The 121009-nt window shown below is 42.1% G+C and overlaps 6 protein-coding genes and 1 long non-coding RNA gene across 11 annotated transcripts; 5 read left to right on the top strand and 2 right to left on the bottom strand.

Moving 5' to 3' along the window:
• Positions 1–3264: 3264 nt before the first annotated feature.
• Positions 3265–19377, top strand: LOC146684919 (solute carrier family 2, facilitated glucose transporter member 1-like). Its single transcript, XM_085444305.1, has 10 exons — positions 3265–3282; positions 5585–5677; positions 8709–8869; positions 8998–9238; positions 10831–10993; positions 11331–11518; positions 11880–11984; positions 17484–17585; positions 17978–18181; positions 18704–19377. Exons 1-10 carry the CDS (start codon positions 3265–3267, stop codon positions 18908–18910), a joined length of 1482 nt encoding a protein of 493 aa, XP_085300431.1. The 3' UTR covers positions 18911–19377.
• Positions 19378–22993: 3616 nt separating this feature from the next.
• Positions 22994–39576, bottom strand: mthfr (methylenetetrahydrofolate reductase (NAD(P)H)). Of its 4 annotated transcripts, XM_085444304.1 has the most exons (13): positions 38660–39576; positions 37022–37623; positions 35537–35795; positions 34615–34853; positions 32573–32683; positions 32306–32499; positions 31655–31905; positions 26218–26352; positions 25076–25256; positions 24546–24728; positions 24358–24459; positions 24156–24275; positions 22994–23765 (listed from the first exon to the last, which is right to left on the bottom strand). In XM_085444304.1, exons 3-13 carry the CDS (start codon positions 35779–35781, stop codon positions 23550–23552), a joined length of 1977 nt encoding a protein of 658 aa, XP_085300430.1. In that variant the 5' UTR covers positions 35782–35795; positions 37022–37623; positions 38660–39576; the 3' UTR covers positions 22994–23549. The 4 variants fall into 4 exon arrangements, with proteins under 4 accessions (XP_085300430.1, XP_085300429.1, XP_085300427.1 ...); XM_085444303.1 differs by lacking the exon at positions 38660–39576 and having other exon boundaries at positions 37022–37683; XM_085444301.1 differs by lacking the exons at positions 37022–37623; positions 38660–39576 and adding an exon at positions 35935–36660.
• Positions 39577–39775: 199 nt separating this feature from the next.
• Positions 39776–63576, top strand: clcn6 (Cl-/H+ antiporter 6). Its single transcript, XM_085443173.1, has 23 exons — positions 39776–39980; positions 41275–41331; positions 41476–41541; positions 42869–42934; positions 43010–43076; positions 43562–43668; positions 43876–44002; positions 44886–44953; positions 45101–45159; positions 46653–46785; positions 47279–47392; positions 49322–49488; positions 52161–52269; positions 54271–54400; positions 54534–54687; positions 56139–56295; positions 56381–56487; positions 58473–58659; positions 59608–59768; positions 61113–61269; positions 61353–61460; positions 61547–61672; positions 61780–63576. Exons 1-23 carry the CDS (start codon positions 39906–39908, stop codon positions 61858–61860), a joined length of 2583 nt encoding a protein of 860 aa, XP_085299299.1. The 5' UTR covers positions 39776–39905; the 3' UTR covers positions 61861–63576.
• A 5096-nt stretch (positions 63577–68672) lies between these two features.
• LOC146684916 (uncharacterized) lies at positions 68673–69768 on the bottom strand. The gene is made up of 3 exons (XR_014917334.1): positions 69632–69768; positions 69398–69544; positions 68673–69039 (listed from the first exon to the last, which is right to left on the bottom strand). It is a non-coding gene; the product is annotated as an uncharacterized LOC146684916 (long non-coding RNA).
• Positions 69769–85844: 16076 nt separating this feature from the next.
• On the top strand, positions 85845–87131 carry nppal (natriuretic peptide A-like). Of its 2 annotated transcripts, none has more exons than XM_085444042.1 (3): positions 85845–85991; positions 86140–86450; positions 86877–87131. In XM_085444042.1, exons 1-2 carry the CDS (start codon positions 85908–85910, stop codon positions 86446–86448), a joined length of 393 nt encoding a protein of 130 aa, XP_085300168.1. In that variant the 5' UTR covers positions 85845–85907; the 3' UTR covers positions 86449–86450; positions 86877–87131. The 2 variants fall into 2 exon arrangements, with proteins under 2 accessions (XP_085300168.1, XP_085300167.1); XM_085444041.1 differs by having other exon boundaries at positions 86874–87131.
• A 4972-nt stretch (positions 87132–92103) lies between these two features.
• On the top strand, positions 92104–92974 carry nppb (natriuretic peptide B). The gene is made up of 3 exons (XM_085442977.1): positions 92104–92217; positions 92589–92874; positions 92958–92974. The coding sequence occupies exons 1-3, from the start codon at positions 92104–92106 to the stop codon at positions 92972–92974; spliced, it is 417 nt and encodes a 138-aa protein (XP_085299103.1).
• A 5172-nt stretch (positions 92975–98146) lies between these two features.
• On the top strand, positions 98147–106576 carry nppa (natriuretic peptide A). The gene is made up of 3 exons (XM_085442976.1): positions 98147–98257; positions 100223–100529; positions 106335–106576. The coding sequence occupies exons 1-3, from the start codon at positions 98147–98149 to the stop codon at positions 106574–106576; spliced, it is 660 nt and encodes a 219-aa protein (XP_085299102.1).
• The last annotated feature ends 14433 nt before the right edge of the window (positions 106577–121009 follow it).

The raw sequence follows: 121009 nt of genomic DNA, 5'->3' as shown, positions 1-121009 counted from the left end.
TATCACATGGGGTTACAGGTCGGAGATCGGTAGCGTTACAGAAAAAAACACTGAAATATACACTACAATGGGAAAGTACAAGAGGAAAAAAAGAGACCTCTACTTGTGCTGGGCTCCTGGGAGGACAGCATGAGAACAGGAAACGAAAAAACTCCTCTGCACAAAAAGAAGCACATGAATGTCCACAGCACAACATTATGGAAGACGTGACAAGCCACAGGGTTGGGTAGGGGGTGAGGAATAGTTCGAAGCAACGCAGCAGCCATCCTGCCCAGCGCTACCATTCCAGCGCGGGCTCAGACCCGCCATGTTCCCCAAGAGGGAGCAAGCATCGAAGGCGTGTGGAAAGGCAGGGGGATGAGTGTGTCTGCGATCCTGTGGGACTTGAACAGTAAGTAGTATAGAGCCTGATGGAGCCCAACATTTACTACCTCTGTTGTCCAGTCGTCTACCCTGACTCGTCTGTTAAGAAAAGAAAAAGCCAGTAACACCTGTGCACTTGGTAATTAACTGGGCCCAGTTTAGTGGCCTGAACAGCAGGCCCTGAGGTTCTGTAACTTTTAAAAGGCTCCAGTAACCTGTAGGAGCTATTTAAACTGAGGATGAATATTCAGGGTTTGCTGTTTCACAAATGATTAAAAGGAGAATGTCTACAATTTAGACTTTGGTGGATATTACAGGATATTTTATTAAAGCAGTTTGGCATGAGCAGAGCAGAAGCAGAGTCAAATAATAATAAATAATAAGCTGTTTGCATCATGGTGTTTCATATCCATGTTTTTAATCACAAGCTGGAGAATAATACTCAGACGAGACCCAGACACGGACAATGTCAAGGACTGGAGACTAGTTCGTGACATCGGTCATTCGACCATGGTTCTTCTTAGAAAGAAAATAACGACAACAACAGTGTTTAAGGGTTTCAGCACCTTTGTGTTTTTTGCATTTGACAGTGTTGTGATGGCTGCCTTTACAGCAAAACAGCACTCCTGCTTCCCAAGCTCTTCAAATAGCTGCACAAGCTGTCAAATTGTATTGTTTTGGTTTCAAAGAGACATGAAGCGTTCTTTCCAAAGTCTCACCTGCATCACCCCATTGTGTTCAGAGTGAAGGTAGGGCAGGTAGGTGATCTTTCCGATCCTTTTTGGATTTCCAGTGAGCAGTGGATAGGCAGCAGGTGAGTAGTAGCAGATAGCAGACCAGCTTCAGACAATCTGAGGAAGTAACAGGTTAGCGTGGGGAGTGATCCAAAGCACCGGTGACAGGAGACACAAGGAGCAAAACACTTAGCACAGAAAGTTACGAGGAGTTTAAAGCAAGCATAGAGGCCGATTTAGCAGTACAGAACATCTGACGACCTGGCGAACGTCTGAGGAGGTCCTAAATACATCCAGGGTGACTGCTGCAGATGACCAGGACTATGACAGATGTCACTTTGAGACAGATGCCCTCGATCCGTGTGACAATGATTGAAAAGATTTTAAGGTGCCAAATCTATAAAGTTCTAATCTCAACAGGTTTGTCCAATAAGAAAAGATAGTTTCATAAGAAACTAAATTCACTTCCAGCCCTATTTTATTGAACAGGAAGCGTTTTCACAGGGTTACACATCCATAAGATAGGGGGTGTTTGCCGTGTGATGGAGTGATACTGTGGTTTAGTCTCAGGTCATACTGCTCATTGAACAAAAAACACACAAATCAGGTGTTAAAATGCTAAACCTTGGGTTTTACCTCCACTGAGAAGTGAGGAGCAGCAGTTTTGAAAACTGAGCTGAATGTTAGCGGGAACGAACATCTCCAAAAACGTTGGAGCAGTTTTACACATGGAGTCTGTCTTGTTAGACTGACCAGAAGATTAGATCATTAATTTCTAGACTAGAAAATATTCATTAATATGAATTAATAATTAATTAAATGTTTAATAATAAAATTAACTGATATTTATTTAATTATTTATATATACTTTAATTGATGCCATATTTAATTAATACTTCATGATGTATTTATTTAATTCATTTTGGCACACATGGCCCTCTGTATTTGTCAGCCTGGCTAAAGCTCTGAAAACAAAGCCGGGGTTATTCCCATCTTATCTTTTTCAAGATATGTATTTACGAGTTACACCAGGGAGTCAAGTACTTGTGATTTGTGGATTTCTTTGTTAGTATCCAGATGTATGTAACACTAATAACACAACAGCTGACCTCTGTGAGAGCAGAGTTGAGGTGGCTGCTCTGCACTGTGTTGGCACATGAAGAAGATAACACTGGAGGGATTACATCCATACACTCAGTTACAGCACTTTCAAAAAGACATCTCCTATAATGTATTCCCCGCTGCAGTGTAATTCATTATTGTAAATTTAAAGTTATTAAGAAGTGATTATGCAAAAGACGGTTTTCAGGAAACACTGTTAAATATTCAGTTTCTATCAGAACGAGAGCCAGAGTGTGATCGGAGAGGTGGGTGGGCTAATTTACACTTTGAGAGAGGCCAAGTGAGTCACAGTATGTTCAACACTGAGGCTGTCATTTTCAGCATCTACGTGTAACTATTTTATCTGAACTGTTCACTAAATTAGATAAAAGACAGATGGAAGAGTAAAAGAGTTCCTCTGTGTCCACTGTGAGTGTCCATCATTGAACAGCGCGGCGGCTGACCACACCAGCTGTCTGCCACTTACAGTGTAGTTTTGACCTTAATAGGTCACATGACAGGGTGAGGCAAGGTCTCACAGTGTTTTCACCTGAAACCTCAGGTGATCATTACAGACGCCTTTTTCACTCCTTGGCTCAAGTGACGAGGCTCGTGATTAATAGTGGGCCAACAATCCTCTTAAGAGACAACCCCCACTAGGTTTTTTTTTTTTAATTTAATTTGTATTTACATTTTTTTAATCATCTATAAGAAGATGTACATTGAAAAAAATGTGTGAATAATTTCATTTTTTAACTTATTAAATGCATCTAAGACTAAATCAGTCAGTGAATGTATTACAGCTCTGAGACTTCAGCCCTAGGATGTCAACATCATGATAGTGCTGCTTTGCTGGGACCTCAGCAGCTCATTAAGATCCACTTAGTGCTGACGTCACTAAGCTGCTTACTGCTGCAGGTGAATGGAGGAAGGAACTGAAAAAGATTTGTTTACACTGATGTAGGACTCAAGTCTAGCAGGCAACATCATGAGCACGGTTTTATTGTAGATAGTAAATTACCTGACTGATTACTGACAATCTGGATTTTGGATTTTGTGGGCTGCCATGGAGTGCAGTGGCAAGGTAACTGCTGCTTGATTCATACAGGATGAAGATTTTGTTTGTTGAAAAAAGAAATAGGTCAGGAATACAATTAAAAGGCTCCAGTATTTAATCCATTATGTGGCAGCACGTTTTCACAGCAGACACCATGTCATAGTGAGTGAAACAATAACTTCAGATATAAAAATTAGGATGTTTTAATGGTGTGTTTGACCTAAATTCAGCAGCACAGTCAGGACTTCTACTCCTTTTCTTACAGCTGTAAGCAGTGCTTCCATTTTCTTATTACACCGTGAGATAGTAGCAACAGAAGATAAATTTAGTCTTTGTCTTACAAATGTTTTGCATAAACACTGTTTTACAACAAGTGATTCAAAATTTATGTAAAATAATAAAGTTTGATCAGTCTTAAACTGTCAGTAAAGAAGTAAAACTGATGCATTAATATGTGGATTAGTAGTTTTTTAAGATGGTCTGCGTTTAAGGATTTAAGTACTTTTATACAGCATGCCATGCAATTTTGTGTAAAGTTGTGTTACACATCATAGGATCTGTGTACATTCGTACTATATATGCTGATGTATTTGACTGTACAGCAGAAGCAGCACTCCTGACATGACAGGGATTAGACTTTAATTTTATTACAGGCTTAGCTATAATAATAGTTAGCTTAGAAGCTATAGCCCTGCAAATGAAAGAGCAAGCACACAAATAAATATAAACTATATAAAACAAACTTTATTATAATTACTATTATTATTAATTTCTTTCCTTCACCCTGTCACATACACAATGATACAATGCTTTCATCTACACTGATAACACTTTGAAAACAAGTCAAGAAACACAGGATGTCATATTGTTAAATGGAAGGTAAAAGTATCAGCCTACAGATGGATGAGATCAGTGAAAACAAATCAAAGTGAAAAGAACAGGGCACCACTGAAGTCACTGGTTGGTGGGAGACATTACTGGCCTTCTGGTGGTCATTTTGTAGGACTATGGCAGCACTCACCCAGTTCCTGCTTGCAGAAAGAGGCAGATACCAGTACTGCTGATGGGTTTTTACCTTCTATGAACATGTCCAGCTCCCCTGTATGCTCTTGAGTCTGTTCAGGGAGACACAGCAAACCTTGTTTGCCTTGTTTGTACCATCCTGGAGGAGGTGAACTGCCTGTTCAACCTCTGTGGGGTCCAGGTTTCCTCATGCTACCAGTGGTTGCACTGACCCTAGGCAAATGTAAAACTAATCAAAAATAGTCAGAGAATATGAAGAGGGACAGATGTATTCATATTTTGGGAGTTGTCTCAGTGCTGCCCCTCTAGTGCACCTGTTGTAAATTTCATTAACACCAAAGTAGCTGAACCTGATTAACCACCCCCTCTGCTACTTAACTAACCAGATCAATAGATATATTTACACATGCCAATCGATGCATCAGGGATTAATCCATCAACGATAAACATCCTGCATCCATCCATTCAAAGTTTACACAATATTTCAATTAGAACTACAGTGCAATTCTTCTGCATTTCTTCTAATAATCCAAAATAACCTCTTTGTTCACCTAAAAAGTCTTGAAGCCATGTCTGAGTGTCAGCATCTAACTGCAATACTTCAGTCCTCCATGAAACACTTCTGTCACTCTGATGTGCTCTCTGGGGTTTGATCAGCTCACTAAGTTTGTCCATTTTGTTAAATATACACCTCACATTCCTGATGATGCTTGCTGAAACAGCTCGATTGAAATCTCATTGTTTGCTATGAAGTTCCTCCAGGATTACGATCCTCATTCTGGGTACCACAACAGTCAGAGCAATCAGCTGTTGCTGATTTCTGTTTCCAAGAGAGTACGGGAAAACGAGTAGCAGCCTGGTAAAACCTGACTTAACCAGTCAAGGTAGTGCAGGTTTTCTTCTAAATGGAAGATTGATGCTTTGATCCCTTGCTCCTGGGCAAGATACTGTACACCATGTTTCCACAATCCATCCATCAGTGAGTGTGTGAATCTTAGACAAAGCAAAGGCATATATTGAAAATGCTGTGCTGATGCATGAACGAGTTTTGCAGCTAGAGAAATAAAGTGCTACATAACTACAAAATATCAAAAGAAAATGTAACTTTTGCATGAATCAAAATGATCGAGAGAAATGAATGTTATCAAGTGATAAAGTTAATAGAATAAAAAATAGCTTCAAGAGAGCTCCAAATTTGATCTTTTTACCCACACACAGTTTTAGGAGGGTTGTAACATGATTAAAAAGGGATTTTTCCTCTTCCAACAGTAATTATCAATCTTCTCTTTCTGTCTTATAACAATAGGTGACGCCCCAGCTGATGATCACAATAGGGACAGCTGTGATTGGCTCGCTTCAGTTTGGCTACAATACTGGCGTCATCAATGCTCCTCAAAATGTGAGAGTTTCATTGTCTGAATGAAGAATGTAAAGGAGGAAAAAATATACATATTTGAAAATGTGTGAGAACAAATGGAATTAGAATAGCGATACAGTAGTTAGTTTCACTGATGAAGATCAACTCTTTTTTTTTCAGTTAAGGTTTTGAAGCTGAATCCATGTGGTATATTTACTGTTTTCACATGTATTAATTTATGTGGCTTAAACATTCCCATCTCAAACAAACGCGTCAGTGTTAAATGCTGTTAACACATAGTGAAAAGCTCCGATGACTTAAAAGAACATTTTTATGAAATCACAATGCCAGTTGCACTCCACACGATGACTTCAACAGGGTTAGCAGTTGTCCTCTGAGACCCACCACCCTGCAAGTAGATAGCCAGTGGTCACTCCAGCCTCTGCAACTCCGCTGCCTTTAAGCTGTGGCATATCATAGGCCCTGGCCTGCACAGAGAGACAAAATAACACCTCCACTATATAATTCATAGCACAAAACCCATCCATCCCAAATATATCCGGTTTCATCACATTACATACCTGCACAGAGAGACAAAATAACACAGCAGTGTTTGTAGTGTGGGCTATAAGTAGACCAGTGTATCAGTGCAATCAATTACACCTGCCTAGTAGTCCAACCACATTACAGCCATTGGCTCACCAGAAATGTGACACACACACACACACACACACACACTCCCAACCCAGTGCAACTTCACACAATAATATGGAGATGAATTAAAACAGGCACATTAGTGTACCATGTTACACTCTGGGTCTCTCCTGAATGACTGAACTTCTCACCTTATCTCTAACGCTGATTGCAGAAAACTAATTTTTACTGTGTGTATCTGCAATCCGATTCTATCGGTCATTACCCAGAGCTTGATGCCATCAGTGAGAGTAGGGACATAGAGTGACCGGTAAATTGACAGCTTTACTCAGCGCTCTTCATCTCAACAGACCAGAAAAGCACTCAAATCTGCAGTGGTGTGGAATCTCATTACCTCCCCCCTTACATGTGACCAAGAACCAGAAATACTTAAACTTCTCCACATGAGCCAACAACTTCCCGACCCTGAGTGGGCATTCTACCCTTTTCCTGCTGAGAACCATGGAGTCACATTTGGAGGTGCTGATTCTCTTTCCCGCTGCTTCAAGCCACCACCTGGTTAAGGCAAGAGAACCATGTCATCTACAAAAAGCAGCCACAAGATCCTGTAGAAGGCGTCTACCAAAGTAGAAGCCTGCTGCCACTTGGCTCCACCTACAAATTCTACCCATAAAAATTCTGAACAAAGTGGTGACAAAGACTCACTGTAAACAAGTCAGACTGAATTCAGTCCCAATCATATAGCACCAAAACACAACAGTTGCCCCAAGGTGCTTCATATTGTAAGGTGAAGACCCTACATTAATACAGAGAAAACTGCAATGGTCAGTAAACCCACTTTGAGCAAGCACTTGGCAACAGTGGGAAGGAAAAACGCTCTTTAACAGGAAGAATTCTACAACTGTGCAAGAGAGACAGATAATAAATATAACTAAGGATTAAATGAAGAAGAAGAAGTATTCCTTCCATACCACTGATTTTACTGTACCACTGATCCTCGGTTGAAGTCCGCGGTGCCTATACTATACAGTGTGAGTAGAGCACCCCTCCTGAGTTACCTGACATTTAGCCAGAACTGCTTTAACCTCCTAGAACCCTGCGTCCACATATTTGGACATCACATTTTGGGTTATTTAGACCAAAATACTCAATTTTGCTCTACAATGGCCTGATATCCACTTGCAAGGACATTATACTGCCACTGTTGTATCGAAATTTTAAACGAATATCCTCATTTGTGGCTCTCATTTTTCTTAGAAACAAAAATCAGGTAAAAAAAAAAAAATCTGGTAATTCTTTGTTTTTACATTTATCGGGCCCCAATATGCCCAAATATCAAAAAGAAATTAAAAATGCATGCTGTGGAAGACTTTGGGTCTTAGGAGGTTAAGGCTGAAGAAAAATCATCTTTAAATTGTCACTGGGTCCCAGTGTTTGTGAGTTTCTTTGTATTTTGTTATTCATTTGTGTTCTTCATTTCAGCTTATCTAGCTAAATTCTGCCACACCTAGGTTACAGTTCATGGTTTATCAGGTTCCCCTTGTGGCTCACCCCTGTGTTTTAGTCTCCCTTATTGGTTAGTGTATCTAATCTGTCATGTCATGTCTGCGTCTTTTTATGGTTCCTGTTTTACTTTGAGGGGGTCTTGGGGTCCATGTTCATTGTTTTAGTTTCACTTCCACTGTGGCATCATTAGGTTCATTCTTGTCAGCTGTTTTTCCATGTGCCTCCATTTCCCCTAATAACCTTATGTGTGTGTTTAAGTCCTTTGTCTTCCTTTGTTCTGTATCTGTGTTCTGCGTTACCTCCATCATGTCACAGTTCTCATAGTCATTATCTTGTTTCAGTCATAGTAAATGTCATGGTTTTCCCAGTGTGTGTTTAGATTTTCCCTCATTTTGTTTGTTGTGTTTTATGTTTGTGAGTTTCAACCCCAAAATAAAGGCTCGCTTTTTGTTCAAGTTTAGTTTTGGCTCCTCGTCTGTGTCTGCACCTAGTCCTCCTCACACACTCCACACGGTCTGCCTTTGCAGGCCGTGACATGAATGTAGCTACATACATGCGCATGAGGTATCATGTTCACCAAGTTAGAATGGTATCAGAAGGATAATGACTGACTGTATTACTCTTACATATGACCTGTTGATGAAAGTTCTGGAGAGAAAGTTAAAGACCACCCAAGTCATGAAGTCTGAAAGAGTTGGAAATATTAGACTCTGGAAATTAAATGACAACGCAGTGTATCCAATATTTGTCTTCGTATTTCACCCTGAGCGTAAAGTATTAAATCACCAAGGGTCACTAAGCAAAAGTTGGGATTAAAGTGCTGTTGTGTACATAAGAGCTACTTCACTTTACTTTAATCTGTCTTTATGTGTCTTACAATAAGACTGTTACTGCGTACTGTTTTATGTTTTAGATCATTGAGAGCTTCTACAATGAGACATGGAGCAGCAGGTTTTCAGAGCCCATCCCTCAGACCACTCTAACAGCTCTGTGGTCTCTCTCTGTGGCCATCTTCTCTGTGGGAGGGATGTTTGGCTCCTTTTCTGTCGGTCTCTTTGTTAACCGCTTTGGCAGGTATGACTCTCTCCGTTGCTAACAAGATCTATATACATCCATATTTTTTTTTTAAATTAAATTTAAAAATTAAATTTTTTTTAAAGTTTTCTTATTAAAGAGCATTTATGGTAAATTATTTTTTAAAGGAGGAACTCCATGCTCATGGCCAATGTGCTTGCATTCATTTCTGCAATATTTATGGGATTCTCCAAATTGGCTGCTTCCTTTGAGATGCTCGTTATTGGACGTTTAATTGTGGGTGTCTATTCTGGCCTGTCCACTGGTTTTGTGCCCATGTACATTGAGGAAATCTCACCCACATCTCTCCGGGGAGCATTAGGAACGCTGCATCAGCTTGGTGTAGTGATCGGCATTCTCATGGCACAGGTGAGAGCCTTACATTTTTAACCACAAAAACAGTTGATTAATAATGCGTATAATCACTTTCATAAGTTCCTAGATAATGACATATTTTTTGTGATTTTTGCCTCTGTACACTCTGCACACCACCACAGGAGAGTCCAGTGTTACAGGGCTATACTCTGCTCACATTCAGCTAAATGCTGTAAAAATATTCATTATCCACGTGCATTGTTTCGCAGTGTAGACCGCAAAAGCCACCCAAGTGTTATTCAAGGCAAAGAAACTGTATTCGCTATGACCAAGAGAGTCACCTGATTTCAATCCAATAGATTGTGCTTTCTAGTTAATGAAGACAAAATGAAGGCACAGATGCCAACAAACAAGGCAGCTGCAGTGAAGGCCTGGCAACGCATTGACAACACTGCAGTTTCTACAGGATAAGACACAACTATACTGTAGATAATTTTAGTAACTTCCAGGTAAACAGTAGAACAGCACCACCAAGGTTGGAGATGGGACAATACTGGAAGAGCATATGGGAGAAGGACGCAACACATAGCAGCAATGCTCAGTGGCTAGTGGATCTAAGAGAAGACCACAGCAACCTCCCTGAACAGGGTCCAGTAACCATCACACTGGCAGACACCCAAGATTCTCCAATATGAAGAGTCAGACAGCACCAGGCCCCGACATAGTTCGCGCCTACTGGCTGAAGAAGCTGACTGCACTCCACAAGCGTCTGGCTGCAGAAATGAACCAGCTGCTAGTGGATGAGAGACACCCAGAATGGCTAACCGAAGGCCGGACAGTCCTGATCCTCAAATACCCCCAGAAGAAACCAGTCCCATCCAATTACCAGCCAATAATCTGCCTCAGTACCACATGGGGGTTCTTGTCAGGCATCATAGTGGCTAAGCTGGATAGGCACATGGGTCAATACATTAGCAGGGCAGAGAAAGGAATTGGTAAGAATACCAGAGGCACAAAATACCAGCTACTGGTAGACCGAGCAGTCAGCCAAGACTGCAAGACTGACCAACCTATGCACTGCCAGGATTGATTACAAGAAGCCCTATGACTCGATGCCCCATACCTGGATCCTGGAACTATACAAGATCAACAGGACCCTAAAAGCCTTCATCAGGAACTCAGTGGACAAGCAGAAGAAGACAGCTGTAGTGATAGACGTAGAGATACCAAATGACAGCAAGATTAAGAAGAAGGAACACAAGAAGCTTGAGAAGTACCAAGGGCTCAGAGAAGAGCTGGAGAAGATGTGGTCCCAGTGGTAATCAGAGCACTACATGCAGTCACTCCCGAGCTCGGCGAGTGGCTCCAGCAGATCCCAGGAACAACACTGGAGATCTCTATCCAGAAGAGCACAGACCCAGAAACAGCTAAGATACTGTGCAGGACCCTCAAGCTCCCCGGCCTCTCGTAGAGGACCCGAGTTTGAAGGATAGACCGCCCGCAGGGACGAGAGGGGAATTTAATTTTTAAAAAATATATAAATGCTGACACTTCAAGCATTTGATGTCGTTACTAATTTACTGTTGTGTATATTCCAAGTCTGAAAGGGGCTTTCAAATAAGGAGTCTATTGTATACATTGTTTAGATTTTTGGGCTTGAATCCATCATGGGGAATGCATCCCTATGGCCCCTCCTACTGGGTTTTACTCTGCTACCATCTGTGCTGCAATGTGTCCTGTTGCCTCTCTGTCCTGAGAGCCCCCGATACCTCCTCATCAACTGCAACGAGGAGAACAAAGCCCGCGGCGGTAAGATGAACACACTGTCATGAGAGACGACGAAAAAATCAAATGCAATCAAACAGGAACATTTGGGGATTATAGATTACAGTACAAAGAGGCAGGCATGTTCTCAAATGTCCTGACTCCCAATGTCTAAAACTAAAAATTGCTATTCATTAGAATAAACACAGAAGAATACACACATAGACACTCAAATACACAATAGAGACTCATTGTAAACAACACCTATATCTCAAGTTACACAAATAAATCTTCTTTTATCCACACAATTTCTGCCAAAACCATCTAATATACTGCTAGACAGTTGTAACATAACATCATAGAAATAACTACTGTCTTCCAGTCCTAATTAAACTACGGGGTACTGATGACGTGAGTGAGGAAATGGAGGAGATGAAGGAGGAGAGCCAGCAGATGATGAAGGAAAAGAAGGTGACCATCCCTGAACTTTTCCGCTCCCCCGTGTACCGCCAGCCCATCTTTGTTGCCATCATGCTGCAGCTGTCACAGCAACTGTCTGGTATCAATGCTGTAAGTCAAATGAGCAAAAGAGAACTTGTGCATTCTATTGTAGTGAATGCCATCGAGTATAAAACAAAGGGTATAAGATAAAATGTTTTACATCTCTTAAGCTACATAGATTACAAATGACCTAAACAATAACTTTAACGACCATTAAGTAATGAGATCCTATTTAGTAACATGAACTACTGCTACTACTACTGTACTACTACTACTACTAAAATGATTAGTCATAACTCATGTTCTTGAAATCATTATTCATTAACAGTGCATTCGAGTTGAAGTGCAAGGTGTAGAGAAGAAATTCATGCACAGAAAGATATAAAGTTCAAGTATCGCACCTGTGTCTTGTGTCTGTCATCTTCTGTAGGTGTTCTACTACTCAACTATGATCTTTGAGCGAGCAGGCGTGTCCCAGCCTGTCTATGCAACTATCGGCACAGGAGTGGTCAACACTGCATTCACAGTTGTTTCTGTAAGTTGCAAAAGAACAAGTTGAAACAAAAAAATAAGCTCTATGTATATATACATATATAAATCCTATATATATCCTAGGAACAGCTAAAATACTGCACAAGCTCCCAGGCCTCTGGTAGAGGACCCAGGCCTTAAGGATAGACTGCCTACAGGGACGAGAGGGGAATTTTATATTCCAGAATGAGAGAATCTCGGTCGGAGGGTAGGCGGCTAACAGAGGTGTGCAACAGTATCATTAGAAAACAGGTCCTGTATGAATAAGATACATAACTGTACATAACTGAGGATCTATAAACTGCCAAACAAAATACCAGAGGTCAAAAGAATAAATAGCCTGTCCTCCAAAGACCTATCCAGGGTACAGTCCCAGCTGCATGGGAACAATAGTACAAGAGCAGACCCATGAAGAGCTAATACTGAGCAATGTTGGAAAAACACACAGGAGGAAGGAATTCTCGTGGAAGACCTAAACCAATACCAGGTGGATAGCTGGGAAAAATGATTAAGGAAGAGAAAAGATTTTGGTATACCGCGGTGTTCTTTTTAGCCTCCAGAGCTGTAAACTGGCTACATTTATTAAATGTATCATTTATACTAAGGAAGGCTGAGTACCTAAACATGTAACACACTGAGCAGGAAAGTGCAGCTAGCTAGTTGGTTATGAACTAAGCTAAGCTGACAAATCCCTAAAGTCACAGTGAATGAATACTGTGAATATTAGATAGATTCAACAGAGAGTGTGCTTTGAATAAGACACATGAAGATTAAACTATAATAATAACAATAATAATAAAAATACATGTTATTTAAAGGCGCCATCCTCCTGCAAGTCCACCACCCGCAGGAGGCGCCATAGGGGGTCGTGTGCATTGTGTGGTGGGCAGCGGCCAGGAGTGGAGGCCCTGGTGGACTGATCCAAGACTGGCATTTGGGACATGGAATGTCACCTCTCTGGTGGGGAAGGAGCCTGAGTTAGTCCGTGAGGTTGAATGTTCCTGGCTAGATATAGTCAGGCTCACCTCAACGCATGGCTTGGGCTCTGGAACCAGTCCCCTGGTATTTTAATATCTCCTTGGCTTACTGCCTGTATGTTGGGGTTCCTCCCGGTGGATGAGAGGGTTTGTTCCCTGCACCTTTGGGTCGGGGAACAGGTCCTGACTGTCATCTGCGCTTATGCGCTGAGTGGCAGCTCAGAGTACCCAGCCTTTTTAGAGTCCCTGGGTGGGGTGCTGGAAGATGCTCCGCCTGTTGTCCTAATGGGGGACTTCAATGCTCACGTGGGTAACGACAGCGAGAACTGGAGGGGCGTGATCTGAACCCAAGTGATGTTTTGTTATTGCACTTCTGTGCAAACCACAGTTTGGCCATAACGAACACCATGTTCGAACATAAGAGTGTCCAAAGTGCACGTGGCACCAGGACGCTCTAGGCTGCAGGTTGATGATCGATTCTGTAATCATATCACCAGAGCTGCGGCCATATGTTCTCGACACTCGGGTAAAGAGAGGGGCTGATCTGTCAACTGAACACCACCTGGTGGTGAGTTGGATTAGACGACGGGGGAGAACACTGGACAGACCCGGTGCACCTAAACGTATAGTGAGGGTGTGCTGTGAACGCCTAGCAGGCTGTGCTAACTGTGCTGTGGCCGCAAGGTGGTTGGTGCCTGTCGTTGTAACCCCTGAACCAAATGGTGGACACCAGAGGTGAAGGGAGCCACGAGGCTGACGAAGGAGTCCTATTGGGCTTGGCTAGCCCAATAGGACAAGTGGAATGTGGCTCCGGCAGTGGCTGAAGCAAATACTCAGGTGTGGGAGGAGTTCGAAGAGGCCATGGAAAAAGACTTTCAGACTGCCTCGAAGAGATCCTGGCAAACCGTCAGGCGACTCAGGAGGCTGTATGCGGTACTGCGTATAGTGCTGGTGGAGCGCTACTGACTTCGACTGCGAAAATTGTTGGGCGGTGGAAGGACCTCCTCAATCCCACTGACATGTCTTACGAGGAGGAAGCAGAGTCTGGGGATGAGGGAGGTGACCTGCCAATTTTGGGGGGTGAGGTCACTGAGGCAGTTAAACAACTCCTTAGTGGCAGAGCCCCTGGTGTGCATGAGGTCCGCCCTGAGTTCCTGAAGGCTCTGAATGTTGTAGGGCTGTCCTGGCTGACACGCCCCTGCAATGTTGTGTAGAGGTCAGGGGCAGTACCCCTGGACTGCAGACCGGGGTGGTGGTCCCCATTTTTAAGAAGGGAAGAAGGGAACTGGAGATCAACAGATGGATTGGTGCTGCGGCTGCAGTGATGCAGATGCTGTACCGGTCTGTTGTGGTGAAGAGAGAGCTGAGCGTAAAAGCGAAGCCCTCAATTTACCGGTCGATCTACGCCCCTACCCTCACCTATGGTCAGGAGCTGTGGGTAGTGACCGAAAGAATGATATCGCGGATACAAGCAGCGGAAATGAGCTTATTCTGAAGGGTGGCTGACTTCTCCCTTAGGGATAGGGTGAGAAGTTCAGTCACCAGAGAGGGGCCCAGAGTAGAGCCGCTGCTCCTCCACATTGAAAGAAGCCAGTTGAGGTGGTTCGGGCATCTGACAAGGATGCCTCCTGGGCAATGTTTCCTCTAATTTAACTAACTCCCTGAGCGGTCCCTTGGACCACTGTGAGCAACATTAGACGTGTGCACTGTGGACACGCCGCATCGAATCCATCCAAGTTACATGGTTTATTAAAATAATCAAATTACAGCATTTACATTTATGTTAGACTACTTTTAATTAACTGCTTTAGTCCACTTACAATGAGAATTAAAAAAAAATCTTGTTCATGACCTGTGTAGTATGTTAACACTATTACAAGTAAAAATAACTTGAACTCCAATTTTGAAAACAAAACTTTCTTTCTTTCTTTCTTTCTTTCTAAAGCTCTGACTTGTATTATGAGTCTGTGGTCTGGGAGAGAGTCCTGTAGCTCTCTGTCTGCAAAATACAGTATATTCAATTCAATTCAATTTTATTTATATAGCGCCAAATCACAACAAACGTCGCCTCAAGGCGCTTCATAGATACAGATATAATGAGCAATGCTGGGCAATTAATTATATAGTTACTTCTTCAAAAAAGTAACTGAGTTATGCAAACAACAAAGTTTTTTGCAGCAGTTTACCTAAAAATGCAGCCAAGGCGTTTTTTAAAATAAACATTTTAAACTATTTACAGAACAATCAGCTGTTCTGCATCAAATTTGATGCCACACAAATTATTTGTGTCACTCCAAAAATAATTTCTGTCCACTATGAGATAAAGGAGAACATCAAAAGCCTGATACCTGCAGGCCTGACAACAGGAGATGTATCACTCCTGTAACACCTGTAACATTCAGTAGTCGCCGTATTGTTCTGACACACACAACAAAACTATTTACTACACTACACACTAACTGCACAAGATTTTCCCTAAATGTCGCAAATCTCTCACATCTCAAAACACCGCAGTCACTCCTAAAACTTCCCCCTCCCTAAACAACTATGTGCCATGTTGCCATAACATTTTCTGATTGGTCGACATGGTACATTTTACGACCAATAGGAAAGGGTGGGGGTTTTTCTTGGATTTGGCTTTGACCGTTTCTTCCCGCAGTAAATATAAACAATGATAGTATTCAGGAAGAAAACCAAACATTGCATATATTTTTATCTTTGGTTTTACGTGGCCTATCAACACAATTTAAAAACTGGTATAAAGTCAACACATTTTCCGTCAATTGTTCTGTCTGTCCTGCTCACATCTCCAATAGTTGTACACGTTGTCATTTACGTGGCTTCACTCCACATCAGCCACGCCGCTTTGCTAGCTAAAGCACCGGTGTCGGCACATAAGGACGCTGTCATAGACGAAGTTGATTAGCTGCCTATATACGAATGTGAATCGCATAATTGGCTGGACTATGGGATAAGGTGACATCGTTCTAATCCCATACTGGAGCAGCCAGTCACTCACTGACTAACACTGCAAAACAGAATTGTTAAAGTATTAATTTTAATTTCAATTCAGGTTTTCTGTGCGCAGAGACCGTGCCACCAGTGCGCAATTATGCATGCGCGCAGCTTAGAGGGAACATTGCTCCTGGGCGCCTCCTGGGTGCGGTGTTCCAGGCATGTCTCACCGGGACGGGACCCGGTGCACACCCAAGACACACTGGAGAGATTATATCTCTCGGCTGGCCAGGGAACACCTTAGTGCAGCGGTCCCCCACCTTTTTTGCGCCACGGACCGGTTTATGCCCGACAATATTTTCATGGACCGGCCTTTAAGGTGTCGCGGATAAATACAACAAAATAAAACTAGTACCGGTACCGAAAAAAAAGAAAATTTATTCATAACACACATGAAAAGACCCAGGAAAACAGAGTAAATGATAAAAACGATAACAAAATAACGCTTAAAACCGATAAAAACCCTGAAAACTATACATTTCATACCTGAGCCTCAACTCTCGCGGCCCGGTACCAAACGACTCACGGACCGGTACCGGTCTGAGGCCCGGGGGTTGGGGACCGCTGCCTTAGTGTTCTACCGGACAAGCTAGAGGAGGTGGCTGGGGTTGAGGGAGGTCTGGGCTTCTCTACTTAGGCTGCTGCCCCGCTACCAAGCCCCGGATAAGTGGAAGAAGATTAATGGATGGATGGATGGATGGATTGATGGATGGATAATATGAAATAAGATGTTATCTAAAAGTTTCAATGAAATGGGCTACACAGATAAACAACACAAAACACCACTGTGCATTGCAACAGGAACAGGAAGTGACACTGTGTCGCAGAGAGAGCCAACACCAAGTGAAACTACCCAATGAATAAGAGAAAGGAAATCTGATTTTATTAAATGAAATATGGCATCACAGAAGTTCTGGCACAATCTTGTGCTTTTAATGTGTAACATTATAACATATAATGGAGTCATTATATGCTGGAGTCAGTGTCCGATGACCTCGAGTCACTGAGCGCAGCACAGGCATGGACATGTCCTATCTGTGGTTTGGTGAATTAAGGTTTGCGTGAAGCCCAAGTCCACTTGTGGCTCTCGTGAACCCCCTTGGCATCTTACTAGAACGCTATATATTCCTCTCAGCAACACAGAATACTGGACTGAACGTAGCATCTCAAGCTGGTGCTGGTTCACCACCACCTGCTCTGCTGCATAGAGGCTAGCTCTGCTACCATCTTTGCCAGTGCCTGGACTGGCTGCGTGGGTTGTGGGTACATCATGTTGCACTGAGTTTTATGAGTTTTAAGTTTTATTCCATATATTTTGGGGGATTTTTTAAGTACTGTTGAACAGTAGATGATTATATTACTGTTTTTATGATGGTTTCCTTTGGGCATTTTAAATATTAAATTTTTTATTAATGGATTACAGTTATGATCCATTGATATTACCTCCACTGTGAATACTGGTATTATGTTTGGTTTATGTTGTCATTTTGTAACATCTGTATGTCTTGTAGTTGTTTGTGGTGGAGCGTATGGGCAGGAGACCCCTTCACCTCATTGGTCTGATGGGAATGGCCGTTTCAGCAGTTTTTCTAACCGTGGCCATGGCATTGTTGGTAAGTGTTTGTGGTCACCATTACTGAAAGCAGGCCTTTTGAATTAAAGGGTAGGAGTGCTACAATGTTACTGTAGATCAGGGGTCCCCAATCCCATACCACGAGGGCCGGTGTCCCTGCAGGTTTTAGATGTGTCCCTGATCCATCACAGCTGATTTAAAGGCTAAATTACCTCCTCAACATGTCTTGAAGTTCTCCAGAGGCCTGGTAATTAACTAACCATGTGATTCAGGTGTGTTGACCCAGGGTGAGATCTAAAACCTGCAGGGACACCGGCCCTCGTGGACTGGGATTGGGGACCCCTGCTGTAGATCAAGAGTAATAAAAATCTGACCATGTAAAAAAAATAGACCATGAAACTGATCATTTTCTGTGATATGCTTTGCTCTAAGGACCAGCTAAAGTGGATGTCTTACATTAGCATTGTGGCCATCTTCAGTTTTGTAGCCTTTTTTGAAATTGGCCCTGGCCCCATCCCATGGTTTATTGTGGCTGAACTCTTCAGCCAAGGGCCCCGTCCTGCTGCCATTGCAGTTGCTGGTTTCTCCAATTGGTCTGCCAACTTCTTAGTGGGGATGTGCTTCCAGTACATTGAGGTAAGACAGCTTTTATTTAAAATTTTGTTTGTTTGTTTTGGGGCTCCTATTTTCAGTTGTACAACTGAGTGCTTTTGCTCCATGGATTAGACAACAACAGATTCAGTTGGCTACAGGTATAATCCGGTGAACATAAAAACTCTGTAAATATGCACTCTAACAACAGAAGATCCAATCAGAGTTCATAATTCAGTTTGAATTGACTGCCCTTAAAAGACAAAGAGCCAATTTTTTTTTTTAAAATAAATTTGGTATTCAAGCAATACACTCTCAGCACCGGTCTAGGAAAGTCCTGTTCTGTGAGTGTCTTGCGGACCATTTGTATTTCAATTTCTATAGCTCCAATTCATACACACACACACACACACACACACACACACACACACACACACACATATATATATATATATATATATATATATATATATATATATATATATATATAAAATGTATAATGTATAATGTAATTATTAGCTTGTTGTCTGCAACAACAACAGAATTGAGCCTTTCCCTTTAATCCAGCAACTCTGTGGCCCCTACGTCTTCATCATCTTCACCATCTTGCTGCTCGGCTTCTTCGTCTTCACCTACTTCAAGGTTCCAGAAACTAAGGGCTGCACTTTTGATGAGATTGCAGCGGGCTTCCGCCAGACAGCAAGTCAGGGATCTGACAAGTACTCAGCCCCGGAAGAATTCAACACCCTGAGGGGGGATGACCCTGATCTTTGAAAGTTTGTTCATGTAGGGACCACTGTTGTCCATGTTTTAGATATTTCATCCATTAATGTTAGAGCCAGTAATCCACAGTGTAGGGGCTTTCACACAGAGTTACCATGGGCTTGATCTGTAGCACAGCAAACTGTTGGTCACTAGTAAAAATGACATCCCAGTAGGCATTCAAAATGAACCAAGTGTCATTTTGTAACAGAAAAAAGCCGGGTTAAGTATATGGAATCACTATATAGAACCCTCTCCTTATTTATTACAGGAAATAGAGTTTTGAACCTTTTTTTTTCTTTTTGCCCACACGTCTCTTTCAGTTTTGGAGTTAATGATATAAAACATTAGATGGACTGTTTCATGTTTGATAGGTGACAGAAAATCTTGGTTGTGTGCTTTTTTATATACATTTGATTTTGTTTAATAATTAAGACTTTAGTCAAACGTAATATGTTAGAACTACAAATGTGTTTACATGTGTGTCAAACAGAGAAAATGAAACTTAACAAAGTTTAATAATTGATTTTTTTTTGTCTTTCTGAGTTATTAAATTAATACCTATAAAATGGCACTGGATGTGATGTGACATACATGAAGCTTGACTTCTGCATTGTGTGGCCTCACTGCAAATGCATGTTAGTGTTTCGTCTCCCTGTACGCTCCCGATGTTCCCACTCTGCCTGCAGAATATCTTTGGAGAGTCTCCAATGCTTTTAAATGTTTTTCCTTCAATTCAAGTAAAAAGCATAGACGAAGAATCTTGTTGAAAAGAAGTTAGTCTTCTTAGCCTTTGGTTTATATTGAAAAATGGATTTTACCCTCAACTATAATCTCTGGGAAACCTATCCAATTATTTTGGTGCCTAAATCTAACCACACACATGTTGTTCAGCTCCATGATGACAAAGCTCTAACTATTCCAAACATTAATACTTTAATTAAACATTCAAAAAATAGAAGTGCTAGATCTCCATCACTCATTTTCCAATTCAGTCTTATTTATACAGTGCCAAATCACAGCAACAGTGATCTCAAGCCATTTTGTATCCTAAGGTAAAGACCCTTTATTAATACAGCCAGATGGCCACCTCTGTTCAAGCACCTTTGCAATAGTGGAAAGAAAATCTTCCTTTAAACTAGAAGAAACCTTTAGCTGAACCAGGGTTCAGGGACAGGGTGTCTGTCTCCCGAATCCAAACTGGAAGCTCGTTCCACAGAAGAGGGGGCTGAAAGCTTAAGACTCTGCCTCCCGTTCTGCTTTCAAATATTTAAATAATATCATTAAATATACCATACTAACGTTACAGGACCAAAACTTGTGTTTCAGTTTCTCTCCTCTATGTTAAGTACATTGCTCCCTTTATTTAGAAAATAGACATAACAGTGAAAACACCACTATTCTCATGCTAACACACGTTAGCATGTTGGACACACTGAGTGTGAAAGTCAAGCATGCTGTAGAGGTATTTTACAGTTGTCAGAGAAAACACTGCAAACATCAATGCGTGTGGGAAGGAAACTATTTACTGAGACCACTAATCTACATAAACACATTAAACATCTTTTTCAGCAACATTATCTTACCCATATCGTATATTTAGACATTCAAATAATATATTTGGCCCATTTAAATGTGTTTATTTTATTATAAGTGAACAAATAGACCTCAAGCATGAACTGTGAAAATGCCTGAATATAGGCCTTTTGTGTTAACCAAAGTCAAGTCACTGTCATTTATATAACATTACGTGTATAATTACATGGTTCACATGCTGCTCCAAGGCAGAGCTGAGCTCTCTGGAGCTGCACGGCTCCCCCTGCTGGTCCTTAGAGCTTCTAGGGGCAGGGGGCCAACCACAGCAGAAGTATACCTGATGGGACCTGTAGTTCTTTTGATGGGCCTGGACACGGTGATTAGAAACACTCATACTTGTTGAACAGGTTCAGTTAATGAAATACTGGGAGTACCCGGAATGGGTAGACTGTACAATTCACATTCATCTCTCATTATGACCACAGGGTATGTATCTGTACATGTCTGCATTTTACCCAACTCCTCAGCAAGTGGGCAAACGAAAACCAATTATTTTGTCCTTTTCTATCATGCTCAGCATCCTCATGCAAGGGCGATGTTGGTTTGTCTGTTTGGATTTGTTGAAAGCGTTACATTCAGTGTGTGTCACCTGTATGCAGTTTTTGATACGGGCGACACGGGCGGTTGCCCGGAGCGGCATCGTGGTGGGGGGCGGCATCACGGGCATCGGCAAAAAAAATAAATAAAAAAATGCTCGTACTCATGCTGCCCCGACGTCAGCCAGCACATATTGGGAATGGTACAGGCACCAATCGGTTTTCTATTGCCCATTTGCTGGCAGTAAGGGCGCCCTCCGTTTGCGAGGTGCCTGCTGCTTGCGGCACAGGGAGGAGAGGGCGGGGCGGAGGGGGATTCTCTGACTGGCTGGAGCAGCATCTAATAACCAACTCGCAAAGTAAACAAAATAAAAACAAAACAACAAACACGAAAACACCAGACATCATGATACAGACTTATAATTTGCTCGGTGCGCCTGCTCGCTGCTGAAGTCAAAGTAAACTTTATTGTCATCTCCGCTACATACAGTCCAGTATATAGAGAGACAAGACGACGAGGCTCCAATTACAGCAAGAAAACAATAAATATAAGAAGAGTAAGAAAATAAATATACACTTTAGGACTCGGGGTAAAGGGATCAATAACAATTTAAAATTTATAATTTACAGTTTGATGATTTAAGGTCTCACACACAACCCGTTGAAAGGGGAGGGGGGGGGGGGCTGCTTTCAAATAGAGCACATTTCATTCATAATGATGTAAATCCAAGCCCATTATGTATTCACGATTTGAATCCTGGGTTGTGTGAAATCCCAGAAATGCACCTTAGACAAAGTGAATCTGTGAACTAAGGTGTAGGTGTGTTAGGTTATGTTGTGGTGATCCTCGAGTTGGGGGATGGCTGTTCATGGAGTGTAAAATTAAAACCAATGGAAGATGGACAGGAAAAGTTCAAAGCCATCAGGTGCTCAGTTTAGAAAAAATAGAAAAGGAGGAGAAACGAGCAAAAGATACAGGTAAGCAGATGTGTCATTGGATTATGGCAGCTCATCCTGAAACAATCAGTCAGAATACTTTATTAATCCCTAAGGAAATTATGTGGGTTACAGTTGCACCAAGAAGAATTGGTAAAAATAGCAACAGTTACAGAATAAACTCCAAAAAAATACCTTATGTTACAGATTTTAATATTAATTAGTCATTGTTAATTGTTGATTTGTCCTGTTCTCATTGTATGACGAATTATGATGGCTTTTTGGTAGCCGTTTGCATACCATGCATATCTGTCTCTCTTCATATGTGTATGTTTCTCTGGTGAAATACAGTATGGTTCCGACAACAGTTTTATGTTAATGTACAATCCTTAATAAGTTGTGTGTGTGTGTTGGGGGGGGGGGGGGGGGCGCCAAACAGGCTAGGACCGCCAAACAGGCTAGGACCGCCACTGCCTGTATGTTACTGACCAGTCAACATTTATATTTGCAATAGATTTTGAGTAATCACTAAAAATGGAACGTAGATTTAGAAACTACACTGCAAGCTAGTGCTGATTATTCTGACACCCATTCTAACATGTCATAAAAGCTTATACAGATACAAGAACCCAGAAAACTAACTTAAACTGGACTTTAAAAAAAAAAAAAAAAACTCACTGGAAAATACATTTTGCAAAATGATAGAAATTTTAAACTTTAATTGCTTCTTCCATTACTAATATTTTTTGCAGAAATACAAACTATACTTTAAACGTGTCTTCTGCTTGGCTCAACATGATGTAGGTGATCTGGTCAATAAGCTGTGACATGTACATTTACACGTTGAATTACTCAATATGTGGAAAATCCCCACATGCCACTTGGCTGCTGGAGTGTCATGTACTGTATGACCTGGACTTTGAACTTGACGTTAGCACTAGCACCTAATAAAGCCACTTGTCACTACAGACCAGCGTCGATGCCCAGCTCCATACCTCCCACCCACACAGTTACTGGACAAGTTACGTAAGTGAAGGAAAAGTATTTAATAAGTATTATTAATCATGTACATAAGGCAGCAGGTGCTTTAAGTGTGACTCTTGTCATGACATCAAGTTCATCATAAGGTGTAAGATTTGCACACATCTTACATATATTTGATCACTACACTAGGTTCTCACCTATAATAACACATTAATGCTCATTCTTACATGTAGGCCATCTGAACTCTTTGTAAGAGTAAAAGTGAAATGTTCACAATTCATGTTCTGAGGTCATCGTTTGGAGGTTTAGTTGTTTAGCACAAGTTTCCCTTTGAACAAATGATCAGCTCCACATACGTAAAAACAAAACAGGTTAATCTGCCTGACAGTGACATTACTCATCAGGAGCCAACATGACTGCACAATTTCATTGATCATTGTTTCCTATTCACTCAAAGGTTTGAAAAATCAATAAAAACATCTTTACAGTTTGATATTCATACTCTGTAACGTTAATGGCATTTAAAAAAAAAAAAAAAAAACTCAACTGTTCTTAGTGTTTTCTTTTTTTTTTCTTAAAAAAAAAAAAAAAGACTTTATTCAGACAGTTTCTTCACTGTGAAGCTCTGGAGGAGCGTCGAGCAGCTCAAACATGTCATCGATGACTTGCCACAGGCAGTTCTCCAGAGGGAAGTCATTGTCCACCAAATTGACAAGGAAGTAATTGTCATGGATATATTTAATTATCATCCGAGAAGGAGACTCGTCTTCATAGAGTTTGCCCCACTGCTCAATCCACAAGGCAAACGCCTCATCCTGAGAAGATATGAGAACATCTGGGTCAACACAACATGCCAGAGCTTTTACATCACACTGCACTCTGTCTTTAAAGTTAAAGATTATACAAAAATACAGAGAAAACAAACAATCAGATAAGCCCGTATGAGCGAGCAGCTAGTGACAGTGGGAAGGAAAAACTCCCTTTTAACAGGAAGAAACCTCCAGCAGTACCAGCAGCAAGGAGGGGCGGGGCCATCTGCTGCGACCGCTTGGAGCTGGTTCCAGAGCTCCGCCTCCTACTCTACCATTAAACGCAGTCATACTTTATTATTACCCCTTTAAACCTTAAATATTTCAGTCATTTAAAAACACGACACAAGGTTTAACATTCCCCAAACTGTGGACAGAAAGAAGACAGTGTCTCACCTTCCAGTACATGAAACTAACTGGGTCCACTACAGTCGGCTGAACAATCTCCCTTCCGGCGAAGATCCCCCAAGTCACAGCATTTGGTTGCATTTCAGGGGCGTTGGTCAGGTTATGGCCCTGCATGCAAAATGTTCACCATGACCAATGTTTACACACACACACAACCATGGAGTGACTGATGCTTTGTGAACAAACTTACATTCACATTAACAATGTGATAATTCACACGGGGCTCGTACTTCTTCAGTACTTTAAGAAGAGCGGTCACATTTTCACTGGAGGTGAAAAACTCCAGATAGGCCTGTCGGTTGAATAACATCCATATTAACAATAGCAGACTCTGAGTATCCCATCTGAAGGTACTGAAAATACTGTTAGTGTTTGTACCTTCTGGAAGACATAGCCCCCTGGAGGTCCCCAGCCCACAATGGGGTCTGTGGAGGGTTTGCCATTGATGTTGGGCTGAGAATTGATGGTGAGGACTCCTCGCCTGTTCACTTTCTCCAGTTCATCCTTCAGAAGGTTGGTCTCTGGGGCCAGAGGCTCGTCATTCCAAGGCAAACACATCACCTACAGCAGAAGAGAAAGCCTTAGCCTGCTGTTACTGCTGCTATATACAGAAGACTTGCTGTGGAAGAACGAGTGGCTACGTGGGGTATGGTTAAAAACAAAAACCTGTTCTCAGAGTGAGTGTCAGTGTTTCCAGTGCACTCAGGACAGGATTCATTTAAACAGAGTAACAATGGCACACCAGCCAACCACAAGGTTAGTTTTCACACTTGACTTATCTAATTTAGCTGGAACATACAGTAGACAACAGCTTTGTATACTTAAACCAAGGACAGATATAGGAAATCTGTGGTGCCACAGGCTGGGAAAGCTACGAGTGACCGAGCTCCGTGGTTCATCCTGGATACCTTGTGTCCGCAGCGATTTGGCTGAGCTGTAATGTAGCAGGTAAAGACTTCGAAGACGCTCTCCTCATTTTGTAGCTCTTCACCCCACATTTGCAGCAGTGCATCTTTAGATGATTTGCTCTTCAGGTAGAACAGGTAATAGTCATTCAACTCCCCAAAAGCTGGAGACGAGGAATTTCCCCTGAGGACGAAAACAAGACTCTGAGCTAAAGTTCAATAAAAGCTGAACGAGGTTCCAGAAAGTGATTAGATTAAAAAAAAACAAGAAACAATAATAATACAATTTAACGCGTGTGCACATTTCATAGTGTCAATGTGAGCGCTCGAGCAGAGTAGGAAACAACCAGTCCATCTGAAGAATGAGTCACATATTTAACCTCCTAGGACCTGGCGTCCACATATGTAGGAATCACATTTTTGGTTGTCTAGACCAAAATACTAAATTTTGCTCTACAAGGGCCTGATATCCACTTACGAGGACATTATACTGCCTCTGTTCTATTGAAATTTTAAACAAGTATCCTCATATGTGGATCTCATTTCTTAGAAACAAAATCAGGTTTAAAAAAAGTTAACTCTTTGTTTTTACATTCATCAGGTCCCAATCAGCCCAAATATCAAAGATAAATTAAAAATGCATGCTATGAAAGCGTTTGTGTCTTAGGAGGTTAAAGGAGAAATGCATAAACAAGCAAGCAACAGGGTCTTCTGATGGTGAGCTTTTGAGCAACAGCGAGCCTAAAACCTGCATCATACTTCCCACGTCTGCCAGTCTGCCAGGGTCCACTCAGCTCAGAGTGATGGCAGTTTTCTTGTTAACACACAGTGAATACAATGGTCATGAGGACATCAGTGTGTTTGCCGGTTTAATACCGAAAAAGAAAAACTGCAGCTACAAGAACACACATTAGAAAACTTATCACATAGAACAGCTGTTAATGTAACTCCAGTATGCACTTAACAGAGTCAAAGGCTGGAGATGAAGGATGATCCCTGTGGACAACAGCACGACTCACAACTCGTATGCAAGTTCTTACATACACTTATGCAATAATTTGCATAAATTGAGGCATTCAACAAGAACAGCCCTCATTTAATGTCTGAAATGCAACAATGAGGACATCGTGATAAATGAACCCTACCATCTGCCATTGGGGAAGTCGTCCCAGTCCTGGGTTCTGTAGATGTAGCTCTTGGGCCTGGAAGCCCAGAAGATGGGTCGAACATCTTCTACCTTCCGTTTGGGATGGGCGCTCACTGCCCAGGGCAGAGGCCGCCTGGCACAGAAACACACTGTCAGCCTCTACAGCACTCTCTCAGGGCAGGAAAAGAAATAAAGGCCTGCTCTACAAAAGACACTGCTCAGTGAAATGAAGCAAATACTTTGGTCACTACTTTGATCACACATGAGTTCTTGATGAACGAAGCATTCAAGCTGAAATACTTTACTCATGTAACACTGTAATGTAATGATAATAAAATTGTCAGTGGAGATGTAATAATCAACCTTTTAAGCAGATTCAAAATTACACCTAAATTGGAGTTAGAACTTACAGTTTGATTCAACACAGTGTTAGCATGTCAACATGTGTCACGAAAGTTGGTGTGAGGCAGTAATGTTTATGGGAATCTCCTCCCAGACTTTGAAAAAGGCATCAGTGAGCTCCTGAACAGTTAATACAACCATCGGCAGATCTGCAACTTGAGCAAATCTCACTGTGGAATCAAATTCCACCCAAGATGACTGGTATAATATCCTATTAGAGCGATTAGAACATGCTGGTAGGTATTACAGGTACTGCGCTGCAGTGGTTTGTATCATATCTATCTAATAGACTCAGATTTGTTCATGTAAATGGAGAGTCCTCTTCACACACTGAGGTTAATTATGGAGTTCCACAGGGTTCAGTGCTAGGACCAATTCTGTTTATATACATGCTTCCCTTAGGCAGTACTATCAGAAGACATAGCATACATTTTCACTGCTATGCTGATGACACCCAGCTCTATCTGTCCATGAAGCCAGATGACACACACCAATTAGTTAAACTGCAGGAATGTCTTAAAGACATAAAGACCTGGATGGCTGCTAACTTTCTGCTTCTTAATTCAGATAAAACTGAGGTTATTGTACTCGGCCCTGAAAATCTTAGAAATATGGTATCTAACCAGATTCTTACCCTGGATGGCATTACCTTGGCCTCCAGTAACACTGTGAGGAACCTTGGAGTCATTTTTGACCAGGACATGTCCTTCAATGCACATATTAAAAAAATATGTAAGACTGCTTTCTTCCATTTGCGCAACATCTCTAAAATTAGAAATATCCTGTCTCAGAGTGACGCTGAAAAACTAGTTCATGCATTTATTACTTCCAGGCTGAACTACTGTAATTCATTATTATCAGGAAGTCCTAAAAACTCCCTGAAAGCCTTCAGCTAATCCAAAATGCTGCAGCAAGAGTCCTGACAGGGACTAGAAAGAGAGAGCATATTTCTCCTGTATTGGCTTCCCTTCATTGGCTCCCTGTTAAATCCAGAATTGAATTCAAAATCCTGCTCCTCACATACAAGGTCTTAAATAATCAGGCCCCATCTTATCTTAATGACCTTGTAGTACCATATCACCCTATTAGAGCACTTCGCTCTCGCTCTGCAGAACTACTTGTTGTTCCTAGAGTATTTAAAAGTAGAATGGGAGGCAGAGCCTTCAGTTTTCAGGCCCCTCTTCTGTGGAACCAGCTTCCAGTTTGGATTCAGGAGACAGACACTATCTCTACTTTCAAGATTAGGCTTAAAACTTGCCTTTTTGCTAAAGCATATAGATAGGGAGGATTCAGGGTCACCTGGCCCAGCCCTTAGTTATGCTGCAATAGACGTAGGCTGCCGGGGATTTCCATGATGCATTGAGTGTTTCCTTTCCAGTCACCTTTCTCACTCACTATGTGTTAATAGACCTCTCTGCACTGAATCATATCTGTTATTAATCCCCGTCTGTCTTCCACAGCATGTCTTTATCCTGTCTTCCTTCTCTCACCCCAACCAATCACAGCAGATGGCCGCCCCTCCCTGAGCCTGGTTCTGCCAGAGGTTTCTTCTTGTTAAAAGGGAGTTTTTCCGTCCCACTGTCGCCAAAGTGCTTGCTCATAGGGGGTCATATGATTGTTGGGTTTTCTCTGTTGTATTATTGTAGGGTCTACCTTACAATATAAAGCGCCTTGAGGCGACTGTTGCTGTGATTTGGTGCTATATAAATAAAACTGAATTGAATTGGTGAACACTGAGGAACCCAGCATGCCATAATCATCATTTTACGTGACTGGAGGCCTCTCACATAAATCATCACTTTAAACAGATGACATCATCTTACACGGTGCAAACCCCGTCTCGGCAATTCTCAACACACCAACTCGATTTGGGAAACTCTCAGGACACAAAATTAATTTTAGTATATTATTATTATTTATTTATTATATTACAGGCCCAAACGTGTCATATCGCATAGACGAGGATCTGTCTGACAGAGGTGAAGTATGGCTGCGAGTCGAAAAGGCAAGATAGTAATGTGCTTTGGGGAGTCTATCGCCATATCCTCTCATTATACCCACATGGTCAGGGTTTGATTTCCAGTCTTTAAAGTAGTAAATGCAGCATCATTCCAGACTCCTTACAAGCACGTGTCAAACTCCAGGCCGAAATCATTTTATACAGATTTATTATTAGTGTTATGCATGGTGATATGAGGTGCTAATAACACAGAAACTACAGATCCCATAATGCAGCGCTGCAGCCTCCTTGCCGAACGCTAGGCTAACTGGGAACATTCCTGCGTCAATCAAGTCAAACTTCTGTTATTACAAAGCTAGCCACTCACAATGGCGAAGCGAAAAGTCGATTCTGAAAGCAGAGCCTTTCAGCACCGGTGGGAGGCTGAATATATGTTTACAGACATTGCTGGTAACCCCGTGTGTCTTATTAGTGGAGCTAATATGCTGTAATTAAAGAATTTAATTTAAGACGGCACTATGACAAAAAAACATCAGGATTAGCTGAAAAACCTAAATGCAGAAACTACAGAAGGTAGAAGAGCTAAAGAAGAATCTAACATTTCACCAGAGAAAAATCACAAAGTGAAGCTGTTGTGAAAGCAAGTTTTATTGTAGCAGAGGAGATAGCCAAATCAGCCCGGCCATTTATGACTCTGAAGAGCTGCATGATGAAGCTGTGCGACGTCATGTGTCCAGACAAAACGCAGATTTTGGCAAATGTGAGCCTGAGCAGAAACGTATGTCAAAGTGTAACCGACATTAGGGCTGGGCCATATTATACCGTTCACGGTAATACCGGTATAATGTTAGGCAACGATAGGAAAATGAAATATCGCGATAGAATATGAGTAAAACGCGCATGCGCAGTGCCTTTGTTTTCATACGCACATGGCCGATTGTTGAGTGAAACAGATGAACCAGAATTGGTTTGTAAAAATGGTGCAACTTCCGTGATGTGGAACTGGTTTGGTGTTTGTCCACAAAGCACATTTTTTTGCAGAACATGCAAGCGGCCGTCGGACTAAGATGCCCTTAAATCTGGGAGTAATCTGGGTCCTAAACTCCATCTTTTTCAGGTCAAACGAACACTGCAGCATCACTAAGAGTTAAAAACTGTCTAAATTCTTTCATCTTTAATAAAACGATCAGCATTGCTGCTTTACCAGGTGTAACTATGAAGTTTAACTTCCAGGCATCCATGAAAACAAAATGTATTACATTTAACGGAGTTAGAAGCTAGCAGGAAGCTAGCGGAAGTTAGCTCGCTAGTTACCTAAGCATGATATTGCATGTTCTGACTGAGAGATTTCTGAAAAAAATCAAACGTACAGCTCTGCTATCACTTCCAACATAAATGAAGACAGGAAACTAAACAGCAGTGACGTTTGCAGGGTTACTGAAGTTGGGCTAGCTGGTATATAATGATGTGCTACGTGATCGCTAGCGACACAGCTATGTTAGCATAACATAAACAGTGAAGCTGGAGGACGAACACTAACACTTTTCCACTTATAAAAGTTAACGTTAAGGTTCCTCATGGTTAGAGACAAATGCAATCGCATGGCAGGATGCTGTAAAAGGACCAATCTTCAGTCAGGAGAACAACTGAGATAATCCATCCACAATACGAGGTTAGTCATTAATATACTGCAACAACATGGGAATAGAGCAGCTGCCAGAGAATTCAACATTAATGAATCAATGGCACAGAAGTGGAGGAAGCAAGAAGAATGAGTTTAATAAAGTTTGATTTATCTGACTGCTTTGTTTCGCTTAATGTGCCTTATAATCCTGTGCACCTTATGGTCCGAAAAATACGTACTGCACACTGCAGTTTAATGTTGCAAAGCACCTCTTTTTAACTTCAGTGGATATTATACATGGTTATGCTCAGGATATGTCAGCCCATTTCTACTGGAAATGCCTTTTGGTTAAACTTTCAGCAAGGAATTTGCATTTGCACTGTTACATTTTTATAAAGCTTTAATGTACATAAAAACCAGCTTCTTGTTTAAGTGAAAATAAATGGAAGGTTGTCTTTTTGCGCTAGTAATGTTGTGGAGTTGTATTTTGTCACGCATCAATTATATCGTCAGTTATATCGTTATCGCAAATTTTCAAATATATATCGTGATAAATATTTTTGGCCATATCGCCCTGCTCTAACCGACATGAAACTGCCCCGGGACAAACAACAGATCGAGCGCCGGTGTTGTTGTCAGGATGCGAGTAAAGATGCAGGAGAACTGTATCGGCGAGTTAACAGCATACTGCATCACACACCAGGAAAGGCTGTGTGGTAAAGTCCTAAAAATGGAGCATGTAATGATCACCGTAACGCAAACCGTAAATTTAATCTGAGCTAAAAGTTTAAATCACGGTCAATTTCAGTCTTTTATGTGGGAAATAGATTCAGAGTTTGCTGACATTCCTCATCATACAGAGGTCCGTTGGCTGAGTTGGGGAAAAGTTCTCAATAGAGTTTTTGAGCTCAGCAAGGAAATCTGTCAGTTCATGGACATGTATGATGTGGTGAAGGCATTTCAAGTGAAGCTGTCACAAATGCACCAGTGCAACCTGCCCCACTTTCCCTGTTGCCAAGTAATGTTGAACCAAGTCAGCGGACTTTGCTGATAAACTGAGCGCACTGCGCACGCCCGGCGCTTTGGTGACTTTGAAGCACAAAAAGAGAATTTTGAGCTGCTTCGCAACTCATTTACGTGGAAACTGCACCTGTGCAGATTCAGATGGAGCTGCAGTGTAATGATACACTCAAGGCAAAGTACGACACTGGATGGCCCGCACAGTTTATTAGTTCCATTCCTGAAGCAATGCCCCAGCTCCATCTACATGCGGCTCCAACCTTGTATATGCTTTCATTTATTTTTTCTGTGGTTTTTGGCAGCATGTTCATATTTCTAACTTAGAATCGGAGTTAATATTGTGTGGAGATGGTTGACGAAACTACATTTTCTTATTAAACTCGACTGAATCTCACTTTTGCTCAAAGCACTGGTGTTTGATTGACTGACCTGGGGTCTTCTATCCACAGGCCCAGCTGTCGAAGCACCTCCATGGTCGCAACTTCACGGTTCAGCGTGTAAAAGTGGACACCTGGCACCTTGCCACTATCCAGCAGCACACGGCACATCTCCACTGCTTGCTGTATCCCATAATTACGGATAGCAGCATCGTTGTCTTTGATAGGCTCGATGACTTGGGTGATCTCCTCTGGGACCTCAAGCTTGGAGAGCTTGACAAGCTGACGCAGAGACTGGTAACCCTGAACAACATGAACACACGAAAGTTGAGATCCACTCCTGTGCAGCTCTAACAGAACGTACTGTTATCCAGCAGCTTTACGTGTGGTCAGGACGCACTGCTGTCACTGTGAGACTGCTAATGCTACAATGTCTGTCTGAAACATTAGCTCCATCGAGTCGTCTTTCCCTGTGTGGAAGGCAAAAGGGAAATCTGGACCATGACGAGTACATTTAACACTCTTTAGTATCACTGCAACCAGCTACCCCTTTGACTGCTCCATGGTTCAGATGACGAAAGAGGAAAGCACAATCACAGGGAGTGTAAAGAGTAACAGAACACAACACTATCACTTCAAAGAGGAGAAAATTGCTTTGAAGATAAAGGTAAGAGGATTCCTGTTCCTAGAAGAACTTAGTTACCTGAATGGGGAAGATTCCTGGTAAGATGGGACATGTGATGCCAATGGCTCTGCAATCATCCAGGAACTTGAGGAAAGTGTCGGGCCTGAAGAACAGCTGGGTGATGACAAAGTCTGCTCCAGCATCCACTTTCTCCTTCAGGTGCCTGAGATCAGCTTCATAGCTCTCTGCTTCAGGGTGGCCTGTGGGGTAGCCTGGACACACACATTTAAATTAGCGACAATCCACTCAAACTGCATCCTGCTGACCTCGACGGTGAGAACATACCAGCGACGCAGATGTCAAAGTAGTCATCAAACTCTGAGCGGATATGTTTGACAAGGTCGATGGCATAGTTGAAACCATCCTCCTCTTTCTCCCAATCTTCTCCTATTGGGTCTGTGAAGATATTTGGCACATGCCTAAGGTTTAAAAACATGCACAGCTGGATGAGACAGGTCGCATCCTTGTACAACAAACTAGATGAGCTTTGAGCGCCGATTAAAACAAAGAGGGAGATCCATTAGTTTGTATGAATCGGGGAAAGTGCAGCTGAATCGAGGACGTGTTACGGTGAAGGAACGTCTCCACAGATTGGGAAGCATTAGCAGTGGGAATGCATCGATTTTAATTGCCAAAGAAAAACTCGTCCGTCAGCGATCAGATTGTTGACATTCAGCCATCAGCTGATTCAGATGTAGCGTGTGACATCACTCGCTGCATGTAGCATGCCTGCTAACGCAGCATTTAAGTGCTTTTATGGTTGTGACCGATGATTTTAACAAAGTGTCACAGAACATTACAAACAGGACATAAACTGTCCGCCTCTGCAGAGCACTGCTCGTGCATGCGGCGCTGTGTTAACAGTCCATTGTAATGTCTTGATGGATGTTCAGTCATCCAGGTAAAGAAATCCCAAAAGTTGATTCTGTTCATCTGGACGTTTTCAGTGGGAGAAACGTGTCGTCACTCATCCAGATGACTTCTTCAGTCTCAGCTGACTGCAGGTTTCCAACCTTATAAACATAATGATCATTTGCCTGAACTGAAACTAGCACCACTGAAGGAACAATGGGCCGGGAGGTCAGTTCCTTAATCATAATTATGCAAATTCTCATGAGCATTGATCAGCAACCATCAGGCCAGGACTCTGCAGTCTATTTACACCTACAGGCCAGAGGACACTCTTTCAATGATGAGGATGAACACATCCTGGACAGGGAGGAACGCTGGTTTGAGGGCGGAGTCAAGGAGGCCATTTACGTGAAAAGGGAAAGACCATCTCTGAATGGAGGAGGGGGTCTAAGGGTACATCTGTCACCATCTTACAATGCTGTGATAGCTGCCATTCACCAACTCTGTGAATCATACTCATGACCACTGATCAGTGGCTGTTGATCAATGGTCATGAGAATTTGCATAATAATGATTAAGGGACTGACCTCACAGCCCATTGTTCCTTCAGTGGGCTGGTTTTAGTCATTATGCAAATGTACTGTTTATAAGATTGGGGAAACCTTCAGCTGAGACTGAAGAAGTCACCTGGATGAGTGATGAAACGTTTCTCCCACTGAAAACGTCCAGATGAACAGAATCAGTGTTTGGAGAGTCCACTGTAACCCACGCCAGTGTGGAGAACACAGTCCACTGTTACACCGAGCAACTTCACGTCACCTGACATTTGTCTTTACTACATTTTTTAAGCCATTCGAAATCATGCTGCTTGTTGATTTTCAAATATTTTTCTTGCTTGCAGTAAGACCAAAGTAAAGGAAAAAGTAGGTCTGACATTGTGTTTCTAATTCTCGTCTCAGAAGCTGAATGATCTGGAATATTTCAGAGCACAAACGCTGCAGCAGGATGTCTCCATCAGGTTTTACATTTGCAGTTTATTAGGAGTTTTTTTTTCTTTTTTTCCCTTTTAAATAAATGGTACATCCTGAGAGATTTAGTACATCACAGGCTGTACAGAAAAATGGATGATTCCATTAATAATGCATTTAATTTACGAGTACGAGTGTTGTTGGCGTGCTGCTGTGTGAAGACATGATAAAAATACTCGACAGCCAGTGCTACCCTTCAGTGGGTACGCCTCTCTAAATCCCACATCCTTTTGTTCTCGAGTTATTGCATTCACAGGATGACAATGCCCCATCAACCTTTATGGCTGCTGAGCTGCTGCAGCCCAGGAAGTACAGCGGATCATCTAATGACTGAAAGGTTGATGGTTTGATCCCTGGCTCATACTAACCCCAAGCTGCTCTCCGGTTTATCTGTTGGAGAGTAAGTGTTAAACAGAAGAGTGCTGGTATGGCTACCATCAGCATTACCTCCTCTTAGTGCCATGATATTCTTCAGGCCCAGGTGCTTTGCTTTTGCCAAGTAGCCAGTGATTTTCTCTTTGCTTTGATTGCAGCAGGTTAGGTGGAGGATGCTCTCCAGGCCACAATAGTTGACAGCTGTGCTAGCAATCATCATGGATGAAGTTTCCTTGTCTGAACCCGGGTCGCCTGCTGGGTGCCAGGTAATGTCGATGAACAGGGGCCCACCAGAGCCCATACGGTCAAACCTGTAGAAAAAACACAAAGGCACACTCAAACCAGGGGTGGGAGTGAGGTAGTAAAGATGAACACATACATAACAACTACAATCTGGACTTGAGGGCTGGGAGCCAAACCGGGACACGTTTTCCCAGATGGGCTCAGTAAGGTGTTTTCAGTTTTGCAGATAAGATCATAGTGTGTACAGTGTTATGTTTCATGAAGCTTTTATTGTCACACATTTGAGGACGTCTGCTGTGGAAAATTCATATCAATGTTTGTTAATTAGTCTGTGTTGGTCTGCGTGTTGGATTTATTAGTCTACCAAGAACTGGATGTGCTCCAGACAGTGAAGAACACTGTTTTGTGTCTTAGAGTTCCCTGGATACATATCAGAGAGATCACATACTTCATAACAGAACAGCTGTCAAATTGCAACCTTCTGTTGATTTTGCTCATAAATAAAAGCAGGACTGACCGCCATCATGACTTTTCGGGATATGTTACTGCCAGAGTCTGTCACTTCTACTGGATCCCCCCCCTACACACACACACTATCATCTCTCCTGTTGCTATACATAGCCCTACTAGCACACTCCTGCCTTTCCTTGTCCCTCTTCAGTTCCCATCTGCACCACCAACAGCCCCACCAGCGGTCGCTGTTAACCCAGGGACGTCTCATTCTTGATGCGTCCCGTTTAAGTTCACATACCGTGATATGAGGTTAACAGCCCCACTGGCTGTGCGTGGAGGGAAGAACTCCAACGAGAACCAGCGGTCTCCGGACTCCATCCTTCTGCGCATCTTGTCCCGCAATCTGTCCGACCGGTACGCATCCAGCACCGGCGTGGAGCACCGGGAGCTCTCCTTGGAGCTGTCCCCGCCACTGTTGCTGGCCCCGCTGGAGTCGCTCTTGCACTGGCAGGTGCCATCCCCTCGCTGAACCTGGTTCACCATGACTGTAACTTACACTGGGAAGAAGAACAGATACGGCGGTGTGTTCAGATTTAATGTTGCCTGCATGAGAAAACGTGTTAAAGCACAACTTTAGCTAAATGTTCTCCACGAAACTTTTCCACATCCCGCATATAACAGCTGTTTCGGACTTACCACTATAGCAGGCAGCACGGCACTCACACACTCCTACCTCTGACCCTTTACATCACGGGTTAATTATGGTCTGACTGAATGGTGACCGACGGCTGTGATAACGTCGGTTGCTTAACAGCGACGCGAGCGGCTCGTTATAGCTCTTGCGCGCACGCGCTGCTTAAGCTAGCTGTCCGGGCTCAGCACGTGCTCAGGCTGCATTCACACGTAAACGCAGAATCGACACATCGAGTCAACCGAGTGCGCCTAACGCCATCGTGCTGGACTGATTTACACTGGTGCAATGTGCAGATAGTTTATACCACCTCCTCGGTCCTGCTGCCTTTATGCCCCTGAGCTCCCATTCGTCCACAGCCACAAAAATAAGCACTGCTACAGCTGCTGCGAACTTTACGCTAAACTGCTTCCTCTTTGGAGTTTTCCAACAGTTTGCATCCTTTACAGTTGCAATACTGCCCCCTTCTGTTCTTAGTGCTCATTCTCCAAATGGTCTGCAACACAAAGCGCTCTTCTGAATCAGAATTCTGCTACACGATTTGGTCTTTCGTGTAATTATCAGCTTTATGTTGATCTTTCCAGATTCTGCTGCCTCCTTTCGATTGATCCCATCCTCCTCCTCCTCTGACGCACAAACTCTCCACATGCCCTCCTTCACTACATCCGAACTTTCAGAGGTCTTCCTCTGTCCCTCCTGCCTGGCAGCTGTCACGTATCCTCTCTGCACGTGTCCAAACAATCTCAGCCTTGCATCTCTAACGTTGTCTCCACTGGCAGCTAAGGAGAAGAGGCTGAGGAAGAATCAGTAAGGGCCAGCTCGTCAGTTAAGGACTGAGTGAGACACGGGTGGAGTGGAGGATTTACCCAGAGGACAGGTGCATTATTACAAATGATCCCACTGCATAAACTAGAATGTGTGACACCTGACCGTGGGCTGTGTGGAAGCACACCAAACATCATTTCCTATCCCGAGCCCTCTGTGCTTAAACGCGCGTGTTATTTATGGTCCTGTCACATCATCAGCTGTGGCATGTAGGCTCAGACACGGAGAAGCTCATAATCGCTGTGTACTGAGAAAAGACGTACATACCTGCAGAGACGCCACAAGAACCCGAAACACACTTCCTCCTGCTGGGCTTCAATACAACACGGGAGGCCTGTGACCCTTTACTGGGATCAGTGAATCTCCTTTTATTACCACGTTAACGTCCCCACAGTGCCGTTGGGACTGCGGCCACTCCTGCTGCACCTCTCCATGGCTGATGGGCTCAGCCTATCAGGCCTGGTTGTTGCTGGTACTGCTGTCCACGGTGCAGCAGCAGCCACCCGACAGCTAAAGTGGCGCTTAATTGGACACATACAAACAAACAAATGTGTGTGTGCTTTTTTTCAGGTTCTGCCGTTAATAATCTTATAAATCGCCCTGGTGTGTTTCATTGTAATATTCTCCTCCCGAATAATATCCGTGTCTGCGCCTCTCTGTCGTAAAACTGACGCTGCGTGTCTTCTTAAACCCGAGCGGGAGTTTTTAAAAAGGCTCCCGCTGTCGTGTTAGTAACAGCTAGTGATGGCCAAATGAAGCTTTCCGAAGCACTGAAGCTTGTATTGAAAAACGGTTCATTACTCGAAGCTTTTCAACACAGTCCTCTCCGGTGACATCTGGTGGTGAAAATTTTGAAGAGCAGCTTGAATCTGCAAAATAAAACGGACTGCTCAATCATCGCTGCTCACTCAAGAGTGGAGTTCTCTCTGATATTGGGCCACCGTTTGAACATGTAATTGGTTTTGTTTTCTCGATTGGGGGGCTGAAAAAAATGTAATGCGTATTTGCGTAATACATTTTGATCAATAAACTTTCCCTATTTAAACATGCACTATGGTGTGGCCTTTCTTTGCTCATAACTCCTTGATGTTGGTAAATACAATAAGTGAGCAATATATATAATATACATATGATAATGCACAGCACATTATGGAGTATGCCCCTGCTGTGAAGTCCTGCCTCCATCTACTTGTCGTTTAATCACTGGACAGCTGGACAGGTTCATACAAAATATTAGATGAGGCCAATTGTCCTATACATATTTTTGACCTAGGGGTGGGATTGATTGTGAACTGGAAAGGGAAAATGCTTAGGGAGCTGAGTACGGCTGCATCGTCACTGATTTGTAGAATCATTTTTGATTCGATACAGGATCCGATTCAATTTGATTGGAATCTGGAAAGTTTTGCCTCAGTCAGAAATATTACAATTCTGATCATTTAACAGTATATATCTATAATTTCGTATCTATTAAAAGAAAGCTGACACATGTGAGACTTAATTAGAGATGTAAACAGAGAGTTATGAAACATGCAGCTGCAGAAGCCAGCGAAAAAAAAAGAGGCAAACACAGCGCGGACCCGACGACACATCAAAATCTGACTCTGACGCGTCGGGTCCGCGCTCTGTGTTCACGTTTGTATGCAGAATCCGTAAACCTGCTCCCAGTTACTGTTTTAGCTGCATGGTGTTTGACGACATGTTGTGAGGTTTAACCTGAGATGCTGGCGTTTCAGGCATAATAACGTTAATTTACAAATCGACACAGGATTTTAATGAATCAATATCACTTTATTCAATTTAGCATGGATTGTAATCAGAAAAGCGATAATCAAAACCCACCCCTAATCAAGAACTTGCAAAGTAAAAACATGCTCTATGTCAGGTAGCCCTTTTGTTATTTACATTTAAAAAGAGGATTAGTGTTACTGTGCGCTGGCTGAGTCTGTTTCTTTTCTTAGAAATAGTTTCTCCTGCCCTGGAGAAAATCCACTTGCATGGAACAGAAGAGGCTGTGGAGTGCAGGAACCACACTGCAAGCTGGTAGATATGCAGGTATTCCTGGGTCCTGCAGACTATCACCTAAAAACAATAAACAAAATGATTTTCTAAACTGTGTAGCAATGTCATGTACGTATAGTGTCAAATACATTGTTGTAGTCTTCATTAGCTTTAATTCACATGGAAGTGTTCCTAAAGTCATATGCTGTAATGATATTTACATTATGAAAACATGATTTTGGACATTTCAAGTTTTTCACTTCGGCAGATAAAATGAATTGAGCAAAATCAACTCAAAATATTCCCACACGCCAGAACGTCCTCTCTTCCTCGCTGGCTCCATATCTGTCAGTGGAATGATCACCTCGTCGCTATCTGTCACCATCAACACACTCCACGAATCCCGTGGATGATTCACTTCCTTATATCCGTTTGAATCAGGTACCGAAGCAGTTACGTGCGTAATGAAGCTTCGGACGTCACTGGTCACGTGACTTTTGCCAAACGAAGCAAGCCTCGACACAGTGCTTCTGAACCAGTGTGTTGTTTTTTTCGACACACGCTCCGGAGCGTCAGCTTCAAGCGGGCCATCACTAGTAACAGCAGATGACGCCATTATAGATTAGAGTCACAGGAGAGCCACAGCAGGCAACCAAGACACTTTTAAAGTGAGCCTATGAAGCTGCAGCGTTTAGTTTAAATCTGTGCAGTTCGACTCTGAAGTCTGTCGCAAATCCATCACACGGCTACCACAGACGAACAGTCGCAAAACGTTCATATTCAGTATGGCCAGTTCTGTGTACTGTCTGTTACAGAGCAGACATCAAATATCCGAGGTTGGCACTTTAAGAGGAACTGTCACTTTCTAATTTTCTACGGGAAGCAAACGCAACATTGTCCTCACGCGAGACTTGCGTTGTTGCGTTTACTTGTCATCGGAAATCCGCAACTCAAACTTACTTGGAACGTTATTTGTTATGAATACATTTTAAAAATGTAAAACGTTAGAATTCAGCTATATTCAGATATGTTCGGTTATTTTCTCCGTTCTTTGTTTTACATTGTTTATTCTACTGTATTTTCAAAGTCGTCTAAAACAACCTTTACTTTTTATGACAGCCCCTGAATACAGCATGACACAACAACGAAAATGGCGTGCTGTGGAAGATGTTTTTGTTGCCAGTGTTGTTGTAGAGAGGGAGAGACACGGACCCCAGAAGAGCTGGTAAAGAAAGACGTGATAACAAGCACAGGAAGCATCATCTGCTTATGTTGTGTTTACTTTGGGGTTCTTAGGATTTCCTCTGAGCTATTCTAAGCGCTTTATTCTGGCTGAGCTGCTCCACCCCGCTGCTCACTATGTTCTCTTGTCTTGGTTCTTTTGCAGGAAAGCGAGGAATACTTATTAATGCACATTATGAATGTATAGTCGTTAAGTCAGCTGTAATATTGCTGCTTACAGAAGAGAGAGCTTCCCGTTTTTCCGTGTGACGATATAGTCCGTGGACCAAACTCCATTTATAATTTCCTCAGATTAAGCAATCTTCTTATTTTAATCAATTTAATCTCTGCCTCATTTCATATGGTTTTAATCTTTCAGTAGGTGTGGGAAGCTATTGTGCAATGCGGCGTGTTTGTCGCGTGGAAAATAACCTCTTTCTATTTATTTCCCCACATTTTGAATGTTGTGATTACACCAAGCAAAGGCGTAGTCTTACAGGACCTCCGAGAAGTATACTGCGAAGGCAGTATGGACATAGCCCGGCTTTATTTGCGTTAGTTAAACATGTAACCTGGAGTTTGTGCATTGAATTGAACGCTGCTCTTAAGTAAAGCTGTGTAATTCTAACGGGACAGCTTGACATGAAAGCTCTGAAACTTTCAACTACATACATTTAAAAAGTAAAGGTTACTAATCGCTGTAGTTTGTAACCACAGCAGAGTAAATGGAGTTTATTGATGGACTAGGAGACCTACTGTGGAGACAATTACCTTCCAACTGTAACTGTTCTAGTTCCACAATGTAAAACAGATTTAGATCAGATTACAACCAAATATAAAAACTTTCATTGATTTTCTGTATTGACAGTTTAATATATGCAAATTCCAGCAACAGTGCTGCTTATGTCTTCATTTTGTGGTTTCACTGAGGCACAGCTTCACATGTTGCACATATAAAACATATTCCATGTCTAAGAATCTGTGAACAAACTGTTGCTTCTCGCTGGTTTTAAACCATAAGTCTGAGCATCACTTCCTACAGGAACTAAGTGTGTCCAGTGTTGGATGCTTTGGATGGTGGTGCAGGAGTCAAGTACTAATTCCACACTCATTTCTTTGTTTATTTCCTCTATTTATTTGTTATTTATTATTTTTTCCAACATGCAGGCGCACACATTTAGCTGAACTTTTAGTAGGAAGCTTAATTTGTGGTCAAATATCTTTGTGTGTATATGTAAATACATACATAATTATTATTGTTATTTGTTTGTTTGTGTGTTTGTTTGTTTACCCCCCAGACAATCCTTGGGGAAATCCCAGACGAGGAACAGATTCTACCCAGGAAAGACTATGAGGTGAGACTTGCTGGAGAAAGCCTTCAAAGAGATATTATATTATGTGTTTAGAGCAGAAATGCCAGAGCAGATTAATTTTTTTCAGTACTGGACACAATCGATGTGTGAGGCAGGAAATAGTCACACAGTGTTTTGTGTCCACAGAGCTTGGATTATGACCGCTGCATCAGTGAGCCTTATGTGGAGGTCCTGGAGGGGATGGACAACAAGGTAAGACAGGTTAAATGTGTCATCTGCTCCTGTGTGGATGACGCCTGTGCAAAGGCTGTCACCGATGCACGTTTATTGTTTTACATCACATGATGAGATCACTGATAGTAGGACTTGTGCCAGCAGCTGATCTGTTAAACTGTATGTGATCTGTATTAAAGTTGATGTTCCACAAAGCTCTGTGTTTTTAATCTTGATCAGTGTTACTAATCAGCTTTTCATATTTGATTGCACAGACACACAGAAACCACTCTATTATAAATATTGAGCTAGCTCAAATATTTTAATATTAATTTGAACAAACCTCCTTTTAAAAATGTTTCCTATTTTCTAAAAGTTGTGAATGATTCATTATCAGATTAAGGAAACATTTTCTATGCAGTGTTATGTTAGAACAGGTCACGTGGGATCTGTCCACTTTATTGGGGCAGATCTCAAAATCCAAAGAAATATGACTGTAACAGTAGTTTGAATCTAGAAGTCACGTGGATCGTTGATGGATTTAAACTTAGACAGCATCACGATCTTTTAGCCTCCATTTAATCAAAGTTTCTGTAACATGTCACGGTCACTGCAGTGATAATAACAGTGTTCCAGGAATTAGGAAACACAGCAGAGAACAGCACTCACCTACAGCTGGGAGGAGGTCAGGGATGAAAGCAGCAGGGCCGTTAGGATACTGTCAGACAGTACTGCTACACATGGCCACAAGAATATCAATGAAGACTCTGAAGAATTACTGTGAATTATTTGTCAGCGTTACGTTTCCATTTATCCAGTCATAGAGATATTGATGCGACTGCCCTGGAGTGCCACTGTTACGCCACCATACCTGCAAACGTTCTAGAGCTACGTCATTGTCACCAAGCTTTATTCTTCGGCCCTACATTCGATGTATGAGGCATATACAGATGGCAGCATTTGTATACAGATCATTGAAAGTCCTGCGGGCTGTACTACGAAGCACGATTAGCATGGTTAGCTAAAGTTAGAGGGGTTTTCTGTATCACTACAGTGGCTCTCTTTTTACCTGCTAAACCACTATAGTAGCTTATGCTGAACACAGCCTGGTGACAGGGAGGTTCTGTTCCACGTCTCCATCACTTTTATTTACAGCATTTTTAATCCTGTATAGATTCAATGCTGGGGGAATACATTTAGTATGTGGAGCTTGTGAACTCTCACTAAAACCACAGAATAAAGCACAAACTGTGCGACTGGGAACGTGTGTGTATTATTCATCCAACGCAGAAATGTTTTTAGACTCTTTTTAGTCTCTTATATATGAGAGAAAAAAACTGTTTTTTATTTTCTTGTCTGCCAACAGAAAGCCAAAAAATATGAGGCGGTGCATTGGATGATGGTGTTTGCGATCGGGGTCACAGTGGGCCTGGTAAGGTGCATTCTGGGTCTTCTTTTTGTTTTGCTGGATTTCAGCTGCTCAATAAGAAACGTTGCTCTCTTTCAGCTGGGCCTGTTTGTGGATTTTTTCGTACGCCTCTTCAACAAACTAAAGTTTACTGTGGTTGGTGATTGTATCCTTTAACATGACTCTGTACGTGGAGGATGGGCAGATACCAAAGCAGCTAAATATTGGGCAGAAATGTTGTGCCTTAGAAGATCCTCGCACAGAAGGAGAGCGTTTGTAAAGTTGCACAAAATATTGCATTATTTCCTTCAGAGATTGCTGACAGCAGGTGCGCATTTTTATGCCCTTTTTCTTTTGTGTTTGTTTGAACATTGTCCAGAGTTGGTCCAAACAAATGTCAGGTCTATCTTTTTGTTCTAGAAAGAATTCAGAGTGCGTTCATATGATGCAGATGCTGTAATAATAGTGTGAAGTAATGTTTGGTTCATCCTGTGTTGTATGTGTGTGTTTTCATGCCTGGGTTTGATCCCTTCGCTAGTATCTGTCATATGGTTTCTATTTACTGCCTGACTCTTCATCTAAAGAGTGTTACTGTGTGTAACCACACTTTGTTTGTTGATGTGGTGATTCTACTTTAACTGAAGCCTCCAGCTATAGAGAAGTGCAGTGACAAAGGCTGTCTGTCTTTGTCCTTGCTGGAGCTCCTGGCGTTCAACATGACCTTCGTCTTCATTGCCAGTGTACTCGTCCTCATCGAGGTAAACATCTCAGCTGCAGCTGACAAACTCAGGAAAGAACTCCTGCTTTAACAGTTAAAGTGTGCAAATTCTGCGGTCCTTGCATTTGAGACCTGTCTACCTGCATCTCTACCTGTCCAAGTTTGTTAACTGGTTGTAGCATGTTGTTTCATTCTGGTATGTTTGTGATAGTAGATTACACACTGACCTGCAGTATCGTGTTTTCAGCCTGTGGCTGCAGGATCAGGGATTCCAGAAATCAAAAGTTACTTGAACGGAGTGAAGATTCCTGGAATTGTTCGACTACGAACTTTTCTCTGCAAGGCTGCTGGAGTCCTGTTCAGTGTAGCTGGAGGTAAAGTGCGTTTGACTCCCTGACATTTACTGTACGGGGCGATCGTGGCTCAAGAGTTGGGAGTTCGCCTTGTAATCGGAAGGTTGCCGGTTCGAGCCCCGGCTCGGACAGTCTCGGTCGTTGTGTCCTTGGGCAAGACACTTCACCCGTTGCCTACTGGTGGTGGTCAGAGGGCCCGGTGGCGCCAGTGTCCGGCAGCCTCGCCTCTGTCAGTGCGCCCCAGGGTGGCTGTGGCTACAATGTAGCTTGCCATCACCAGTGTGTGAATGTGTGTGTGAATGGGTGGATGACTGGATATGTAAAGCGCTTTGGGGTCCTTAGGGACTAGTAAAGCGCTATATAAATACAGGCCATTTACCATTTACCCAATAATAATATTATCAACAACCCAGGGTAGATGCACACACACAACCTCCTCCTCCTCCTCCCTGGCTACTACTGTTGTTTCCTTCCTGGAGGCGCAGGGTAGACTCTGTGTAGAGTTTTCATGTTCTTGGGCTTGTTTCTGAAAGTTGTGTAAAATATGGACGTCACAGATGCCCTGCGGTATTCCCTGCGTGATACTTGTTAAGCATCTACTTTTGTAACCTGCAGACACCACAGGCAGTCCTGTACTCTGACAGCAAAGCACTTTATTGGAATATTTTGTGTTGTGATCATAATGACTTCATATGGGAGGTGCAGAATTGGGAGCAAACATAGAAGAAATATCTTTGTGCTCCCGGTGGTGTTTTAGGTTAACTAAGGCAAAACAAGATCACTAATGAGGTTTTATACTTTGAGTCAAGCAGTGTCAGCTTCTGCTAACTTTAGAGCAAAATGATGTTGATGATGAATGATGAGCCAGGGTCAGAAGGCTGATGGACTGACTCTGTGTGCTCAGGTCTCTTTGTGGGGAAGGAAGGTCCAATGATCCACAGTGGAGCCATCGTGGGAGCCGGCCTTCCTCAAGTACCCCAAAGCTTATTCTAGTTTGCTTAGTTCTAGTTGTTGTTGTTGTTTTGTGAAACATTTTGGACACTAAAAATAGCACTGGTGTTATTCTTGTGATTTGTCTGGTCGTACTTGTGGATATCAGACCTTTTCTCTCTCCATCAGTTTCAGAGCATTACTTTCAGGAAGATCAAATTTGACTTTCCCTACTTCCGCAGCGACAGGTATGTGACAGTAACGATCCTGAGTCAAACTAAAGTTGGAATATGGTGTAAATGTAAATAAAAACAGAATACTAGGATTTGCTCAGTGCTGTGTGATACACAGCAGACCTTGATATCCTGAAAACCTCAGGGACCTGCTGGGGACCTACAGATGTAAATCTTTACTGATCTGTGCTGCATAATTGCCCAAAGTTAAACCAGACTCTTAAACTGGACCCTGACACTGACTGGGAGCCAGTATAACTGCTTTTGCAAGGGTGTGACATAAGTTTACTTAGAAGCCTTGTAAGTGACGAACTTGCAGATTGTGGTCCGTGGCTCAGCTGCAGGAGGCGTGGAGCAGTGGACGCATCGTTGGAAGAAGCTGACCGACACAGCTTCATTCAAGGAGAGTCTGTTGAGAAAAAAGAACAAGGGATTAATAATCTGGATAAGATGAAACATGGGAATGATTTCTAATACAGAGCATGGTGTGAATTCACAGCTGCACTCTTGTCCTCCTTACTAATCCTCTGCAGTTCCTGATTCACTGACTTTGCTCCATCCGTCCTCTCTCTTCATTCCTGAGCCCCTCACAGCACTCCTACCATCTTCTCAACACACTCTCTCCACTTGTTAGTAGATTTCAGTTGTTATTGTTAACCACACTAACCTGCTGTGCATCCTTTCCTTTCCAGCTCATTTTCTCTTTGTAGACAATCAGTACAAGTCCTTTTGTCCTTCGTTATCATCCAGCCTCGCATCCACATCCTAACCTCGCCTGTGCTCCCGGCTGCTTTGTTCATCTTTCTGCCTAGGCCACATTTTCTTTGACTATTTCCTCATCTTTCTCTTCTGACTTCTTCACTCACCTCTTTTCACTCTCAGTTTGTTTATGCAAACCACTTTGCATGTAATCATTAGTTACTACTAAGCTTTGACTCTTTTCCCCTGCTCGTCTTGGGCCCTGTCTCCTTCCCTTCACCCCCAGCTGGTCGCTGCCCCTCCCTGAGCCTGGTTCTGCTGGAGGTTTCTTCCTGTTAAACAGGAAAAACTTAACAGGAGGCCAAGTGCTTGCTCACAGGGGATCTTCTGAGTGTTGCGTTATTATACTTTCTTTACTGTACAATATAAAATGCTTTGAAGCAACTGTTTTTGTGATTTGGCACTAAATAAAACAGCATTCAACACCACCCCTTTAATTTCCAGCTTCAGGCTCATGATCCTGTATGACGCTGTCTTCACCTTCGCATTATTTATGTGTCCTCTCTTAAAGATTATCCCTACTCTGGTATAACAGAGACTCTCCAATATTATCGACCAGCTCTCTCTCTGTACTATACAAAGTCTATTTTTAGTTGTTCAAAGAGTTTGAATAATCTCCAAAGCAACGAATTTTCTTGTAATTTGTAGTTTACACAATGTTCCAACTTTTTGGCACAAACACTGTTACTGCCTCCTAGCAGTGTAGCATGTGTGACATGTGACTGACAGTTTTCTTACCTGTTCTTTAGGGACAAGCGAGACTTTGTGTCAGCTGGTGCTGCTGCTGGAGTAGCTGCTGCCTTTGGTGCGCCAATCGGTGGCACCCTCTTCAGTCTGGAGGAGGGCTCGTCATTCTGGAACCAAGCCCTTACATGGAAAGTGGTAGGTCACCCTTTATAGTTACTTCACCACAATTTCTTTGATAAAGATGCACGGATACCTCTTTCGATATCATATTTAGGAGTTACACTGAAATGCTATAAAATAAAAATTCATTCTATTCTTCTATTTCTATTTTACCTGCTTCATTTGTCATCAAATAACAAGAGAACAAGCTTTACTTGCTCGTCAGTCAATTGTAAAATTGAGCTCTGAAAATGTGCAAAAACGTCTTTAAACCTAAACAGTTGATGGTTTTGACCTAAAGCTGAAAGTTTGCACGACAGATTAATGTTTGCTTTGGATCAGAAGTACACCAAGAGGATAAAAGTACATGAAATTTGATCCTGTCATTTTTCCCTTATTTGCAACAACAATCCATCTGCTTTATAGATATAGCCAGGTAGACCAGGACACAGTGCACCATCCAATCTCTCTGACCTTTACTGACCAATGAGTGTGATTAAATGTTCCTCTTGTCTATCTACTGTTTTAGCTCTTCTGTTCCATGTCGGCCACTTTTACTCTCAACTTCTTCCGTTCGGGAATCAACTTCAGCAAGTGGGGCTCCTTCCAGCTGCCTGGCCTCCTGAACTTTGGAGAGTTCAAGGTTAAGAGTTTCTTATCTTGTTATTCCATGTGGTACAAAATGTATCTTCAAAGATTATATATAGTATTTTATTTTTTATATAAAGTATGATGCTGAAATAACAGACTTTAGGTCTACACAGTGACTCATTGTATTGATTGACTCATTGATTTGATTTTGAGGACGGCTCCAAAAGCAACATGCCAACCCTGTGGGTAGGGAAACACTGATCTGGGGTGACTAAACTTTACCATATGGTACTTTTTTATGTGGTTTCTTCCTTTAAAAAGGGAGTTTTTCTTGTCGCCAAATGCTGTTCACAGGGGCTCACGATTGTTGGATTGTAGGGCTTTACCTTACCGTATAAAGTGCCTTGAGGCACCTGTTTTTGTGAGTAGGTGATATGTAAATAAAACTGACACAAATGAAGTTAAAACATCTGAATCTCAACTAATCTGTTCTGACATGTTTACATATGGATTTAAAAAACAGAGTCTGTGGGGTCACCATTAGCCCAACTGTTCCACCATCTCACCTCATATCTGCTCCTCACATCATCGTTACTGCCTCTTCCTGTCTGTGATATCTCTTGCAACCGACCCAGTTAATACCCGCTGTGCAGAGCTTTCCAGTACTCGATAACAAAGTTGATGTTGAACTGATGTGACAGCTGCTGACATGACTAAAGATCTGCAGGTCATGCACCACTCAATTTATGTAACCTGGCAGCTGTGTTGAAGACGCGAGTGTCGGATTTCGCAGGTCTTTAGCCCAATTTTAATGATGTGTCAGTATAGATGTGCAGAGATTGACAGATTCTACAGAGGGAGATGTTGCAACACTTTGCAAAGATTAGACTTTGTAGAAAAAAACTTGGAAAAAGAAGCTTGGTGATTCGTTTGCTTCCAGTTTTGACTTTTCCTTCTGTACCCACATGATGGCACCGGTTCTGACATAAACGGTAGTAACCAGACCGAAAAGCAGCGCACATTTCGGTGCTTTATTTCGGTGCTTTTTTTTTCCTGAGCTGTGATACACTTTAGATTCTAGCCAATCGTTTTACGTTTCCGAGGATAGTAGGCGGGGCCAGGTACGTACGTTCTGTTAGAGCAGAGCTACAGATTAAAAATGCCCAAGGCAAAGCGGTCAAAAGTCTGGCTGTACTTCACAGCAAAAGATGCAAACTCAGCAGCAACAAGAGCTTTAAAGTGATACTGTGATACTGTCAAAAGAGGTAACACCTCAAATCCGATGAAACACCTGGTGACGCATAGCGGGGTTTTTTTAAAGCCGAGAAATGCACCGTATTTGATAGCTTGCTGCGAGACCTCACACCAAGCACATCTACTGCGGGTGGGTTGCCTGTTATCGGACCCGGATTTAGCAACATCCCCCAAAAACACGGGTCAGTGTAGCAGAAATGATGAGGATGATGATGCAGCAGCAGCCGTTCTTCTCTGCGTGAGTAGCTTAATGTTGTTCGTGTGTAATTTACGTTGAGTAGGCTAACCACGTTATTACATGAATGCATGTAAGGTGAACTAGCAAACACCGTCGTAGTTACATGCAGCTGTCTTCTTGTTTGATGGCAGATACTCCCTTCACCCTGGCCAATAAGGCTAAAATGACCAAAGAAAAAGTGGAAAACAGTTAAACATGAGAGGTTTAGGACAAAGTTTGTGTTTTTTCCATTGTTTAAGCACTGCTTCCAGCCAAGAGTGATACCATATATGCCCCATAGCTGCAGAAAAGGCTAACATTGTTATCTTTTTACAAAAAACAGCTGAACATGAGAGGTTTTTGGACCATTCTTTAAGCACCGTTTAAGCACCGGCACCGTTTCAAACGCACCGGTTTGGCACCGGTATCGGATAAAACCTAAACGATACCCATCCCTAAATATCAGCCTGATGTAAATATTATTATGGTTTTATTCCTCTTGCTGACCAGTGTCCAGATGGAGACAAGAACTGCCACCTGTGGACAGCTGTGGATCTTGCCTTCTTTGTCCTGATGGGTGTGGTGGGCGGCCTTCTGGGGGCGCTCTTTAACTGCATGAACAAGAACCTGGCCAAGTATCGCATAAGACACATTCATCCTAAGGCCAAGTTTATCAGGTGAACTGTTTGACCATCTTTGATCCCATCTGTGCTTTTCATGTTCATCAGACTGTGACACTAGGACGCGAGCAGTTTGGTGTAAGACAAACATGAACTGAAGTGAAAGGTTTTTAAAGTGATCAACTGATAATGCATAAATGTGTGAACAGCATCTACAATTCAATTTTATTTATATAGCACCAAATCACAACAAGAGTCTCAAGCTGCTTTATATTGTAAGGCAGACCCGACAATAATAATGTTATCTCAGAGCCAAGCTGCTGTTCACAGTTGGAACAAACATAACAGGGAACGTTCAGAGCAGGACAAACGTTAGAAAGGCAAAGGCTTTATTACAAACAATTCCTCAGTAAATTCCTGAAATCTGTGTATAACAAGCTGGTAGATGTGTGGTTGGTCAACACCCAGAATATTACCTGAACGTTCCTGTGTTACATCATAGCATAAATAAGCATACCACTGTCATTTTGTTGCATGGAGTATAAAGCTGCATGCAAAGGAATGGAAGAAGTCTCACATACTGACATCTGTAGAGAAACAAACAAGGAAGCCTAGAATGGGCCATAAAGCCTAGATACGAGACCTGTGTGGCGCACACACACTGTTCCCTGTGTGCCTGCACGGTTCCTCTCCAGGTATTCCAGTTTTCTCTCACAGTCCATGCAGCATGTGTAATAGAGTCATTGTTCAGTCTAATTTGACCATGCATCAGTAAGTGGATCGAATAAAACTCTGTATGAATGTATGATTAGATGTAAAGAGGACAAGATAATATATCGTCTGAAGCACTTGGTCACATGGTCAGTAAGACTAGAAAAGTGCTTTATAAGTACCAGTACAATGATCTCCATGGTAACATATACAAAAACCTGGAAAGTAGAGCAGGGCGATATGACCAAAAATATTTATCACGATATATACATTTGAAAATTTGCGATAACGATATAACTGATGATATAATTGATGTGAGACAAAATACTTTACAACTCCACAACTTTATTAGTGCAAAAAAACCCATCAATGTATTTTCACTTAAACAAGCAGCTGTTTTTATGTGCATTAAAGTTATATAAAAATTAACAGTGCAAATGCAAATTCCTTGCTGACAGTTTAACCAAAAGGCATTTCCAGTGGAAACTGGCCGATATAGCCTCAGCATAACCATGTATAATATCCACAAAACTTAGAAAGAGGTTATACACACACAATACAGTAATATTATGTTGAAGCGCAGTGCGTATCACTCTGCGAGGCTCCTGCCTACGATAGTCGTAATGCTCCGACAATCCATCAAGCGGTGCGGCTTCGTAGCTTAGCAAAGTCGTAGTAAAACATTTGACAGATTTTCGAGCACCGTGTGCCACATAAAATCGTTTCGAGGTCAGTAAACACAACCAGAGTTCATACATAAGACACACGGGATTATAAGGGGCACTGTTGATTTTCAGAAAAATCAAAGGATTGATTTTAAGTGTGCCGTATTTTCCAAAAAAGGTAATAACGACGGCCCGCTAGCATGCGCTACCAAAAATAGTGCTTTGTTGTGTATCTGATGGACGAAATCTAAACCAGTTCTACACCACTGGAGTTGCAGCATTTTTTAAAACCAATTCTGGTTCATCCGTTTCATTTAACGATCCGCTTTTGCCCTTCACATTCTCCGTCGCCGCCATGCTTTTTCCGCCATGTGCGTATGAAAACAAAGGCACTGCGCATGCACGTTTTTACGGAGCCCCGCAGGGGACATGGGAGAAAAAAAAATTAAGACGGACTTTTGCGAGATCTCGCAAAAGTTTTAGCCACATTCTTCGGATGCCGGCTCGAAGCCGACCGGGAGGTCGAGGCACGATGTGCGGTGTTCCTCCCGGCTGTAGTAGGTCTCGACGCTAACGGGAGGTTGAAGGCCAAAGAATGCAGCTAAAACTTTTGCAAGATCTCGCAAAACTTTTGCGAGATCCCGAGTTTGTTTTGTGAGATCTCACAAAAGTCCATCGTAATTTTTTTTTCTCCCATGTCCCCTGCGGGGCTCCGTACGTTTTACCCATATTCTATTGCGGTATTTCTTTTTCTTATCGTAGCCCAATATTATACCGGTATTACCGTGAACGGTATGATATGGCCCAGCCCTACTGGAAAGTCACAAACCGCTCTGTTCATTATGGAAAGTAACTGAGTTGTGTTTAGAAACTCCTTCTGGTGATCCATGTTATGTATCAGGACCAGGAACATGCAGAACGGGTCTGTAAACATTTGGACCAAAGATTTCACTGTTGTTTCACTGCCACAGTGGTTAGAGTGACACTGCCCTCAAAGCTGTGATACATCCACATTTTCCACTGGAAAATACATTTCTGTTCTCAGTAGAAGCTGGCACAGATATGTCAGACTCAAACGAGATTCGTCTCCTTTACAAACAGCACTGTTAGTAATGAATGAGCTCCCGTCCCAGTTTTCTATCATTTGTTTAAATAGATTCTTCCCTAAAATCTGCGCACTGAGAGAAAGATGATGTATTCTGCTGAATAAATTAACGAGGCGCTCCTTTTAATTGATAATTTTCCAATCAGTTACTGTAATTGTGTTTCTTTTTATAAAGGTGCAAACTGTCGTTAAATATGTGCCTAACTTTGTTAACCAGAGGATAATAAACGATTGTTCTAATGTTCCAGAGTTTTAGAGAGTCTGCTGGTTACCATGGTGACAACAATTGTGATTTTTGCGGCTTCCATGCTGGGTGAATGTCGTGACCTGTCCACTCCCACAGCTCACAACACCACGGTAAGAATTTTAATAATCTTTGCATTACTCAACAAAAACACCACAGGTGTGTTTTCACTGGTCTAAACGTTAAACGTATGTTATGATTACTGTGATATTTTAGCTTCAAATACTCTTTAAGATATATTTGTGTGAAAAACAATCTGTCAGCCCACTTTCAGGCCTTTTTTTTCCTCAGATTGAAATCTGTCACACCATTTGAATGGGAATAATTCAGAAACTATTAATGACAAAAGCCTGACATTTCCATGAGCCTTTCTTACCATTAAAATGAACCAGGATCTGTAATCTGGGGCCGATGTATCAAAAAGACACTGGCTAATTAAAATATCAAAACTAATTCAAGAAGTCTTGCAAAGTTAGCATTAAACTACATGACAGTTTTTATTTAATATTGTACTGACGTCTTAATGGTGCATAGTTAAATTTACTTTACATTTCAATGTTCTTGCTGGATTGAGCAAATATGAAAAGTTGTACCACAAAAATAAGACTGTCCTATTCAAACAGAGCAGGATTCTTGAGTTTTCAGATGCTTTGCTAACAGAAAATACTTTAGTTCAATATGTTTTCCTTTTTCATTCCATCTGTAATCATCAAAGTTTCAGAATATTTTCTGCTCAAATATTTACTTAAATATTTATGAACATGTACCGTGAATACCATCTTCAATTCATTGGCCAACATGGTAAATGGACTGGTTCTTGTGGCACTGGTCTACTGTGCTGGAGCATGTAAGTGCTTTCTATCCAAAAGTCTCACACATTCATCAGAGAGTATCTTGGCCCAGGATATTTGGCATGCAGACAGGGATCAAACCTCTGATTAGTAGGTGACCTGCTCTACCTCCTGAGCTGATGCCACCCCCAGCACAGCTGCTTGCTGTTGGCTAGAGAGAAGCCTCAAACCATCAGACGGCCTTTTCAGCTTTAGACTGAGACTCACACACGCATCAAGAGAAGTTCCCAAACCATATGACACCAACCTCATTGAGGCCAGATATGGTACTTACAGCTATTTCTCCCTGAAAGAGTCCTTGTAGTTAAGCTTACAGTTCCCTGTGAGGATCGTGCTGGAAGAAGCAAACAAATGCAAACATCCAAAGTACCGAGAACTTGTAGATCAGTGCCGGTGGAGAGGCTGAGTACATGTGAGTGAGTGACTATAAGTCCATAGAAGCGGGATCCCGAGGTTTTCCTGCCTGCTCCCTGTGTACGACCTACGACCTTTCTTGGACTACAAGTGTTTCTACCATTAAAATAAATGAGGATCTGCAATTTGGCACAGATGCATCACAAAATATGAGTATTGGCCCACTAAAATATGGAAATTATTTCAAGCTGTCTGGTAAAGACCCATACAGTATTAAACTTCACATTTTAATCAGTGATGATGTCTGAATGATATATAAGCTTATTAATTTTTTATTTATATGTTTAAACTTTAAATCATAAAAGTTTTATACAAATCAGGTGGTCAAGCAGAACATCTCCTAAAAATGTGCTGATTTATGACAGAACGATATATTAAAAATGACAACACAGCATTTCATCTGTTATTAGACTCAGTTGGCTTCTGTCAAAATGTAAAAGAACCCACCCACCACTTTAACCACACTCCACATCTTGTGTTAACATATGGCATAGAAACTGAACATTTAACAGTGTTTCCTGAAAACCCTCTCCTGTCTGATCATTTCCTGATAACATTTACATTTACAATAATTGATTACACAGCAGTGGAGAGTAGACTTTATCACAGTAGATGTCTTTCTGAAAGTGCTGTGACTAAGTTTAAGAATATAATCCACCCACTGTTATCATCTTCAATGCCCTGTACCAACACAGAGCAGAGCAGCTACCTGAACGCTAGTCCAACAGAGGTCGATCATCTTGTTAATAATTTTACCTCCTCACTACGTACGACTCTGGATACTGGAGCTCCGGTGAAAAATAGAGCCTCACTATGTGACCATGTTAACCTGTGACGTATGTTTTTTAGCTGGCTGGCAGTGAGGACATCAACTCAACCATTCGACAGTTCTTCTGCTCAAACAAGACCTACAATGACATGGCAACACTGTTCTTCAACCCACAGGAGGCAGCCATCCACCAGCTCTTCCATCAGGATGGTTAGATGAGTTCACACATGATTCATTCCATGCATTACTCATGTACCCCGTACAGTGAAGTGGCATTTTAGGCCATTTTTCAAAAATCAAGTTCAATTCTATCAATAAACTGGTTTCTAACTCTCCCCCTCAGGTACCTTCAGCCCTGTGACTCTGTCAGTGTTCTTCTTCTTATACTTCCTGCTGGCCTGTTGGACATATGGTGTGTCTGTCCCCAGTGGCCTTTTTGTCCCCTCACTGCTGTGTGGGGCAGCTTTTGGACGCTTGGTTGCCAACGTGCTCAAAGTGTAAGAACTAATTAGAATATGCTTTTTCTCACTTTTTCTCTGTCACAGCCTTGTGTTGAGCTGAACTGAGAGCAGTCACTGTTGATACAAGCACTTTTTTCTGCTCAAGTGTTTTCTATCTAAGGCTACGTTCACACTGCAGGTGAAAGCACATCAAATCTGACTTTTTTGACCCTATGCGACCCATATCCGATCATGGTATGACAATGTGAACAGCACAAATCCGATATTTCAAATCCAATCTGGGTCACTTTCATATGTGGTACTGAATCCGATACATATCTGATGTTTTAGAAAGCGACTGCTGTTTGAATGGTCATGTCGCATTATATCCGTCTTTTACGTCACTGACACAAGACAGATGCCAATTATCAGCGCCGGAGAAGACAAACGAGAAAGCATGGCGGCCATTGTTAAAGCACGGCTCTCTGTTTTCTCAGTGTCCTTCTTTCTCTAATTAATTTGTCAAAATTCTGTCGGTTACGACTGTGCAGAAATTGATAGACTGCTGCAACAACACCTACTCACTCTGTAGCCGCCATTTTTACTTCCGTAAACAGAGCGCGTTGTCTGTGACGTCTTCTTTTGCGCATGCGGCCGCTTTGAGGGCCGTGAACCGTTCACACTAGAGCGCGTTTGCTGTCACATTTTATTTGTAGTGTGAACAAGCAGAGAAAAAAAAATCGGATTTGATCAAAAAATCGGAATTGAGCATTAAGACCTGCAGTGTGAACGTAGCCTAACATTCACATCTATGGGTGGATGCACCAGAGAGCACCTTGGGGTTAGTGTATGGCCCAAGGATATTTAGCAGGTGTGATATTTAGGTATCAAACCGCCCAGCTTCCAGTTAGTTGGTGCCCCTACACTTTATATTACACCCCAGCCTAAGACAGCCAGAGAATACCATAGAAGTAACTCCTTGTTCCTCACTCCCAGTGCTGCGGCAAGATTTGCACTCCAAACATTTTGGTGTATTTTCCACTTACAAAAGGTCAGGGTGGGTACAGCTGAAACTCACAGTGTTCTCAGGGGAATTACCCCAAAAATAAACAAAAGCAATGCAGGACTCTTACATCCTTCGCTAACAGAAACAGGAGAAATGTGTTTACCTGGGCTATTTGTAGAGAACTGACAGTACATACAAAGCTGCTAATCCAGCTCTTCTAGATTCAGACATTTCTTGATTCAGAAACACGACACAATCTGTCTGGGAGTCAGGAAGAAGGTGGAGCCAAACTGGTCTGGATGGGTATCAATTAAAAGGTGGTGCATCCAATCTCCAACAAGCTGCCACCTGCAGCTTACATGATAGAAAAGACTGAACAAAATGAACAGACATTATCGACCTTATCAGAGTAAAAACAAAGCAAACTGAGTCGTAACACTTTCAGTTGTCACATTCTCTCATAGTGGTTATACTGGTTCTTAATGAGTCTGTCCTCTGTTAGGAAACTGGGAATGGACATCTACTCAGGAACCTTTGCTCTCATTGGAGCTGCTGCCTTCCTTGGAGGTGTGGTCAGAATGACCATCAGCCTCACTGTCATCCTCATTGAATCCACCAATGAAATCACATACGGGCTGCCCATCATGATTACGCTAATGGTACACAACCATGTGTTTTTGCACTTTGCACTGTTCGCCACTGTGACCTGAGTTCATGTGCAAATTCTTTTGTGTTGACTGTCAGGTTGCCAAGTGGACTGGTGATTTCTTCAACAAGGGCATCTATGATATACACATCCAGCTGAGAGGAGTGCCTCTGCTCGAGTGGGAGACTGAGGTAGAGATGGACAGGTAAGAATTGTTGTTGGCAACAAAAAAGGACAGTTGGCCCTTGTGGTGGATGAACTGTGTTGTCAGCATTGTCAGTAGGCGTTGGTATCCCTCCTTAGCCCAGAGCAGTTCAACTCTCCAGATCAATGCAGCTGCCAACCTCAAGTATCTATTCGTTTTTTTTCTTCTGTTGCCTACATCATTGAACTTCTACAGCCTTATGTTCCTAGCAGGTCTCTGAGGTCATGTGATCAGGGTCTTCTTGTCATTCATCATACAAAGCTGAGAACTAAGGGAGACAGCTTTTGCCACTGTGGCTCCCAGACTGTGGAACTCTGTCCCACTGAGCATAAGATCTCTGGACTCAGTAGCTTCTTTCAAAAAACAACTAAATCACACTTTTTAGAATTGCATTTTGCTAACTGTTGTCTGTTTGTTTTATGCTTTGTTATCCTTGTGTGAAGCACAAGAAAGGTCTAGAAAGGTGCTATATAAATAAAGTTTTACTTACTTACTTGCTTACACAAAGCACAGGTCTGATACTTCATTGTTCCATTCAATGCTCGTCTGGGGCCGGATTGTGGAGCTAGCACCCTAAAAGCAAGAATGCCCAGAGCTCCAGCTTATCTGCGGGAACCACAATCTCATTCTTTCGATCGCTACCCAGAGCTTGTGACCACAGGTCATGTAGGGATGTAAATCGATCAGAAAAGCTTTACTTTTATGCTTCGCTCTTTATTTACCAAGACGAATCGGTACTGTAGACGCAGCATCAACCCATGTGTTAATCTGCCTCTCTTCTCACTTGTGAAAAACACCCTGTTATGACCCGGCTTGAAAGCCGCAACATAAATATGGAGACGAACACCAGAATTTCAACAAGAATAGTTTTTTCTAAAATTACATGGCAAGTTGGCTAAAGTAGCTGGCACCACCAAGGCAAAGACTAGTGATCCTCCCTGAAAGCCTGCCTCAGGTATGCCTTTATCCACAGGTGTGGTCAATTAGCAACAGCTGAACACTCTTGCACTGTCACTGCAAAGAGATTAGGGACTGCAGAGGGGCGTAACACACCCTGAGACCCCGAGACACAATGCTCGGACCTTTATGGCGCCTCCTGCAGGTGGTGGGTCTACAGAAGAGAGACGGGCTGAGTCCGGCCAAACCCCATGGGCTAAAGCCCACCCACCAGGCACTCTCCATCGAGCTACCTCCCCAGGCCTGACTCGAGGGTGTGGCCCCAGTAATCCTGTCCCGGGGAGGGTACAAAACGAGCCTCCTCAACCTAGCATCACTGGAGCACACAAACCCCTCCACCATGGTGGGCAGCTGAAGGGTTAAGGTGGAAATTGAAAAATGAGGTGGTTTATGACAAGACTTTATATTGCAGAGCTGATCTGTCAGGGGATTTGATGTTGCCTTTCATCGGTGAATACACGCCTCAAACGGTTTAGATGCTTGAGATTTTTGCAAATAGTTGAAAAAAATGTAGGTGAAAAATGAATTTAGTCCATTTTGGTGAAAGGCTGAAGCAGTGTCAAAGCTTCCTCGATGCACTTCATCAAAAAGACAAAGCTGTCAGTCTCAGCATTAGCATGAGAGGCTCTGTCTTGTTTTCTGCCTTTACAGATTCTAGGAACCCCATGATAGGGGCAGGGATAGCTCAGTAGGTAAAGTGGTCGCCCCATGATCGGAAGGTCGGCGGTTCGAATCCACTTAACGGCTACCCTGAGGTACCCCTGAGCAAGGTACCGTCCCTACACACTGCTCCCCGGGCGCCTGCTTAGTGGGCTGCCCACTGCTTCACAGAGTGAATGGGTCAAATGCAGAGAAAAACAAGTAATTTCCCCATGGGGATCAATAAAGTATCCATTATTATTATTATTATTATTATTATTATTATAAGCCTGCAGTGTGAGGGTGAGGTTAAAAACCCAAACTGTGTGATTCGAGCATGGTCGCTCTTCCTGTGGACTCAGGTTGTCTTTATCTCTCATTTCTTCAAGGCTGACAGCCAGTGATATCATGGAGACCAACTTGACTTACGTGTACCCCCACACCCGAGTCCAGTCTCTAGTCAGCATTCTGCGCACCACGGTCTACCATGCCTTCCCCGTAGTTACTGAAAACCGTCAGAATGAGAGGGATTTCATGAAGGGCAACATCCTGATCAGCAACAATATCCACTTCAAGGTATGTCCTGCTCTTTTACAGAGCTCAAGCTTCCCGTCCAAATGGAGGTGATTAAGGCTCCCCCCACCAGGGGCAGCAGTGACTTTGAAACATTTCTTTAGTGACACTGTAGCCCCTCCAGCAATGTCCTTCAGGTTGCTTCTGCTTTTTTCTTCGTTTTTTCTAATTCCTCATTGCTCGTCCCATAATATAGTTTTGATACAGACACGTCATCGATTTAACAAAGAGCATGCAGACTTTTACAGCAGTCAGTAATTTGTATAATTCTGAAAAGAATGTGGATTTGTTTCCCTTCCAAGATTAAGAATTAAACAGTAGAAACTATGATTGATTTGGTCAGCTCTATTTTGCCGTGTCATTCATGCAAATTGATCCTCACAGTGTAAACCTTTGGTGTATCAGTCTGTCCAGTAAGGAAGCAGAAACCAACATGCATCAGTTTCATCTGCTTGGGTGCAAATGAAAGTGTGAACATGAAGAGAACGGGGAGCCACCGGTGGTCTCCACATATGTATGTGCAGCCTGAGTGTGTCTGCAGTGCACTTGTTGTCACTTGTGAAGCAGATCAAATGGATTCATACGGTTTGTGCTTCCTAACAGGTCAGACTGTGATGATCGAGTTTTCTGTCACTGGTTCTATCATTTCGATGGTCTGTGTTGAAGTAGTGTTTAACAAAACCTAGAGGCAGCAGGAAATGTTACTGAGCTAAATAAAGTATAAAAACCAAAGTAACATCAGCTACCGAGCTTGTATTTTTGTCTCCAGGGAGAATCAGTGGGTTTGAAAGTGCGAGCCCATAGGTTTGGCTCTGTAGTGAGCAAAGCTTTGCAATATGTTGATGTGCAGATAATTATTTAAGAATTTCATGTTTCTTTATTTTTGGATGAAATCATTGTTGTGGTTTTTGAAGGCTGTGTTTTCTTCTAACCCTTGACTGTTACATGTAGAAATCCAGTGTTGTGTCACGTGCGGGCGAACAGCGACGGCGCTGCCAGTCCATGAAGTCGTACCCATCGAGCGAGCTGAGGAATGTTTGCGATGAGCAAAGTGCTGCAGTCGAACCTTCAGAAGAGGGAGAAGACCTGCTGCAGCAGATGTTAGAGAGGAGGTAGGCCAGATAAACACATCCAGACAGTCTCTGAAGTTTTACCTCTAAATTTGATCTCAGTGGATTTTAAATCAAACAATCAAGTTGTGATTAAAGTGCAGACATCAAGCTCTAATTCAGGATGTCTGATAACAATACGGCAGTAACTATTAATACTTAGACATTTATAGTTTCAGAGGGCCAGAAGTAATTAGACAGCTGACTGACGAGCACTCGGCCTAGTGTAGCATAGCAATAACAGAGTTCAGGGTCACCTGATCCAGCCCTAACTATGTGTTTTATGAAAAAGGAACGTTTTTAGACTAATCTTAAAAGTACAGACAGTGTCTGTGTCCCAAATAAAAACTGGGAGATCCACAGACGAGGGGCTTGAAAGCTGAAACCTGGATAAAATGGGGCCTAATTATTTAAGGTTTTGTATTTGGTAAATGGACCGAAAACACAAACATTTATACCGGAGTTGGTCAGGCTTAGCATCTTGCCCAAGGTATGTATTTGTCATGCAGACTGGTGCAGCCAGGGAATCAAACCACCTCCCGATTAGGAGATGACCCGCTGAGCTACAGCTACAGCCACCCCTTGAGAGGAAAGATTTAAAATTCAGAGAAGTTTGAATGTTACAGATTTGATTACAATCTCTTGTCATCATCAGTGTCAGAGGTTTGTTTTTTGTTTTTTGAAGTTTGTCCGAAATAATTCTTTAGACCAAGAGGAGGCAGTATAACCAAGGGGACCCAGAAGCAGCGCTCAGGAGCAGGGGTGGGAACTCCAGGGGCCGCTGTCCTGCAGGTTTTAGATGTGTCAGCTGATTTAACCCTCTCAGGCTCAAATTAAGTTTTTGTTGCTAATGCACAAAAGAATACCTGCAGTGGTACTTCTGAGTAAAAAAAAACCTCATAAAATATGTATGTGGGGTAATCAGGTTGTTAGCTTTTAACTGTTGCAAATCTGCAACGCCTGCCTTGAGAGGGTTAAATGGCTAAATTACCTCCTCAACATGTCCTGAAGTTCTCCAGAGGCCTGGTAATGAACTGAACATTTGATTCAGGTGTGTTGAACCAGGGTGATACCCAAAACCTGCAGGACACCGGCCCTCAAGTCCTGGAGTTCCCACCCCTGCTCCAGACAGATGACAAATGACCAGAGAAGCTGATGTCGAATGGCGTAGTATAATGAGTTGAACTGCTAATATTTACCACAAGTTTTTGAATTTACTCCTGATGCTGTCAGTGCACATAGTAACTACAAGTATTTGTAACACTGCCTTTCATTCTGTCTGTGTTTTCTTTGTGGTGCATAATAACTGCAAATAAATCTGGCACTCCTGTGATTTCTGTGCTGCAGGCATGCTCCCTACCCTAACCTGTACCCAGACCAGTCTCCCAGTGAGGAGTGGACCATGGAGGAGCGCTTCAGGCCGCTAACCTTTCACGGTCTCATCCTTCGCTCCCAGCTGGTTAACCTGCTCATACGAGGGGTGTGCTACGCCGAGAACCAGTCGGTCAGTCATTGACACACATGTGTAGATAATAAATGAGATGACTTTTTCTTATACGAGCAGTTTCTCTGTACCCTCTGACGCAGAGCACCAATCAGCCTAGGTTGTCGTATGCAGAGATGACTGAAGATTACCCACGCTACCCTGACATCCATGACCTCGACCTCACCCTGCTCAGCCCTCGCATGATAGTGGTACGTTCGATTTACCCGACTGAGACAGAAAATAATCAAGCAGAAAACTCAGATTCATTAACAGGCCGTCCTTTCTGTGTACCCAGGATGTCACCCCCTACATGAACCCGTGTCCCTACACTGTTTCACCCAATGCCCGCATCTCCCAGGTGTTTAACCTCTTCAGGACTATGGGCCTGCGACACTTACCCGTGGTTAATGCTGTTGGAGAAGTAAGTGATTTGGGCTTTCATGCCTCTAGTAAACGTGTGAGGAAGCCACAGAGTTGTTGTGTTATGTTGTCCTCACCAACTCAACTCTTTTTTTTTTTTTTTTTTAGATTGTGGGAATAATCACACGACACAATTTAACCCACGAGTTCCTGATGGCCAAACTGCGACAGCACTACATCACCATTTGACCCAGCTGCCTCCCCTCAAACCTCCTCCATCCCTGATAGCGTTCTGACACACACACATGCACATACATCCTCTGTACAGTAGGGGGCGTCGTTATCCAGGTAACGAAACCTTTCAGCTGTCAATCACTGCAGTCTTTTTGGTCTTCTTCAGTCCAACCTCCAGTGTGCTAACACACACACACACACACACACACACACACACACAATAAACCATAAACCACAGATATCGATGCTGATTATTCAAGAACACTTGCTGTGCATTCAAGCTGTGAGCCGCAGAGAGTCATCCTGCCATCTGATGAAACAGCTGCAGAATGATTGATAGCATTAAAAGCATTACACACGTTAATGCGAGATTCTCACTAGTATTCCGATAATTCTCAAGGACATTATGTGTTCCCAGAGGAGGAACAGGTCCATGCACGTCCACCTTCCTACAAATATTTAACTCTAGAAGTGACGGCAAGGATTTTTCTGTCATATATAAACATGAAGCAGCTTGTTTATCCAGTGAGAATGCACCATTAACCCTGTCGTCAGTACATTTGGTGAACATTGTATCATCTTAATTTGTCTTTTGTTTTGCTGAGCTTCCAACGTGTCTCCACTGGTTAAAGAGTTGATACTAAAAAGAAAGAAAAACTCAAAGACCCTACAGTACTAGAGGGAGAACCCCAGCAGTCAGCAGCAGCAATGGTAAGAAGGAAGAGCCCCCTTTAAACGGGAGAGATCTTCGTGTGGTTTGAGGGGGAAACCAACTGAACAGCTCTTAGACAGAAGGAAGATCTGCATCTTATAATAAATTCAAACTAGCATGTCCGTCTCACTCTAATCATCTAAAAGCAGCAGTGGCTTCAGTGCGTTGCTGATTGTTTTTCTCGCAGTTTGACGCACAGGACACAAACTTCCAAAATGAAATGTCATCTACTGAGGATTCCCGAATGGCTTCATGACTGAATGTTGCTTTTGATGTTTTGATTTTGCTTTATCACTATAGCACTTTTATTTTTGTCTGTATATTATTTGAATCTTTGTGATGAACTGGATATGTGCACTAAAAGCAGGCGGATGTCCCCACGGTCTGACACTAACCCAGAGCTCAGCAGTAACGTTGTGACCTTGTTGCACATGCCGTACTGTAACATTTGTAACCACTTGAGCTGTCTGTAAATCCATGTTTGTGTTCACAGAGTTCAGTGTTGGACTTGTGAGGGCTGTGATGATCAGGTTTCACTGACCAACGTGTTATGTCATTTAAATATTTTTTAATGCAGAGCCATATTTTAGAAAAACAAATGTCTATTATGTATTTTGTTTCTCATACTATTACTTTTTTCAACAATATGTTTCTAATCTGATTTTCCGGTACATCATTTCACTGTCATTCCTAAAAGGGACTAAAGATGTGAGTAAAGGCAAGTCAAAGAGGTGAAATTCCTTTATGTGTATGGTTATTTTATTATTGGCAAGCACAACAGCACACGTGTACGTCAAACATTTCTTATTTTAGTGTAGCCTCTGCGCTGTGGTTTATTTTTATACAGTTTTATCTTTATGATTTACTGACTCTAGTCAGTGAGCCCATCAGTGAGCGATTCGCTCACTGATGGGCCGAGGCTGCCCTGGATCGTGGTCACATACTAGAGAACGCGCGATGTAAAACCATTCTTATGTTGCCCTCTGTTCTATGACTTAAATAAAGATCCTTGTTTTGTGTGTTTGTGTTTGTTTTGGTTTAAATAAGATGTACGGTCCGTCCTTTCTGAAAGCATTGGGGCGGTGTGTAAAACAGAATGTAGTGATTAGCAATAAAGGCATCGTTTATTCAAAACAGAATAAAATCAGAGTTTAAAGTGAGGAAATGTACCATGATGGCAGCAACATGTCTCACTGGACGTTTACTGCCGTGAAGCATCTTCTCTTGTTTTCATTTTTATAGTTCATCTTGTTTCACATTGTGCCAGCTGTCTTTAATTGGTGAAAGATCTGCATTGCAGCCAGGCAATTTCAACACTTTTTTTACTATTGTACTACGAAGCCATGCTGTTATAATAGATGCAGTGTTCCATGTAGTTCAGTTCAATTCTATTTATATGCCACCAAATCACAACAACAGTTGCCTCAGGAAGCTTTATGTTGTGAAGTAAAGACCCAACAATCAAACATCCCCCTTGGAGCAAGCACTTGGCAACAGTGGGAAAGAAAAACTGTTTCAGCATGAGAAAACCTCCAATATGCAGACAGTTTATGGAAGTGAACTTTATGCTATGGACAACAATGCAAAGTGGGGATGAAAGGTGGTTTTACAGTAACATTTGTAGTGCAGAGAACTAACATGGTCCATATAGAGCTTTGTATTTTGCCTGAGAAGCAGTTCTTAAACGGTACCGTTGTTTTTGTTGTAAAATATGCGTGGTTTCTTAATTTCGTGTTCATTTTGGGATCTAAATGGGTAAATCATTTTATTCAGTAATCACAGAAGCTGCACTTTACACAAGAGGGCTTGGAGGGAATCTGGAGGCAACCACTCCAGTGCTGCATGGGCTGTTTTTGTGGGGGGATTATACATCTGTGGGGCAGCTTGGAGGGATGAGGGAGGTGCCTGGTGTTATATATTTCTCCTAGTTCAGTGTTTTATTAGGAGGAGATCTTATTTCAAGTTGTTCACATTTATTTTTGGTTTTGTTTTACTGTATGACATTGATTGTGGCACAATTTATTTTGATAACCCTTATTTTGTATGGCAGTGGAAATCAATCAGAGACATACATTTACATGACTAATTATATAAGATTTCTCTCCAGGGCGCTGGACCTGGGGTGAAACACTCCATGCATAGTCAGGAGCTTCCTGGTCTTGATATCAGTGGGTTCTATCTCTTCCTTTGGCCAGCTTATTATCCCAGCAGGTTACCTGATCAGGTGTTGATAGCCCGGATCTTGTTCTTACCGTTCAGCTGACTCCTCAGGACTTGCCTGACCCTCTGCAGGTACTTGGTGGTTGCAGCTTTTCTAGCAGCCTCTTCATGGTTCCCATTTGCCTGTGGGATCCCCAGGTACCTGGAGCTGTCCTCTGTGTCTGCAATGTTGCCTTCTGGTAGTTCAGTCCCTCAGTTCTGACTACCTTCCCTCTCTTTGTTACCATCCGACTACACTTCTCCAGTCCGAACAACATTCCGATGTCCTTGCTGTAGATCCTGGTGGTGTGGATCAGTGACTCTCGTTCATTCTTGGCATACAGCTTGATGTCATCCATGTATCCGTAGAGTGTCTTGTCAATGATCTGAGGGGGTTCGGGCCTATGCAGAACAGCATAATTTGCGCTTTGGCACAGTACTACTGTTTGCTCTTGACTGAGTAACTTTGTTGGCATGTTTGTATGTCTCCATTTTGGCCAAAGTTATAATGTTATACCATAACGATGCACACATCCTATCCTGTTTCTCGTTATGATGCTTCAGCACTAAAGTAATCCAGTGGCAGTTGTCAGTATTGCACTGCTACAAACCATAACTGTGGATAGTTAGCAGTTAGCCAAACAGATACAGTTTAAAAAGGCATTTATGTTGCTATTGTGGTGTAACATGTATGTGTCATTATGGTTTGTTGTTTGTAACACTGTCATCCTAGATCAGCCGAGGCTGATGGCTAACCTCTGAGTCCAATTCTGAGGTTTTTACCTGGTAAAACTTTTTTCATCATGGAGATTTCAAATAAAATCACTAGCAAATAATAAAAACATAATATGTCAGTCTCTTCGATGCTATAATGACGATGTGACACTTTATACTCTAACAGACCCTTCACACTTGAACATGATGATGAGAGGTGATGGTATTTATGAGAGGCTCTTTCCATCTGACCTGAGCTGATTGAATACAATCCTGTCATTTACCTCCAGCCATTAAAAAGCGTCACCCGTAACCAGCAGGGTAATCAAAGGATGGCTTATGTAACAGACTTTTTAATAGGAGAAATACAGATTATTATGATGGATTATTAAAATAAGACTAGAAAAATCCTCGTACTGCATGAAAAATGTAGCCAGACTGCTAATGGTGATGATGTGGCTGTAAGCTCTTGTAGAAGAAGAAATCTGGTGCTATGCATCATGTTTGCTTTAACAGATTATTCTGTTTTACATAGATACGGAAAGTGGACTAAAAGAGCATCTTAACCAAATAAATCACTAAATCTGACAGGCTTTCACCATGTAATGACTTGATTCATAAGAACTTCTCCATGAGTGACATTTAATAATTGTTACATTCAAAGATTATTTTAATGTCCTAATTCATGTTAGACCCTGGGTTTCTACATTAAGTGTTGCTGATGTTATCAGGTTATTTTATATTGGAAAATATGTTGAAAAACATATTCTGATTAATTTTAGTGTTTATTAAATGTTGTGTGAAATAACTAGGCAGCTTAGAGCAGATGAAACTGTTTAGTATCATGGTGCAGAAACAATAACTCGTGCTGCTGTCCTCTCAGGGTGAATCACAGACCATGTGTCATGGCTGAAGAATTTCTAGCAGCCTGAGACGGTGCGTAGCACAATTACGAGCTTTGCTTTTGACAACATAAATAAGGCAAAACAAGGAGGGAGAATCACAGCTGACACTACACGTAGCACTGGCAGTCAGGGAGCGTCTGCAGAGGAGAGGCAGGATTAGTGTGGACAGGAAGAGTTGGCTAAGGTTACGGCAGCTAGTGACTCTTACGGACTTCTGAGAACCGGGGAAGAATTTCCTGTAGGAGACTTGTGAGGATGACTTGGCAGGAGCCGTGGAGAGCTGGGAGGCAAACCCTGCCCATCAATCCACCTGGTGATGAAAGAAGAGGGAAAAACATCCAGTCTGCCCTGATCCTGACACCAAACTAGTCTCATATTGGTTTCTTGAACACCACAATGAGGTCATCACATCCAAAAGCCAGTGTGGAGTCTATGCCACAGATAAAGCAGCTCTAAAGGCTGAAAGAAAAACTTCAGACACAGAAATATAGATAGAATATAACAACAAAAACCTAAACCCATTACCAAGGCAACAACTTTTATTTATCTATTCTACTTATTGCGGTCAGGCAGGAAGTCTCCCCCGTCTTTGTTTCTACCTTCAGATCCATGTATTTTTTTCTCTTTCTGTTTGCTCAGCTGCATGTTTTTCTTATTTTTATCAATCTAATCTTTCCAGAGTTAAACATGGCTTCTCTCTCTGTACTCAGTGAGCTGTGAACTGCATCTGGACATACAGCACCAGTTATGATAACTTTACTTACAATACTAGTTGTTGACAGTGTTACAGTATATCAGATAAACACTTCTGTGTTTACATCATTCACTCTCATCTCATTAATGCTGCCGTTCTAACAGGTGTCTTTGTTGGCTCACTTTCATACATGACTATTTTTTTTCCATCTTTCGTCCTTTTCGTATATGTATTATCCTCCTCTGCTGCCCTCCCCTCTTCCACACTCATGTCAGCCACACTCACTTGTCCTGAGGTGTGGAAGGTGGCTGAGATCGTTAGGGGAAATGACTCTTGTGCTGCATTCCAGCTCTGATAATAAAACTGCCACAAGGGGGGACAGCGTGATGACTGCAACACTGCAGTGATTAGAGCGAACACGCTCTCTGTCTGACTCGTTTGCTGCTTCTTTCAGTTTCTCTGTGTCAGTCGGTTGGTTTTTCCTGCCTTGCTTATATAAGCTTTTTAATGATGTCAAAAGAGAAGCATCACTTTCTGAAATATCACAGTAGCTGAAACTTGCATAATTTGACCACTAATACGTCTCACAAAGGCTTTCAAAGAGCAGGTCAATCATTTCATTTCTTCAAGAACAGAGGCAGCAGCCATTTAGCCTGCTTGTATTATATTCATATTTATGTAACATGTAGTTCAGAGTTTAAATGTGTCATTTCAGGTTGTGTTTACCTGTTATAAATACAACTGTGCCTTTCAGATGCACATTAGTTACTAAAGTAGCATGCACACACTAGCAGTGGCGTGTTCATCCAAGACTGCGAAACGAACTTTGTTGAGTGTGATGACAGTTAGTCCCTAAGAACCCACAGTCTGGAATGTCCAGAGTGATGGGTGACCCGTGCTCGCGCACTGGAATTAACCACGCCATCACGCAGTCATCATGTCAAGCTTTGTTCACTGTGGCTTAAAACAGCAGCTTTACCACACATACAACATTTATTAAACAATAGTTATTAATATCAGCTGATGTTTTATCAAAACACTTTCAAATTTACTTCTGCCTACTCCTTTTCAAACAACTGTATGGAATGATTTTATGAAACGTTGGTGAATGTATATGTTTGAAATAAAAAAGAACTGAACTGCACTGAAATTTGCAGTCAGCTTCAAGTCTCTGTTTGTTAAGTCCAGTTACGCACACACCTCACCAGTGGCTCACAGTTCTCATACATGTCTGCCACCAACCTCACATACTTCTTATCAGAGGTGGCAAAAGTACACGCTTTCTTTACTTAAGTAGAAGTACAGATACCCGTGTTTAAAAAATCTCCAGTAAATGTTGAAGTACTGAAGAAACAGAGAGTGAAAAAGTACCAGCTCTGAAATGTACTCATTATTATTATATTCTATTATATTCTATAGTCTACATATTATTCAAATCTAAATTCTGAGTCCCGTGTGGACTTTTATGTTTTTAAATATGTGTGAATATGCTAAATGATTGCATTGTAAACATTACTGGAATCTGCTCCAGTGCTCTAGATCTCAGAATGGTAGCAAGAGAAGGTCTTGAAAATCTCTACGTGCCTGTATGGGAATATGACCCAGAGCAAGGTGAGATTCCTGATGAACAGTCACAATGTTACACAATGCACACTGTTTCATGGAATATCACTAATCATTTCCCAAATGACTTTAAGTGCACCTATTTATTTTTCTGCCAGGAGAGCCAAGGGCATCTATTACTCATTACACAATAACACGCCCAGTTTCACCAAACTTCACAAAGCGGTAAAGTTTGGGCAAATGCAGAAGCTTCATAAAGATCTGGGAAAGAGAAAAAACAAAACAACAGTGTGAACATTACTATGAAATCATGATAATAAATCATTTTTACAAACTTTAATATCGTGTGCACTTTCCTGAATGCTGTACAGTCCTGCGTTTTACGTCTGCGTCTCTAAACCTGAACTCTAAAAGAGACACAAGCATACTTGATTTTAATTTCTAGTAATGTGATATTTTATTTGTTAAAACAGAGACAATGTAAAAATAATCACACAGCTCGAGGAATGATGGAGGCGCCACACAAGTCGAGCAGAACAGTCCTGTTTGCACTGGAGTAAATGAAATACTACATACACAATCCTGTCATCAGGGGCTGTGTCACTGGAGCTCGTCACACAATTGTCTGATAATTTTGATACAGCATCAACTGTATCAGCATCAACGAGTCTGTGTGTTACATGTATGCACTCACAGACATACTGTAAATCTGAATATTAGACTTAATGGCGCATGTTTATGATTGAAACAAGGAGAGTTACATACATTTATACAGCGGTGACGGTTCCAGGGATTCCAAGGGAGGGTCCGGGGCAGGGGATACATGCTCCTCTTCCTACAGCCCGTGACAAGAAACACACTTGCACTCATCCAGGTTGGGTCTAAGGGAAACAGGCAAAGGTCCAGGAACATCTGTACATGGAGACAGAGGCAGCCTTTGGGGGAGAAGAACCAGGAAACACAAGGAGGTACGCTAGAGACAGCCGGGGCTACACTTACAAAGGTAAGTACAACGATCCAGTGAGGAGCCACGATCCACTGAGGTCTTGACTATTGTCTGGATCATTCAGCAGTGATGAGCAGCAGGTGAACAGTGCGTGGGTGTGGGGATCAGTAGGAAACTGGGGCCCCGATGCCGCCCTGGCGGAGTAGGTGAAAAACAGCACACCAGAGAAAGCAATGGAGGACCATGAGAGTTAGTGAGTGTGACCAGATTGTTGTGTTGTCTTCTTTTCTTTGTATGTTGTAACCAGTCCATTAGGAACTGTTGGAGTCCTGGAAGCCGGAGGTAATGCCATCAATATCTGTCAGCACGCAATAGGAGGTCAGCAGTAGGGTGTGTGTGTGTGTGTGTGTGTGTGTGTGTGTGTGTGTGTGTGTGTGTGTGTGTGTGTGTATGTATGTGTGTGTGTGTGTGTGTGTGTGTAGGGAGGGGGGGGGGGGTTAGAGGTTTAATGACATTGTAAAAAGCTCTTTTTCTCATTTTTGTCAAATCTGTGTCTTACATGCAAATGTAACAGACTCTGAGTGTGTTTTGTTGCCTTGAGGAAACACTAAATGGAAAGAAGGAGCTCTGTGTACCACTGTTATATGGGGCTTTATAAAACACACTTTTGTTTTCTTTCATCTTTTTATATTTTCCACATATGAATGTATTTCCACTGTACGTGTAGTAAGACACTCAAATGCAAATTGTCTTGTTCTTTGGCTATTTCCAGAGCGAGCTGACTGAGCCAGCTTCTGATTTGGTTTCTCCTCCAATGCTACTGGTATAAAACCAGTCTTTGCTACTTCCACTTTCGTAACATTTATAGACTTTGCCCTTTTCCTGCTCTGGTCACCTCTCACTTGGATTACTGTAATGTCATTCTCTCTGTCTAAATGGAACACTACTGACCATATTACACTATTCCCATCCAGCTTCACTGGCTCCCAATTCCTCAGATTTCTCAATAAAAGATTCTGCTTCTTACTTTCAAAGTCCTTAATGATTTGGCACCTCCCTATCAGTCAGACCACCTTCAGCCTTACACCTCTTGACATGCTTTATGCTCAGCATCATCCTGAGTGCTCCTAGCTTCAAACCAAACATCATGGCGACACCTTCATCAGTTTGATGATTTTACAAAGTTCAAGTCTCAACTCAGAATCCATCTCCTTTGTTCAGCATGTCAGCTATACCCATCCTGCTTTACGATTGGATTATTTCTGGATTTCAAATCTCTTTTATTAATATTATTATTATGATGCACGATTTTGTGCTTCCTTCAATCTGAAACATCGTGCTTTGAAAATTCAAAAGGTTCAACGGGTCTATCGATTACTTAATAATAAGCTCAAATGGTATGCTAATAATCTTTATAAAAGATTTAATTTAAATATAGCTTATAACAAAGTTCTATCTCTCTACAGGTGAAAAGAAAAAAGATAACAATAATAATGAAATCTGTTAACTGATAGAAATCCAGAGTTAATTAGAGGCCATGATAAAGTTTCCAGCAGCTGCTACAGTGAAGCATTTTAATAACTCAATAAAGTAAATCTACAACACCAATCTATATAAAGGCCTGGTGTAGTTAAATCAGACTGTTAGGGAAATATTTAAACTGCATGTAACACCTGATTTTTTATGTGAACAGTAAGAAAGACCGGTAGTGACAAAAAGTACTTCCTTGCTGTATTTAGGCCATTTGTGTTAAAAATAACATGAACTAATGCTAAATATATGCATTCCCACTCCTGTTGTGTGAAAATAGCCTTATCTGTTCAAAGGTTGCACTAGAGAGGTCACATTTACAACATGTGTATGCTAGTCTTTCCAGAGCCAGAGGGAAGGGGAAGGTATGAGGTGTCATGTGCATCTGGGATCAGTTTAGGACAGAAATATACAAGGATTGTTCACTGAAGGTTAGAACAGAATTTGCTATAATTTCAGAAAGGTGTGCCTACTGACAATGAATTACAGTTAGTTTTTAGGTTTTTTAAAGCAGACTAACAAAGTGCACGTGTATGGAGCTACCAGGAAGTCAGCAGGAGGCTTTCTTACACATACTGCAAAGACTGCAGCATCTGAGTCCCTCAGAGAAGAGGGGCATAAAGATGATGTATATTTGATCAAGTTGAAATATTTGAGCTGTCATTTTGTCATCCGATATTGACTCATAAATGAATCCATGAATAGCCACAGTGAGCCAGGTATCACAGCTCACTAACTGAGGACACATGGCCTCCACATGCATTTAGATTTTGCATGTTCTTTCTTTTATTGTCATGCTTAACTTATATGCGCATCTTGAAAAAGAAAACATGGTTCATAGTAGGTGGGTTGTTCCTTTGTTTAGGATTGATGCTAACGTGGCATCGATTGCACACCAGGAACAACCCCCGAGACCTGCAGCTCTGAGAATGCTCTGATATTGTTGCCTGCCATCACAATTAGGGGCAGCTGTTTCTCAGGAGGTAGAGCAGCTTGGAAGGTTGGTGGTTCAATCCCCAGCTGTTCCAATCTGCATGTTGAAATGTCCTTGGGCAAGATACCAAATCATCCATCAGTGTGAGTTTGATGGTTAGAAAGTGCTTGTATTATAAGAGTGTCTGAATGGGAAAATGTGGCTTATAGACCAAGAATAAAGGTTTTTGACCATATAAAGTAAGAACAAGTCCACAGTGCGGCCATCTGTCCTGCTTTCAACACATCAGCTCAGAGCTGACTGACTTGCTTCGTAATATAGAAGGGTACAGGTCAATTGTAATCAAATTTATTTAAATTACCTCCTGATAGGTGTGTGTGTGTGCATATATATATATATTAGGGGTGCAACGATACACAAAATTCACGGTTCGGTTCGATACTTTTTGTCACGGTTCGATATTTTTTCGATACAAAAAAATGTTCATGCCTTTTTAATTTGTCATTTATTAAAATTATAAATATATATATTTAACTCAAAAGTACAGTTTTTAAATTTAACCCTAACCCTAACCCTTGTGCGTGTTTTTTATTTTGACAGCGAATGCGCACCTGCGGACCACTTATGTGCAGCCCTGGTTGTTTAGCTCATCATATTGCAGCCACAGAAATTATTTTGTCCATGAAACCATAAAGCTGCACTTTCTTTTTGCCTTATAGTCTGATTTGTCATAACTTCTCCGTTTTGTGGTAAGCTTTTCTTTGGCTGTCACTTCTTCACCCTGACCTGTCTTATTTGGCTCAGCAGAACTGAAATGCTTTTACACGCGCACTCACATAAGCTCAGCGATTCTCTGCGCGATCAACCTCTCACATGTTTAAGCTGCGGGAGATTTCACTTGTCATGTTTGCATAGTAAGCTAACGATTAATAAGACGATGTCAGAGGAATTGGTGCACAAATTATCATCACTCACCAATCAGTGCTGTCGCTCTCTATACACAGTTCATGCGATTGCAAAGTGAAAGCAAAAAAACAAGCGCAAATTCAAACGCGATTTCAATATGTCACATATTGACAGTGGCTCACCGATGCCAATGACATAATTACCCAGCTACATTTCTGAAAGAATGCAAAAGCATTGACATATATTTTTCCTTCCTACAATAGCCCGACGGGCAGGGAAGAGATAGATTTTGGTAGCCCGACTGGAAAAATCGCTAGCCCCAAGACGTCGGGCTAGAGATATTACGAGCCCTGTATCTGATTGAGGAATCACTCATCTTTGGAAAAGAGAGTTTACTACAGAGAAATGGCTCTTTCCAAAATAAAAGCTATACTATACGCTTCTTCTGGGCTCAGAGGATCTACGCTCGACAGTGCAGCCTAGGCGGAGTAGTCGAACGCAGATTCACTGAGCGCTCAACACAGACAGCATCGTCAGAAGGAAAGTTGATAAAATAAATTACAAATTTTGTATTGTTCGATACATATGCGTACCAAACCGAACGGTTCAATATCGATACGAATATCGTTGCACCCCTAATATATATATTAGGGGTGCAACGATATTCGTATCGATATTGAACCGTTCGATACAGTGCTTTCGGTTCGGTGCGCATATGTATCGAACAATACAACATTTGTAATTTATTTTATCAATTTTCCTTCTGACGATGCTGTCTGTGTTGAGCGCTCAGTGAATCTGTGTTCGACTACTCCGCCTAGGCTGCACTGTCCAGCGCAGATCCACTGAGCGCTCAACACAGACAGCATAGTCAGAAGGAAGAGCGCAGGGCAAGCTAGCGAGACAGAAGTTAAGCTCTCCTTGCAACAGGCAAATTGAACCTCATTCAGATCTGGCGTTTGGAATTATTTTGGTTTTCATGTGACGTATGACCCTGAAGGTAAGCGAGTCATGGACTAAAGTAAAACAGTATGTTGGATGTGCCACGCAATGCTCAATTACATTGGTGTGAACTAGTGTGCTAGCGCAGTTAGCTCGTTAACGTGTTGGCCGTCTAGCCCCATGCACGGAGCGATCGGCGGTAGCTCGTTAACGGAGATTTGCCGTGTTGTGGCGTTAAGGTCATTTCAACGAGATTAACCTGAAAGCACTAGTGGGAACACAACGAATATGACTGCACATTTACGCCGACATCATCCTAGTGCAAAGACAAGTGGAAGCAGACAAAAAAAAGCAAGCATGCTACTAACTTTAGCCGAGTCATTTAGACAGCTGTTAGCACATGATTCTCCTTATGCTGCTGAGAATATAGCCCAGAAGAAGCGGATAGTATAGCTTTTATTTTGGAAAGAGACATTTCTCTGTAATAAACTCTCTTTTCCAAAGATGAGTGATTCCTCAATCAGATACAGGGCTCGCAATATCGCTAGCCCGACGTCCCGGAGCTAGCGATTTTTTCAGTCGGGCTACCAAAATCTTTCTCTTCCCTGCCCGTCGGGCTATTGTAGGAAAAATATATGTCAATGCTTTTGCATTCTTTCAGAAATGTAGCTGGGTAATTATGTCATTGGGTGAGCCACTGTCAATATGTGACATATTGAAATCGCGTTTGAATTTGCGCTTGTTTTTTGCTTTCACTTTGCAATCGTGCGAACTGTGTATAGAGAGCGACAGCACTGATCTGTGAGTGATGATAATTTGTGCACCAATTCCTCTGACATCGTCTTATTAATCGTTAGCTTACTATGCAAACATGACAAGTGAAATCTCCCGCAGCTTAAACATGTGAGAGGATGATCGCGCAGAGAATCGCTGAGCTTATGTGAGTGCGTGTGTAAAAGCATTTCAGTTCTGCTGAGCCAAATAAGACAGGTCAGGGTGAAGAAGTGACAGCCAAAGAAAAGCTTACCACAAAACGGAAAAGTTATGACAAATCAGACTATAAGGCAAAAAGAAAGTGCAGCTTTATGGTTTCATGGACAAAAGAATTTCTGTGGCTGCAATATGACGAGCTAAATAACCAGGGCTGCACATAAGTGGTCCGCAGGTGCGCATTCGCTGTCAAAATAAAAAACACGCACAAGGGTTAGGGTTAAATTTAAAAACTGTACTTTTGAGTTAAAATATATATTTATAATTTTAATAAATGACAAATTAAAAAGGCATGAACATTTTTTTGTATCGAAAAAATATCGAACCGTGACACCAAAGTATCGAACCGAACCGAACCGTGAATTTTGTGTATCGTTGCACCCCTAATATATATATATATATATATATATATATATATATACATATATATATATATATATATATATATATATCCCAGTTTTGGGTGTTCAGGAAATAGCTAATGATATTTTAAAGCAAAAATATTAGGTTAAAGTTACCTTGCATCTATAAAAACTGTGACCATTGAAAAAACTTTCACCAGTGTCGAAAATAGGTCAGTTCCTCTTTTGAATTTATTGTACAATAAAAACGTTTTTTATCGCTCATGCATAAACAGAAATTGTAAAACAGTTTAGATTAGCTCGACCAAATCCTGCTGAGAGTGGCAACACTCTGTTGCTGTACCGTTGTTGGTGCTGTATCCTGCAACTGCAAATCTAAATGGTTCAAGTCTCACTCCAAACTTGTCACTGATGATCATTTGGCAAAGGCCCCTTGATGCCATACTTCAGTGCACTGGGTAACTGTTTAAGATAATGTGTTTAATTAACAGGGTAACTTAATAGTCCCTTCATGCAGAAAACTGTAGCTAAATGTGTAATGTGCTAAAACATCACTATGGTAACACAAGAGAAGTCAGGAGAAGTTTAACTTGAAATCTAACCAAAACTTAACAAGATGTTTTCACTTGAAGATTAATCAATAATCATTCATGAGAAGTTGGGGTGTCATATACAATGATGGTGCATAGCATTGCAGCGGATTCTTAGTTTTCAAAGGTATGATGTACAGAAAGATTGACCTCACTGAGATAAGGGAGTTTAACCATAAAATCCCTAGAGCACACCCTGGTACAGCAGCCAGGAGGCAATAGGAAGCTTATGCAATGGAGAGATCAGGAAGTTGGCTTGATAGCCATTCCAAAAGCTAACAGACTGATCCTGTCTCTTTTTCTGGTCCACTCACTGGACAACAAGGTGGACAAGGTTTGGGGTTTTCAGGAAGTTGAAGAACTGTGCTGTACTTTGACTTTTGGGAACCTTGCTAAACAGCAGCAGATTCAACCATCCAGATCGATGGCATGCCACGCTTTCATGTGTATCGAGACCATCTGGCAGGGAAATATCCAGGATGTGTACATAAACAAAAGTTGGTACAAATCTTGGTTTTGGTAAACAGTCACGGTGTCGAGGTCCTGAGAATATTTGACTGTCAAAGCCGGCCGCACTGTCTTGCAAGTTTACAGTGGTGTTTTTCACGATTGTTTACATCTAATAGTAGTTAAAGAAGAAGTACAGACAGGTTTATTGTGAAATGCTCCAGTAAAAGCTCCACTGGGTTTTGTTGTGCTGCTGCTGCTCTGAGGGTTACTGTTCTTCATGGGTCTAAACAACTAAATGAAACATAAATGTTGTTCATTTATGCTGTTTAATCTGTTGGAGGTGCTGACTGAAATCCCAGACGCCTCTCTCTCACAGGCAACAATACCTGCCATAATCACCCTCATTTATATCATTATAGGGTCTTGCCCATACAACATACAGCTCCTCGAGGCAGCTGTTATTGTGATTTAGTGCTATATAAGTAACACTTGAAACTGAAATAAATTTATTCTAATTGAATTCCCAAAAATGACTGAATGACTAAAAGATGGTGGCCTCCACCCTCATGGTCACGAAGTGCTTCAAACGGCTGGTTATAGCCCTGATAAAGGACATCGATGTCACTGTGGATCCACACCAGTATACCCACAGGAAAAACCATTCCACAGACGATGCCATGTCATCAGTAGTTCCTGCATTTTTCATAAACCTGAAAAGTTTATGCCTGCTCTTTCTTTCTTCAATCTAATTTCTTCCATCAAAATTCACAACATTTACTCCTCTCCCATCATCTTCAGCACGAAGGATGCATGAAGGATGTTGGCAGCAGCCTCTTGATGACCTTACATATACAGCAGCGTCCTGTATTTTTAAAGACGCTCCTCACCCAGGAGATACACCTGTCCCCTCCCATCAGGTAGGAGGCTGTGAAGAATCAGGTGCAAAACTCTGATTTTCAGAGGCTTCAGAGGAAATGTTTACCCAGCTTCTGGAATACTGCCAGGGCATAGTTAATGCTAAAGACTCACAGGAGACATTTACAACCTGTTCCCAACATTTCCCAACATGGAATGTTTGGCACAAGCTGTGAGCCAACCTCTGTAATGAACTGTTTGGTAAATTCTTGTGCTAAAATGCCCAGTGACTGTAAGTCTGGCCAACACATCCCCAGAGACAGGGCTACAGCCCCCAGTTAGCTCTGCCCCCCTGGAGAATCTAAAGCAAGAACAGCCACAGTCCCTGTCCCAAGTTAAGCTCGTTGGGTTCTCTGCTAAGCCAGCCCAAGCCAGAGGTGCGTCTCCTTGGCCATCGCCATTGTAGGCTGCCATCGAAGCCACTTGAGGGTCTCCCTCACCATCATCAGCCGCTGGCCTCCATAGTTACTCCATCTCTGTTGATGCCCACTCAGCGAGCCTCCAGAGTTTCTCCATCTTAGCTATTGACCTCCTGGCAGACCCCGTGAACTATGTTGTCAGCAGTCCCTGCCTCTGAATCAAGCCAGTGTTCAAGCTGACTCCCTGATCTGCGCTGCCTTCTGTTTAGCTCCATGGACCAGGCCCCTGGACTATATTTGTTGTTTTATTTGAGCTCAGAGACTCTTTTTGTTCTGATTTTATTCCCAATGCACCCCCAAACCATCAGAGATGCAACCCTTTGAACTGAGCACTGATAACAAGATGGTCCTCTTTTCTGTGGTCTGGAGCATGCAGCATCCATGTTTTCCAGAAAAATGTTAGAATTGTCTGACCACACAACTCTTTTCTTCTTTGCCTATTTCTATTTTAAATGAGCTTTGGCCCAAAGAAGACAGCAACATATATAGTACGCATGCATGAACCATCAGTTGCTCCTGCTTTTTTCTCCATACTTTAACTTTTCTTTCTCTTTTACTCTTACTTTACGTTTTCTCTTTTACGTAATTTCCTCAGGGACTAATAAAATATTATGATTCTGATTCAGTGTGTCTGGATCATTCTTCTTCTTTGCATCATACACTATATTATTATTTTTTACAAAGACTTGTGAAACAGTGGGTTACTTTCAGCAGGTCCAAACTTTGCTTCAGGTCCCAAAGTCAAACTAACACTGAGAGTTACAAACTGTCTACAAACTTTCATCTTTAAGAAAACGATCAGTGTGGCTGCTCTACCAGGTGTAACAATTAAGTTTAACATCCAGGCATCCATGAAAACAGAATTTATGAAGTAGCCGTGCAACAATTTACTTCAATTTATCCAATTATGAATTCTCCTACTACTTGATATTCCATAGTCAGCTGTTAGTGGTATTATAACAATGCTGAAGTGAAGTCAGCCTTGAATACAGATCTGTTGCCAGTTGAACTAATAACTGGATAAATTTTCCCGTAGTGGTTTCTTTTTAGGACTACTTACTTTTCCACTAGTTTGTTCCCTCTCATTCAAATGAGCTAATGTTTTTCATGAGAGTTATATTGTCTCAGTTTAAACATTTGGTATGTTTTCTGTGTTAGACAATGTGAATAAAAGTGAATAAAATACAGGTTCGTGATATGTGCAAATCATTGCATTCTGTTTTATTTACATTTTACACTGTCCCAACAATTTGGGAATTGGGGATGCAGATGTTATTAAAAATGTGTTAGCATAGCTACTGTATATAGTTTATACATATATCAGAATCAGAATACTTTATTGATCCCTAGGGGAAATTATGTTGGTTACAGTGCTCCAGTACAAACAGTAACAAAAACAGACAATTCAAGAAGTTAGAAATAGCACAATATATATACATACATATAAGTCACTTACTGATTAATATCTGAAAAAGAAAGAAAGAAAGAAAGAAAGAAAGAAAGAAAGAAAGAAAGAAAGAAAGAAAGAAAGAAAGAAGAGCATGTGCAGAAAGGGTGTAGCTATTGCAGTGTTTACAGTGTGTTAGATGGAGGAGTTGTACAGGGACCTGGCCACAGGCAGGAATGGTTTCCTGTGTTGTTCAGTGGTGCTTTTTGGTAATCTCAGTCTTTTACTGAACGTGTTCCTGTGACTGACCAGCATGTCATGGAGTGGGTGGGAGGTATTATCCAACATTGTCTTTATCTTGGACAACATCCGCCTCTCTGACACCACCTTAAGAGAGTCCAGCTCCATCCCCACAACATTACTGGCCTTGTGGATCAGTTTATTGAGTCTGTTATCATCAGCAACCCTCAATCTACTCCTCCAGCATGCAACAGCATAGAGGATTGCACTGGCCAAGACAGAGAAACTGTAACAGGCCACATGCTGGTTGGCGCATGTGCACTGATATGACAGGAATTTGGGGCTTTTATATTTTTATCCATTCATTGTTAAGTTCTTAGACACTTATTGGCAACATGATAGACAACAGGCATTGACTTCCTCTTCTCTTAAACTAAAACTGACAAATTAAAGTTGTACTAGCTGTTTCTTTCATACTTTTATTGGCCATTTTCTCATTTTAAACATAGATTTGTTTTTAAATAATTAGTTTCTTTTTATGTAAAAGTGCAAAGGAGCTAGAGCTTCACTGGCACTTGGTTTTCATATATGCTTGAGAAATGAATGATCACTGTTCTGGTTCCCGCTAAAGACACAAATTGCAAACCTACCTGCCGTTAATGTGAGTTATAAGCTTTGAATCATGCCCTATTATCCTGCATTGTCTTATCTAACGTTGCAGTTCTCTGAGCCATCAAGGTCACACGCTCTCTTCTTAGAAAGTGCACCACAATTAATTTACAATGAATTCTTGTTAGGGTCTTTGTGTTGCAATATAAAACAACTGCTGTTTTGAATCGGTGATACATAAATAAAACTTGAATAGAATTAAATTGACCGTGATGATGTAAAAAGGAAGAAAGGAAAGCACGATGCATAAAAGTCGACACAGCCAAAGTCCTGTTATTTCTACACTCAGTTTCATATGTTGCTGCTTTTCTCACAACTAAGAAATGGCTTTATTACAGAAACAGAATTACCCTGTGGGGGGGTTGCAAGTCAAAAATAGACACAAGCTGGTAATATTTGAAACATTCAGTGTCTACCAACAAGTTAACGAGTTAACTGAAGTTGGCTTATTGTTTATGGAAGTGAATTTTGATGGCTATTTTTGGAATGGTTGTGAATGATTAGCAGTAGGTGGAAATGTCTAAGCTGTGGGCTGGAAGAAGGTCAGAAAGAAACTACACAGTCATAAGAAAAGAAAACAGAAAAAAACAGACGTTTGTCAGCAGTCAGTTTCTTTAATATCTTGGTATACTTTGTGGATTTCTTGATGAACAGAAATAAATACATTTAGTAAGTGCAAAAAATATCCACACACATGCATAATGATCAATGGCGTGTCCAGCGGGGTGGCCTGGGGGGGCACAGGCCACCCCCCAAACCAGACTGGCCACCCCAGGTGCCACCCCAAAGGCAAAACAATAAAATTCAATCAAATATCAATGTTTTCACGGTGACGCTCAGATATCCGAGTGTAAGTGAATGCAGCATCGCTTCTGCGCTATGCGCATCATGTTAGCAAAGGTAGGAGAGCCAAGCCCGAAAGATGGCCAAGATGGCACTGCAGGAAACAATTTTTCGGTGAAAGAAAATGAGGACAGAATAAATGTCCCGGTAAGTAATATCAAGTTTGTTGAGTTTAGTAAACTTCGGTGAAATTAGAATACCAAGGAAAAAAATAACACTTAAAGAATTATTGCAGCTGTGGAATATTTCAGACAGTATGCTACTGAGGGCAGCTAACATAAGAGTTATGCGTTATAAGATATAATCTAAGTCGTAACATTGCTGTATGGAGCTGCAGATTTGGTTGCAGGTTAACATAGCTGGACTGGCCATCGGGCATACCGGGCATATCCCCAGTGACTTATTTTTTATTTTTTTTGTAATGGCCAGATGCAGGTCGATGTGTAGAAATAACTCCGTTGTTTGGTGGTGGCTATGACGGGGGCTTCCACAGAGGCAACAGGTGGATGAGGGAAGGGGAGGCAGGAGGAGAGACCCGAGGCAGCCACCAGTCCGAGTGTCAGGTGAACTGAACTTCAGGTAAGAAGTTATGACCTGAAGTCTATCTGGGTCATATATAAACCAAGTTTAGGTGGAGTTTATTTTCACGTTGCTGACTTTTTACTGTCAGTTGCAATAACTCATACTGCGTTCTAGCCAGTTTGACGGAGTTTTTATACAGCTGGGTGGGTGCTATGATGTTACTGATAGTGAACTTTATTTTATTCATAAGGTTAGTTAGTAGAGTTGCCAACGGCTCCTTAAAAAAATGGAATGGTCCCTCATTCAGAGAAAATATTACGCGTTTCGTATTGAGCTGAGAAGAGACGCAGTTTGTCCCGGACTTTAGCTAGAATGGAAAAAAGACACAAAGCTGGATTTATTCTGTCTTTATGCTGCACAGCTGCCTCTTCTCTCATTCTCTCACCCTCCCTCTCCTGTTGCTACTTCAATCATGAAACTGATCAATGATCAGCTGATCGGCTTTTCTCTCTTGTTTGTTTATCGCCCACTTTGCGCCAGAAAGAGGAAACCAGCAGATATTGCGCTAAACAACAGCAGCACGTTTAAGCTTGATCAGCTGTTGTTAGAATGTATTTAATATTAATTTCTAGTATCAGCTGATGTTTGCTGGAGCCACAGCTGTAAAGCTGCTGGTCATGATGTCTGTTTAGATATGTGGTGAGAGGGAAACATGAAGATGAAACCAGGAGATGTCCTTACTGAACCATCAGAGCTGAACAGGTGATGGAGAAACAGGTTTACCTTTTAGGTGACATGAATGAGTTGAAGTTATCAACTGTTTCTGAGAGATAAATAACACCAGGATCCTTTTTTATGTAGCTGACAGCTGGTAACTGTGCAGGGGCGGGTCTAGCAAAGTTTTGCCAGGGGGCCAGGTAGGGAATTAACAGGGAAAGGTGGGCACAAAGACATACTTTTCTTTCTTATTCTCATTTAAAATACCTAGTTTTTATTAAATAATTATCTAAATCTTACAACCAAAGTTTTTATCTGACGTAAAATGTATAGAAATCATACATATACCAACAAGACAGTGTACATCACTGTCACAACAGGGTTTGTTTTCAGTCAAAGGCTTTATGGCTTTAATACCTGGTGGGTCGGTCTGTAGTCAAAATGCCCGATTTTTTTGTCCCAGTCCAGCCCTGCAGGTTAATACTGGCAGTGTCACCATGCCAGCTGACTGTATTTTATCATCAGCCAGTGTTGTTCTTTATCAATATTACCAAAGTTTACCATAAGGCAGCATAGAAAGTATTTACTTGCTTTCAGGTTTTATTCAAATGTTAGTCTTTTCATTTGTTTCCACACTTTTTTCCTGTTTCAAAATCAAACACCAGTTTGTGAGAAGATTATCTTCTTTTTTTAACAGGCAGATAAAGTTTTGCATTGGCTAATTTGTCAATTGTTTGTTACAAATGTTCGTATTTTAATTTTCAAAAATGTTTTTGCCCAAAACATATGTGCACTATATGTCAGTAAAAATACTATGCAAATATTGCTGTCCTTGAATGCTGAGTAAACACTGACAAAGCACTGATTGTATCTCTTGTACTTTATCAACGCAGTATCTAAAAACTTTGCACCGTAGTGGTTAAAATCTCATTCTAATAAGAGTTAAAAGTGTATTTGGTTATTAGGTTTATAGGATTATTGAATTATGGTTAAGGGTTGGTAGAATTTTTTTTTAAACATTATCTGCCAATTAAATCTGCCACCCTTCTCCAAATCTGTGCCCCTACCTGGCCCCCCCAACAAAAATTTTCTAGACACGCCACTGATAATGATCTCCAAATGCAATACAAACAAAGGCATTGTGTCTTGCATTGTGGTTCCAGCTGAGCTCAGCAGATGTGGGTGGGGGTCACCATTGGGATTCTGATCTGCTACGATGGGTCACTGGAGTCATACAACTTCTTTATCTCAATAAATCGCGTTCAGTTCTTTCAAGTGATCTCCTCTTATTTAAATTCTTTCACTAAACCCACAAAGGATTCCTTAACCTAGTTTCAACAGTTCCTTCCTACAGTTTCATAGCTCACATCCATTCATGCTATATGTGCTATATAAATGTAAAATGTAATCTTTAGAAGGAGACATGTGCATTAATATTATTATGGTATGTGCACATATCAGTTAAACATGGGGTAGTTGGTTGCATGCCTGTTGTCCACAAGAGTCCATAGTCTGGGTGAAATACTGTAGAGGCCTTGTGAACAACAGGCTTGTTGACCTGCTTGCTGTCTTTCACTGGTCAAAGACCACGTCTACCTGTTCTCTTTACATCATGCTAAGTTAGAGGTGTTTATATTTAATCATAAATGTGTAACTGTTGCTTTTTAAGAAAGAAAGAACTACTTAGCCCTGTTTGCTTTGACCTTACAACCGAGTGCTTTTTTTGTTTTATTATTTTTAAAATTTTTTATTATTTTTGGTGTCTGTCTGAAATCCCAGTGATTTTTGATTAGTATTTATCCAGCAACCTCCAAAATATCCTAAAATGTTGTGTGTTCATGTACCTAACCTGATGTTGACGGTTGTTTCAGTTTTGCTCCATAAAGCTGCAAACTTGGATATTTAATCATGCACAACATGAAGGTCAAATTTTCTTTCTTATGACTCTATTAGCTTTAGTGTGTGTATAAAGAAACACAAAGAGCTAAGAGACCGAGAAAAGATATTTAACCATCATGTTTCATCATGTTTCTTCATCAAGCATCTGCTAGTAATGAATCATACCCCATTGAGTGGCAGTGCCCAGTGACAGCACGTCATTACTGGGCGGGTCATACAGTCTACGAGTGCTTAAACACATGATTGGAACAGCAGCCAGTTTGAACCTTGTCCATACATGTAAGACTAAAAAAATCTGAAAAGGAAAATGAGAGTAAAATTAATTGTAGAAGCTGCCCGTCAACTTAGAATACATATAGTGAACACTGAAAAACACTAAAAAACATTGCTTCCATTAACGTCTGTACAAGTACAAGTGCAATAAAATGTCCACTGAAAGAAGAGTTGTACGAGTTGAACAATGACATAAAACATATTGTCAGTTTTGTACAGTAGCTTAGCCATTTGACTGATATTAACCTGTCTGAGCTTCCACTGCTGAAAATGGGCCAAGAGGCAGAAAAACCCTCCAATAATCAACAACTAAAGAAAGAACTAAAAATGGCAGGACAAAGTTTCTCAGCACAGCATTAAAAAATTGCATTTTATCTTTTATCATGTAACTATTGCATATAAGCCCCAAAATTAAAGCACAGTGGTTCATACAATATGTTTGTTTAGTTTCTTAAATGCTGAGAAACAAAGGCTCTAAATGCCTGTCTTCTGTCTGACAGCATCACATCTGGCACATGTAGACATGTAGTATCTTTCTCTGTGTAACAAATTAGAAAAGTGCAGATTTCTTCCATAAAAACCATGTGAATTGTTCACTGCTGCCTGCGCCAATTTCATATGATAGCCCTCCAGCTGAGAACCTGGTGAAATGTCAATTAGCCTCCATCCACCTCCACACGGTGTGCTCAGCTTCATAGGGTTCAGGGCTAATCGCTCATCATTTACCCCTGGTACATGTCTGCAGGGAGGTGAGCTAGGGGCAGCGGTATGTGCACATGTGGCTCATCACTTCAGAACACATTAGTTTGACTGGGCTTCGCCAAACCTTAACCAAACTTTATTCTAATCTGGAGTTGAGGAACAGTTACTCCATTTTTATCTTGCATTTAAAAGTGCTTTAATACAAGTATTTTTCATACGCCACCTTAATTACCTAATACAGTTAAATGTCATTTACATCACTTCAAAAATGCAAAATGTTCAACACAACATTTCGACTTGATAACCCACAATCAGGTCTGAGGGATTAGCACTGGTCTGGTACTAAAAAACTCCAACAAACAAAACCTGACATTTTGAGTTATTATGTTGAAAATTTAAAATAATAAACCAGTACTTGTACCTGTGCTGTAAACATACTAACATCTATATTTGTGCCAATTCTATGTTTGGAATTCAGGCAGGTCTCGCGATATAATTACGACTATGGCTCAGAAATAAAAATGAATGAGCTCAATTACTTGAAGAGTCACTAATATGGTATTTCCAAACCAACTACTCACCATGTACTGTACTTACAGGGCTGATAAAGTTAAGAAGTGATTATAAGGGTCAGCTATCCAAATGCCAACTTCCAAAATCCTTTCTCATTTGTTCTTGAGTAATTACACATTTATAACAAAGTGTGTTGATGCGTATTGTCACAAAGTTATGGCAGTGAAAGCCAAACAGATGCGATGTTCCATGTCGTGAGTAATTCAACTCTAAAATGAAGCTCTGACACTGAGCAGCAGAGAGAGCTTCAGAGGAGTTTGAACGCCTACAGCAGTCAGGTTAGACTCTACTCCCACGTGTGGGAACATTAGTCACACCTCGTTAATTTCCCCAGCACTGATGACGGAATCAGGTCGCGTATAAAAGCTGCACCTGTCCACCGTTGGACAGCCAGTGGAGCAGAGGCGGACTGAGTGCGCGTGCGTCAGCTGGTCCTCACAGAAAAGAGCAAGAAAAACAAAAGAAAATGAGTTTGACTGTCTCTGTTTGTGGCGTGTCTCTGCTGTTACTGCTTCATTTCGTAGGAGCCAAACCCGTTTCTGACCTTCAGGTGAGTTTACCTGAGCTTTCAGCTGGTGTAAATGTCTCCTTTTATAATGATGAGTTATTTATTGCTGAATCTTTGCGGGTTAGTTTCTTAGCACTGTGCAGAAATGGCAACTTTATTCTAAAAGCATCTTTATTTCATTTCTCCTCAGAGTTTCAAGCAGCTTTTAGAAGAGGAGATCAACGCCTCACCGTTACTCCCCGCAGACGAGACTGAGGTGGAGGGGAAAGACCTGCACACGGGCAAGTCGGTGTTCGGGGCGCCAGAGGAACAGCCATGGGACTCCTCTGACCCCAGTAACTCCGCACTGGTGGCTAAACAGAACCTCCTTTCCCGCATCTTCAAAGATCTCGTGAGGACCTCCAAGCGCTCGTGGAGCCGGTATAAGAAGGGTGGGATGAGGAGCTGTTTCGGGGTCCGATTAGAGAGGATCGGTTCCTTCAGTGGGCTGGGATGCTAAAGGTAAGAAGCAGAAAACTTTCCGTTTAACGCTATTTGGAATAGTTGCAAGACAGAAAAAAAGACAAACATAGTTTCAATGTCTTTCTTTTCATTCTGAGTAACAGAAACAATTTGCGCCACTAAATGTTACATTTTATGAATACATGCAGTTAAAATATTGTCTTGATGCAGAGGTATTTTGCGTTCATGTATAACTTGATATGATTTGTTAATATGAATATAAATCGATGGTAGAAGCAGTATTATGGTCCCTATGTGGAAGATTTAAGTCACATCCTATTTTGTTTATTTATTTTTAATAAATATCATTATACATATAATTAATCAGATCGGATTTCGTATGTCATTGTGTGAGAACAGCTGGGCAGTTCTAGCAGGTGAGGGTGGCTCTTCACTGGGACTAATAACGTGTTGTTCTGTCAGCAGGCGGGGACCTTCAGCGCATCAGTGTGAAACGCAACCAAGAGCCGAGCTCCCCTCACACCACAAGGTTTTGACTGACACTTTAAAGGGCGGTTGATTCAGACTCTGCTGTACATGGTTCATATTCAAAACTGTGTTTTCCTTTTTCAAATGTGAGCTGTTAAATTATTATAAATGTATTTATTATTTATTTTATGCTGTTGTATAAGAGTTGCCTTGTAATAGAATGTACTGCAGTAAAACAGTTATTTTGCATAATTGCTGAGTGTTGCATTCAATTCTTTCCTGACATAATTTAAAGCAGCTCCAGACTTTCCCAGGAAATATTTTAATGAGATATATACACGTGAAATAAAGGTGTCTGTGATATGGGGAGCCGGTACCTGAAGGATTTGTTTGGTTTGTTTCATTTGATCATGTGATCACCTGATAGGAAACAAGATCACTTCTGCTGATTTTATTGTTTCCATTAGGAGCAATATAGACGTTTTTTTTTTAAATGCCTATATTTCTTAAAATATAATGAATATATTTTTTAAAATTTCCGTGAATGCACTCTGACTCTCACCCCATGATAGCTGAGCTAGGAGCCATCCCACCCTGAACTGGTTAGCAGGAGATGGATGGATGAAAATAAAAAGCTGCTGGGTTAGGCTTCACAAGCAGTCCATAGTCAAAGCTCTCATATTTGAGTATTTGAGGTACAAGATATAAATCACAGCTTTCAGAGACACGGCATATGAAACATTTGGTTCCACATGTTCTTGATTGTACATGCCAGTAGACCAAAATGAAAAAACAAGCAAACAATTAATGTTAAAAATGACAAAATGAATCAAACTGAATTTCACCAAATTTCTAAACTTTGTTGTAATTTCTCAACCAGTCTCAGAACAAAAAAGAAACCAATAAAAATTCTCAAATGATGAGCAAAAGTACAAAAATGGAAGTATTTTTTAAAATATACTTTTTGGCTTTATTAGACAGAAACAGTGAAGGCTGACAGGAAAGTGAAGGAGAGAATGGAAGACATGCAGCAAAGGACTAGGTCCAAACCCGGCCGCCTGCTCTCAGCCATGCTACATATGCTGTTTGGATGAAAGCAGAATGTAAAATATATTAGCCTGACATCAGCCTTATTTATCTTGTTTTAGATATTGTCTAATAGCTTCACTGCATGAAACTTCATTGTGTTTCGTCTGATACATTATATAATTTTATATGAATCATATAATATTCTGCTGTACAGTAACAAGTAACTATATCTTACAAAAAGAAGAAAAGAAGTGCTTCATAACTGATGGCTAATCCTGCGGGTTGGCAGGTAGAAGTACAACGCACACAAACAGTAAGACTGGCTAAATATGTGGGGTCAGTCAGTCGGGATTAAATACCAGCCCCTCGGTCAACGAACATCTAAAAGTTGGAACTGAATAGTTTTTTATTGACCACTCAAAGGGTTCCAACCAAATATAAACAATAAAAAATGTGCAGTTTATTTTCACTCACTTGAGTAAACATTATTTTTGTGATATTTGTGTGATGAAACCAACTGAATGTTTACATTTACATTGTGTTGAAATCTTCAATTATAAAATAAAACACCCATGAGTTATGACAAAAAGTATTCCTTTGTGGTCAAGTATTTCTTACCGAAGAGGAAATAAAGTATGTTTTACCTACTTATTACTTAACACAGGTGTTGTTGACTGTCGTTAGAACCTCATTTCAAGTTGTTGCCACAGTCAAGGGCAGGATCTATTAGTGAAACAAACCTAATTAGTAGTGAAGCTTGTCAGGTGGGCATGTATACACTCGTAGAGTATTAGATGCTTCCTTTAGTTACTACTTCTCAATTTTTTGACCCATTCCTCATGACTATTGTTCCAATATAGACACATTTTACCAGCACAGCCAGTCCAAACTATGTCGGGGCCTTTTTAAATTGTATGACTGTTTTCATCAGTTAGACACAAATACCTCAAATAATACGAGTGAGTATCTGCTCAAACACTGGATCAACCTTCTGTTGTCATTAACTGGCTGATTTGCAACAGTCAAAATTAAAGTCCACACAATAATTATCAGTTCTTAATGCCCCCAATAGCACTCACAGACAACTGGTTTAAATTCCTCGATGCATGAGCAACAAAAATCTATCGGAAAAACAAGAAACCCAAAATTGCCATAGCAACACTACAAGATAATAAATGACACGATAGATTAGAAGCAGTACAAATTTGCATTATTATGTCACAGTCAACTAAAATATTTAATCAAATGGATACAAAAGAAAACCTACAATGACTCACAGATAGATGTAGAACTTAAGAAGTTAGAAATTAGAAGTTGGTGACATCCTGGTGGAAAGCAAACAAAATCATTAAATCGTCACCATCACCATATATTATTGTATTATTGTCTAAAGTCCATCATTCAAGCTCGGGTCCTCTACCAGGGCCCTGGGAGTTTTAGGGTGCTGCACAGCATCTTAGCTGTTTCCAGGATTGCACTCTTCTGGACAGAGATCTCCGATGTTGTTCCTGGGATCTGCTGGAGCCACTCGCCTAGCTTGGGAGTCACTGCACCAAGTACTCCGATTACCACTGGGACCACTGTTACGGTTAGAAAAACTGCTGGCCGTTTCAGCAGTTTTTCTAACCGTGGCCATGGCATTGTTGGTAAGTGTTTGTGGTCACCATTACTGAAAGCGGGCCTTTTGAATAAAAGGGTAGGAGTGCTACAATGTTACTGTAGATCAGGGGTCCCCAATCCCATACCACGAGGGCCGGTGTCCCTGCAGGTTTTAGATGTGTCATGATCCATCACAGATGATTTAAATGGATAAATTACCTTCTCAACATGTCTTGAAGTTCTTCAGAGGCCTGGTAATGAACTAATCATGTGATTCAGGTGTGTTGACCCAGGGCGAGATCTAAAACCTGCAGGACACCGGCCCTCGTGGACTGGGATTGGGGACCCCTGCTGTACAATATGCCGGCCACTTTGTTGTGGCGTTTCATTCTCTATAGATCTTGTGCTGAAAGCTTGTTTCTGTACTGCCACAATTAGTGCCTTGTTCAGCCACTCTGGGATTTCTGGATTTCAGCCACTTTCTCTATCTGCTCGTGAAGGATGTTCTTTGCAGATAAGGGAATCTGCCAGTTGCCCTTGGTTAAGTCTAGCATCGTAAAAAAAAAAACTAGCTCTGCCCAACTGGTCCAGGAGCTCGTCGATCAAACATCAAACCTCATTCAACTTCAACACAGAACCATATGGACCCATGTTTCTTTAGTACAAGAACTATGGGGCTGTGCGACTCTTCCATGCACTGTTTGACTCTTCTATCATTCCCAGCTTGAGCAGTTCAAACAATTCCTTTTGCACAGTTTGTCTCTGGCGTTCAGGTAACCTCTGAACGTGCTGTCACATCAGGCCGCATTTCAAAATGTTGCTCCATGGCATTTGTACAGCCGGGCAGGGGGGAGAACACATCTGCAAAAACTGCTATTGCAACACAGCAAAATCTGCTCTCTGGGCCTGTATGAGATGGTTATCACAATAGGGGGAGGCCAGAAAGCTGAAATTTGGCACCTCCAGCCACCGGAGAAGGGTCTGGAGAAGCTACAGGGTCACCAGAGAAGCTACAAGGAGAGACTAATACAAGCACTTTGTCTCCCAGTGAAAATTGCCAGAATCTAGCCGCTCCCTTTGTACGGGCGCTCCTGGGCCTGGAGGAAATTTTCCTCAGCACCACTGTGGAAAAAACTCCTGGCACGACCCGGATGCTTGGGCAGTTTTTATTTGATTGATGTGCTCTTGAACTTTGCAGCGCTCTTCCTTTATCTTCGCTGTCAGTTTCTGTCATGCCAGCTCCTGTGTCTGGATGAAAATGCTCCTCTCCGGCCCCAGCAGCTACTGGAATAGGTAATGCATGATTAAATGATGCTCATCAGTTGTGAAGATCAGCCTCCCCTGCTTCCACACCCTAAACCCGCTGCTCCACCCCACCACAGCTGGATTCTCATTCTTATTTGGATTCAGGGCTGAACCTGCTCTCATCTGCAAGGATAATTGGGGCACCAGTGGCAGACCTGCTAGTTGTAGTGTTCTCTAGGTCCGTTCACGAATGTTTTGTTTGAAAATGCAGTAGTAGCTTACTGGTGATCTGGCTCTAGCAGTGCTTTTCCTGCTCCACCTTGCCCCAAACCCAGATAGTGTGATGACCCTTTAATTTTTTTAGAGGAGTTTATTCTGAAGTTAATTTGCTTACAAGAAAGTGAAATTTGTTGTTGTTGTTGTTCATTAAATTATTGTTTTTTTTGTTTGTGTTTGTGTTCATTCAATTACTGAGGATTCTGTGACTTGGTGGTCCAAATGAGACTGCTACAATAATAAAAACGATTTTATTTATTTAGACCTACCAAAATCCCAGCAGTGAGTTTAGCAGTTACTACTTGTCAGTCACTATAACTGCATGAAATATAAAAGATTTCCTGTATCTGTCTGTATGAAAGCAGAGCTGAATCCGTCTTTTAGAGACAGTACTTCACCTAAATTCATAATCATTTAATTCACTGCTATATTTGATTAAAGTTATCACAAGACTTGTGAGTGATATGTGTAGTGTTTTGTTTTTCCTTTGCTTCTCACAGCAGGTCAGTGATGACCGACAATTAAAAATGTTGTAATCATCCAAAGGTGACAGACTTTAAAATACACTTTCAAGAAAAGAACATTAGGCAATGTAAACAGCCCATTAGCAGAGTGGACCCCCCATTTTTATTCCTTCCACTAAAAGATGATTTCTCAGAGCAATTATTACGAGGTGACCGTACAACTATTACATCTGTGTCTTCATTTAGTAACACTATCATGTTGTCACATTAGTTTACTACTTCCTGTAACTCAGTGACAACAGTGTCCCGTGTGAGGTGGGGAGGCTCTGGAGAATGTTTCTCAAGCAAAGTAGCATATGTAAGCGGCTATGTCATAAGAATACTAGCATACAATGCTTTAAAAGGAGCATTTTCCGACAGCTCGTGTTATCAGAATTAGGTGTCAGGCATGCCGGTCCAATTCCTGGCATACCTATGTGTGTTAACCTTAAGTATAAAAGAGAGTGCTGCTGTTGGCTCCGGCATCCAAACACCTACAAGTCAAAGAAGAAAAAGAGAATTTATCCATTCATCCAACTACTAACACGAGCTGCAGCAACCCACAGAGCAACATGCGTCTATCTTCTATATCGCTCTGTAGCCTCCTTCTCATTTTAAAGCTGCAGCTGACTAGTACATATCCCATCAGCACTGGCTTGACTGACACTGACATGGACATCTTGAAGGTAAGTCTCTAAAGTCACTAAAGTTTTTCTTGAAAAAGTTGAGTCTTTCTGGGAGTTTCAGGCAATCTGTAGCAGCAATCAGAAAAAGGAACTCAATTTTATTCACGTAAAATGTTGAACAACATCCTGCATTTCCTTCCATAGCTGTTCCCAATATTTAGCCTTGATCTCTCATGTGATAAAAGCATAAAGTCTGATCATTTTTATCTGTCACCTGTGCTCCAACATTGCTTCTAATAATCTCAATAAACTGAGACATAAACTGTTGACAAATACATTTGAGTGCCTCTGTCTATCCTCATGCCATAGTTAAATTGCCATGTTTATTATTCAAGACACAGTACAACTTTCATCTGTGTGGATCTTTAAAGGTGCTCCTAAGCAGACTGGAAGAGTCTGTTTCAGACCAAACGGCAGTGGACCAAAATGCCCCTGGACAGAGAGATCTTCTAGACAGCCTTAGCAGAGAGGACGCAGGAGATAGACATCAGCCAGACACCGGACTAGATGAAGCTGAAATCCGGGAGTTTCTTTCGGCCAAGAACCTCAAGAGTGTCCGCAATGATTCATCTAGGAAATCCTCTGGTTGTTTTGGGCGACGGATGGACAGAATAGGCTCCATGAGCTCTCTGGGGTGCAACACTGTGGGAAGATACAGTAAGTTACAGTAACTACACTACAACACGGTTAGAGTAATGTACCACAGATTTAACTCTTACTCTCTTACTCTTCCCTTGCAGATCCAAAGCAAAGATGAAGTCTTACCATCTAAATTCCAAAACTGCAACGTCTCTACCCAAAGATACTTTTATTTAAAGGCTATTTATTTACTAATATTTATTAAATACTGTTGCTCAGCAGAATATTTAAAATAATCAAAGCCAAACTGTTCCTTGTGTACTGTTGAATGTTTTAATAAATGTTTACAACTGCACGTCATTGGCCCTCATCACTGACCATGAGACACAGCCAACATATTTCAAAAAGGCACAAATGTACGGGAGACTTTTCCTTTGAACTGTCAAATATAAAAACACACACTGAAACATGCAGTGTTGTCTTAATGAAGAAGCTCTTGTCATTCTGAGTAACTGACAGCAGCAGGGAGCTCTATGCAGGACGTTTATATACAGAATTCATTTGATAACAGATTTATTTTTCTGTCTTCATAAAAAAGAGTAATGATCTGACACAGATCATTACTCAACAACATTGATTAATATGCTGAACTGTTTATTGGTGATAATGATTTTCCATTCCCATTTATTTCACTGCCAGTGCGTTACTGCTGATCAGCTGAGTAGTTTAGTGTGTACATGCTTAGCTTGGCACCTGATTGCGTCTCCGAGGTTGATTAAACGCTTTCTAACAAGGAAGTGATGTACAGTGAATTACAGTACAGCTTAGCACTCCATCATCAGTGAGGAGCTCCACTGATTAAAGCTACAATTACATCATCATGAGTGAATTTGAATTTGCTGACTTTTTTAGAGTGTTCAAACCACCTTTCATGGCCACATGGTTTAGATGGCTGTTTGACTGATTGATATATTGATTGTTTCCACTAGATGTATAACAATTCACACTGACTCCACCACACTTTACAAGTCCCCAGCTTGTTAAATAAATTCCCCTTTTAGAAATAATAAAGGGGGAAGAAAAATCACATGTGATTTCTTGTTACAGGCACCGAACAGGGTATTAACCCTATAATGTCCTTTGTATCATATTTAATATGAGTTTCTGAGACCTCTATCTCATGAACATGATCAATACTTGCCATAATTTCAAAATCTTATGGACAAAACTCATTTTTTGTCTAAAATTAACATTGTTGTTAACAAAAAGTTGCCAAAACATCCAATGTATCAAATGCGATACAAAAAATATATAATAAATATATAATAAACATATATCATGCACAACATTATGTAGGAAAAAAAAAGATTTGTGGATTTTGTTATAAGGGCTAATAAACATCTCAGTTCCAAAAAAATCTGAATTTTATGGATATTTTTTGATGGGTTGGGTCTGACAACCCATCTTAAAAATCTCTTCGTCTAGAAATATACTAGGCACGTGCACGACTAGACGACTAATCATTGCTATTGTAACGAGTGGGCACCAGATTTCTCCAAGACATGCTGGAGAAATCTTTCGGCTGGCCTGGGAATGCCTTGATGTTTCTCTGGATAAGCTGGAGGAGCTGGTTGGTGACAGCGAGGTCTCAGCTTCCCTGCTTAGACTGTTGCCCCTACGGCCCAACTTCACAGAAGCAGAAGAAAATGGCGGGGTGGTTTATCGATTTATCATTTTAGATTTAAGGTTTTATTGAAGTGGTTGTCATGAACCATGTACATCATTCAAGAGTCTGGGGATCTGAGGAAAAGTTGTGTTTTTTAGTTATAGTAAGAGTATGTAATAGTTTTCTTGTCATATTTTATTTTAAGTGTAGTTTGTATGTTTGAAGTAGAGTGTGCAACAAAAGGTATAAAACACTCATACCATCTATAGATTACAGAACTTTAACCAAACCATTGTCAAGAGTAAGTATCCACAGCCTTTAATCAACTCTGTCTTCTGATCTTTGCAACATTATTTACTAAACTGGGTTTTAAAAAATTAATTATTTGGTTAGAATCCAAGATGGAGATGAATGGAAAATTGTTTTAAAACTCCACTGGGACATTTCAAACACCTCGTATGCTGTTTGGGTTAACCAATCCCTACGGTGTCTCAGACCCTCAGAAAAGATGTCCTAAGAGACTTCTTTAGCGTCTTCATCTTTGTGTTTAGATTGGGATTTTCCTCTACTTTTTTCAAAATCCTGTTCGAGGTTGACAGGTGAAGCCTGGCCCCACCTCAGGTCCAGCTGGACCACAGACTACAATTTCTCTCCTACCTGCAGACTGCTAAAAGTTTGAACTCCAATCTTACACAATGGTTCTTGTTTTTAGAAGATTCAATTTGTCCACCATGTACCGCTTGTACCGGTGATGGAAGACTTTTACCTTACAGCATCTTGAGGCAACTTTTGTTGTATTTGGAACTTTTTTTTTAAGAACTGAAATTACCACCATGGCATTCCTTCCCAGCTTCCACTGGGACCACATCACTAGGTTTGCCTGCTACCTTTGGGTAAGTAGAACTACTTCTTTCCTGAAACAATATTTTTGGTGTCCTTCATTAGTGTTAAAGAATACGTTCCTGCCTCCCCCACATGTCTCCTTCACCCACTAACAATTCCAAATAGGTTCTTGTCATACATCTTTTTGGATTTTATCACTGATTTTCTCCTCTCAGATGGAAAGACAGTTATATTAACCACTGTGTACAGGTTCTCTGAGGCAGCTCACTGTGTGGCCCTGAAGAAGCTCCCTCAGCCTCCAATTTCAATTCAATTTAATTCAATTTTATATAGCACCAAATCATAACAGCAGTTGACTCAGGGCACTTTAAATTGTAAGATAAAGACTGTATTGTGGAGGTAAGCATGGACGACACAGAGCTCTTAATTCTCACTCCTTCTTTATTCCTCTCCAACATCAACTGAACACATCGCGCCACAAACACAGCAACACACACTTCCTCAACACTGGGTGTGAGTGGAGCCCTCTAGTGGTCCACCACAGTATAATAATACAAGAGCAAGTGCTTTGGATTCTACCGTCAGACAAATGGACAGATCGAAAGATGAAAGCAGGAAGTAGCAGCAGCCTGTGGTTGAATTATCCATAACAATCCATAACTTTGAGTTGTCTTGTGAATATGCCCATAACTCACTCAGTGCTAAAAGCAATCACTGTTTAAAGTTTCAACTGGTTCTCAGCCACCCCATTCCCATCCAATGAAGAGGAACTGGATGTGCTCCCAGTTCAGTCCCATCTGAAGCACAGCTGCTGCAACTGGAACCAAATGAAGGTCGCCCAGCTTTGAACTGCTGACTGCAGTCACTGCTTTAATTTTCATTGTTTGGAGTTCTCATAAAGCCAAAGCATCAAGCCATGACATTACGCTCTTTCAGGCTCTCCTGGCTCTGTTTTCATGAGAGAGCACGCAAAAGCTGGGTGCTCAGGATCCACATCCATTCACCACAGCCACAGTCATTTGGTTAGCCTGTTCCTCAAATGATGGAAAGGAGTCCAAACTGTATTGGTCTGAAGTGGATTCAAACAGCAACAACAATGATGAATTCTGGGTAATTTAAATGCATTCCAACAGCTAGCAGTTCAACCATCAGGCCACAGAGACACCTCCTGCAGCAGCATGTCCAGGATCACATTACTTTTCAATCACACCCAGTGCACTCCCTTTATATTCCTTCTTACCACTCAGATTAATGTCCTTGTCTGCTCAAAGCCTGAAGGCAGCTAAGGTCACACTGTGCAAGTATATGTGGCACATCTGTAATGCTGCAAAGCCACATAAATCTCATATTTTATTGCCCAAATACTTTACATTCCCTATAATTCTCCGGCTCTAGCTGGCCATCATAGGTCCTACAAAGTCCTCTGGGAGCTTGGTCAGCTGTGGAGGATTGTCCCACGCCAAGAGTGTAAAGAAAAAACAAAAGCAAATTTAAAAAAAGTTTTTGTATGTTTTAAACATGAGGTCTGAGCATGACAATGGTATTAGTCTTCTCAGCAAAATGAAACAAATGATTCTCTAAATATTATTTATTTATTTCAGTTCTGTTTAGTTTTGAGTGACCTTGTGATTTTTTTTAAATTGCTTTTTAATTTTCTCCAAATAGGAATTTAAAATGACTCCTTAGAATTCAAATCTGCAGGATTATTAGGGGTCTGTGTGAAGCACATCCCTTATTAAATGTGCCATTTATGTGCCTTCTGAATGAGCGAACAAGGCAAAGCTCCACCCATGAAATGCAATCTCTTATCATAGTGCATCAAAGTCTGCACTTCCAAAATGTGCGACTGCAAAGACCCTAGAAACCAATAAAGACCTCAGGCTCTGATTTGTCTGATTAATACTGTGGAGTTACAGTAAAATGAGAACATGGTGTTTGTGTAACTCTTAACTTTGAAACTCACCGAATACACATTAAAACTCAAATATTTATTTTGTAAATATTTCTTTAAATATGTGAAAATTACTTGTTTGTTATAAAACATGTAAATTTATGATTGTTTCTTGAAAGTTGAGTCCATGTAATTCTTGTCTACTTTCTATTAAAGGCCACCTATTATTGAAACATACTCACAGTATATGCTTCTTCTTTTCTATAATACCGCCTGTTCATGCCTGTTCATAATGCAGCCTATAATTTTAGATTATAGGCTGTATTATTCCTACCTTACAAACTCATGGCAGGAAGAAATGCCTTCAGTTATGGTAATAAATCATATTCACGATACTGTTTATATTCCTTTGACTATAACATTGTTTCCTTCCTGTCCTAATCTAAACCATGGAACCACGAGCAGCAGTTTTAACCTACTATGGTACGTTTCATTCTTAGGAGTGTAGACAGTGTTAAGTATTTGCATAGTGAAACTGCATTCTTCCCAATACACAGCTCAGAGATCCAAGATGGCTCCTTAGGTCATGCCACTGCTGACTGGAAAGCATGATGATACACAGACACATATACTGTATACATAGACACATGCACACACACACACACACACACACACACACACACACACACACACACACACACACACACACACACACACACACACACACACACACACACGTCACTTACCACCAAGCGCCACTTAAAGAGACATCTGACCAGCGGCCTTATCATTTAGAGGTGTCAGAATGCACTTGGGGCCGTCTACAAAATGATGGCACTGCCTGTCTGGCGCATGGTAAGTGTATGTAGATGGTTGTGTATGTGAGCCAGTCTGTATATAAAAGCTTGCAGTGCATGCTATAGTATCAGTATTAGCAGAAGAAACATAACATGAGAACTGAGGTTCTGTGGGGTGTATTGGCCCTGCTGTGTCAGCAAACACTGGTTAGCAGCCACATACTGGGGAGGCCCTCATCTGCTAATGACCTGGCTCAGCTCAAGGTAAGAAACCATGTCACACCTGTAATCAACACACCATTTGTGAAAACATTACACTGTGAAGGGTCAGGTACTTTGATATTCAAACAGAGAGAGGGTCAAAGATGAGAAAATAGTTGCATGAATAACATATTTCCTGTTATTACAACATTTAAAAGTCATTCAAAGGCAGTTTCACTGGTATCAGTGTCTTCAATTATACCATGCTTGTAGGAATGCTACAAGCATTTTATAATTGCACAAATGCATCCAGTCCAGTATAACTGATTTATGTTTTACTTGACAAAGTAAAGAGTTTTTTTCAAATATAGTTTAAATCAGACCACGTGTTGACATGCTTTTCTTTGGATTTGTGAGTATTGAGAGGGCATAACAAGATAAAATGTTGACTGTTGTGATGACACCAAGAAGACACAACAACAGATCAGGCGATTACAAACAAAGCAACACAATGTCGAAAAGTAGTTATCATTAGAGTGTGACCTCACATTGATCTGATCTCAAAGATATACCAGCTTTACTTTGTTCTCCTGATTTTCACTTGTAATTTTAACTTCATCAAAACCTTCATCTTCATTCTTCCTTCATCTTATAATTAGCTGAGGTGAACTAGAAATTAGAGCTCTCTGCTTCCAGAATAACAAGCTGTGGTTTAGCTGTGGCTGAAGTAGACAGTTATTAATGAGTTTGCTTTGACTCTGACACAGCACTGACAACACATGAACAAAACCTTCACCTTTATTCCTGATATGCTGTTAATATTTGCATACCTATTAAATTAGGCAATAAAAACATCCATTGTTTTGAAAGTATGCAGCCTTTGGTTCATAGTGTGAACGTCACAATATCTGTGCACTGATGATAACTGTGATATTTAAAATTTAAACATCGTGAATGATGGGTCCCTCTTGTTTGTTGTTGGCTGAGTGGGTGACTCCAGGTGGGCTCTCAGACTCGGGACCCATCTGCTGACTCTAGTCCACGCTTTGCGGTGGAGATGGTGAGTCCCAACCCTGGGACCCCAGGTAGGGTGTAGTAGGGGATTTAGATGATCAGCTGATGAACTGGGTCTTTCCTGGCTACCTTGGTGGCCCCACACAACTCGTCACTGCTGTGTGTTTTTCAATTTGATCTGCACCTGAGGCATTGAGTGTGAGCATTGTTGACCAGCTGTCGGGTGCTCATGTCACAACTGTCAATCTTAAAAGCACTCTATTTTTCATACAGTCATACTCATCCTTTATATCTCAAACACTCACTTGCACCATAAGGTCTGTATTTAAAAGCTTGCAGTGTACACTATAGTATCAGTATTAGCAGAAGAAACATAACATAGGAACTGAGATTCTGTGAGGTGTAATAATCCAGTGTGAGAGTCAGCTGGGTTAACTGTTGCTTCCTGTTTACCTAGCTGAGGCAGCTTTTATTCCTCCTTTTCTGACAGACAGACCCCCACTGTCAATAAATTCCTCACACAAGTTTATAGCTAAACCAACTGATTTGAGATGCTGGAGGTCAGGGTTCAGCAACTTCATCTCATTCTAAAAGTCCACTATTGTCCTTTAAACAAGGGTTGACAAACAATCCTCATCACCTGGGACCTTTCTTTTGGCTCACGCTGGGATGGCCGGCCTCTTGTGGGGTTGGTTACCCATTGGTTCTCTGGGGCCCTTGTCCTTTGGCAGTGGGGGCTCCATGTGGAGCCTCCCTCTTCCTTCACGTGGTTGTCATCGAGATGTGTGGCCTCAGGTCTTCACTATTCTTGGGGGTCCGTGGACAGCCTGGGTCTCATGGTCTAATGGACCTGACTCTGGCTCCCAGGGGGGTGTTGTTGCAGCCTGTCACCCTCATTATGTATACACACCCACACCCACCCACCCACCCATCCACACACACACACACACACACACACACACACACTTGCACGTCCCACCTGATTTATTAGATGCTTTATGATTTCTACAACAGTCTTTGCTGGAACGCTTTGAGGAGACATTGGATGAAGTGGTCCAGAAAGAAGACTTGGAAGCTTATTATGAAGACATGAACCAAGAGCCCAAAAGCAGCCAGGCCAGCCAAGGATGGGACCAAGAGGGGAACCAAGAACCTCTGATATCTGAAAAAGCCCAACCACTAACTGAGGGCAAGACTGTGAATCAGAGGAGCCGCCTCCAGGACCTGCTGATGGCCACCAGGAAACGCACCTCTGGCTGTTTTGGAGCCAGGATCGATCGAATAGGAAATGCCAGTGGCTTGGGATGCAATAGTGGAAGAGGTAGGACTGCAGTCGGAGAAGCAAAACACAAATTTGAATTAAATTTGTTAAATAAATACAGAGCATTAGAACATGTCAACCCTTAAAAATGTGCATGCAGTTGGATTTTGACTAAATGTGCATTCACATATTCTACAAGTTCTTAACTTGACAACGTGACAATTGTGTTGATGTGTTTTCTCACTTGTTATTCTTTCGGGCTGCTGCCTTTCGGGGTTGGCACAGCATTGAGCCTTCATCTGCCTCCATCACACCAACTTCCTCTGCACATGTCCAAACTATCTCAGCTTTGCCTTAAACATTGACCTTCTTCACACTATTCATTGTAAAAATGTTTTGGACAGTCCACTTTTGTTCATACTATAAAGTACGCCAAGTAATAATTTGCAGAACACATTTATGTTGATTGACACTTAGTTTTATTTATTTTTTAAATGAAATATAAATACTTAAAGTTTAAGTAGAAGTTGGAAATAAATGCATTTGAAGGATGATGATGGTACCAGGATTGCAACATGACCAGTTAAATAACAGTACTGTCTTCTTTTTGTGCTTGTGTCATTGTCCTCCTAGGATAGTCCAGCCTTTTCCCGGGGCGCATGACGAATTCTGCTGTTGGAACTGAAATTATATCAGAGAAATATAGAGTTTGGAAAAGTATGGTTTTGTATTAGTTGCATTTCAACTTTGTGTATCTATTTTGCATGTTTCTGTGTCAGACATGAGAAACTGGCTGTTTTTCAAGTAGGTAATTAATTCGATAAGTCCATTGTAGATGAGCAACATAAACACTTTAATGGAAAAGAGTTAAACAACTACTGTAACTGCATGTGGGGGTCTAACAAAAATAAACATATTTTTTACTTACATGAAGGATTCTCTCTATTTTATAGACAGAATAAAAAGTAGAATTTAAATAATATTTGAGATTGCAGTGTGCACATTGAGGAGCGGAGTGACTGATGCTGCTATAAAAGAATACGGCTCTCACAACAACAAAGTGGTAAAGTATGTGAAACATTGTACTGCATATATGACACACTGCAGGAGGACAGTGGTTGTCCACACTGAGGTTTTTAATAAAAAGGGAAATAGTTGTTCCGTGTTACTGTTGGCTTCCATCACCATGACATACTTAAGATTCGAACAAACTTTTTACAATTTTTCTGATAATTTGCTAATTGTGAAATAGGCTGATAGTTACCAATAGAGCTGTCAACAAGGTTAGGTTTCTTTAGTAGAGGAGTTACCTTAGCAAAGCCAAATAAATGACTCAAGGCACCGAACGGAAGCAGTTTGAGGACATCACATTATTTATGTGATTTAAGTGATTGATAAATGTGTTACAATCATCATCAGAAAGTAACAGAGCGTGCTGAGATGGAGGAGAAACAATACAGTTGATAGTATCCAATGATAAATGGAAATTATTCTTATAGCAAGATTACTGACATAAGAGGATCGAGCGAGTAAGAGTGAATGAGCTCTTTGAAGTGTTCACAGTAGACAACCAAACCTCGGGACTTCTGCAGTCATCCTGCTTTTCGATGGAAATATTGAAGGCTGCAAGTCTTATTAATTAACCAGGGTGAGTGGAAATTGACAGAGCAAGGGCCACTTTGTAAGGAGTGACCTGATTGAGAATGGCAAGAAACTGTTTGTTTTAATAAACACTTTCTTGCCTTTCTCAATCATTATGAACCTTAAAAGAGCAGTGAAAGCTCAAACGGATCATCGGGCATAAAAATGTCTTTTTTTAAAGCTTACAGCTGTTCCACTTCCTTTGGCAAAGATGTGAGGAGCACAAATGAACTGGAACTCTAGAATATAGTTTTTAAAAATACCACATTTTATTATCACGCTGCCAGGCCAAAAAGATTAACATTAAGTCCAGATTCTCATTATAGAACAAGTCCTTTAAAATATAAGACTACAAACTGAGTGGCTGTTTATTACAAGTTTTTTTTGGTGGCGTAAGCTACACACAAAATCAGGGTTCCTGCTGTGTTGGGCCCTAGCTTTCCACGCCTTTTAGATGGCAGCCCAGGTGGTAAACACAAGGCAGCATGGACTAGTCCAGCCTCAACCAGTCTCAGGTGAATCTGCCTGGCATCAACCCAACATGAGCGCAGGAGCAGAGCTTCCACAGAAGCAGCACAAGGAAATTAGCTCTTTCCTCCTGTGGGGTATCCCAAGCAAAGACAGGCTGACCATCAAAAGTGGAAGTATACCCGGGGCCATCCTCAAGCTGTGCTGGAAAGAACCCTGTTTGCTTTACGCTGGAAATTATACATAAGAGATTTAAGGGCTAGCAGGCAGATGATGCCAGACAAAAATGTAGTTAAAATATGGGCATAACGTGTAAAATAAACAAGAGGCAGAGGCAGCAGAATCAGCAAAAAAGGATTCAAAGAGTATATATGATAGAGGTAATCTTGTGCATGGTTTCACAGTGAATGGGGTTTGAGATGAGGACAAACAGTAGGTATTTTCCATCTGGAAACATCTGCATGTAACATTATTTCATTTCATTTATTTATTTATTTCACACTTGGTCAACAGTTTCCACAGTTAGTTCTTTCAAACAAACCAACTACACTTTCTGTCAGTAAAGCACTGCAACCACGTGTGAAAAGGAGCAGGCAGAAGAATATATTCTTATTAAACCCTGCCCCCCATCTACAATCCAACTTATATCGCAAGTGGGCACCAAAAGTCAAGGAACAAACTAACATTAACACTTATTTCCTGTCCTAACTCAAACCAAACAACAAATTTACAGTAAGAATATATCACTCCACATAGTAACAAGGAGAAAAGATAAGTAAATAAAATAAATGAAACAAAAAACACCCCAGTTTTATTTATATCATGCCAAATCATTAATCACAAGTACTGAAGTACTCCCACTAGGTTTAAATCTGGGACTCCCCACCATTTGACCTTAGAACTGAAGAAGCTTCTCGGATGAGAGGTCAAACGTCTTCAAGCAACTTAAAGAAGCCCAGACGCTTTTCTTTGCAAGCTCCTTTGACTACAATGACCTGGATGACTGAGAACCTTCACAGACACAAGTACTGAAGATGCTTTAAATTATTATCGTGAATAACTTAGTCTTGTATAGTAGCTTAAAAAAAGGGTTGACTCATCAAAGTCGCCCCCTTTGGCAGATATAACAGCTGAAGACAGTCGTGGCTTCTTTCTACAATAGAAATCGAATATTCTCCCATATCTGTAGCAGAAGTTCCCATAAACGTGGACCTTGTAGGTTGCTTTGCTTTCACTCTTCTGTCCACTTCATCCCAAACCAGCTCGATGGGGTTTAAGTCTGGAGACTGTGCTGGACACTCCGTGTTTTCAAGCTCACCACCTTGTTCTTTGTTCCTGAGGTAGTTCTGGCACAGCTTGGATTTAGGTTTTGGGTCTTTATGTTGCTGTAGGATGAAGCCCTGACCAACCAAGGTCATACCAGAGGGTCCTGCATGGTGCTGCACAATGCTGTGGTTTTGGTTCAGGGTGCCTCTCACTCTGTACAAGTCACCGGCAAACAGCCCCAGACCATCACACTTCCTCCTCCATGTTTGACAGTCGATGCCACACACTGTGGAACCATCCTTCACCTACTCCACCGCAAAGATCCTGTGTGATGATCTCAAGATTTCAAATGTTGATCCATCAGTCCATAATACCTTCTTCCAGTCTTCAGTAGTCCAATGGTGGTATTTCATGTCCCAGCCAAGCCTCTTTGTCTTATTCTGACGTCTGGCATTCTTGCTGCAACTCGTCCTGTCAAACCTGCAGCTCAAAGTCTTCTCTTCACAGCTGAAACTGAGACTTTCTTACTACGACCACTATTAAGCTGCTTGAAGCTGTTGTCCTGTGAGCTGCCCATCACACAGCTGTTAACTCTCAGAAACTTGTCCTCTGATTGAGTCGTGTCTTTGGGTCTGCAGAACTCTTCCTGTCAGTTTGTTTCTGAGCCTTTGGATGGTGAAGGAAACTGGACTCACTGACACCTTGACTTTCTTTGCAGTTTCTCTGTAGGACAGACCGACATTTATACGTGTTATGATGGTCTGTCTCTCTTCCATTGTTAATCACCTTTTTTTCACCATTTGTGTACCATCACACTGCTTTCTGCAGTACAATACTGTTCAAAAATTGCAATAAATAACTGGAAAATCTGGGGTGTTCTAAAACTTTTGACCGGTAGTGTATATAAATAAAAAGGCTAGAGGTTAAAAGCTTTGTGGCTAGAGGTGAGTTTTGAGAAGATTTTTAAAAAGAGTCCAGTGATGGGGCGTTGCGAGAGTTCCAGAGGGTGGGGGCTGCCACACTAAAGGCTCTGTTCCCAAAGGTTTGGAGGTTGTTGTGAGGGACAGAAAGTAAACCCCTGGCTGAGTACTGCAGTATCTGAGACTGTGTGTATGGGTGCAGCAGTGTCAGACAGGTACTGAGGGCCCAGAGCATCAAGGGATTTGTAAGTGAGAAGAAGGATCTTGTAAGTAATGTGTGACTAGTCTGGGAGTCAACTGAGAGTCGGTTGAAGTGACATGTTCCAGAGATAAGTGCATGTTAAAATCATAGCAGCTGAGTTCTGGACATACTGGAGCCTGTCCAGGTCTTTGCTGGAAATCCTGAACAGCCGTAATCCAGCCAGATGGTGAGAAAGACTTGGATAAGCGTTTCTGCTACAGAGGATAGCCAAAATCGAAAGGTAGGACTGGAACTTGAAGAGTACAGTACCAGTGAGGCAAGGATAGAGGAATAGTGTGAGACACCCTTACCTCTCCAGTTTATGAGTTATCTGCTTTAAGGTATGCATTTCACAGTTATACCAGGAATTCAAGTACTTCTGATTTTAGTTTAGTTTTTTTATTTTAATAATAATTTGACCTGAAATGAGAACTAAACTGGATAAAAAGTTTGAAAAATCAAATGAAAACTCTAAAACTGTTTTTTCAGTTTTTCAGTTCAGGGGAACAATGCAAAGAGTTAGATGGTAAATGGGCAGATTCTATTTTTTAGCACTTTTCTGCTCTCCCAGAGCACTCGAAGTGCCACATTCACCCATTCACACAAACAGTTCTTTCTGTGCTTTTCAGTGCTTCCTAGCCAACATCCACATTCTGATGGATCCACGGAGAGCAACATGGGGTTAGTATCTTGCCAAACGATATTTGTCATTCAGACTGGGGAAGCCAGGGATCGAACCACTAACCTTCCGATTAGTAGATGAGCTGCATTTGAACTAACATAGTTATCCTGCTGTAACCAGCTTTCTGTAAGGCAGAATAAATCAATATGTTGATCAATTATTACTTGCTATACTAATAATTATTAAGTGCTAACAGGCAATTATAAGAGAGAGGAATGTTAGCCACTTCATCCAAAGTGAGATGGATGCCACATCTTCTAACAAGTCCAGGTTTTCCTCATTTTGACAAAGCCACACACCGAATCAGCATTACACAACGTCACATTTCTCCAAACAGAATCACCAACAGCCAGAGTAGGGAAAAGCTATTTGAAACATGAATCATGGGCTTCTGTTTAGGATTATGCCTTCTCCTCACCATTACTAAGCTAGCCTGTTTTCCTGGCTGCTTGGGAAAATCTGCTAACGTAAAGGTAACAGTGCCTTACAGGTCAACTAGGCTGCAGACAGCAATAAAGGATGTCTATTCATTGCTTATAATTACTTTGTCACCTAAGAGTCACTGCATGAGGATTTTCACTGTTAAAAGTACATCCCAAATAGATGAGCTCATGAGCTCTTTATGCTTCTTGTTTCTTATATTACAGAATATAATCTGAAATGGGACACAAACAATGTTACTGTCACGGTCGGACGGTCCTCCCCGGGCAACCTGGGTTTTGTTATTTTGGTTTTCTCCTGTTTCTCCTCTCTCCCAACCGTGGCGTTTGTTTACGGAAGCTCGCGCTTCCGGGGAGGGTGTGGCCCGGACAGAGGCTCCTCCGCGCGGCTGTGGACTCACCTGCACTTGATCGCCCTGCCCGCTGCTTCTAATCAGCCTCCCTCTTAGACCTGTGGCATTTAAGGAAGATGTGTGGCGACAGTTGACATCGGATTATTACTCCAAGCCAGAAATTGGCAAGGAGAAGAGAATCCGGGGTACTCTTTCTCCTGCATCTGTGACAGTTTGTGTGAGTGTGTGCATGTTTGCATAAATGTTGCACAGACCATGGCAAAGAAAAGCAAGAAAATTTAGTGATGAAGTGATGAAGCTGGCTTATATCAGCAATATATTATAAAGTGAAATTAAATCTTCAGCCTTGAAGCAGAGAAAACCTCTTGGCAGACAAAAATCTGTGCATTCACTCAGCAGAAAACTTGATGAAGGAAATGTAATTTCCTGTCAGTCATGTCATCTGGGTAAATTTGCTGAAACCAAGGAGTTGGGAGGTGGCACATGTCTTAAGGGACACATCTCTTCTCCAAAGAGCATTTTTCCAGAAATGCTCTTGGTGAAACAACGGTGCTCAGTATGACTAAATGACAGATCCATTTAATGCAGCTGCACCTGCTGATTTTACTTCTCCTGAAAAACACCAGTTCATCGATATGACATCTGATTCCATCCTGCGGCTGAGGTTTGCAGCACAAACACTGAGTAAATTCTGGCTTGGTGTAATTAGGAGAGGATGGACAGCTGTTGGCATTCGACTTCCCTTTGCCACATCTTTCATCTGTTTTCTGCTGTTGCCTCAGTGAAAACAAAGTGCAGATTTTGAATAAATGATTTTGGTTAGGATTAGGCCTTCAACACCTCGAGAAGGTGTGCAGTGAAAAACAGGCTCAGTGCAGCTACCAATGGTGATGTGGACGGCGAATCAGCTTCGGATGTGGAGAGTACTACGGCGTATCAGATGCTGCTGTGCACATTGGCATATTTCCCTGTTGCTTGTCTTGTGTTTCATGGTGTTACAATGTGAAGATACATGTGCTTTTTTGTGCTGAGGAGTTTTTGTTTTCTGTTCTCATACTGATTCCCTATTGGGGACCAGTATGAGCAGAGTTTCTTTTTTTCTCCTCGACTGCCCTTTTGTGTTATACATTTCATTGTTTCTTTAAAATGCCACCTTGTCTGACCTGTCTCCCCAATATGATGTTTGTGTATTTTATGTACAGTCAGAAAGGCTGAAATTTTGATGCAGGCAAATGCAAGTGACAAAAAAAGGCATTCATTCATTCAAGTATCGAACTGTCCCTTGTCAATGACATGTTTTGTCATGGTCCTGGGTCATTTTGACCCAGTGTTCTTAGTTTTCCTGTGGTTTTGTATTTTGTTCCTTATGTTCATTGGATTGTTTGGTTTGGTATTTGGATTCCCCCTGTGTTCATGCTTTTATTGTGGTGTTTGTTCTGGTACCGTGTTCCCGTCCTTTGGGTTCTGTGTTCTCCTCATCCCCTCGTGTATTCATCCTTGTTCTCTGCCTCTCTCTCTGTGCTCTTCTCTGTGTACTGTGTTGTGTTTAAGGTCCACATCTTGGTGTCATTATTTTCAGTTTCGTGTCCTCCCCGCTCGGTCATGAGTAATTGTCCTCAGCTGTGTTCCCCGTGTGTTCCCACTTCCCTCATTTCCTTCTGTGTATTTATGTCAGAGTATCCCTTTGTTCCGTGTTGCGTCGTCCCTCTAGGTTGTGTGCGTTCCCCCGTGTCTTCCCAGCGCCTCAGCTTTAGTTTCTCCCAGTATAGTTTTAACCGAACATTACCTGGTTTATAGAGACAGGGGTTGTGGACCTAAGGTATGAGGGTTTTTTAAGTACTTTATACTCTTGCTTATTATTAGGTTTTATGATTGGTTTTAATTCTTCATTCATTGATAATAGACAGAGGGTTTATTTCTGTTCAGATTTCATTCTTTACTTTTTATTTTACCTTGATTTCTTACAGATGTCCTGGTCGGGAGTTTAACCCACAACTCCTGTTATAAAATGGCATGTAGTCTTACCACTACACTATCCAGCTGCTAAATGAAGCCATACTGGCTTGACGTCGCATGGATTAACAAAGCCTGCGCCAGGTGTTGAGTAACCAGGATCCATGATGAGAACTGGGCTACATGAATAGGATGAAGAACCTAAGGAATCTTTGATGCCCAGCAACCAGATTGACAGCAACACAACTAGTAGCTCAGTGTTCCAACTTTTAGAAGAAAGAACTGCTCTCATGGCTAGAGATTGATGAGGTACAACACAAATGCTATGGCAAGGGGGAGCCAGGATGACAGGTCAGGGGGGAGATATCATCACATTGGATACTAAACAGCAGGTGCAATAGAATAAGGATAGTTGAGTGCGAGAGGAGCTGGCCTAAAAGATAGAATCATGGCGAAGCTTCAAACCCGGATCCTCCATAGCCAGTTACCAAGACTACGTGAAATACCCTCAGAAGATCTACTAGATGATGTGAATGCAGCACTATGGACGATACCTACCACCACTATTAAAGAGACTAACCAGCTGATCTACACCATGGCAGCAGTGATCAGTGAAATGCTTAGCTACAAGTTGAACAGCCACAAATGGTAAATGGTAAATGGCCTGTATTTATATAGCACTTTACTAGTCCCTAAGGACCCCAAAGCGCTTTACATATCCAGTCATCCACCCATTCACACACACATTCACACAAGAAGCAGTACCCTCCATGGAGAAGGAGACTAGAGGCCAAGATCAAGGTAGCACGGAGGAAAGTGAGCCAACTATTGGAGCTGCAGAAAGGTGGAATGAAGAGGATGCCTAAGAAGTACAGCAAGCTGTCCATACCTGAGGCCTTGGAAACTGCCAAGCAAAGACTCACAGCCTTGGCCAGCCGCTTCAAGAGATACACCAGAGAGATAGAAGGCAGGACAATAAACCAGCTATTTCCACAGAACCAGCCAAGATGTACTCTCAGTGGCAGGAGAACAACATGAGAACACCCACCAACAAGGCTGAAGACCAAGCAATACTGAAAGAGCAACACATAACAGCAACACATAACAGCAATGCTCAGTGGCTAGTGGATCTAAGAGCAGACCACAGCAACCTCCTTGAACAGGGTCCAGTAACCATCACAGTGGCAGACCTACAAGAAAGGGTCTCCGGTATGAAGAATTGGACAGCAACAGACTCTAGCAGTCAGCCGAGACTACAAGACCAGACTGACCAACCTGTGCACTGCCTGGATTGAATACAAGAAGGCCTATGACTCAATGCCCCACACCTGGAACCTAGAATGCCTATAACTATACAGGATCAACAGGACACTAAGAGCCTTCATCAGGAACTCAATTGGATTGTGGTGGACAACAACGTAGGTCAACTTCAAGCCCATAAATGGTAAATGATAAATGGACTGTATTTGTATAGTGCTTTACTTAGTCCCTAATGCCCCCAGAGCGCTTTACACTACATTCAGTCATTCACCCGTTCACACACACACACAGCTACAGCTGCCCTGGGGCGCACTGACAGAGGCGAGGCTGCCGGACACTGGCGCCAACGAGCCCTCTGACCACCACCAGTAGGCAATGGGTAAAGTGTCTTGCCCAAGGACACAACGACTGAGACTGTCCGAACCGGGGCTCAAACCTTGCTGTTCTGTACAGGCCTGAACCCCCTCAGTCAGATCATTGACAAGACTGGCTACAGATACCGACTACAGAATGGAGCAGTTGTCAGCCACCTCCTGTACCAAGAGTGAACGAGGCATCGATTCACTGATTCACACCACCAGGGTCTAAAGTAATGATATCGGAATGATGTTCGGTCTGGAGAAGTGTAATTGGATGATAACAAAGAGAGGTAAGGTAGTCAGAATTTAGGGGATTGAACTACCAGAAGGTAACATTGCAGACATAGAGGACAGCTACAAGTACCTGGGAATCCCACAGGCAAATGGAAACCACGAAGAGGCCGCTAGAAAACCTGCAACCACCAAGTACCTGCAGAGGGTCAGGCAAGTCCTGAGGAGTCAGCTAAATGGTAAGGACAAGATCTGGGCTATCAACACGTACGCCCTGTCCGTGATCAGGTACCCTGCTGGGATAATAAGCGGGCCAAAGGAGGAGATAGAAGCCACTGACACCAAGACAAGGAAGCTCCTGACCATGCATGGAGGGTTTCACCCCAAGTCCAGTACCCTGAGTGTCATGATCCTGGGTCTGTTGACCCAGCATTTTGTGTTTAGTTTATGTAGCCTTCAGGTTTCCTAAGTTCATCGTTTTCATGCCTAGGTGTTTCTAGTTATTTTCCCCTCGTGTTTCCACCATGTTAAGTCTCCCCTGCTTTTCATGTATTTTATGTCTGTGGCTTATGTTGTCAAGTTCAGGTTGTCATGTCTATATCTCACTGTTTCCTGTTTTATTGTGAAGAGGTCTGGCGTTTCTGTATTCATCGTGTTCAGTTTTACTCTCCCACTGTGACGTCATTATGTTCATGTGTGCCAGCTGTTTCCCCAGGTGTTGCCACTTCCCTCATTATCCTCCTGTGTCCATTTAGTCTGTGTGTTCTCATTCATTCTTTGTCAGGTCGTCCGTTGTACTGGTCCGTTGTACTGGTCCGTTGTATTCGTCTGTTGTACTGCTCATCCATGTCTCGGCTCCAGGTATCCCTGTCAGTTCGTTATGTTTAGAGTTTTGTATGTTTTTTCGTTTTAGTTCACCCAGTTTAGGTCATTGTTTAGTTTTCATCGATTCCCTATTATTTTGTACCCTCGTTTCTTGCCTTAATAAACGGCTTGTTTTGTTATTCATACCTCATTTCGGTCTGCGCTTGAGTCCTTCCCTGCAACATACGGTCTGCTCTAGCCAGACCGTGACAGTACGACCTGACCACTATGGACTCAGCAGACCACGAGCTTTACGAGCGTCGGGAGGCAGCCTTCGCCCAGCTGGAGGAGGAGCTCCGCTGGAAGCCGTGGCGCGCCCCCGACTATGAGCGGATTTTCCACGGGACTCGGCTGGCTCTCGGAGGTCCCAAGAGCTGCCATAAGTCCCCGCCTGTTTCCAAGCCTCGTCCGCTTCAAGTGGGAGTTTTTCGCGTGGCTACAGGCGCTCGCGCTCCAGCCTCGTTGTCGCCGTGTTGTGCACCGGGGGCTCAGTCGCTCGCTCCACCGGCTTCCTCCGCTCGAAGGAAGCGGCGCGCCCGTCGCCATAAACTGGACAATGCCGAGCTCACGGTGGTGAGTAACGATGACTATTACCCTCACGTCCCGTCTGATGCTAACAACAATCGGCTCACTTCCGATCCATGGGGTATTTCCCTTATGGATGACGATGTGGACTGGGAGGATCCATTTTGTTTTACTCCCTCTACACAGGGAGGGATGAAGGACAATTCCCGCTCGCCTAAGCCTGCACATACGGTTAAGGGAAAGACTGTTAATCACGCTACCAGGACAAACACACTCGGTTCCGCTTCCGTCTGTTCAGGTTCTGTCAGGTCCGTTTCAGTTATCCCCGAGTCAACCCGCTTTGCCACCACTAACCCACGGATTTCGAAAGCTGTTAAACCTAGGACTGCAAACGCTAAGACTGCTAAGCATGAAGTGGACGGCGGGTTCATTTTTGATAGATCCGTTTTTGTCGACCCCGTATATATTGACCCTGAGCCTGCCGTTTCTGCGACTGTTTTTTCTGAGCCTACTCCCGTTCCTGCTCGTGTTTCTCCTTCCGGGGCAACTCGGGCCCAGCGTACCTCTGCACCCGTGTCTGTTCCTCGGGTGGGGGAGACTGAGGCCCGGTTGGCTCCCGCTCTGGTTTCCAGGCCGGCTGAGGCTCTGACCCTTTCTGCACCTGTACCTGCTCCTCGGGTGGGAAGGGCAGTTGCCCAGCCGTTGCCGGTACCTGTTCCGGTCCCCAGGGTGAGGGCAGCCAGGATACAGCCCGTCTCCGCACCCGTACCTACTCCTCGGGTGGGAGTGGCTAGTGTCCGGCATGCTCCTGCACCCGTTCCTGTCTCTACTGAGGGCTCAGGAGAATTCGGTCTGCAATCCACACCGCCATCGCTACTGCATGCCTTTCAGTCATTAGCTCAGTCGTTAGCTCTGTTAGCAGCCCGGTCCGTAGCTTACATTCCTGTGCTTCCGTTAGCCCAGCCCTTAACCCACTGTGCAGCTCAGTCATTTGCTCCATCACCTGCTCAGCCTTCTGTCCAGCCGGTGGTCTCTACACCTGCTGGTCATGCCTCGACAGCTGGAGGGCCCGAGGAGCCCGTCCAGCCTCATGCCACGTCAGCTGGAGGGCCCGAGGAGCCCGTCCAGCCTCATGTCTCATCAGCTGGAGGGCCCGAGGAGCCCGTCCAGCCTCATGCCACGTCAGCTGGAGGGCCCGAGGAGCCCGTCCAGCCTCATGCCACGTCAGCTGGAGGGCCCGAGGAGCCCGTCCAGCCTCATGCCACGTCAGCTGGGGGTTCAGGAGAACCACACCAGCCTCCTGTCTCCGCTGGAGGGTCCGAGGGGCCCGTTCAGCCGCCTGTCTCCGCTGGAGGGTCCGAGGGGCCCGTTCAGCCTCCCGTCTCCGCTGGAGGGTCCGAGGGGCCTGTTCAGCCTCCCGTCTCCGCTGGAGGGTCCGAGGGGTCCGTTCAGCCTCCCGTCTCCGCTGGAGGGTCCGAGGGGTCCGTTCAGCCTCCCGCCGCGTCAGCTGGAGGGCCCGAGGAGCCTGTCCAGCCGCCACCTGCGGCCGCCTCGTCCTCGCCTGGTCCAGCTTCAGCCTGTGCTTCGCCTGGTCCGGCTTCATCAGAGTCTTCATCCTCGTCTGGTCCAGCTTCATCAGAGTCTTCTTCCTCGCCTGGTCCAGCTTCATCAGAGTCTTCGTCCTCGCCTGGTCCAGCTTCAGCCTGTGCTTCGCCTGGTCCAGCTTCATCAGAGTCTTCTTCCTCGCCTGGTCCAGCTTCATCAGAGTCTTCTTCCTCGCCTGGTCCAGCTTCATCAGAGTCTTCATCCTCGCCTGGTCCAGCTTCAGCCTGTGCTTCGCCTGGTTCAGCTTCAGCCTGTGCTTCGCCTGGTCCGGCTTCATCCGAGTCTTCGTCCTCGCCTGGTCCGGCTTCATCCGAGTCTTCGTCCTCGTCTGGTCCGGCCTCTGCTTCTGCTACGCCTGGTCCGGCCTCTGCTTCTGCTACGCCTGGTCCTGCGGCTGTTGTGCCGCCGCCCAAGCCTCGTTCTGCACCTCGATATCGCCGGCCATTTTCGGGGCCACCAGCTGGACGTCATCGCCGTCGGGGTCGGCCCCCTGAACTGCTCCGTGGTCTCCTTCGTCGCCGCCGCTGCCTTCCGCATGGTCGGCCCCCGGATCGCCGTCGCCTGTGTCGCCGCCGTTGCCGCCCGCACGGCCGGTCCCCGGAACTATTTGACTGTGTTCTCCTGTGCCGTCTGCCGCCGGGCCGGCCCCCTGCTCGAGTCAACTATGGACTTCTGGACCGTCACCCTCCGGGTCAGCCCCTGAGGAGTTGCGAACTGTTTCCTGTGCTCTTGTTGGACGTTTTGTTTTGTGGCCTTGTTTCTGGCCCCCCGTCCTGGGCCCCCGCCGCCCGCCCTTGGTGGGTTGCCTTGGTTTTTGGGGTTTTGGGCGTCTGGAATCCGCCCTTGAAGGGGGGGCTCTGTCATGATCCTGGGTCTGCTGACCCAGCGTTTTGTGTTTAGTTTATGTAGCCTTCAGGTTTCCTAAGTTCATTGTTTTCATGCCTAGGTGTTTCTAGTTATTTTCCCCTCGTGTTTCCACCATGTTAAGTCTCCCCTGCTTTTCATGTATTTCATGTCTGTGGCTTATGTTGTCAAGTTCAGGTTGTCATGTCTATATCTCACTGTTTCCTGTTTTATTGTGAAGAGGTCTGGCGTTTCTGTGTTCATCGTGTTCAGTTTTACTCTCCCACTGTGACGTCATTATGTTCATGTGTGCCAGCTGTTTCCCCAGGTGTTGCCACTTCCCTCATTATCCTCCTGTGTCCATTTAGTCTGTGTGTTCTCATTCATTCTTTGTCAGGTCGTCCGTTGTACTGGTCCGTTGTATTCGTCTGTTGTACTGCTCATCCATGTCTCGGCTCCAGGTATCCCTGTCAGTTCGTTATGTTTAGAGTTTTGTATGTTTCGTTTTAGTTCACCCAGTTTAGGTCATTGTTTAGTTTTCATCGATTCCCTATTATTTTGTACCCTCGTTTCTTGCCTTAATAAACGGCTTGTTTTGTTATCCATACCTCATTTCGGTCTGCGCTTGAGTCCTTCCCTGCAACATATGGTCTGCCCTAGCCAGACCGTGACACTGAGGCTGTACGCCAAATAGAAGAACTGGAGAGCGTCAGTACCACAGTCCAGGATGAGGCAGCGAACATCCATGAATACATCAGCAAGATGGCCCCAACCGACCGCGTGCTCAGTGAATACCTCAGGCAGCAGAAACCCAAGAAAGAAAGATGGTATACAGAAACATCTGTGCCGAGTATGTCCTGGAAGTCCCAAGGTCAAAATGGGAGATGCCCCCTAGGGTGGTGGAGAATGACTGAGCTAAGATCCTGTGGGACTTCCAGATACAGACAGACAAAATGTTGGTGACTAACCAACCAGACATAGTGGTGGACAAGCAGAAGAACATGGCTGTAGTGATAGATGTAGCGGTTCCCAATGACAGCAACATCAGGAAGAAAGAACTCAAGAAAGTGGAGAAGTACCGAGGGCTCAGAGAAGAATTGGAGATGATGTGGAAGGTGAAGGTAGCCATGGTCCCAGTGGTAATCAGAGCACTAGGTGCAATGACTCCCAAGTTAGGCGAGTGGCTCCAGCAGATCCCAGGAACAACATCAGAGATCTTGACTGTTCGCATTTTTCTGTTCAGGTGTGGCATCAAAGTCACCCTCTACAATTTAAACAACAGAAAATGGTTATTTCTTGAAATTCTTATTCACTGCTTCCAGGGTTTTAATAGTTTTGCAATTTTCATTAGTTTTTATTTTTATTTAGTTTTGACTTCAGATTTTCAATTTTATATCAGTTTTAATTAGTATTTACCAATTGTTTGCTAGTTTAGTTTTTATTTTTTGAAAATCCTTAGTTTCAGTTTAGTTTTGATTAGTTTCAGTTATAGTTTTAGTTGTGTTTGCAATAATTAAGTCTAACAAAATCCCAGTTTCATCATATCAGTCATTCTCTTCTGCTTATCCTTGGGTATGTTGCTATTCCAGCTACCATACCCTGCACCCTGCACAGGTCGCCTGTCTGTCGCAGGGCTAACACGCAGAGGCAGACAACTCACATTCCCACCTATGGGTTCTTTAAATAAATAAATAAATAAAAACTTTGAAGGCAATTGACTCACACAGTTATGTAGATATCCCAGTCCTGTTGTCTCGGGATGCATCACGCTGCCTTGCCTGAGGTTAGCTTCTGTTTTCTGGGGATGAGGGTTGAGTGTGCTCCCTTACCTTCTCAAGGTAACCTTCTTGTGTGAGCTTTTCAAGTGCACTTTAAGGTTTGTGGGATTTTTTCCCCCTTTAGAAATGTCCCTCATAATTTGTCTCTTTCCACTACAAGACACTTGCTTTATCCAAAACACAGACATATTCAAAGTAATCCCAAATTGGACTTTGGCGCTTTCTCCCGACTTTTCCTGACATGATTCTGCGCGTGGACGGAGCAGCAACATAGACGACTCGACTAAAATATTTGCCACCTGCTGGCATAATTAGACAGCAAGAAAAAAATCTGTAAACTAAACTTCATTTTCACCCTTGACTATTGTATGACACACACAAATCAATGAAAACTAAACACATTTTTGCTATAAATTCAGTTAATTTTAGTTAGTTTTGTGAACACTCATTACAGTTTTAGTTAGTTTTCCTTTTTTTGTTTTTATTTTTATTTCCGTTAACGAAAATATTTTTTCACTTCTAGTTTTCGTTATTTCATTAGTTTTCGTTAATGATAATAACCTTGACTGCTTGAGTCTTACACAGGACTGGTAATCTGGCATACCGAGTATTTGCCCAGTGGGTCGATGGGCCAATATAATTTTTTTTTGTCAGTATAATTATACAGGCTTATGGACTGGCTTGAAGGGCAGCTGCACACCAGCGCAACAAGCACTGACAACAGCCCATTCTTTAATTTGTATAACTAACACTGGACCGCTTAGTCAAATCTCCTTCCCCAATCTTCCCAATGCACCTTGTAAAACAGAGTTTGGAGTAGAAGTGGTTGATAAAGATGTACCAACAAAATGTTGGAGCTGAAAAGCTAAGACACAAAATGAAAAAGAAACTAGAAATGATATAATGTGATTGATGAAATGGATTCATGAACATAAACTAATTACATATATCACTTCTAAGTTCCTGTGAAATAAAAATAGATCATTGAGAGAGAGAGGTGATTCATGCAGGAAATAATAGCTGTGATTCATCCATTAACTACTGCTGTCTAAATGTACCTGACAGGCAGCATGGAGAAGACGTCACTGCTGATTATAACAAAAGGACGACCATACTGTTGTGTCCAGTTAGATTATGAAGATCATGGAGATCAATTGGTAATACGCCAGTGAATCATTTCACCTGAACCTGAAAAGAATTATTGTTATGCTCAATAGACACATGGTGTCCTCACGATGTTAACCACCACATAGCCCGTCATTGTGTCCACTTTTTTCTCTGTGCTGGCTTCAGTGTTGCACACGTGATCAAAAGGGGAAAAGGTCTGTGTGTATGTGTTTGTGTGTGTGTGTGCCAGAATATACAAATATGCAAGATTTCAGTTTGCTGGCTCTTTCACCTAAATTCTAGAACATGCACTTCAACAGCAGCAGCAAGTCTGGCAGCTCTGAGTTTTACTCAAACTTTAGTTTTAGCGATGGATACGTTTCTGTGGAGAAGAGTTTGCTCAAGAGCTCTGGGTACTTTTCTCATTGAAACAGAGCAAATCTGGAAGACACCATCCTACTCCAGCTGAGATAAAGAGGTGTTTTCATGGTGGCTGTGCTGCTGCAATGGTGAGGGCTTGGGAGTGGAAATATAAATCCCTCTATGGCAACAGTCATCATGGAAAATGTCTCCAGCCCAACAAAAGCACTGTTGAAACCACTGTTTAAAGAAAGAGAACAAAACCCAGGAGTTGCCAATAAACTAAAGCACCAGTCAAAAAGCACTAAATCACTAAAACACACCAAAAAAGTTAGTAACAACAGAAACATGGGTGCAGGCAGACTGAAAAACTAGTGAGAAAAGCTGACTCTGGAATTGGAGCCAGACTGGACATACTGGGAGAGAAAAAGGAAAAGGGAAAACAATGCAGGAGTAAGTTTCACTACAAAGCAAACTGCATGAATTAGGCCTGTAAAGTCCAAGGTGACGTTATATCATGGCACAGTGTGGCTGTTTAATATATCCCAAAAATGATTCTTTGTACAACAGCAGCCTTGAAAACACTTTATCACAGAGCGCCCTCCTGTGGAACTTTTTGTGTTTTTGTTTTCATTACAACACCTGACTGTAAAAACTGGAAACTCAGACATATGATTCAATACCTTTATGAATTTTATCAAATTTAAAGTTGTTATTGAGTTTTCATATTTCAGATTTACATGGTTAGACAAGCATCCGGAAACCTGAATTTTCTTGTTTACCTAATTACAATATTCCTGTGAGGTTCATAAAACTCTAGTTTCACTGGCAGTTACTTGTACCCTATGAGGATGGGTTAGAAACAGGCAGTTTTTGTGCGTTAGGCAATTGCTAAGCAATCTGCCATACACAAAACTCTGCCGTAACAAATCAAGGATATTTGCTATTAAGATTCAATGTGGCATGCACAATTTAAATATTAAAGAGGGAAAAACTGAAGGTTAGCTGAAACATCACAGCCCTTTAACATGACTCAAGTACAATATTTTAAAAAATAAATTTATATATATTTTAAATGAATTATCAACTATATTTCAAAAGGAGAGGTCATTATTGAGCATGAGGAGATGAAAAGAATAGACTGGCTGCCAAACACCAGTGTCATAGACAGGTGTCTGATTGCACATCCTCCTTTTTGAACTTACACATAAGCTCCATTTAGACTGAGCTTCAACAGCTTCAGATAAAATAAATTGAATATTTTCATTTTTAGCAATAATTAACCTTGAAGTAAGGATTCAGAACATTTTTGAAGTAACAGTTGCCAGTGTTGGAGCATATCAAGTGGTTCGGCAAAATTCTGAAAGTGAAATATCCTCAGTGCATCACAGTTGGGCAATAATAGCAGGAAGTTTGTTGGACAGACAGGCCTTTATTTGTTCACACTGACAAATCTTAATTATTACTCTGATAATTTTGACATTTTACAGAGATGAACAATTGATCTCCACAAAGCCGTCATTTTTTTATCTGACAGGAGGGCTGACAGGAATACTCCCAATATATGAACATGTGACTTTATCACACACACACACACACACACACACACACACACACACACACACACACACACACACACACACACACACACAGAAGCTCAATGTTATCAAGCTGGAATTTGTCTGGATTTAAGAGAAGATGAATAAAAGTGAGGAGTATTTACTACATGCTTTGGGTGACTAAATGGAGGATGGATAGGTGACGTGAAAACACTACTGACCCTTTATACTGAGCCAATAGCTCACACACTTCTATTAAATCTGTTTATAGAGCCAGTAATCACAGAGGATAGATACTGGAAGCAAACTGAAATGTTAGGAGGAACTAAATCACAGATTACAACACCAGTGGCAGCACCCTGCTGTCTCACACATCGGGATCACGGTCCTGTTGAAACGGGCTAATTGCTAAAGCTCACAGTTGCATTCGTCTATACTCAATATGATCGAAAGGAATGTTATTACACTTGAAAACTGCTCTATTCACGTCTTCTTTTGGTGTGAATGATATGTCAGCAAGGTGCAGCACTCATAACCACAGCAGAGCTTTGTTGTACTACGGCCTGCAGCCACAGAGCACTATAAGAGCACAGCACGACTCTAATCACTACAGCACCAGCATCAAATGTCTGGCTCATTAGCTACAACAGAGTCCACTGTACCAACCATGATGCTTGGAGACAGTTAGCACAGGGTCACTGGCCACTGGGAGGAAGGGGAAGTGAGAGAGCTGGTCAGCCTCGTCCTCCAGACTGGCCACAGCAGAGGACGCCATGGAGTTGGCGTGCTCTGCTGTGGCCAGCACTTTGCCGTTCACATAGCCGCTCACAAGGTAGCGGATCAACTCTATCTTACGGGTATAGTCTGGATGTGCGATATTGATGAACGATGAGAGAGATTGAAGGGGAAAAGAAGAGGAAGGAGGACAGAGTTGGGTAAGAGGATTATATAAATTGTGAGGGAATGACTGAATAAGAGACAACAAAAAACAATCCAAAGGAGGCGAGAAATGACAATGGAAAAAAAGTGGAAGGACACATGAGACATGCTTATGTAACAAAAAATCAGCATAAAATTATTGATGGCAAAGAACACATTGAAGTGACATGGAAACACTCGCCTGGTTTGGACAGAGGCATGGGAATAGGATAGTACTTCCTGGATGCTGTTGGAGGACTGTTGACATAATAAAAATACCTTTTATTTATATATGCATATAAAATTAGCCAATGTGATTAGAATACAATTGTTTACACATTTCTAACAAAATCTGCTGCATTAAATATGAATTATCACTGCATGACTGGATCTGCTGTTTACCCCCACCAACCTGGTCCCGTCCTGATATTCTAACTCTGTAATATGCAACTTCTGTCAGTGTTCTGATACTGGAAACTGAATTTCCTGGAGGAACCACCCGAGGGATTAATAAAGTTCTATCTATGTCTGTGAAGGTTCTCAGTCATCCAGGTCATCGTAGTCAAAGGAGCTTGGAAAGAAAAGCGTCTGGACTTCTTTAAGTTGCTTGAAGACGTTTCACCTCTCATCCGAGAAGCTTCTTCAGTTCTAAGGTCAAATGGTGGAGAGTCCCAGATATAAACCTAGTGGGAGTATCCCCCCAGAGAGGGACAAAAGGACCCCCTGATGATCCTCTAATCGCCTGAGCCAAGGTGTGAAACTGGGCGTGGGTCCCAATCAGCCAGAGTTTCGGGTGTGTTCATTGTGAAACCTGGCCCCACCTTATCATGCGAATTCCTGAGGTCAGATGGCCCAGGATGTGAGTGGGCGTTAAGGCGTCTGGGAAGGGATCTCAAAACTGGATTATAGATGGCAGAGAGTTGGTGTCGTAAACCCCCGCCTCTGTTCAAAGATGGTCGCTCACAGTGGACATAAATGGCTTCTTTCACTCCTCTTTCAAACCATCTGTCCTCTCTGTTGAAAATGTGAACATTGGCATCCTCAAAAGAGTGACCTTTATCCTTAAGATGCAGATGGACTGCTGAGTCTTGTCCTGTGGAGGTGGCTCTTCTGTGTTGTGCCATGCGCTTGTGAAGTAGCTGTTTGGTCTCTCCAATGTAGAGGTCT

Source organism: Copadichromis virginalis, linkage group LG20 (genome assembly GCF_057382275.1).
Source record: "Copadichromis virginalis isolate Kocher_CV1m ecotype Utaka linkage group LG20, C_Virginalis_male_GT1.1, whole genome shotgun sequence".
NCBI lineage: Eukaryota > Metazoa > Chordata > Actinopteri > Cichliformes > Cichlidae > Copadichromis > Copadichromis virginalis.
This window is presented reverse-complemented; position numbering and strand designations above follow the sequence as displayed.

Excerpts from the sequence above, each read along its gene's own strand:
- LOC146684919 (XM_085444305.1), top strand. Across the intron at positions 10,994-11,330 it reads GGAGAACAAAGCCCGCGGCG|TCCTAATTAAACTACGGGGT; the intron begins GTAAGATGAACA and ends ACTGTCTTCCAG. Across the intron at positions 11,519-11,879 it reads AACTGTCTGGTATCAATGCT|GTGTTCTACTACTCAACTAT; the intron begins GTAAGTCAAATG and ends CATCTTCTGTAG.
- mthfr (XM_085444304.1), bottom strand. The coding sequence starts at position 35,781 with ATGGTGAACCAGGTTCAGCGAGGGGATGGCACCTGCCAGTGCAAGAGC. Across the intron at positions 34,854-35,536 it reads GCTGTTAACCTCATATCACG|GTTTGACCGTATGGGCTCTG; the intron begins GTATGTGAACTT and ends TTTTTTCTACAG. Across the intron at positions 23,766-24,155 it reads TTAGTTTCATGTACTGGAAG|GATGAGGCGTTTGCCTTGTG; the intron begins GTGAGACACTGT and ends ATATCTTCTCAG.
- clcn6 (XM_085443173.1), top strand. The coding sequence starts at position 39,906 with ATGGCGTGCTGTGGAAGATGTTTTTGTTGCCAGTGTTGTTGTAGAGAG. Across the intron at positions 41,332-41,475 it reads TACCCAGGAAAGACTATGAG|AGCTTGGATTATGACCGCTG; the intron begins GTGAGACTTGCT and ends TTGTGTCCACAG. Across the intron at positions 45,160-46,652 it reads CCCTACTTCCGCAGCGACAG|GGACAAGCGAGACTTTGTGT; the intron begins GTATGTGACAGT and ends CCTGTTCTTTAG.
- nppal (XM_085444042.1), top strand. The coding sequence starts at position 85,908 with ATGAGTTTGACTGTCTCTGTTTGTGGCGTGTCTCTGCTGTTACTGCTT. Across the intron at positions 85,992-86,139 it reads AACCCGTTTCTGACCTTCAG|AGTTTCAAGCAGCTTTTAGA; the intron begins GTGAGTTTACCT and ends ATTTCTCCTCAG.
- nppb (XM_085442977.1), top strand. The coding sequence starts at position 92,104 with ATGCGTCTATCTTCTATATCGCTCTGTAGCCTCCTTCTCATTTTAAAG. Across the intron at positions 92,218-92,588 it reads CTGACATGGACATCTTGAAG|GTGCTCCTAAGCAGACTGGA; the intron begins GTAAGTCTCTAA and ends GGATCTTTAAAG.
- nppa (XM_085442976.1), top strand. The coding sequence starts at position 98,147 with ATGAGAACTGAGGTTCTGTGGGGTGTATTGGCCCTGCTGTGTCAGCAA. Across the intron at positions 98,258-100,222 it reads ATGACCTGGCTCAGCTCAAG|TCTTTGCTGGAACGCTTTGA; the intron begins GTAAGAAACCAT and ends TTTCTACAACAG. Across the intron at positions 100,530-106,334 it reads GGGATGCAATAGTGGAAGAG|AATATAATCTGAAATGGGAC; the intron begins GTAGGACTGCAG and ends CTTATATTACAG.